The sequence below is a fragment of the Anastrepha obliqua genome, chromosome 1 (genome assembly GCF_027943255.1).
Source record: "Anastrepha obliqua isolate idAnaObli1 chromosome 1, idAnaObli1_1.0, whole genome shotgun sequence".
Classification (NCBI taxonomy): domain Eukaryota; kingdom Metazoa; phylum Arthropoda; class Insecta; order Diptera; family Tephritidae; genus Anastrepha; species Anastrepha obliqua.
The window spans coordinates 84,517,240-84,641,612 of NC_072892.1; the positions used below are offsets into that span (position 1 = coordinate 84,517,240).

Here is a 124,373-nt window from a genome sequence, read left to right on the forward strand (position 1 = left end):
CATTTAGTTTCTACTCGATAGAAAAAGTCACCGGAAGCTACGTTTAAAATGTTTTGGCTCTTTCAGCTGGCTGAGGTACTCTTCAAGGGGCAATTAACTGCACCAACACAAAACAATGTTGTGGAGAATACAGACATTGCGCCTGTGAGTATGCAATGCATGGGTGTGATTGCTTAGATTTTACGCCTATTTGTGTGCATTTTTTCGTATATGGAAGTATGTATGTATATGTGAGGCTGTGAATTGTATTTGGCAAGTGTTTATGGTGTGTCTGAATAGATAAACGTTGTGCGTGAAATGGAAAATGGGTATTGGATGGAGAGCAAAAACATAAGAAATTTAGATTTCGGGCAAACATTTTAAAGGCAAGTTTTTGGTTTTAAATTCAAATAAATTTACAGAACAGATTTCTCGGTTCATGAACATTTTTTTCTAATATTCTTCTAATTATTTTACTTTTTTATCTCGTTTGAACCAGGTAGACTCTAGATGAAGGGTAACCCATATATTGATGAAATTTGTTGAGAGTCGAGAGATCCCAATGTGTTGAGAGTCGTGACTAAAAATTCCCATCGCGTTCATTTACACGGTGCTTGACCAATGTATACCCTCGCTGGGCCCAAAAAGTACTTTAATCCATTCATATTGTCTCAAAGAAGGAGTGGGTGGGGTGCTACATTTGAATACAGGACAAACATGTTTACGGTAGAAGGGTTAGTGCGGGCATATTCTGCGAAGAGCTCTGCAGCAATGTCAAATTTAGGCTGCCGGACCAATGTTGTGTTTTCCAAGCGGAGATAAGAACAATTAAAGAAGCAGTGGATTGGTGGCTTACTTCTGCTGTTGCTATAAGGCATGTAAATATCTTTGACAGCCAGGCGGCAATTAGGACTCGTTGATTGTGCGTTCGAAATAAATCGGGTATGCCTGATGTCTTCCTCGACTGCATTCCGAAAATAATTATAAACTCAAAGAAATTTTTATTTTATTTTTATTACAACATAAAATTATATACATACACAAAGGGTGACCAATTTAGAAATATCGGATTTTAAATGGAAATAATACAACGATAATTCAAATTGATTGGGCAATCTTTATTATTTTTGTGGAGAACCATTCATGACATTTATTTTTTAAAGATAATGTTGGACAGAACTGCGCCGTAATTCGGCCATCTGTAAACACCAATTTTGAATAACTCACTGGAGGACTTCGGTCTGTATCTCGTGAATAACTTGAGCAATGTTGTCTTCCAATGCATCAATCGAAGCTGGTTTATTTATAAAGCACTTTGACTTTCTATATGCCGAGAAATAAAAGTCCAAAGGTGTGATATCATACGATATTAGTGGTCAATCCATTGCTCTGAGACGAGAGATAAATTGCTCACCGAAACTATGACGCAATAAATCCATTGTTTCAAAGGCTGTATGGCAAGTAGCGCCGTCTTGATGGAACCAAATGTTATAACGGTCACGGATCAAAAGGTCATTTATCATGCCGCGATAGTATTCACTATTCACTGTTACATTGGCGCCAGCCACGTCTTCGAAGAAGTATGGGCCGATGATTCCACCAGCCCATAGGCCGCACCAAACGGGTGTTACAAGGGATATAGTGGCGGTTCTTGAATAGCCTCGGGTTTATCTTCAACCCAAAAATGACAATTTTGCTTATTGACGAAGCCATTAAGCCAAAAAGTGGTCACATTGCAGAACACCATAAGTTGGCCTGAGCGGGAGATGAACACTTTTCACAGTGGCTCGATTTTTGTAATACAATTGTACGATTTGTAAACTTTGTTGAGGCGTGAGTCTTTCCATGTGTTCAAAGAGTGTGTTTTGATAAGCCAGAACATCCATTCTGCAAAACAAAAAACCAATTTTCGGTCTGGACTAATTTTTTTAATGGCACCCAGATCATTACAGATCCTCTTAACTATGTTAGTTTTGACATTATATGCTTTTCTCATCGTAGATCATACCAGTAGGAACGATATTCACCCAGGCCTTCCGAATTGAACTTTTCTTTATTGCCGAAAATGACGCGCACCCAAACGATTCCTCTTTGTACAAATTCTTACGTGAATTGAAGTCTTGCCCCAATGTGTTTTTATTCTACAGAATACAAAGAAATGCATTTTTCACATTTACGGTTTCCCGATAGCGTTGTACAATATGTACTATGTACTACGATGGCAATTTAAGTTCAGTCGGCTTATTACTTCGAATGAAGAGGCTTCGGGGACAGACATTTTTTTACACACAGCACGTTTTTTAAATGCAAAAGCTTTAAAAGAACGCCTTCTGCGCTTATTCTTGGAATAGTTTTAACGCCCAAGCCTCTACCAGTTTCTAAAAACACTCTATGATCTATTAATTTCACAAGCGATTTCTCTTTGCATTTTTTCTTCTGTCTAAAATGTATTTCGCAAGGCGAATCTATTAAAGGGGTGGTGTTGGTAAATCAGCTGATGTGATTTTTTTTCTTTCGCTGTGTCCATGTGACTATCAGCATAGAATAAAACAAGGCGAATTCATTTTTCGTTTTCTACTTTTCATATACTTTGCCGTGACAATCAAGCGTACAAAATATTGTTGTTGATCTAGTGCCGCCACCTTTAATAAATGTGCCTTGGTATTTCGATTTAATTCAATTTTTCATTCAATTTCACAGTCGAATGCTAACAAAACAGTCCGAACGAAACTGTTAATAAGTTTTAAATGAGTAGCAGCATAAACCACAATTAACAAATGCGTAAGTTCAGCTACTGCTTGAGTTTACAACTACTAGAACGATACATCAGTACAAATTCTTTATTTCGCTTGAAGTGTGTAATAACATCTCATCAGCAAATCTGTGACTAACAGTCGTATTACTTATTTGTAATAGATGCTAAAAAATCTTTGAGTGAACAAAAGTCGATGGACTCATAATTATTCGCAATACTGTATTAAATTTGAAAGCTCCAGAAGGGTTGGAGCCTTGTTCATCACAATATGGAACATGTTTTGGTTATTGTCTGATTTGGTTGGAGATCATTTGATCATTCTTAGGCCAAGATTTGAATATGATCTCAAGTATGCTGTCGGTGAAGTATTACTGCACCGCAGGAAGCTGAACGATAGAAGTACGAAATGACATTGGACATGACAGCGTCTACTTTAGCTGCATTCTTCGGAAAAGTAAATTTCTTGGAAATTTAAATTCTCAAGATGAAACTTTTTTATGAAAGCAAAAACACGGCAATCTATAACTACCAGTTTCGCAATTAGCCGATATTGCGTGGCCTATCTTTCTTGCATGATCGCAAAGCAAGGAATTATGTTTGTTAATTCGATAACTTGATTCGCATACGTCTCTGGACATGGAATGAGAAAGAGAAAACTGTACGTTGACGAGAAAGACCACATTACAACAATTCGGAAGTCTGTGGTACATGCGCTTAACCAAGAGGGAGGTATTTTGCTATATAAGGGTATTATTCTTCCTCCAAATCCTATACTTTGTAAACGATTAAAAAAATATTTACCGATTAAAAAAATATATCCCAGGATTTTCAGGACCTTAGGGATGAGATCCCGAAATTGGTATCCCTAACAAATACGTAAAAATCAGCTTCTATGCAGCTTAAATTGCTTTTTGCTAGAGATTAGAAAGTTTTTGCTCCATGTGGTATCACATGAGGACAACCGCGTTAACCCGACCAAATCCAAAATTATATTTAGTAGAATTTTCAACGAGCCTGAGAAAAATTTTGACATTTTGAAAAAATGTATTAATTTTGAAATCAATACAAGCTTAAAAATTTCGTATAGAGTTTTTTAAAGTAAAATATTTTCGGTTCGTTTTAATATTTAACATCACTAGTTCGCTGTTCGTATTTAAATATCACTCGAAAAGTTGTGAGAAAGAAAAATAAAAAAATCTGGATGTGGTTGAGAGCTTTTTTTCAAAAATTACAAACAAATTTTTTACCCAAATATTTTTAACAAAAATAAATATTTTTTGTTTTGAAAAGTATATTTTATCCTAAAAAATAAAGAATAAAAATAAAAATAAAAATATATGTATTTATATTAGGATAGGCCAATTTGTATGGAACGATTTTTCTCGGCACCCTTCCCGACAGATTCGGATTCTATATACAATTCTAAGCAAAAAAGTCTGAAATCAATTTCGAGCACCCAAATTTTAAAACAAGCTTTATTTATTTATTTTGCTGCCCATTCACAAAGAATGTGTTTTAAATTTTCAGTATCCATTTCACAGAAGCGACAGATTATGGTCTCAGAGAGACCAGTTTTGTATAGCCAGTTAAAAGTTTTAAGTCTACTCAGCTGAATGAAAGTAACTTATCAAAAATGCATCTGTCTGGCATTAAGATTTAAGATTATAGAATTCCGCGAATATTCAACGGATTTCCTCTCCTACCACTTTCTGATAAATTCGTTCATGTGGCCTCAGAGAGGCTCAGGGTCAATTAGGATCATGTTTACTCCTATTTTAGCAAGATAATGAGCCATTTCAGTTTCCTTATATCCCTCATGTCCAGGAATCTAACCGAATTATACTGTGTAGAAGTTCCCTAACGTGTTAAGAAAAGGGTTGGGCATCTGGCACTACAATTAAATTGCACTACCACTAATTTTTTAGTGATAGTTAAAATAAGGGTTTCATTATCAATAAATCTTCAGTTTTTTAGTGTTTTAAGTATCCGCTTATTGCAAAGACGAGGTGCAGACAGTCATTTGCCATTTTTGATGAGCTTACAGTTGATAGGAGGGCGTTCAAAGTCGCCTGACTATCTGAAAGTATGTAAATGTGGGTAATTAATTTTTTTACGGATACATTCTCCCACACATATGTATCTCGATGGCCTGTATTTCTGCCTAGAAGATTGTTAAGTAAAAACCCACTGGAATCGATTTTTTGAATTTATGCCCATTGACTCTCGCTCCTGTTCTATCATCTTCTAATTTTGACCCGTCAGTAACTAAGGATAGCGTTCTTTTTAATTTGGAAGGCTCTAAATTGACTTTAGAGCTATGCTCTAGTGGAATATTTTTCTTAGAATTTAATGTAAAATCAGAATTTGCTAGGAACGATCTGAAAACAAAACATACCCTACCCTAATGTAAATATATATCTATTTGTATATCACTTCAATTTTAATTCAACTACAACTTTTAAAGTACACGTTAACTAACTTTGAAATACAGATATTAGCCCTAAAGTTTAATAAGCTTTTGAGAGAACGAAAATGTGCGTATGTGTGCGTCATGATATGTAGAGTGAGCTGTAATGTTAAAGGTTAGCTGAGAAATCGGCCCTTAAAGATTTAAAAGCTCGTAATGCGACAACGAAAACAGCAAAGGCGTCAGACACCAGCCAAGTAAGTGTCCTGCGGGAGAACTTTTCAATTGGCTTATATTCACTTCGTTCGCTTTACACTCAGTGCTTGTTTTTTTGTCTTTTTGGTTTTTGCTTTCGTTGTCTCAATATCCCACATTCACGGTAATTTTTTTAAACCCATGAATGTGTATATATGTACGTATAAACAATTTGTGTGCGACGGAAATGGAACCAAAACAAACATGCACTTGAAAACAAACCACAAACATTGGCAAAAACAAGCCAAGTACAACAACAACTAGTAACAGCACCCATAACATCTTGTGCGCTGCGACAGAAACAAAAAATAAGTGAAACAAGGAAGTTAAGAGGAAAAAAATTTCAAGTACTCGCAACGATTTCCTGCTCGAAAATGTCAACAGCACTCGGGCAATTATCTTAGGTGCAAAAACAAATTAAAACACAACCCACCGACCGACCACGAGAAACGCTAAACGAAATGAGCTTGGATAGTGACGAGGAAAAAGTGAAAGCAATATCGGACGCCGTTCGGAGCAAGAAACATCAGGAAACTCCCAAATGCTTGATAGTCTGGAGTAAATTAATTTCTACATTCCATGCAGCAGCATCAGTAGCTAAATTTTCACATTTATATATGTATGTATATGTAAGTATAAGTAAGGGCGCATTGCTTGGCTCCTTTGCAGCGAAAGGTGGAAAATGGCAGAATGTCGACAAAAAGTGGCTTCATTTAAGTTGCTGACGTTCTTTTTTCATGGTCTGAGTTATTGTAATTAAAACCGCAATCAAAAGTGCTTCAATATGTTACAAATGCTAGAAGGAAAATATCTGTGTGCAGTTATGTATAAACAGTTATAGCTACGCTTATGTGTAGGTAAGTGTATGCTTGTATGTTACATTGTATTTAGATATCATTTCCATACACACACGACTCTCTATGTATAATTCACAATGCATAAATGTGTGACAACTCTCTTGAGTAACAGAACAATTATTTTCTTGTTTGAAATGTAAAATTCACCTAACTGTTGAGAGTATGAAATTCAATATGCTATATTAACACAAAAACGCTAAAAAAAGGATTCAGTTTAAATTGTGGAATTCTGTATAATTTTGCTCCATATTTATTCATAAATACCAGAAAACAGTTGTTGAAAATAGTGAAGATAATAAAGTTCCACCAATGCTTACATATACATATGTATCTTCAATTCAACTATTTTTATTCACGACAAGCTTTATATTGTTTTTTTCATTATGCCATGCCATTACAGCTACACAGCAACGTGCGAGGTGCGGTAACAAACCAGTGTGAAGCAGAAGACAAAGAGGGACATTAGTCGAGTCATTATAGTAAGTTCACCTCGGAATTCCAGATACCCAGCTGTAAGTCTGTAAATACTTGCATATTGACACTCTAAAAGTTGTCTCAAAACCTACATATGATAGGTTGTACGCAACTATTAAATTTCAAGGTCATAGGTCACAAAAATCAGTTTTTTGCGCTGATTTTATAAATATGTCATTTCCCATGGGTTTTTTGCTATTTTTTCATTTTCTTCCTCTTCATCGTCGTCTTCCGGCTGCTGGTAAATTTCAAACTGGTCTTCAACGACATTTGTCTCAAGTTATTCCGGGGTCAAAGGTTCCATATTCGTTAATGTCGCTCTGATATGGTAGAGCATTGAGACAAGCTTGCCCATTACATTGGCCACAAGCTAAAGAGCATTGCAAGCCCGCTTTCCTGCATCCGCATCGCGAACCACTCTTGCCGTTGTAGAAAATTGTATTTAGCAAATCTTCTGGAGCAGGTGGTAAAATTGTCATGATAGGCTCCAGAAAATCGTTTCGCATTGCGCAACCCCATACTTGGGGTTCCAAATCATGCCCTAACCAAGTTTGAACTAGATAATATACACTTTTGAAATGCTGATGAGCTGCTGCAGTTGTTGGTGGAATATTTGAAAGCTGGACATGTTTATTAAGTTTTGTAGACTTGACGTAATGCATATAACGAAGATAATCGAGACTTTTCAACAGAGTTCGAAGCATTATAGTCTGCCAATACAGTTTGAGTTGCATTCTCTAATAATCGTTTCGTTCGACACTTGCAGTTCGTAGAGATTTCATACCGCGCACTAATTCAATAAGCGATTCACTTATTACATAGAAAACACAAATCAGCCATAGTTCTTAAAATTGTTCGTCCGTAGTTAGCAAGATACGATTCAAACTGAAGTAGAGAAAAGACGGTCGTAACTATACACAAGTTTCCGAGAATATGAAAGCCGAATCATCTCTGACGCCCACTGGAACTTTAACTTCAGAAATTATTCTGTTTTTCTCTTTGAAAATGTGGTTCTGTAAAGCGTTTCTCATCTTGCAATTTTCGAAAATAATTGAATCATTGCATCGACCAGGGCACCCGACATTGAATAAAGAAAGCGATATCTACAAATGAAGAAATACCGTGTACATTTTTAACAAACAGTTTTTCAATTACAAACCCATAGTCAACAAGTGCCTGTAATACTGTGGAATGCCACCGGTTATAATTGTAGTAGTCCGTACAGTCCTTTGCAGAGTGTCTGACTTCGATATGGTATGGCAAAGCACTGGGGAAAACTTAGGGCCTCAAAGCCTTTCTCGCACTCGTCCACTTTTTCGCCATTAACGATATTTCCACTCAAATAAACTGGAGCAAGAACTTTCCACACCTCATAGCAGAATGACAGCAATATGTTACATACACTCGCTTCAGAAGCACCAAAGAGATGTCCTACTGGCTCATATTCTGCGGAAGATCGCAGCGTATATAAGCAACTCTCTTCTCCAGTGGTATGCAGTTCCTAAAGAAAGTATCTCGCTTGGCGATACCCGATAACTATACAATACATGTGAACGTCTGCCCTTACTGGCTAGAAATAGAAAGATCCGTAGTGTATAATAGGGGCCCGTACAATTCCAGGTATAATTTTTGACGTAGTGGAAGGATTTTAAAATTTACAGATTTTAACTCTTTCCGTCACGCTCTTTACTGCGACATAAAAAATTTATTTTTTGTTGTTAATTGGTGAATATGGAATACAAGTAACACACGAATGCAAAAAAAAAAAATATTTATCGTTAGGTTTTTGAGTAACCACCATGACTGAAGGGTACAAAAATTTATTAAAACTAATGCACTCAATTACTTCACTTTTTTATTTATTTTTAGAAAAAAGACAATACAAAATTTGGTAATAAATTTACAAATAATTATTTCTTGTGAAAATCTGAAAAATATATCTTTCCTTTTCGGAGGCAAAGATGAACGTGGCATGTTCTGCATTGCCATACTGTGCGGACAGGGACGCTTTTGGTACTGCAAAAGGCGCATCTTCTAGGTGTGCCTCTAAGCGGTTGGTGTCGATTACTCTCATGGCGGATTTCAGCAGGCACGCTAGGCTTATACCGTTTTATAGCAACTGGTACAGGAGATCTTGGGCTTGATCCATTGCTGATCGCGGAACTTCCTGGAGCTCGCTTGTTTACGTAGCAAGGTGATAACAGCCCCTGATAAATTGAGCGGCGAAAGTCCTTCAATGTCAACTCATCTAAATGAGGTCTGTTAATCAGAAGCTCTTTGTAAGCTTTATAGCTATTGATAACGCAGCAATCCAAGAAATGAAAAAAAAATCGGTGCCACCACTTTTGGGATTTTCGGTCGATGGAGTAACAGGCTTTTAATTGATCGAATTTATCAACGAAGTTCATATTGCTATTGTATTTCTTTACAGCGGTTGGTTTATAATTATTTCTGAAGTTGCGGCGAAGAATTTCAAGCATAGGACGGACTTTATATAACTTATCATACTCTGGATGCTTTCTAGCAGGCATGAGATTATTGTCATTCAGATGCAAGCATCCAAGAAGCCAGCTGAAGCGATTTAGGGGCATACAAGAGGAAATGTAGGAGTCACGTAAATCAGGAGCAGAAGACCAGTAATCTTTGTCGGTAGCTTTTTATACCTATCACCATATTTATGGCCAAGAAAGTTTGTATTTCAGAAGGACTGGTAGGAGAAAAAGGTTTACCTTCTTGTGTTGCGTATAGGTTAGTTTGAAAGCTTATGACCTCAACCAAGTCCTCTGTTCAAAACATGCGAAACAATCGGAATGGTGTTACATCTTCCAAGCTGATTATATGATCAGCTAAGCCCACACTCTCAACAAACTCGCCAGGTATATCCATAGAGAAGGTCCTTTCCATTTAGGTGGCTGCAAGATCGTAGAGCTAACATTATTATTCTGACTTACAAGGTTTGATAATGGTATGATATGAATAGCTCTTCATGGATATTCTGTACATCTACCCCACACACATCCAATATCGACACTGGCCACTCAGGCGTGTCTAGATTGTCATCCTCATCGGAACTGGCTTCACAATCAGGTCCTGAAGGTAAATCTTCACACAAACATTCTTCAATTTCCCTTTGCGTCAATGATAGTTGCATTATTGAATTAATTGCCTAAAATATTGTAAATACCAAAGAAAGTCCCACTCATAGTGACCTTATAAAAAAGCAAATTCTAGGTACACTTACGTCACGGTGGTTACTGTTGCTAACCACCACTGATTATAAGAAATATTCGTAAAATAATCGAAATTTAAGCGAGAAAGCAACCACTGTGTATCAAACACACCACAAGAACTAAATTTGCACAAAAATCAAACCACAAATTGCGTTATTGAATTTATTATGAATTTTTACTTCTAGCTTTCACAAAAACGCGCGGCCAAGGATTTTTACTTTAAATTTTCTCAACACGTGGTGGGTGTATTTTTAGCTATTAGCGTCCTCTTCACTTAAAAGGAAGCAATAATCAATGTTCGTGCAAAATTAAAAACATAAATGTCCCCAACCGTCGTAAAAAAAATAAAAAATAGGTGGTTAGCAACGCTAACCACCGAGACGGAAAGAGTTAAAGAAGATGCATTTTCGACCGGAGGCACCGGTTGACCTAAAGTGATCCGGTGACCGTGCGCTCTCCGCCCTCTATCTCGAAAACGGTTCACCGTGTAAAAAATTTTTTTCAACAAAATTTGTAGGGAATTTTGTATTCTACAAAATTGATAATAAATACAAATAGCAAAAAACCCATGGGAAATAAGATATTTACAAAATAAGCGCGAAAACCGATTTTTGTGGCATTTGACCTTGAAATTTAATAGTTGCGTACACCCGACCATATGTAGGTTTTGAGACAACTTTTAGAGTGTCAATACACAAGTATTTACAGACTGGGTATCTCGAATTCCTAGATTCTTACCTAATTTAAGCTTAAATGACTAGACTACATCCTTTTTAAATCCTTCAGTTGGGCACCCGGGCCTGGCCAGACCCCTATGTATTTACATGCATTTGTATGGGAATATGTGGCAAATGCGACCCATTTATAATTTCTTTTTAAGTATCGCAGATATAATATATATTTTTAATTTCTTACCATTTTGATTGGTTTTGGCATGCATTGAGCTACCTACAGGTGTAAAAATAATCACTGGAAATATTTTGGTTGATGAAAAAAATGATTTTTTTGTTTTTTTTCTTTTTTGACTGACTCATTGCGGAGTATGGTGAGGAAAAAAGTTGATTTCAATGAAATTTATGGTAATATATGAAATAATATTTTTTTATGGATTCGCAAGAGAAGAGAAGCAAAACAAGTATAAGAGATTTTTGAGTGCTGTTGACATACTGGAAGTATAGTATGAAGTAACGTTAAATTCAAAGTCGAAAAAGGTCTGGTCAGACCTTGGTGCGCAACGGAGGGTTACAGTGATCATAGTGACATTTTCGACTTAAGGTCTATGATATTTATTTACCAGTAAGATTTGCATTTGTTCTAGGCAAACGATTTGCCTTTGGCAATAACTTTAGCTCAGAATATTTTTGCGCAAGGATTGGAGTCCGTCACAACTACCAACTTTAAATAAGAATGTAAAGCCTCGAATTGTACCTTATTTTATGGTGGCCTCATTAATAGAAAAAACTACTTTATCGTCATCCCGGAAATGTTTTGGACATTAATTACAGCTATTGCAGGCAAGTGGCTTCAACTCCAAGAACCATATTTCACTTATCGCGACGCGAATAAATACAAGGTGGCGCAAAAGTAACCTTGCGATGTTTTTTGGCTGTAATTTAAAAAAAAAATGAAGAACTTTGATTCTTCTTGTGGATTATTTTTATTTGGTCTTTTAATTTTTTTTACATCAAGTCGAGAATATGATGTCATGTAAATGGCCGCCGCCACAGTTGATTGTCATTTGAGCCCTTTTTATGGCATTTTCCATCACTTTGGCCAAAACTTCTGGCGATAGGTCCTCACATTCTTGACGCATTTTGTCTTTAAGAACTGCAAGAGTCTGAGGCTTGTTGACATAAACCCGCGACTTCAAAAAGCCTCACAAAAAGAAGTCTGGAGCGGTCAAATCAGGCGATCTTGCTGGGCAGTGCAAATCGCCAAAACGAGAGATTAGGCGCCCGGGAAATGCATCCTTCAGCATATCGGTTGTGGCACGTGCAGTGTGTGCCGTTGCACCGTCCTGTTGGAAATACATGTTTTCCAATTTACGTAAATTTTGCTTATTTACGTACCCGCTAAGATGGAAATGGGCCTCATCACTCATGATTATTTTTGATGAAAAATCATCTTCCTCTTGGTGGTGATTAAGGATGGCTTGAGCGTATGTTAGACGCGATTGGCGGTCAGCAGCTAACAGTCGTCTGGTCGATGTCGACGGCGCTTCCATGACATCCTCGGCTACAACAGCAATATTCTCTCTCTCTTCGAGACGAGCGGCTAAACGTCGCAGTGTTTCACCAGTAGGCGTTGAACGGCGAGGAAATCTGCGACGAAATTCACGTTGTGCCAAAGTCACCGACCGATTATTGGTCAAATAAATAGTCAGCAATATTCCGCGTTCTGGAGCAGTGTAGCGTAACATTGTTTATTAACGTGTATTTCGCATGTGTTTACTACACAAATGTCAAAACAGAACTGACATTAGGGGCCAATCGCAAAATTTATAGCATTTTCTCATAGGAGGATTACTTCAGCACCACCTGTTATGTGGACCTGTACGACGAGTTAGACACACTTATCAGGGGTGCAAGCGTAATCAGGTACAGGATTCGATATAACGGCCACGATGGGGAGGTGACATTGAAGGCGACTTTGGAGCTATGGGCATATCTGGGATCAAACGAAAAGCAGACGACCGAATGACGTGGAGGCTTCTTACGGAAGTAATGGTTCACCCCGAACTGTGATGATATTATGATGATGATGATGAATAAACAGAGTCATGAATCCCTGCTAATTTGACTTAAAATAGTCAGTAAAAAATTTACAGTACGAGTATCAGACAGGTTTGAATATTAGTACAACCGCATACATTTTTATTTTTAAAGACCTTAATACTTTTACTGGGGAAGGCAAAGAAAATCAACTTCTAAAACAGCTACTCGGATTCTTCTATCACTTAAAAGATCACATTTCATATTGTAAAATTTGATATTTTTTAAATTTTTTTTATAAGATTCATAATGCAATTTATTGTCCCGTGCGAAGGTAGCAGAAGCACAATAGCTCTTATGAACTTATGCCCCAATTACCCTTTCCTTTAATATGACCTCGTATAGGTATACATACATGATGCATGTACAATGTAGGTACTACTTTCATACTCATAAAGCACAACTCTATTATAACTGTCATCAGTAGCAAGCATAGAAAAGAGATCATGATGAGTTCACCAGCACTGTTGCTGCGTATGAATGGAAGGAGAAGCAAAGTAGAATTGTTGAAATTCGCATGTGGTGACGCCGCAAAAATAGCAATAAAAACAGTTTGCGGTCACAGCACCTTTATGAGTTTTCTTGTCGTGTAGACAGACGTGTAGGCAGCAGCAACCTAGGACCTTCAACGTATCGCAGCTGATATGATATACGGAAAAATACAAAGAATATTACATTTGAATATATGTATATACATTCATACATATATATAAATGTTAAGGAAGTTATCGCGTACGTGTGTGCGTGGCACAAAATGATTTAAGTACTTTTGCTGCAGCAGTGCACGTTTGTCACAGCAGTCGGCAACGGTAAGACATGAGTTCATATTAAAAATACGAGTGTATGCGTGTGTACTGCCTTTTGGACATTCGTGTCTGCGTTTGTACTGGTAATACTCATATTCACGGTAAAATAACAAAAAGTGAGCACTTGTATCCCCAATGCAATTTAGTTCAACAAAAATGTAGCGAGTCAATGTGTAGGTGTGTGCAAAATGTAGGTTGCAAGTGCGAGTTCGAATGAGTGACTGGCTCCTTCAGTTTGTGCTTTTCTCTTCGTTTGACAAGCGAGACGACTTTTGGGATTTCACTGAAATGACTTTTGCTTCGAAAAGCACATATGTGACGTAGCGAGCACAAAAGTCAGCATCAGTGGTAGTCATCAGCAAAAAAAAAAAAAAACAATGGAAGACAACATTTGCAGCAATGCGATATGAGCAACAGTAGCAACGATTTCCGAGCAGAGTTATTGCTGGCATTGAATAAGTTGCTTTAGTAGGTATACAAAATCCATTATAATATGTACCTACGTGCCTAAGTGAGCACCTAAGTAAACCCTGCAAGGAAATTCACTAGGACAAAAACGGTTCGCTCTTTCTGAGTTTAGAATAATGACTATTTCGCAATCCTTCTCAGTTTTTCATAAGCAACTTGTAAATTTTGTGCAGTGATTGCCTGCCTTTTCGCCACTTTACGCTCTCTATTTCTCTATCGATAGTTCGGAATCAATGTTAAATTCGACGAATCGCTTCTATTTTGGGGGAAAATACTTCGCACTACTGAGAAAAAGTGATTCAGTGTTTATTCTGATATTTTCTAAATTTTTATATGTACTTCAATTTACCTACATGTAGTATACACCTCTGTTCACAATAATAGCAGCGTTACATATTACAAGGTTTTGACTATGTTTTTATTTTTAATACTTTTTATTTATAGTTTTTTTTATAAATAACATAAATTAAAGTTTTAAACTTGTTACAAAATTAAAAAAGATTCAGCAAGTTGTCATCAAAACTTTAAATTTTGTATCAGAAATTTTATAAAAAATTCGCGTATGCGGTTTTTTATTTTTTTAATAATAAATTGTACGTTTAAAATGAGTCGCGTTGATTTTTAATATTTTTTAAGACGTCTCTATCTTCCTGTTTTTATATAACCGGAGCGTTTCGCAATTGGTGAAGTCGAATTATTGTTGCAACAGAAATAACTAGTTTTTCCTGCAGGGAATGTTCACAATTTCTCATATATGTATGTTTATATACATATATGAGCTTTTTCACCGCTTATTGTTGCATATGAAAATATGTTTCATGTTCATGTTCCTAGGCATTTTTAGCATGCAACCACCGATTGCTCACATTTGACCGATTTGCAAGAGTATATGAAGGGAATTTCCATTGACAAATTGTTGTGATTACCTTTACCAAATTGTCTGCGCTTGACATACTATTCTGCTCGAATCTGACGATTGTTTACGTAAGTAAATCGAAATAAATGGGCTCACATCCCAGAGGCAAATACTTTTTTTTTTGCATTTAGTGCAATTCGTGCGAGAGAAACATTCTTTTAGATGGTCAAATTTTGATATTTTTTATTACAATAGAAATAAGCATTTATTTAATTAAGTTAAAATAATACATGGGGTGCAAAGTCCCGGGCCTAACAAAGAAAAAAATTTTTTTTGTACAAAATTAGCTTTATTTATCAACATTTTAATACCACATTTATAGAACGAGTTATCTTCTGTCTCAAAATAAGTCTCAGTTGCAGCGATAATCTCTTCCTTCAAGCGAAATTTCTAACTAGCGAACAGCCGGTAGTCGCTGGAATCTAAATCTGACAAATACGGCGGATATGAGCGCAATTCGAAGTTCAATTCATATACTTTTGTCATTGATGCGACTGATTCGTGACACGGTCTTGATGAAACAAAATGATGAGCAAGCAGAACAGAGCTTTCTCATAGTCAAATGCTCATGCTATATAAGATCAACACGTTCTTTTGATTTCTTTACAATATCAGATAACTCACGAAAATCATTCAAAACGATTTTGTGGATTTTTTTGATATTTTCTGGTGTTAACGCTTCATTTAGAGGTCCACTGCGTTGTGCATCACCGGTGTCTTTACGAGCACGTTTGAAGTCAGCAAACCACGGTTTTATTGTTGTTTCTGATGGAGTGGAATCCATGTATCACCTTTCAAGCTATTGCTTCGCTTGAACGGTATTTTTCCCCATCAAGAAGCACTATTGACTTAAAATATGAAATGTTTTCTTATCTATTGTTTTGAAAATAACAAAAGTAACGTCACTTTTAGCACAATAACTCACGAACCAATGAATAGAATATCATGCAATTTTACCAGCTGTCTTAAGGTTAGTACTAACTAAAAAAGAGGTGAATGCAATACAATTAGAGGCATCTATGTGTTAGGCCCGGGACTTTTCAGTCCATGTGTTTTAAAGGGTGGTTAAATTTCAAGGGCCGATTTTGAATGTGAACCACACCTAAACGTCAACGACACCGTTGGACTTTTTTCTTTGGGATTATTTGAAAGAAAAGGTATGCGTCGATAAGCCAGCAACAATTCAAGAGCTAAAGGATGAGATAATTCGGCACATTAACGGCATAGAACCTCAATTATGCCTCAGCGTCATCGAAAATTTGGACCATCGGATGGCGGTGTGCGGCCGAGGCCGCGGCGGCCATTCGATCCATAGCTTCTAACTTCTAAACAAACAGGGCTTTTTTGTCTCTTTTGTGAGAAAGAGCCAAAAATACTAATAACAGAGTGATATAACGGGTTAAAATGTACCAAAAAATTTGTATCATGAAATTCCACTATAAGTCTCCTATGCCCGCATAAGACAACTGGCACTTTGGAGGCCTTAAAAAGACAAGAAAAGATTTCAACGCGAAGAAATTCCAACTTCTACCGCTTAAACCTTAAACAAATTGAGTTGAAAGAGTACCTCATAGAACCTCGATTAAATGAAAATAGCGGCAACTGGAACTAAAACTGTATAAAAGTGCGTCAATTTCCAAACAGAAGCTTTCCGTAAGCCAAAATCTTTATATGAATTCATTCGTGACTCCCGGAGTCCTGTTCTTGGTTGTAAAGGGCGACTGCATATTATTGGAAACTGAGTAAACACTTTTTTATCCAGATATTCATAAGATGGGTCGTTAGCTCCTATAACCCATACAAGCCCCTAGAGGCTGTTGGAGTTTGCCCAGTAATATTACAACAAGACAGCGATGTAGTTAAATTACAACTTATTGGAATAATGCGAGGTAGTCACGCACTAAATTACATACCAACAGTGCGGAGAAGAGTTTAAGTGGTGTCCTCCATGCCCGAAATCCCAATAAGCCTCCGTCTTCTTCTACACCGTCAATCCATTTAAGCGACGGGCGGTCCTTTCTTCTGTCTGTGGCATTTACCGAAGAGTATTTGCTGAGGTGGGTAATCCGTATTAGCCCGCAATATGTGAGCTGCCCATCTCAATCTGTTGATCACACTGTGCATATACCATAGTTTTTCGAGTTCATGATTGTAGCGTTTCCGCCACTTGCCTTTATCACGTATCGCGCCAAAAAAATTTCGCAGAACTTTCCTCTCGAGAAGCAGCAGCTTCTGTTTATCCGCATCTCTGAGTGTCTACGTTTCACTACCGTTAAACAAAAAGGAAATAATACTTTAGCGTTACAGTGAAATCTTTGTTTTCCTGTCTAGGAGGTGACTCTTTAGGTGCGCCCATTATATATATTTACTTGTATACATAATATTTTCTTTGCTAAAAGATCTGTTAGAAGAAAGCACCTAATAAATTAGCTAAAAGTTGCCTTCTTTAGCTTTACATTCCGTTGAATGCTTTATGAATCAAACACAAAATTTCTCATTACTGTTTGACGGACCAAATAAGGCTTTAAATTACTTTCCCACTCTAAACCAAATTAAAGCTTGGTTTAGAATTATTGATTTATATATAAGTTTTCATATTCCATAAACACGCATACATATGCATGTATTTGTATAAGAGCAGAAATTATATTTTTAGACTTGTTCAAGTTCTCTCTGCTATTCATATTGACCAATAAATCTGTGTACAAAAAAAAACAAGTGGTTGATTGCTCCATTAATTGAAAATGAAAATGAAAAGCGGTAGCAACAACAACTAACTATAGTGCAAACAAACACTCGAACAAAGCAACAGACAAATATACCTCAATGCTCGCGAATAGATTTTATGGAAATACGAGTTGTTGATTGAGTTGGCGAAATTTCTGCTGCAACAAGAACATTTTCGCTTAGAGAAAAGGCCAAAATCCCCAGAATCAATGATATTCATCAAAATGCGCAAAAGCGGCAAACTTTTCACAAACAACTTAGAGTGAAAGGAAGATGAAGCAGAGCAGAAGCGAAAAACTTTAGCAAGCAAAAGGAGACGAACAGACCGACAGATACACATACTGGCATACATATTGTACAAGCAAGCAAGCACAGCAGTTGCAGCAAAAAGCTAAGGTTATGTCTGGTGGTGAAAAGTCAAATCCAGAAAAGGAATGGAGCCATTCATCTACACACACATACACACACTGAGGCTTATTATTGTTGAATGCGAGCGCAACGAAACACACAAAAATCTATCCGGGCACAAATTCGGCAATTTCGAGATATAAATCTGAAAAATTATTAGAAACGATTGCGGTGGCGACACTGATGCAGCCGCTTAAACTTGAGAACGATATTGGCAGCCTGATGTCTGTGGCATTTACGAGTGAGCTGAGAAAACTTTTGTACCGGAAAAATGCAGCGCTCACCAGTTGCACAGAGGAGAGTTGGAATGCATGCCGCTTTCGAGAAGTTTGCATTTGAGCAATGATGGAGTGATGTACGTGAGGCGGGGCATAGCACGCAGCACAAGTATGTACTTTTACCTACCAACGCACACACGCACAATGAAACGTAACATAGCGATAAGCGACGTGACTTGAAGTTGGAGTTAAGAAAACTGGCAGCCATGCTGTGTTTCGGGTGCGCGCGTAGGTGAATTTGCGCTGCATCTACGACGGAAGTTAATTGAATTTAATTGCCCACTTAATGGTTCAATGATCCTGGTCAAGTATAGAAATTGTGATAGGATATAGCCACACTCACAAGCCCATTTTCGTCTGCGGCGAATCATGAGCTTAGAGTAACTACTTTCGAAGGATAATTGAAAAAACTAGCGTGTATTCGCACACAAATGTGTATGTAAGTATGTATATTATATATACAAGTGTGTTCAAAAAGTAAGGTGACTTTTCAAATTTCGCGTTTCAACTATATGACACAATTAGTTGTTATCATGGCATTTGCATCACGATAACACCCCTGCTCACTCCCCGTTGCTTATGAGCGATTTTTGGGCAAAAACAACATCATAATCATACCTCAACCAACATATTCAGCAAATTTGGCCCCTCCGGCTTTTTTCTGATCCCAAAACTGAGGAAACCTGTGAAAAAAAGAAAGAAGCGATATAGAAATCGGGTTAAAGACTGCATCGCTGCTAGAGATAATCTATATTTATTAATATTACTCCTTAGTGAAACATAGGGCCACCATTTTCTAAGTTCAAGGCAATACCAAAATGTGAAAGGAAGGATTGGAAACAGCGTTGGCATAAGAGACAAAATTGTTGACAAAATAACGATTGATAGACAAATAAATATTTTTCGAGAAAAATAAAAAGTCACTTACTTTTTGAACACACCTCGTATGTGCAGAGATCCCTGTAGGACAGGAGCTAAATGTGAATATATCTAACTACAATGGATAATACAATATACATACAATAGTATATTCTGTGGTGACACAAAAAGGGCTTATACGTTTTTTAATACGTCATTTTAATTCCTCATCTCTCATGTGAATACATACAAAAAATTGATTTCGATCAGTGTACACGGTCCGGCACTCGAAGTGTAACTAATTAAAAAGGCCATATTTTTGTTTAGAAAATTACTTTTATTCAACTCAAAGTAAACAAATGTTTTCAATTTACTTTTGATCGATATGACCACCTTGGCTATGATCTTGAGACGGTCTAGAAACGAATCACAAGCAGGAATGTGGTTGCAGGTATTTTGGCGCACTCGCGGGCATTGGCTTTTTCAGCGTCTCGAGACTGGGGAATCGTTTAGTTCGGACCTTACTCTCCAAATGGCCCAAAGAAAATAATCCATCGGATTCGCGTCCGGTGAATTTGAGAGACATTGTTTGGATATTATGAAGCTCGGAACGTTGTTTTCTAGACATTCGGTTCGAGGTGGTCTGCCACCGAAATGTTTGTCTGCCCATGGCTTCAAAGCAACATCTAGAATACTTTCCCGATAATATTTCGCATTTACCTTGACGCCAGGCTCGATGAAAACGATTGGAGAGCGCCCATCTGTGGTTACAGCGGCCCAATCCATTACCTGTGGCGGGTGCTGCCTGCTGGTGGTCAAGCGATGACTCAAATTCTCGTATGAACGCTCGGTCAAATAAACTCTACCGCTTTGAGAGTTTCGAATTGCTCTATTTGAAAAATGTCCTCATCAGAAATCACAATGTTCGGAAATTGATCTCTTTCGGCCAAGCGAAGTAACTCCTTCGCTCGCTCAAGTCTGACTTGTTGCTGCTTTGGTGTGAGATCATGCTCGTTTTGGTTCTTGTAAGGCTTGGCTTTGAAATCATTTTTCAATATACGGCGGATGCTACGGTCAAATATTTTCAGTTCTTTCGGCATTTGATTGGCACTTCATCGGAGATTTCGCTTGAGTCGCTTCTTCAACCATTTCACGTGACGTTGCAGTCTTTTGATGACCACCTCCATGACGTTTCGCGATGCTACCAGTATCATTGTAACGAGTTATTGTGCGATAAACAAAAACTTTGTTTAATTTAAGGTGCTCGAGCTCACGAACAATCGCTGGTTGTGATTTTCCAGCCAAATATAATGCAATCACACTATTACGTTTGAAATCCATTACTGATTTTCTTTATTCGCGTTTATCCTCGGCAAAATGTCTCCTCGCGCTTGTAAGCAATAGAGCGAGTGCCGGACCATGTATATTCAATGGAAGTAACCATATATGAGTATCATGCAAGGATAAACTGTTTTTGTTTCTTTTAGATTTTGTCCACAACTGGACTGACCCCTAAGTCAGTCAGTCTAACCCCTAAAGTTATTATGAGATTCTTGTTTGCTTTCGACTTCAGGTTTTTTTTTTTTAATTTACCTAAAGATGTTTAGCCGCACCGTTATATGGTCCCAAAGCGAAGCGGTCTGTGCCAATGGGTAGTTTTCAAGCATCAAGTAAGCTCCAACCGGGCGGAAGTGTAGGCCATCTGTCTATATGCAGAGATCAACTTAGATAGAAACTGCCGGAAAGAGCAAATTGCCATTCTTAATGACAGTCAAGCGACACCCAAAGCATTGCTACCTTTGAGTTAAGTCCTCATTAGTCTTTGAATGCATCGAGAAATTGAATTTACTTGGAATATGCAATCGTTGTGAGCTTAACTGGCAACCGGTTCCAAATCTAAGTATATGGGTTGTTATTGGAGCTTTCACACCATCCGTTGGCCAATTCCGAGCGGCCGAAGTTGCAGTCGAACTCACTTTTACTGGGTCTGGCCCACGAGAACCGGCTAACCTACTTACATAGTTTCTATTTTATTCCAGAAAAAGCATTTAGGCATTCAGGCTGTCCGAGTGCTATATGTATGTCAGTTCATATCGCATTTTCTACTGTATTTTGTATTGCTTGTATTACATGCAAAATTTGGGCTCGAGTCGTCACATCCGCGACAACTCACAACTGAAAAATCCATATTTCGGATTAAGGCATACGTGAGTGTCTTATATGCATCTCACATGTTTCGGGAGTATGAAATTCGTGATCGTATCATTGAAAGTACGCTTCTTACGAGCTTGCATCCGTTCCGATAGATTTAAAAGAATGATACTAATTGAAATTCAGATGAAATGCAATAAATACAGACCAAATTTAAGGTAACTAAAATTATTGTAAATAAATTAAAATCGTAAATAACTTTTGCTATTGTAGGTCTATTTATAATAAGTCGAACTCAAAGCAAAGGGAGTTGCAGAACAGGACTATTTCACAGGCTGTGCTCGGGCGCATTGCAAGGAGGTAGTCCTTTCCTACTGAGTGGCTGCTAATTGTGGTATGGGAGGCTCTTCTTTCGCATTGGTACATTTCAAACTTAATCCTTCTGAAATATATTATTTTTAGGCAATATTTTCAAGCGGAAACGTTTTAAAAATCTACAATTAATGGTTTATAAAAAAAAACTTTCTTAAATTAATTATAAAATGCTTAAGCTGCGAGTGGCAATGCCAATGGACTATTCGTACTATATACAACCCCTCAGCTGAATTATTATTTTTTCATATCCTCAAATAGAAAAACAAAGTAAGTGCATGTTATTAAAATTATTTTGTCGATTCCTAATTTATCGTGAATAAAAACTGCAGTCCGACACGCAGTAGAACTTAAACACCATTCTGAACTGAAAAGACAATACGATCGGTTTGCATTCGTATGCCATCATCTCGTTCAGGTAATAGATTGGCATACATACATATATCACGTAATATTTTTTTTCGTACGATTACCAATACGTTCACGGATGTGCCGATTCGAGCCTTAGCTCAACTGAAGTGTGAAACAGCACTTACGATTGAAAAGCCGAGCGAACGAAACTCCAATTTGTGTTAGTAGTTGTAGCAATAAAAGAATTATAAGTCGCTTGTCATGCAATTAATCTCATGCGATTAAATGCAAATGGCAACCTCTCAACGCAAGCCGCATGCATTAAATCGCAGTGATTGTGGCATGAGGTTTATCGCATGCAATTAACTGCCAATTTGGTGATTTGGCAGCATTATAAAATCAAAAGAGAGTTTCTTCTATTCGCATTCGGCTGTATAATAATTTTAAGGTATAAGTACAAGTTGATCTATTGTTTTTTCTTATAACAATGTAAACAGTCCATTATACAAGGTGGCGAAGAAGTAATCACCCTACCAGAATATTAATAATTTTTGCAAATGGCGTACAACTACAATAATGTTTGACACTTGGCCACTATACAGCTGCAGTACAGATGAGGAATGAAGCGCGTAGAGATCAAAATAAAGATTTGTATCACTCAATCATTTTTTTTTTAATTTTGGTAAAAAAGTTATTCAAAAACCAAATTGGATGATTCATTTTTTATATCTTAATCCTCTGGTAACGCTCTTTCAAAAGCCAATAGGGCAGACGAAATCGAAAATTTTTATTTTTAAATTTGAGTTGTCAAAATAAACTTTAAACTATATAACGAAAATTCCTACATGGGTCAAATGGCGGCATACATATATACATGCCATATACCAATCCTCAAAGGTATCAAGCATCTTGGCAATCTTAATCGTCTTTCAACATTCGGCAGCGCGCTTATTAGCCAAACCTTCAGCCAAAGTGCACTGGCATCTTTTCTTTAACATACATATATAACATCCATTTTTCCCCTCGCTCCCTTTCACCAACATCATTTATCGCAAGTATTTGTACGCGCGCGTCGCAATCGCTAAACTTTTCAAGTGCTGTTTTTTCCGTTGAAAAGTTTCGTCGATTTCTTCATTCGAATTGCAACACATGCGCGCTTATCTACACACAACCATGCATATGTGATTGCTTTAGTGTTTAACTGTGCTTTAGTGTGTGTTTGTTAACATTTCCACTTCCGCCATAAAAATTCATTTCATCGCCTCGCGACATTTTTCTGTCGCTGCAGATGGCGGCAACCCCGGCGAACGCAGGGCAAAACTGATTCACAAAATTCGCCTTGTAATGGGCTAAGTTTTGCCATTGACGCGGCCATTAAGTTGCAATGAAACTAATGTTACCAATTCACTGCAACTCGTCCACGTAAAAACACCTACGCTCCTTGTTTGTTTGCGAGTGTGTTTGTGAACTGCACTTTGTGCCACTCAATGAGTTACGACGTGTGGATATTTATAATCGCAATCTCAGCACTCGCACGTAGAGAGCAGCTAAATTTTTCTTCTAAGTTTTTCTGCTTTATCCACTCCTTGTTTTGACTTTGTGGCAAGTGTGAAAATTTTTATTGCTAACTTTGGAAAAAATGGCAATTTGCGGTTGGGAAGTGGCTAATAATGGTAATTATGTAGGTGGATGTGGGTAATAACTGAGTAGTAATAGCTTTTGGATAAGCCAAGGTTGTGAACTTTTTAATGACATTTATCCTTTTTTTTCAAGAAATCCGTAACTAAGGCACTATGCCACTGCATTGCTAAACTGCACTGATCCACCATATTGTACATAAAACCAGCTGAGGAAAGGTCCGTGCGTACCAAAGACCGAAAATAATCATTATTTTTAAATTTCCCATTAAAAAAAATTAAAAGCTTCCAAATACCGTAGCTGTTTCGAATTCGTATGTGGCAGCATATTTCTTAATGCGCTTTATGAATCATTTATAATTTTAAAAATTTTAATCGATTTCTGTAAAATATATTATTAAGAATCGCTTTTCGATTTGTAATTAGTCGATTAGGAAATTCAGTCATAGGTATGAGCCATTTTCATTGAAAGTGGTTTAAGTCCATTTTCACCAAAAAATAGTTAATGATAAAAATGAATACAATTTACTATGAACTATTTATTTATAAACGTTTTCCAAAAAAATGTGTTAAAATTCTCATTATTTTTATCATTACAAATTTTCCTACTTGAATTTCTTTGAAAAGGATGTAAGTCCACTTTCTTCAAAGACATACTACTATCATATTTAGTTCAAAACTATACTGCATTATTTCTTTCGTGCGGCATCATTATAAAGGTAGGTAGGTTAGGTGGCAAGAGTACCACTTCACTTCAAGTACCACTTACGTGCCGTTTTGATACCATAATGTGGACTACCACCTGCGAAAAAAAAAATTCAGAGAAGAGAAAACCATCTACAGCCATCCAGTGCTGTTGATGTAGTGGAGGAGAGAAAAGGGATCTAGGTTGGAGAATTTCCTCAAGTCATCTCCGAAGGGGAAGAAATCTCAAGCGCCTAGCCGTCAGAGCCGGACATTTTCAGAGAAAGTTAGTCTCTTTCTCTGAAAGATCCCCACAGCTTCTGCAATAGAGGTTGTACGGAATTCCAAGCTTCTCCGCATGAGTACCGATAACCCAGTGACCAGCCTTGCGCTTTTTTTAGAAAGAAATTGTGCAGTTTCCCTTTAACAACGGTCAAGGGGCTCCCGATGTATGAGAAAGGGAAAACTGAAACCAGTTTTGTCGACCCCTTCCTTTCAAGCTCATCGCCAATTTCATTTCCCTCTATATTCCTGAGCCCAGGAACCTAGATAAGGGAAATGTTTCCTGCACGTTCGAGACATTTGAGTTCCTCTTTAAAGGAATTAACCAGAAGAGAGCTGCAATGCGGCGACGACAAGGCCTTGATCGCAGCTTGACTATCGGAAAAAAAATTATTGTCTCCCTCCCAACAGCGATTCCTAAGTATTTTGCATACTTGCAGAATCGCGAAGACCTCTACTTGAAAAGCGTTGCACGTTTCCGACAGTTTAAAGGAGACTGAAATATTGGATAATTTAGAGAAAACCCCCGCCCTTACTCCAGATTCCATCTTGGATCCGTCAGTGAAAACAGAGGTACCTTTATTCGTGCCGACTCTCTCCTCTTTCCAATCTTACCTGCTCGGAAAGATAGCCCTAGCACAACCGTCAAAACCCAGTGTGCGGATGGAGAGATCAGTACGAAGTGCCGAGAAGGAAGGGGAGATCAGCTTCAAGATGCTACTATGTATGTCCTACAAGAAGTTGCCTCCAGAATTCAACCTTCTTTAATCTAATAGCGCTCTGAGCAGCAATGAATTTAACTTGAAGATCCACGGGAAGTAAGTGCAAAATGACGTTGAGGGTAGCAGTGGGGCATGTTCTACATGCACCAGTGATGCCCACAAATGCAGCTCTCTGGACTCTCTCTAATTTAGTGGTGTTGTAGCCCTTCTGAAGAAGTACCCACCAAACAAGGCAACCATATGTCAAAATTGGGAAAACCACTGAGTTGTACATCCAGAGTACGACATTTGGCTTGAGACCCCATTTTTTGTCGAACATAGATTTGTATTTCCTGTTGAATAGAGTTGACTCTGAGACCGCAACTGGCAGCCCATCCAATGTATCCAATGCACCTTCCAAAATTTCAGCCATTACTGATGGCTAGGGCTCTCAAACCATTAGGACCAAGTCATCGGCATATGCTACCACCTTTACCCCACCCCTGTTTAAGCGAGTTAAAGCTTCGTCTATAGCTACTAGCCAAAGGAGAGGCGAGAGGACGCCGCCCTGCGGCCCTCCTGCTACAGCATTTATTTCCCCACCATCAAGCAAAGACGAGATCCAGAGGTAGATACGTCTTTCTACCCCTAGCCTATTTAGAGCAGTGACAATTGACTCAGCCGTAACATTATTAAAGGAGCCCTCTATGTCTATAAAGGCCGCCAAAGTGAATGGTTTTCCCTCTAGAGGTTTCTACTACCTCATGTAAGGTTGTCTCGGTAGATTTCCCTTTCAGTTAATTGTGTTGAACTGGAGATAGTCTTATAGTCGATATCACATTCGAGAGCATGATTCAATAATAAAAGGTTTGCTCAGTAAGCAGCTTTCTCATTCCCTCTTGACAAATCGGCTCCCTTAGCAAGACACTGGGTTGCTAGCTCTAGAAACTTTGACTAAAAGTGGAGGAAAAGTAAAATTTGTAGAAAAAATATTTCATTTTCAAAATGGACTGCTTACGAGCAACAACTCGCTCAAGAGTTTTCATCGGTATGTTCAGGACTATGATAGTATGGCATGGAATACATACCGCTTAAGTCAGGACATGATAGAGTATTTGACGCAATCCGAGATCGAGATGGAGAATTTACAAAGCTTTATTTCTTGTGATGTGGTGATTTAAACGGAACTCATGTTTTGCAAAGAGGTAGCGTTTGCTAAAGAGTAACAGAAGGGAGAATTATTGAATAGTCCCGACCCAATCGATTACATTGCAGACCTCATTATAAAAAAGTTGTCAGAACTTGTTTCCAATGGGCCCACTTTTCTATGGATGGATGAAGTGTCCAGAGGAGGCTTAGAAAAGCACAGTACCAGTATGAAAGAGCTTCTCATAAAAAACCATCTAGGGCCTTCCAATTGTGGAACGCGCGCTACAAATAGGAGGAGAATCTCGGCGAAACACCTAACAGAATTGTACGTGCCAATTATTTATTTATTTTTAACAAAATAGTTTCTTATTGTCGAAACTTCGCTATTGATTTTAAATTTAAAAATTAATTCACAAAATAAAATGTTGGATATGTGAAATAATTTCTTGATTTAATATTAGACTTGGCAATTTCCGCTAATCACATCTATCTATACCATTATTTACATTCAAATATTAATTAAAATTTATTTTTTAAACCGTTCGCAGTGTGTTTCCATTTGAGTAACAAAATACTATTTTGCTACCATTTTTACCAAAAAGGATTTAATTTTTTCCTTTTTATGCACCTTCTTAAATACAACCTTTTGTAAGGGAGTGTCAAAAATTGAATGTCACTAGTGATCAAACCTTTAATAATTGAATCATGATTCGAGAGCACTTTGGAACATTGAAAAACACTTAAAAATGTTTATATTTTTAATTTTTTCCCCCAAAATTTTCTTTTTTTCCAATAAGAGGTTCATTAAAAATAAGTATTATTTTTTTAGTTTTAATTTTTATTTTTATCGAAAATAAAGCGTAATTCGTGAGCATTATTTTTTGTCTAAGAAATAAAAATTAGCTTTTCTTTTGAGTTTTATTTTTTTTTTATGAAGATCGAAACGCCACAACTCATCTAAATTCACCTCAACTCACCTTATATACATATTCACCGCGGTGAAAAGATTTTTGGAGGTGTGCTATTTAGTAGACAGTTATTGGGCTCTCAGCGAACTTGAGGGAATGAGCTGATGGGCTGACGTCACTTGGGGTGTGTTTACAAAAAAAAAAACTGAGATTTCATTGCTGATGTACGAAAAAAATCAACCAATGGTTTCGTTGCCCTCTGAACAACGACTGATAGGACGAGTGTGTAAGTATGTGTGAAATTTCGTGCAAACTCCGGCTCTCCGGCTGGCGATAAGATTGTGTTAGTGATATACGGAAAAAAAGGCAACACAATCTTCGCTCATGCTGCTTTGTTGCTGATTTGACGATTGTGTGAATACATATGAAATGATCGTACAGAATTCGACTACCGAATCTCCGAGTGACGTGGCAGCCAAAGTTCCCCCCACAGTTTTCTCTTTCACTATAATTTAAGAGCAAACCTGGTAAATCTATCACCCATATAATTCATTAATAAAAGGTTCTGTATTCAAGCAGCTTTCTCGCTTCCATAGAAAAACTCGCTTTCCTTAATTGGTCAAAAATGTTGCTCACTCGCTCACAGACTTAATAAAAGAATACATCAATACTCTAAACAAATGTTTTTTTGGCATTTTATGGGGAAACATTTTTTGCAAAATATGTTTGTCTTATATACTTAAATAGGCTTATTTAGCCAAAACCAAGTTATGTCTTGAGCCACAAGGTACACAATTTGTGTGCGTCCTAAGGGAAGAAATTAAAAAGAATATGGATTGAGTCGTGCGGCAACTTCTTCAAGCTTGGTGAAAAGGTATGTACACTTCATTTCTTTGAAATGGACTTTCGGACTGGGTCTGATCGGAAGAGAGCTAAACTATCCAGTGATGCTCTTCCAATGCCGGTCGTAGTTTTAAATATTTGGAATGAGCCTGATTAAAAACAGATTTTAACTAATAAAAATTTAGTATTTAAAAATTTATTTTGATATACAGGGTCCGCCATATAACTTTACGGAATTAAAAATGCTATAAAAAAGAATCTACTCAATATTTTTCCAAACTGTTTTTTTTTTATTTTGAAGTACAATCCTTCCGGTTAATGATGGAACACAACTTCCTTCATATGGCTGCCTCGGCTAGCCACCAAGGTCTTTACGCAAAATTCGTCTCAATGATGTCTCCGAAATGTCCAGTTGTTGAGAACGACGGTGAACTGATGTTCCTGGTGATTCACGAACACTCTCGGCCACAGCAGCTATATTTTCGGGTGTACGCACGGTTTTTGGTCGGTCACGCGTTGTTTTGTCAATAAGCAACTCAGTTTCTCTTACTTTTTTCGCAAAGTAACGCACATACGCTTCATTCGGTGCTTTTCTTCTTCCCATTGCCGTACGTAATTTTCGTACACATTCTGCAACATTACCATGATTTTCAAAGTAATGTCGCAATATTTCCCAGCGTTCTTTGAGCGTATACACAACCATTTTCGTTCAGCGGAAGAATAAAACTAATTTTCTGTCAAATCCGATGACAGCTAAGTGTTACCATTCTTCAAATAGTACCTAGTTCAAATCCGTAACGATAGATGGCGAGCCCTATATAAGTAGAACGAAATCTGATTGGCGGATTGCAGCTCTTGAAAAAAAAATTGACCAGGCTCAATGCACGAGTCGTGGGTTTGGCGAAATTTAAATCCAAAGAGCAGGTGAAACGTGTGGTATATCGATCGATATTTATGGTAATCAAACTCCATCAAATACAACTTGTAAAGAGTGGTTTCGACGCTTCCAAAGTGGCAATTTCGGCGTAAGTGATAAAGATCGCGAAGGGACACCGAAAAAAATTGAAGATACTCCACTACTACAATTATTGGATGAAGACGCATGTCGAGCCCTTGATAATAGGTCTAAATAGTTTGTTGTTAACAGATAAGCCGTCAGTAAACGTTTGCACGCAATGGGAAGACAGCAGGTAACTGGGTGCCACATCAGTTGGAGAAGAGGGATATCGAGAGACGTTTGGTTACGTGTGAGATGCTTCTTGAATGGTAGAAAAGAAGAGTTTTCTGCATCGCATCGTCACTGGCGATGAAAAATGGATCTATTATGATAACCCTAAACGTCGAAAATGTTGAAGCCTGCCAGGTGAACCAGGTCCATCGACAGCGAAACAAAATATTCATGCTTCAGAGATTAAGTTGTGCGTCTGGAAGGATCAGAAGGGTGTTATCTATTATGATCTCCTTAAACCAAATGAAACCATCACTGGCGATCGTTACCGACTACAGCTAATACGTTCGAATCGAGTTCTCAAAGAAAACCGGCCGGAATGGGATGGTAGACATGGCAAACTGATTTTGCTGCATGACGGCGGTAGGCCACACCTTGCTAAATCGATCCATAAATATTTAGAGGGATTGGGTTGGGAAATCTTGCCCCACTCTCCCTATTTCCCAGATATTGCACCTTCGTTTTACCATCTGTTCCGATCAATGCTGTCAGTCCTTATTGGAGAGCGGTTCTCTTCTTACGAGAGCATCGCAAACTGGCTCAATGAATGTATCAAGTCAAAAGAACTCGAATTTTTCGTCAGAGGAATCCGTATGCTGCCTGAAAGATGGACTAAAGTTGTAGCTTTCATTGGCACATGCTTCACATAGTATCATGTATCTATAATATTATTTAAAAAATTTTCACCCAAAAAATCTTTTTAGAACATTTTAAGGTAAGCAGTTTTATGCCCATTAAATGGCTAGAAAATTCCATAGCTTTTTGAGGCTTTTTTTTTGCTAATGGTGTTGGGTGTTGTCTTCTATATCAAAGAAAAAGAAAAATTTCGAGTGTTCGCTATATGGAGAAAATGCGCAAGACCGCACTTAGTGTTTTGCCTTACGCCTTTCCTCATAATTCACCATTTGTGTTTTATCCCTATTCCTTTCCTACCTTTAGCTTCTTCCTAATGGTATCACAATGGACGACTTCCAAATCAATTGTCCAAGTTTGCACCCGTTCCTTTCAACAAGAGGCAGCCGTGTAACCAGAAGCAAATCGAACTGATCTTGGGTGTAACTTCCATTCGGTAGTTTGTTTGGTCCCAAGTTCGATACCTTATGTGGATATGAAACATCATCACATACATTTTTTAATCGAATAGACATTTTGAATTGACTGCTGCTAAAAACAGTTGCATATTGAGACCACGGTTAAAATTTCCTAGATCACTAATGAATCTTATCAGGCATTTCGTCCATTCAGACTATTAATTTGGGCTAGATAAAAATGGTGTCTTCTGTTATCGGAGCTAGCTTTTTCACAATGCGAAACAGTTACAACGGAAATGAGAAAAATATTACTTCCTCCCCATCGTTCATGCAGCTTTTGCAAAACTTTTGGAAAGGTACTATAGCCATTCATTCAGCCAAAGACGGTGGATATATCCCTTACTTTTTCAGATAACTAACTTTTCGATCGTTTTAGATTTAGATTCTTACTTCTTTAGATCCTACAGAAAATATTTTAATCGTCTTTTTCAAAACATTGTTACAATAATCTTTCTGCACTCCTTCTCTTTAAGTACGAACCAAGTTCATTTCCCATGCAATTCATCACTATGACCTCTGAGGCAACTTAGGTCATGATCTAGAGATCTGTCCTGCTAATATTACGAAGCTGAAATCTCTGAAACTTCGATCGCTTCCCTTGAACCATGCCTTGTTGATATTGGTGACAGTCCACAGTCCAAAAAGCTAAGCTTTTTTATAAGTTTGATTTCAATCATAAAATGCACAAAGAATTATAGTAGAAATGTAGCAAAATCATGATAATTATCATAAAAAATTGGTTTGAGATTAAGAAATATCGCATTCCATTTCAGCGCATGCCACCTAAGTGGTTAAGTTTCAAGGGCCGGTGTTGATTTTGAATAAAATACAATTTTTTAGGAAATTATTGTCATTTCTCTTTATTATGATAATATTGGTATGACTCAATTACGTATAAAACAAAATATCGGCCAAATGGCCGCCGCGGCTTCGGCGGCACACCTCCATCCGATGGTCCAAATTTTCGATAACGCTGAGGCATAATTGAGGTTCTATGCCGTTAATGGTCCGAATTATCTCATCCTTTAGCTCTTGAACAGTTGCTGGCTTATCGACGTACACCTTTTCTTTCAAATAACCCCAAAGAAAGAAGTCCAACGGTGTCAAATCACATGATCTTGGCGGCCAATTGACAACGCCGCGATGTGAGATTATTCGGCCATCAAATTTTTCGCGCAAAAGAGCCATTGTTTTGTTAGCTGTGTGACAAGTGGCACCGTCCTGTTGAAACCACATATCTTCTAATTCGGGCCATAAAAAGTTCGTTATCATCTCACGATAGCAAACACTATTCACAGTAACTGCCTGACCGGCCTTATTTTGGAAAAAATACGGCCCAATGATGCCGCCGGCCCATAAACCGCAGCAAACAGTCACTCTTTGTGGGTGCATTGGTTTTTCGGCAATCACTCTTGGATTATCATTCGCCCAAATGCAATTCGGCAATTCTGCTTATTGATGAATCCACTGAGGTGAAAATGTGCCTCATCACTGAAGATGAAGTGCGCGATATGCATTTTGATTTGAACGCCCGTTTTCATAATAAGCCTGAATAACTTTAACGCGTTGCTCGATTGTGTATCTTTCCATGGTTCAAATTGAGTTAGTCTGAAATTGAAAAATGTCAAATGAAATGCAAAAAAAAAACTTGACGTTTACGTGTGGTTCACATTCAATATCGGCCCTTGAAATTTAACCAGCCTTTATAAGCCGATGAAAGCGATAACTTTTGTGCATTGAGACGTCGAATTTATAATTCTGTGATTGAAGAAGTCTAGCAACGACGTACACATTTTACCAGCTCGAGAAAATTTAGCAGCTTCTTTGATAATCGCTTGCCACCCAACCTTGACAATATGGCAGATGCGAAAAACCTCATATCCAAGTTTTCGGACCTTCTGGCGAGTTATCAAAAATGTGTGCGGTCTGGCGTAGGCTTAATAGGCTTTTTCGCCAATTCTGGTCAATCGCTTACTTCAATATGATCAGTCGCCTTTATCTTACCAACTCATAGGAGATAGTTGGCTTCCAAAAGCACCAAGCACACAGAAAAACCTTTTTGGCAAACCGGCTCAACAATCGTTTGGGTCGGCTTACCCAAATTTTTCGTTATCAGATACCATCCGCTTGGAAATGGATCGACTTTATCACGTTTCAGTAAAGAATTACAGTCATCAATTCGGTTCAAAATATTAATTTGCATCTTGAGAACACTCTTAAGCATCTCCAGTTACTGGGCAAGGAAATAAGCGCTCACATTCTGACCCGATTGCTTGATTTCCGCAATTTTATAGACATTCTTTGAGCTATCAGAGGGTACTCCATCTTCGATACAAATATTACCAGTGCTGAATTTCTTTAACCACCACTTTGCTACCGCATTCAATAACGTATTCATTCACTTTTTAGACACCTTTTCGAATTTTCACCTCGGTGGTAGTGATATTGAAGATGTATTAAATTTTGTATCAGTGCGGAGGGAAAACAATTTCGAGCTTTTCAGTTTCTTATATTTTATTTTTCTAAATTTCGAAAAAAAAAGATTCAAATATTGAATGAATGAATGATTGAAAATGAGGTATGCATTCACCCACAATGTCTTTTGTGCCCTCTATTCAGCACAGTAGTTCATCCAAACCCAGTTACCTCTTAGTTTTATTGAGGGGGCTGGTTTGGACTGAGCGTATGTGCCATTCTCCCTACCGCATCCAGCGAGATATCTAACCCTTCTTCGCGCTGTAGCATTACAATCGAGAAGAAGGTGTGTTGAAGTTTTCGGCGAAACGAGTCAGTAGATCGTATTCCAAGTCTGTACCTTTTTATTAACAATTGAATGTCTCTTCCAACAAACAAAAACACTTAGATACACCCTTATTGGCAGTGTTTTATATTGCTGCAACGACAACAAAAATAATTCTTACTTCTCTTTATTATTCTTACTTCTTTTTAGTTATTGAATAACTTTCAAAGTTAAGAACATTCCTAAAAAGTTTAACATACGCGCTATGGTCCCTGCACCTAATAACTAAAAAATATGTATCACCCCATTCAGCACAGGGTGTCTTTTATGATGTAGAAAACTAGCTCACCAGATATTCGAGCCTTGAACCCATCAACTTAAATATGGATCACATTATTCCACTGAACTTAAATGTTCTTTCACAATGTTTCGTGGGCGTAACAAAAAACAAATCGCTGAGTGAAGTCAGTACAGGAAATAAAAAAACCTTTGTGTGCATATGCATCTGTTGTACTCTATCATTCCATGCTTTTCTCCTACCTTCAATTGTTCTTACACATCTTTTCGTGTGCTTATTTTCTGTCACGGCATTTGGAATGACGCTATCTTGTGTTCTATCATTATTGCTCAAAATGTATCGAGAAATCATAATTAACTATAATCGTAACAGTAAGCTATTCACTACAAATGTTTTCTTTTACTTCTCGTACACCTTGTGTTCATCACTTTCTATAGTAGATTTGTCACCCTGTAGTAGGTAATAGATTGTGCTATTTACCATTCATTTGCAGCTGGCAACATTCACTTTCAATTAGAACTTGTGCAAATTGAAGAAAGAATAACATAAATATTTCTGAGTTAAAAGTGCATATTTGGCAGTGTGTAGTGCGTAACACAACAAAAGTTTTATAAAAGAAATAATTGGGTAATGTTTATTAAGTGTTTTAATTTGTGTAAATAAGCTTAAGTAATCACTACAATAGCAGTCAACAAAATCAAGTGACTCTCAGTTGTGACTGTACGGAGAGCGCCAAATTCTCTATTTTGTGCTGCTCCAGTTTGTTGCTATTGTAACCTAAAAGGCAGCTACACTACTGTGCAGTTGCCGCTGCCTGTGCTTCTGTTGGGATTATGATTTTAGTGCATTTGGTTGGGGATTCGTCAGCAAAAGAAATATTATTCAGTCTCTTCTTCGCTGCGTTCAGTGCATTTTCGAAAAAATTTTGCTGCGTATTAAGATAATTTATTATTATTATTTTTTTGTATTTGATTCCAGTTGTATAAAAAATACATATATTTATATATATTTCTATATATATAAATATTCCTTAAAGTGCAGATAGTGTAAAGGTTATTAAAGGAGGAAGTGAAAGCAGACCGGACAACATCCAGACATCTAATTTTGCTTGAAAGAAAAGGAAAATGCTACTCAACCGAAACAAGTAATACAAAAAATCCGTAAATTTACTGTGACCCCTTTTAAAAGTTATAAATAGTACTAATTGTCGCTAAAAAGTCCCAAAAACTAGAATGAATAAGTCGTTTAATGTGTAAATTACTAAGATGTATTAATAATTTGGTAATATCTACGTATATATGTATATATGTGATTGGGTGTGGACATCGGCGCCTGTCCCCCTCCCGCCTATCTAACCATCAAAATCGTATGATATATCTGAATATATGTATGTATGTGCGTACGTATAAATACATATGTAAGCCCATATGTATATAGAATCATGCACATACACACATATACGTATATCTCGCTCGTTCCATATGTTGTGCAAGGCTGAGTGGTATGAATTTATTCTGTCAATATCTCGCAACGAGGGAAAAATATACGTTCGTACATGCTAATGGTGTCTAAAGAGCGTTTTTGGCTTGATTTTTTCATTTCATTACTTTCAACTGGGTATCGTCTTATTTCTTTACACTGCTTTTGTTTAAACTTCGGTTAGTTGCTTTTTGTTTGTTTTGTTTTTGCTACGTTTGCACATCTTTCATTGGCGCCTTTTCTACATAAAGTTATCAGCTTTTGCTCAATGCACCGGTTTTGTTTAACCAGTTAGCACTTACCACTTTCTCGCAACCCCTTCCTCATGCGTCATGCACATACATACATTTACTTATGGTTATATGTATGTATGTAAATGTGTTGTTTTATTTATTTTTTTGCTAAGTTATTGTTTTTGTTTTCTTCTTGTTTTTCTTTGTTTATGTGACGTTGCTTTGCAGCTTTTCGTTTTAAAATGTTATTTGTGTACTTAATTGTCCCATGTAGTAGATGGGCTGACTTCTTAAACTGCGATTGGAAAACCACTACGCTGCAATTCATTAAAGTGGGGCACAGACGGCAAACAAATCCAAACAATCGGTTGAAATTTGCGTGGCGCAGTTGGCAAACCGATCGAAATTTGACAAAAACTTTTGTCAACTTGTAATCGGTTGCGTGTGTTTGTCGAAGTTGACGATTTTCCCTTCGGGTTTTCGTCATTTCTTTTGAAATTTAACGAAACATTAATGAGAGGCCCCTCTCATAGTCTTATCTACTAGTACCTTACGTAATTTAATGTAATTGTAATTATATGGAAGTATAATTATTTTAATATAACAATTATGTAAATATACAATACTTATTCATAATTATATTTCTAATAAATAAATTATTTATTGAGGAACTCAAAGATTTGTTAAAAAATAAACGATCATTGTGGAAAAATAAGAGCGTTGAATATAATGACACAAATAAAAAATTATAATCTTGGCAAATTTTATTAGAAAAATATAAAAAAGTAGGGAAAAACGCTAACATAAAGAGTGAAAAAAATCTTCCTCTCCCTCTCCCTCTTCTTTTCAAGCACAAATAAATAACATGCATACCAGTCTTTTTTTTCCGCGTTCGATGTTCACTCAGCAATGTACAATAAGGGCTCGTTCGAGCTTCAATCACAACCGCAGTGTTGCATGATTTGTGAAAGTATCACGTTCGAATCGTCAAAAATTCGGTAAATCTTGCGCACGAATACAAATAAATTGGCATCAACCATTTTTTGTTTGCCGAACAGCAGAAAAGTATCAGTTAAGCAATTGCAACAGTGTTGCAAATTGTCATCAGTGCAGCAGTATTACCGCTTTTATTACGTGCCTCGAACAAGCCCCAAACCCATATGTGTGTCAAAATGAGTGTCAACCGTTTGTTTTTATTTGTTTTCCGTTTGTGGCCCGCATAATACCCGAGCGATGCTTTGCATCATAAAATTATGTGATGAGAAATTTTAATTTGATGCGCATCTACTTATATATAACTCCAGGCATGCATTTGGGAACCTCAAACGATTACGTGTCACAGTTCTTTTTTATTTAAAAACATTTACCTTTCCTGAGAGGATCGAGTGGAAAACAAATCCGAAATGGATGAATGATGATTCACAAAAATGGTACACTGATGGATCAAAAACACCTTATGGTGTAGGAGCAGGAGTAGTGGGGCGCAGAATCCACAAATCATACACTGTCACCAGGGACACCACTATCTTCCAAGCGGAACTATACGCAATAATGGAAGCAGCAAACATCATGTAACGTAGAAACCACAATAGAGTAAAGATCAAAATACTCTCGGACAGCCAATCAGTTCTAAAAGCTTTAGATAGCTATACCTACAACTCAAAAACCCTCTTAGAATGCCACAAGATACTCAATAACCTGGCATCCAAAAACAATGTTTCATTAATTTGGGTACCGGGACATGAGGGATATGACGGCAACGAAAATGCAGACTTTCAAGCCAAAAAAGGGGCAGATGAAAACTTCATCGGACCTAGTCCTATGTTCGGATTCAACAAAACCTGAAACAAAAAGTAAAATACTGGGCCAAAACTCTATTAAATCAGCATTGGAACAACGTAGAGGATCTTAGACACTCCAAAAAGTTCCTAAGTTTCAACGCTAAAAGAGCTAACATGGCCCTCACGTTAAACAAAAAGAGCATTCGCACTCTCACAGGCGCCCTCACGGGTCACTTCACCTGCAACAAACACATAAATTAGGCATAACTAACACCAGCACCTGCAGATTTTGCTGCGAAGATGAGGAGTCTATAGAACATCTCATTATCGAATGTCCGGGGTTGACGCATAGAAAGAAACGGTTTTTAAACAAGTTCATGCTTACAGATGAAGACCTTCAATCACTCCCTCAGAAGAGGCTGGCACAATTCATAAGCATACTTAACAGTCAATAGACAGCATAGGGTGCACAATAGATCAATATGGTCGCAGTGCTAAAGGGCCATACCTTAACCCTTTACAACCATTAACCATTAAAAACATTTGACTTTGTACTTAAGCAGCGCAGCCGACGTTTAAGAAGTCAGCCTACTTTTACATGATAATTTGTGGTTTCTCCTTGACGCACTGCAATTGTAAAAATATTCCATTCTTAAAATGGAAATAAAAAATGTTTAATAGAAATATAATATGTACCTATTCAGGTAAATATACGAGTGTAAATAGTACTGTTAACTGCGGCATGACACTTTAACATAAATAATATTCGTTATTTATTTGCTTTATTCATATTCTTAGAGCTGTAGCCACCCACCTTCCGCCTATCACTTAGTTAGCCAACAAACACCACTTCAATATATAATATTTTGTAGAGCCAAACTGTTTTCCTTCAGACTTCGCACAAGTCTGTGCGGGAACAAATAATAACATTTATGGTAAATAATGAGTTTATGCCAGCTATAACAGCGCTGTTAACGCCTTTCTCACTCGTATTACCACTAAATCTACAAATACCTTATATACTCGAATATCGCTGGTAGCACCAGTTCTTAATCATTTATATTACATCCAATTTAATCGTTGGGCTTTTTCTACTCGCTACTTGTAGCTCCACGTCTCCACCATTATTGTGCTCTCCACTACACTACACACAACTTATCGACATGGCCAAGCACGATACTCAAACATTTACCTAGTCTTTTTACTCGACCGTCATATTAGTTCTCTGTTTACTTGGCCCCTTCGATTATTGGCACTTCTGCCTTCTGATTCGGTTTGCCGGCAAAACTCTGGCGGTCGGGTTCGTTAGGTTTCCGTGTATTTGTTAATTGAAGGCATACACTTGTTGGTTCGGCTATCATGCACATTCATTCATGCATACATATTTGGCGATTATAAACTTCAGTTCTGTCACTTGTCAGTTGATCGCTGGAATTCAAACGAGAAACGAAATTGTTTTGTATGCTGCGGCAAGTAGTGAGCTTATCAGTCAGTCGAATTTGCGATTATAGCGCGTTTTTACAGTTCTCCTTATGTACTATTTCGTACAAATGGTGAAGTGATTAGATTGTATAAATACAAAGGATATTAAAAAATACAAAAATATATGCAGATATTATACAAGTACAATTAACATATAAATATATTACAAAGAAAAGTAAAAAAGTAAGCATACAATATTGGTCGCAAAAAATGGCAATCGTGAGTTTAACAATTCACGTTTTAGTGGTGATTAAAAGTTTTCGCATTTTAGACTATTTTGTACAGCTCTTAATGTGTTTGCGTATATCATGTGATATGAAGCTTTAAAAATTTCAAGTTGTTTTGCTTGAGAAAGTGAAAAAACGTACGCCGTCGATGCCGCATTCATTATATTTGTTAATCGCTTAATTACACTTGTGTGCCTACGTCCTTTTGCAATAAGCAACTGATTTCACGGCTCACTGGCGCTCAATTGTGCCTAACATTTATTGCGGGAATATACCTCTGATTACATATCTCTTATGTAAATACAAATGTTGTACTAAGTAATACAACTTTAGAACATGCCCAGTACGAATTTGGTCGTTAATAATTACCACTGATTTTGGGTGTTTGGCCGAGCTCCTTCTCCAATTTGTGGTGTGCGTCTTGTAGTTGGTCCACAAATGGAGGGATATACAGTTTTAAGCCAACTCCAAACGACAGATGTGTTTTTTCATGAAGAGCTTTTTCAGGGCAGTTATACACTCGGAAGTTTGCCATTGTCTGACGAGGCAATTTCTAGACGAGGCTAAAATTACTAATAGATAAACTGATGTTTGTTTGTTGTCAAAGCACAATAAGTCAAATGCTACAAACTAGCCACAACTATGCATGTACCATGTGTGTGAAACAACAGCAAAGCAAAAATGGTGTCAAACAAAAAAGTGTCGGAAGTGAGGTTCTGATTTCATTTCGTTTAAAGTGATGAACCAAATACGCATTGAGACATTCAATGCACGCGATAGTAAAAACCTTCAACACCGGTCTCATCTCATCCTACAAATCTGTTATATCTGAGAGATTATGTTTTCCCACTGCTTCTTTGGCATCAGCCCATAGATTGAATGAGCTCAACCTCATTATGTATTTTTTTTCCTTGATCAAATAAAGCGGATATTTGCAATAGTAGTTTATTTTTCCGGAATCGTACTTCCATATGTTCAAATGAAGCATATCCAGTCTCCGAGAAAGCCTTTCCCTTCCTCTGCCAGCACCAGTCACAAATTTTCTTAACCCCAGCCTTGAAAGAGCTTTTCGATCTCTTCTTTCAGGGTTTATTATCCAGCTTTGTTGAGCAGTCGAGCAAATCATAAATAAAATTGTTTGCTTTTCTTCTGATAACATTTTTTTTTTAAATAGTTTTCTGCTAATCGTCGTTTGGCACGACCTGATTTCCAAAACTTATTACTTTTGCATTTCTAAATTAACACATAAATATGTACACTTCTCGATCTATGTAACATCTTTTTTTAATGTGTAGAAAATGCGCCACACCGTCGAAGAAAAATTATCAAAAATCAAAGAGAATTTTGAACCATTTCAAACTTACACTTTATTATACTGGAATTGAATGAGCTATAAAACTACGTAGCCACATTTTGTTTAATTCTGATTAAAAAAGTTAGAAAATTTGCCGAATTTTTATATTGGATATTGTTTTGAACTATGATATTTGTTGTAGAATGAGTTATATTTCTATAAAAAATTGATGAAAATTAAAAAACAAATTGTCAAAACTAGTGAAATTGATGCGATTCTATTATTTTAATCATAAGTGTATGTGTGCGCCAATAAAACTTGTTTAAAAAGAAAAATATTTAAATCTTTACGGTTTCACTCCGATTCAGTGATTCCTGGATACTTTTACTTGTTAGTGTACAAGTAAAGGCTCAATATGTTTCTTCCGAATCGGAGAAATGTCGAGTTGTTGAGCTGGGGGGCGATTCGAAATTCCTGGATTGTTTTGTTAACTGTCAGTTACAACAGACATATCCTTCTTGGGAATCACTAGTCATAATTACAGTTTATCAAACTTTAGTACAGGGTCCGGCACTTGAACTGTAACCAATTAAGAAGGCCATACGTGTGGAAATTTATTTTTATTCAATTCAAAGTAAAAAATATGTGAAAATAATACAAAATTCAGATTCAATTTACTTTTGCTCGATATGACCACCTTTTGCCTTGACTATGGCTTTAAGACGGTCCAGAAACGAATCGCAAGCTGCTTTGGCCCACTCGCGGACATTGGCTTTTTTCAGCGCCTTGAGACTGGTGAGTCTTTTAGTTCGGATCTTGCTCTACAAAATAGCCCAAAGAGAATAATCCATCGGATTCGCGTCTGGTGAATTAAAGAGAAATTGTGTGGACGTTATGAAGTTAAGAACGTTGTTTTTATCCATTCTTAGTTCACTCGAGCTTTATGAGACGCTGCCGAGTCCTGTTGAAACGTCCATGGTCTGTTTGTCTGCCCACGGCTTCAAAGCAACCTTGACGCCAGGCTCGATGAAAACGATTGTGGTTACAGCGGCCCAAACCATTACCTGTGGTGGCGGGTGGCATCTCTTGGTGGCCAATCGATAACTCAAATTCTCGTATGAACGGTCGGTCAAATAAACCCTATCGTTTTGGGAGTTTACGAATTGCTCAATTTGAAAAATTTTCTCGTCAGAAAACACAATGCTCGGAAATTGACCGCTTTCGGCCAAGCGAAGCAACTCCTTCCCTCTCACAAGTTTGACTTGTTGCTGCTTTGGTGTGAGATCATGCAATTTTTGGATCTTGTAAGGCTTGACTTTGAGATCATTTTTCAGTATGCGGCGGATGCTACGGTCAGATATTTTCAGCTCTTTCGCCATTTGATTGGCACTTCGTCGGGGATATCGCTCAAGTCGCTTCTTCACTTTTTGAACCATTTCACGTGACGTTGCAGTCTTTTCATGACCACCTCCATGACGTTTCGCGATGCTACCACTATCATTGTAACTCGAGCTTACGAACAATCGCTGGTTGTGATTTCCCAGCCAAATATAATGCAATTCCACTAGTACGTTTGAAATCTATTACTGATCTTATTTTTTCGCGTTTACGCTGGTCAAAATGCTTCCGCGCGCTTGTAAAAAATACTTGTCATTTAGTCAAGTAACCGACAGCGAGCGGTCTGAAGTTGACTACACTTCGAGTGCCGGACTCTATAGAAGCAACAGGTATTGACACTTACGATATCGAGCAGAAAACCGCAGAGTCGAAGTAAGCTATGACTTCGAAATAAATTTCTATGTACTATATGTATGTACTTCGACCATCGTGTATACAGCACATATTTACGTGCTTTTTTGATAACTAAAAATTGTCTAGTTGCAATGAAAAGTAAGGGATTAATATATTCAAATATTTATAGTGTATTTGATATCTTTCCGTTCCTTTCCTTATAACCAACAAATTATTTATTCACACAGCATCATATCTGTTTTAAATATTATGTATTACATATGTATTAGGGCGGTCCTTAAAAAAATAAAATGAACAATTTTTTCAGTCTCACCCTGCAATTAGTGATACGACGGCTAAGGCATGTCGCACAGGAATCAAAGCTCAGATTACGCTATGAAGACTCAAATAATTGAAGTAATTTTTTGTTTATTCTAATACTAAATATCGTTAATTAATTAAATTAATTAATAGTAATAGTAATAATAATAATAGTAATAATAATAACAGTAATATTAATAATCATTTAGTAATAAAGGGTTTTCCAATAAGAGGTGTTATTTGGATATTCAAAGAAAAATGCTATTTTTTAATATAAATGATCGGATGTTTATTTTATTATAAAGAGGAAGGTATGCCGTTAATAGTGGAAAAGAAAATCAGGCAAATGACCACCACAACCACGCTCACAGGACAACATCCTTTTTATGAAATTTTCCATAACCGAATTACAAAGTGGCTGCCCTATGTCCTCGATAACCACACGAATTCCATCTTTGAGGCCTGGGCTGTTGGTGTAGACCTTCTCTTTCACGTGGCCCAAGAGAAAAAAGTCACACGGTGTTTAATCACAAGATCTTGCCGGTCAATTGTGATCACCTCTTCGAGAGATAACACGGTCCGGAAACTTTTCCCGTAAAAGATCAATGGTTTCGTTGCTTGTGTGGCACGTAGCGCCGTCTTGTTGAAAATAAACGTTGTCCAGATCAATACCCTTCCTTTCCGGCCATAAAAAATCGTTAATCATCTCTCGATAGCGCAATCCATTCACCAAAATAACACCTGTTACTGAAAAACCCTTTAGTATCGACGGGAGGGTTGAGGTTTAGGAAATCTGATTTAACAATTTTCTTCCAAACCTTTAGGAATAGCCTAATGTGTATGCACGCATTTTCAAATGCGAGTGTGTATATAGTATGTACATATATGTTTTATCAAATTTTACCATTATCGCTAAATAGATTTGAGAGTCAATTTCAATGAACTTTTAAATTTTTGATATTTATTTCAAAGTAGAATTCATTTGGAACGCAAATAAAATTAAATAATAAATAAAAACTTTTAAACTCAATGTTCTTAATCTAAGGTTATTTCAATAAAAAAATTGTGGTGACTTTACTATGTCGAGGAAGACCTCGTTAGGTTTTATTTTGAGAAAGTTATGAACACTCGATCTTGAAGAAGACATAAAGAAAGCCTCATTTTGTTGCAAAGGAGAAATTGATAAAAAGTGGGAAACCTCGTCTAAAGTTTTTTACTTGGACAGTCGCTACATGCCATAATGTTGGTGAATTTTTCTGGAGACGGTTACATTAGTAAAACAGCGTGACCTATCCCGCTGTAATTATTGGAATATCTTTGACTTCGCCCGTGATGGAATGTACGATTTTGCGGAGATAAGAATTTGGAATCAATCACAGATTAATTAAGAAATGATTCGAAACACGATCTCTTTCGTTGTTTAAAGATATTAAATATGAAAGATTTTTGAATATTAAAGATTTTAATCGGAAATAGACTTTTAATGAGGAAGCGTCATAAAACTTTTCTACTCTCCGAACACACTCTCAAGGATTCATTGCCGAATCTTATGATCGATTATTAGTACCCAGTTATATCTTATAATGTACTTCTAATGTTTTAGAAGAGTCATGTGCTCCAAGCATCTTCCAAATATCTTCTGGTTGTTTTCCAAGTATTGAATAAAGCTCTAATATCTCGATCTAGATCGGTATCACTTTTGACACAGAAGAAATCTATAATAACGATCAAAGAAATACATACTTCGGCGTGAACAACCTTTCCACATTTCGTAAGCGACATTCACCAAGAGTCAATTAATACTTTCACAGGATATCCTCTCGTCGTAGACGAAGAGTTCACTTAGTCTACACAATATTCGAAATACTGTTGCAGGGTAAATTCGCAATTTCCTTATCTTATGCGATCCCTTTGATCCAACTACGTCGAAAAACACATTTTTTCGTCCGACTATCGATCGGTTGACTTCAATGGCAATACTTAATGAGCTAATCAATTTAAATAGTGTTTAATAATTGTACTACAGCAGCAACAACAACAATAAAGCAAATAATAGCCTTAGTTTGCCTGCGATGGATATTTCTAATTGGTTTTAATCAGAATATCAACTCTTCTCATTTCTTATCAATGTTACTAAGTTTTACTTATTTATACTTATTTCACCAGCTTTATTTTATACTTATTTCACCAGCTTTTTGGAATTCACATGTATTTGCATATTGCGTATAAATATTAGTTGCGTTTTTCGTTTAGTAAAGAGCTGCTTTGGATTTTTGCTCTAGCTTTTGAATCTAATTTGCTTCTCATCACTTGCTGGCAAACAGTTTCAGTGTTGATAAGCTATCACTTGTAATGTGCTGATAAAAAGGAAGCACAGAAACTGTTCCACGTCCATTATATGTATATATGTAGGATAGCACATATATAGGTATTTTTTTTTAAATTTCAAAAAATGAACAATAATTAATTTGTTGGGTATATTATTAGTTTATTCGAAAGAGCAAACAATTTTAATATTTATGTTACGTGATTTAATTTATGTGGCTGTCTCAGCTCGCAGTACCGCATCCTGTTAACTAGTTTTTCAAGATCTTTGTGACGGTTTCTGGCTCTATCTCACGAAGGGCTTGCTCGATATTCGCCTTGAGAGCCTGAATCGTTAATGGATTGTGGCATAACATCGGTCCTTCAGTGCAGCCAGAAAAGGAAAAAACAATCGAACAGCGTCAAGTCGCAGCTCCGAGGTGGCCAATTGACATCGCCGATACGTCTTATAACACGATTAATAAACTTTTTCCACAAAATATCGATTGTGGCATGGCGAGTCTTTCTGCTGAAACCAAAGATCGTCTACAATTTCGGCTATACTATAAAAAATCGTTTAGCATGCCTTTCTAGCTCTTACCGCCTACAATAAATGGATCATCTTGTAAATTGTGTTTGATACAACAAAATGAGTGTTTGGTATTTCGATAAAATATGATTGGGCTATCGGGGAAAAACAAGATAAATGTGATAACCAACACAATCCGGCAATACAGAAGAAAAGCTAATAAAAAAAAAAAAAAAAAAAAACAATAATAATAATCCGTCAGATTTTGAAACTGTGTCTGGCTGTGAGCCAACAATTTTCGGCTAAATGCGTATTTAGTGTACGGCCATGCGGTTGGCGGACCTTTGTTTTTATTGCCAATATTTACCCACTTCAGTAAATTATATACACATGTACAGGGTGGACCAATCGCAGGTATCTTGTTAAAGCTTATGCTATTTTGACACTGATAACTTTTACTGACTAAATCTAGTTCGCGGGCACCAGCCGTTTGGGAAACAAGGCGAATTCGTTCAAGGTGGTGTCACCAGAGCAGCCGATTTTTCGTTTTGGTGTTTTGCATGTCAAAGTAGTCTGCTTTTTTGTTGTTAATACAAGATACTCGTAAATGTTGTTGCTCCAGTTCCACCTTCGTTAGAATATATCAACAAGGTTTTGAAAAATTAGGTGGACAGGATGCGTTAATGCAGTGCAACGTGAACGAAGTCGCGTTTCAAAAATATTGCGAATATTTGCCCTTTGCTACAGGCGTGGCATACCAAATGAAATTGATCAATCTTGTAGCTCACATGGCGGCGAAATAAAGCAGCTAAATGAGGTGCACTTGTTTTGGCGGCAAATAGAGTAGTTGATGGTGACGTATTATCTTTTTGGTTGGAATTTCTGTTTTAGCTAATCTTTTCCCCCATTTTAGACGGTTCTGTTATTGATTTGCTGCATGTTTCGTGTACCTCAATACAAATATCAAGCTAATTATTTTCAAGTAGCTGCACACACTTGTTGCTATTTGGTTATGTTTAGATACCGAATAACGTAGATGAATATTTTCAAATATTTACATATTTTGCACGTAACAAATATAAAATTGAGATACATACACTTAGTGTCATAAGTCCACTCTACTTGTGAGTATTTGAAAAAGTAACACGAAAAAAGTTTTTGTGTTTTTTTTTAAAATAATTTTTAAAAATTAAATAGGATGCGATATTAAACTTATTAAATAGGATGCATAATCCATTTTAGACAGACAAATAAAATATTGTATATGAAACAAAAAAAGAAAAACTCCGAAAGTCTACGCTCGATTTTAAACATTTTAAAATATTCCAAAAACTCAAAAATTATGCACATTTTTAGTAGCCTCGACGCTTCAAAAGAGTATACCAATTTATTAGTTTTTTCGACAGTAATCTTCTTCCACACCTCCAACATAACATTTTCCAAGGCCTCTTGGCTTGCATTTGGTGTTTCCTTATATTTCTTTCCAGAAGCGCCTATAAGAGTTCAAAAAGGTTTAAATCTGGCGATTGCGAAGGTGTTGGCAATAGCTCGAGAATATTTAAGATAAATCATAACTTTGCTATATGAGCCGTAGTCATTTGATAACTTCAGCATCTCAGCGCTTTGTCTTAAATTTTGTTTTAAGATATCCATAAGCAAATATGCCAACTTGCCCAATAATATCCTGCATGAAAAAACCGATTAAATATTTGTTTAACACTAGAAATAGGTAATAGTGATAAAGAATGATAGAGCAGAAACAGTTAAAATCAGATGGTCAAGTAAAAAGTGATAAATATTTGAGCTTGTGAGACTAAGGTTTTAAGTACCATACATCATTAAGATCCGAGCTTCCCTGTAGAAGAAGATGGGGTTCTTCTAGATTTGGTGGGGGTGTCTTCAAACATTTCCTCAATCACATATAAGCTTCACGAATATTTTCCATAGTAGGTTATTATAACAACAGATCATCAACGAAAATAATTTGAACCCTTCAATTAGTTGTTTTACGCACTGTCGGGGCGAAAAATATTAACCGGTGAATTGACTGTCTGTTAATTTGTCGACACATAAAGAGAGTTTAGAGAACGAGAATAAGTTTAAAGGAAATATAATATTCAACGCGAAGTCGAGAAAACGGCCCTTGGTGTTTATAAATAACATGTAAACTACATGGTCGTATAAATTTTGTAAAATTTTAAAGTAAAGGGGTTTCCAATAAGAGGATCTATTTTGATATTCAAAGAAAAATGCTATTTTTTAATATAAATGATCGGATGTTTATTTTATTATAAAGAGGAAAAGATAGTGGAAAAGAACATCAGGCAAATGACCACCACGACCACGCTTACAGGACAACATCCTTTTCATGAAATTTTCCATAACCGAATTGCAAAGTGGCTGCCCTATGTCCTCGATAACCTCACGAATTCCATCTTTGAGGCCTTGAATCGACCCTGGGCTGTTGGCGTAGACCTTCTCTTTCACGTGGCCTCAGAGAAAAAAGTCACAAGGTGTTAAATCACAAGATCTCGGTGGCCAATTGTGATCACCTCTTCGAGAGATAACACGGTCCAGAAACTTTCCCCGTAAAAGATCAATGGTTTCGTTGCTTATGTGGCACGTAGCACCGTCTTATTGAAAATAAACGTTGTCGGGATCAATACCATCCAATTCCGGCCATGAAAAGTCGGTAATCATCTCTCCTGTTTAACAGCTGACACCTGTTATTGGAAAACCCTTTATAATTCGCCTTATCTCACTAATGACATGCCAAATGTCAGCTTCCATGTTGTTGTTGTGTCAGCATAAATATTTCCTATAAATGTTTTAACAGTCTGCTGAAGAGCTAAGGCAACAAGACGTAAACTGGCACCAAACTGTGGGGCTAAGCTCTTACTAGGAGAGTATAATCAAAAGATATTTAGGTATCTCGTAAACCTCTCTAAGGATAAACTGAGAACTGGCATTCTCATTGGTCAATGCAAACTGCGTGGCAATCCGTTGTGGTTTTTGTCTGTCGATCTGTCTCCAGAGACACCACTACACTTGCATTTCGAATGCAAAGCCAGAGCGAGAAGAAGGAAAAATATTTCGAGCTGGCGCGGCTAGATGAAAGGCATATGCTTTCGTTCAGCCTAACCCAGCTCCATCCTTAGTTTATTGAGTGAATTGTATTTGGATGAAGGTATTGTTATCAATAGAGGGCACAAAAGTTCTTAAGGTCGAAGTGTAAGCCTTCTTCTGCTGCTACTACATACGTATAACCAGAATATGAATATTATTAGAATAATGCCGATTTTTTTTATTAGAAATGCTTAAATTACAAATACTCGATTCCGAACTTGGTCGTCATGACGCAAATGTTTAGGCGTCGCGCGTTTTTCGTGTTTCTAGCTATCTTAAAGCTAGACAAATTACTAAGCTATTCAAAGATTAAAATTTTCAAAATTCTATTAAATAGTTCAACAAAATGAAGATTTTATTAATTGGAGGATTTCAAATTCTAAGCTCCGTATAATATTAGACCATACAACTACTATAGTTTTCTATACAGTTGACACCTTTCGCGTGCAATAATTTTTCACACTCATTTATTTTGAGCAGCTGCAATCTTCGTTCGCCGCAGTTCGTAGAAAATAGTATTTGAGCCAAAATAAACAAGCCAACGTAAATCAAAAACTCAAGCAAAGCTATTATTTTGTTTTCTTTTGAAATGCATAAAATAAGAAATACGCCAAGGAACTGACCAGCGGCACAAGTCATATGTACAGTTGCGAACACGAAAATAGCAGTACAAAAAAATATTCTGTTACAAACAAAAAAAATTATTTATTTAATTATTTGATGTGATTAGAAAGTTTTTATTATTATATTGAAATATTCTATTCTTCAACTGAACAAATATTTAAATCCATTCTATAACGAAAAACTAAAATTTGTATAACAAAACTTAGAAATTCAGGGTAAGCATTAAAAGGCAGTGGTCATATTTATTCAGTCATTCTGACCAAGTTTATAAAAAGATTAGAGAAACACTGCATTGGGAAAGTTTAAACTAATATTTAGTTGAATTCCCCCCATTTTTTATTACGGCAACGCATCGAGCCCCGCCAATTGTCTCATATCGCTGCTCCGGAATCTTCAGCCACGCATCTTTAACAATTTCCCAAAGTTCCTGATTGTTACTCGATTTGTCATTGGGTACAGTTCGTTTTAAGTCCACCCACAGATTCTATAGGATTGAGGTTGGTGGATTAAGCCGGTCATTCCATAACCTCAATCTTGTTTTCACGAAGCCAATCCTTGTCTTGCCGGCTCGTGTGTTTGGGATCATTATCCTGCTGGTAGACCATTTTATTGGCATTTTCTCTCTGCAATACGCCAACATAACATTCTGCATTATTTCCACAGATATTGGTGGCCATTATGCCATCAATTTTGTTGCAGCCTGTGCCATAATATGAGAAGCGTCCTCATGCCAGTATTTTGTAATCTCCTTGTTTAATGGTTTTAGAGTGTATTGCGGCTGATTTTGGTGCCAGGTGGTGATATACGTCCATGTCATGCCTCCATGCAAAACTATTTTAGACTCGTCAGTCCATAAAATATTACGCCATATGACAGCTTTCCAGCTAGCATGTTTTCTTCCAAATCCCAAACATTTTGTTTTATGTTTTGGTTGCAAGAGTGGGTTTTTTCGTGGGCTGCGAGCTGCTTATCCAGCTTCCCGTAGTCTGCTACGTCATGTCAGAAATATTTAAGCTTACCTCTTTTTTTAATTTGTATAGCTTACTTCATGGGATTCTCTTTGGAACATTTAAAAAAAATTTTGCTGAACATGAAAGAATATTTTGTATTTCTGTGTAAGATTTTCCATTTGTTCTCAATTGCAGAAACTGCTTTCGTAGTGTTCGGTGGGGCAATGTTTCTCTCGACTAACTATTGGTTAAAATAAGAAATATACTATATGCATGACACTCACCAAAATTAAAAAAAAATTGTTAATAAAAAATAACAAACACACTTTTGTCTAAATCTGTGAAGTTTTGTTAATATTCCTTGTATAACCTTCAAAAACTGAAAGTACCGCTATTTCAATGTTGCACTTCAAAACGTAACAATGCCAATAAAGAACCGTTATTCCGATAAACTCTACACATCTGAAATCCCGTAACCGTATTTGACGTAGATATTTGACTTAAAAATAACTTTTTTAAGGTACTGCTATTTTCATATTCACAGCTGTATGTACCTACATGCATAAGTATTTAGGCTTGTGTGATGATGCGAAGGCAAAAGCTTTAAAAGCTAAAATACCTAAAGACTGTTAGTTAATTAGTTGCCCATATAGTCTATATGAATGTGCATATATAAGTGTGTACGCATGTTTGTTATTATAAGTCTGTACTCAGATGCAGCTGGCAGTGACCCTGAAATGCAATAAGTGAATACTCACACTGCCGTACATTTGAAAGAAATAATTACATTGAATACATACGTAAGTATAATAAGTACTTAAGTACATACTTTTTGCATAATGAAAATTCTTTGTTGACTCATTTGATTGATAATATTTTTGCCTTCGTCAAGAACATTTATTAGCGAAAAAGAGTACAATGCGTAATGAAAAGCGTTCAAGTTTTTAGCTAACAAAGCGTAAGGGATTAATATGAAAAATTTGCTGTATGTATAGAAATTTAATAAGTGTTGGAGTGAAAAATTTGTTATCCTATCTATTTGCTAACTGGGCGTACTCTGCCTACTCTCCGTGTCTGCATCTTCAGTCAGCGAGGATCCGTATCGAAACTGCGCGTTTTGCGATTTAAACTACCGCGTGTCAGCTGATTGAGATCGATGATCGATAGATATGGTTTTGGTGGCACATTCAATGGTTGTTCGAAAGTTACTGCTTTACTTGATTTTTCCGCTGTTGTCGCACGGCCATGCTGATAGGCATGGACTCTACCACCGCCCACGAAATCCCCCAAATGATCGTATTTCGTTGACTTGAGCGCCAGCAGTGCATACTGATCGTGCGTCACGGCGGAGTTACCATGGGTGCGGCGATAATTGCGATAGCCACTGAAGAGGCTGCTACCTGGCGCTATGGGGCGAGTGGGCGAGAAGCCGCCCTCGTCAGAAGAACCAGAGTCATAATGTATGGAGAGATTTGTATACGCAATTGGCGCATAACAGCGCGTTGTCTTCGGGCGTGGCTTCACTTCGTAGCGTGTACGTGAGCGCGAGCGAGAGTGGTGCGTACGCGGACGGTTGCGTCGACGCAAGCGCGCTTCGGATACCAGTGGTGTCGGCAGCACATTGATGAAGCGATAATAGTGGAGGAAGGTACGCGCCAAATTACGACCACAGCGATAATCTGGGTAATAGGGATTATAGTTTGGAGATATGCTTAAAATATTTTATGGACTAATAGTCTTATTTTACTTACAGCCATCCTCGGTGTAAAGTGCCACAGTTTTGCCATCCTTTAAGTAATGCCCGCCCATCGAGATCTCCACTGTGTAGGAGTTTACAGTATCGCTCAGGCGCTCACAGAAATAACGTCGTGCACTACCCACTTTTTTCTCATCTGCATTGAACATGGTATTCTCAGCGACGTAGTCCTGGGCATTGGCGGCGAAAAGACGTGGAAAAACCAGGTGGCGTTCATGTCGATAAACATCCTCGTATGTGTTACCGTAAATGAAACAGCCATGAAGACTGTTATTTGCATGCAAGTCGATCACAAAGTCAACTTGATAAATCTGCAAAAAAAGAAAAATACGCAAATGTATTAAAATTAATATTGAAAGATTTGCGCGCGTACATCAGAATTATCCAGCTCCTTTAGCATATTTTTTATCGCATATAATGTGGGATGAGAGAACTCTGTGGCTACGTGCCATGCGCGATTCAAATCCTGTCCAACTAAATTACAGCGATTATTACCCAAAAAAACACCATCTGGATTAACCATTGGCACGATTTTGAAGACAAAATTATCACGTAACGCCGTTGCAATCGGATGATTGCCGATAAGGAATTCTATAAAGCCTTGGCACATAAAGGAGGCTGGCGTGTCACTCGGATGTACACGACATAAGATTACAATAACGCGTATGAAGCCGCGATCCAAGCGCGATGCTTTGGTTTTGGCTGTCACGTGATCGATGGTGAGCAGATCGACATTGCGGTTTTGCTGCGGTTAAGAAAATAAGGAATTATTTATAATTCTTCGTTTAAAGGAATTAAATTAAAGTTGCTTTGTTAAAAGTATATAAATTCATTTGGTACTTAATTAAATGCGACTAACTAAGAAAGCTTAGGAATGTGTGGATCGTAGCGGCGTGTTCTTGTATAGCTGATATTGTTGGAACAGCACAAAACACTGCCCAAAAACTTATGAGAAGTGTTTGCCCTTAAAACCAATTTTTTCTAAGTGCTGTCACTTCTTGGTATGACAAACCAAGGATGGCCAGATTTGACCAATCTGCTCTGGTGAAAGATAATATTGAGCGAGCATTTTCGGCTGCCACCGGATACTTTGCCACCGAATGCTGCCCACTCATTTCACACATATTCACACCTTCGTTCAATCAGTCGCCCAGACGGCAACGAATCAACATGCACGGGCACTGTGTTGATTTTTTCTTATATCACCAACAAGCTCTCCATTTTTTGTAAAGAACGTAAACAAACCGCTGTCATGACCCTGGTGACGACAATCAGTCAGCTGATTTTATGAAATTCGCTGAAAACCGGTCAACGGTCTGATTTGGATACTCCTTCCGAACTCTTTTCTCTATGTGACAAACCGCCGATTTTATTTCTGCCATGAAAAAAGTTGCTGTACGGGATCGGTATAAAGCAAGATCCCCCTACTTGGACAGCTTCAAGACGCACACCACAAATATAGCAATGTTTTGATTATTTATTTATTTTCTATTTTATTTTGTTTGTTATTTCTATTTATTATTAAATCGAATTGATTTTGACATCTTTTTGGCTAACGGTCTTTTGCATTTTCTTCACATAAAAATAGGCAAATGTTGGTTATATGGAAGCAAATGCATAGCACCGTTCTTAAAACGCATTATCAAAAATGAAAATAAAATTGAACAACTAAAAACAGGCACAATATTCACACAAAATTTCATGTTTCAAACTTCAAGTTTGAAACTTTAAGTTAAATGGTTGTAGTATGACACCTTTTTTATAAAAAATAAATAAAAAAAAATTAAATAAGTAGGCAAAACTTTGCCATATGTTATATATATATATATATATATATAATTGGTGCGTACACCCTTTTTGGGTGTTTGGCCGAGCTCCTCCCTCTATTTGTGGTATGCGTCTTGATGTTGTTCGACAAATGGGGGAACCTACAGTTTCAAGCCGACTCCGGCAGAAATACACTCGGAGGTTTGCCATTGCCTGCCAAGGGGCGACCGCTATTAGAAAAATCTTTTTCTTAATTTTGGTGTTTCACCGAGATTCGAACCGACGTTCTCTCTGTGAATTCCAAATGGTAGTCACGCACCAACCCATTCGGCTACGGCGGCCGCTTGCCATATGTTATACCTACTGCTGTTATTGTGGACATAAACTCTTTCTTCGCATATGTTGAAGCTACCTTTTATGCTAATACAACTCTATTTGCGATAAATTGAAAGCTTCCGGAAAACATGGAGGAACTCAGTGCAAAAGAAAAGGTTTCATATCTCATAGGAAGCTAACCAAATAGGCACGACGCATACTTAAGAGAGTAGTCGCGCATTGTATAACGACAGTATCACAAGTTTCTTTTGGAATAGTAAATACCACAACTATGCTCTACAATTCACTCTTACCACACTTTTCGTTAGCACACTACGCATAAACCGTTGCTCCGCCTGTCGCGCATCGATCACATTCAAATACGATTGAAGTCGTGAATAGCTGTAAGGCGGCGCCGCTGCAAATTGATACACATCATCTTCCTTATCGAAGGAGAAGGCAAAACTTAACACGTAATGATTTTGATGCAACAACGAACGATAATAGAATACGTTCTTCTTCGGTAGGCGCTGCCATTTGGGACGGCTCGATGACTTCACTAGCGGTACCAGTGATGAATTAAATAAATTACGCGGTTTACTTATATTAACAATATTGAAGAGGACTCGCTGATCTTGTTTCACATTGTCCACAGTGAAATTGAACCAGAAACGAAAGCGAGGATTGCAAGTGTCCGGACGCAAAAATAAATCATACTCAAAGTCGCCGACTAGATCGGCTTTACCCAGATTGCCCGTCTCGAAAGCGGCATCAAAGCAAAGATGTCCACGCTTAGCCTTACCGCTCTGGCCAGGTGGGCGTATGATAACGCGTGAGACATTGCCAAGGCCGCCCTCGCCATCGCTGTCCTCGCTATCTGAAAGTAAAAAGGGAATAACAGGAAATTAGTGATGTATGTTTTTAAATATTTTCATTATGATAAACTTTTCTGCAGGTAAACTCGTTTTACCCTCATTCATACGCTCATACATGCTAGTATGTTTCAAAGGATCGCAAGCTATACCAAACATCTTGAATAAAATAACGGTTTTGTTACTAGAAAACGACCGTTAACAAGCGCGGCTAAATTGTATTTAACTTCTGACGAATTAGCAGCCACTCCAGTAAGCGGCCATGGAAAACAATAAGCAACCTCAAGATTTTTTTTTTTTTTTTTCAATTATGATTTTCTAACCGCTAACACTTTCGAAGGCACATATTTGTTCGTGTGTCGCGTTTAAGACCATTTTCTTATGGCGCTCCTCCTGCTGCGCGTGCAACAAGCAGGCATGACAGAGGAAATGCGGCACTTAAACTTTGCCTGTGCCACAACCACCTCCGCTGTCCATGCCACATGTAACAACGCTTTTTCGAAGCCTCTGTCTTCTAGGTGTTAGATACTTTAATATGCATATAAATGGTGTCAGTAGCTAAATGGTTATAAGTGTTCACTATAATGTTGCACTCACACCTCCTTGGGGTTTTGCTACTTTTCCTTACATTATTTCACCGTTAGGTGCTTATGTGCGTGCCGATTATCGCGGTTTTAGTACTCGCACGTTATATGATTGCTTTTTGGAATTTACCTATAATCGCTTTTATGATCTTTTAGACACTTGAAGGTGTTTAAAGGTTAGAAGTGCCTCCCAGCTTTGAAAATACTTTGGAAAAAAAAAATCAAAAATAGTACTTCACTTTGTTGCGACAGTCTCTTATTGACGAATAGGGTGCGAAAACATAATAAATATGCAAATATTTTTTTAGGTAATAAAGAAAAAATTATGCTTATAATAAAATAAGAAACATTTCAGAACGATCACGGAAAGCTGCACAGCACATGCAACGCGCTTTACAGTTTCAGGACTAGCAGTGAACTCGCCCCATTTAAGATACTACTAGTTCGCGCTAGTAATGCATGCCTTTAAGTATCTGCGTTGTAGGCTTTGGCTATAGCCAATCTCTTCATTAAATTGTGACATATCTGCACTAAAAATTAAGCTATTCTGCAGCCAGTACCCATAATTTTTTTTAATTGGTTATAATATTATAGTATTATGTATTATAATTAATTGTTGGCAATAAAATAAAACACAAACATTTTACTACAGCCAGTCTTACGCCTCGGAAAATAAAATTGTATGCCATTGCTTAACAGTCGATCTCTAATTGCTTAACTGGAGTCTGCTGATTACGATACATTGGCTGCATAGAAAGTGCGTTTGAGAAAACTTATTTTTTCCGTTGAATCCGAAAATATATCCCAAAAAAAAAATTATAATTAGTACCACATTTTGACCAGTTTTAACTACGTCTTCGTTTTTGTTTACTTTTCATTAAGTTTTTATAAAAATAAAAATATACAAATATCGTATAAATTGAAGTTTAAAATTTTGTTCAAGATTTTTAAACTACTAAAGAGAAGATGAATTTTCATTTTGCCAAATATGTAGAACAGAGAATGGAAAGAGATCCAACGGTAAATAATAATAGTGCAGTGTCATTTAATCCCAAGGGTTATTATCTTCTTTATAAATTTGTGGCGTTCACAATGATGGTGTTCTGCAAATGGAGCGCGTCTACATGGAGTACAGTTTTAAGGAGAACTTTTCAAACTCGAAGGCTTACCGTTGCTTAACGAGAGGCCACAAGTTTAGGTTAGCACACAAGCTGATATATAATAAAATTAACTTTAAAAGTTTAAGGTCTTTTACCTTCGGGGCCTAATATCTAAAGTTGATGATATAAGCAGCGTTCTATCTTATTATCATGGAATTGAATGGAATTATGGATTGCCGGAAATATTATTTTTTTCCAAGCAAAAAGGCGAAATTGGCCATTGCACTTAAGGCCAAGAATTATAATTTAAAGGATAAAGAGGGATTATTTACTCCTTAACAAACTACCCAAATTTTCTTATGGAGGGACCCACAGTTTTACGCCGCCTCCGAACGGCAAATGATTTTTATGAGGAGCTTTTTCATGGCAGAAATACTCTCGGAGGTGGATCAGTATCTGCCGAGGAGCGACTGTGTTAGAAAAAACTTTCTATCAATCAGTGTTTCGTGTCCGGAGTTTGGAGCCGAATGGTAGTAACGCGCTAACCCATTTGGCTAACATTGGCACGCTCGTTAAAAAAATTGCGCTGTATTCTAAAATAACTCGTATTGAACCTGGGTCCAAGAAAAAGAAAAAAAACTGGGTATTTAGCTGATCTAGAATCTAAAAACTCAATCGATATCTTACAGAACTGTAATAGCTTAACATATCTAGAAGTTTGAGCGTAACACGAACACTCAATCGCTCAAGAAGGTTGTCAGACGTGTTACGTTGGCTGCCAACCTAAGCGAGCTATTATCTTTCATTTAGTATAAAATTGTTTGGTTATGCATGCATTTCCAAAGATATTTATTTCTATTGGCTTTTCCAATTTTTATTTTCTTCACTGTATGTATATCATTCCAAACAATTTTCGAAATTTAATTTTGAATTTTCCATATCAGTGGTATTTTTGCAGCCAACATTTGCCACTCACCTGAATCACCCATTTTTCCTTTATAAGTATCACCTCTAAGCCACCATCAGATGCATGTTCACCGTTGAGGCATTTTTCTATGTGTATGTAAATTTTTTTAAGTTATGCACACATGTCCTACACCCAGGTCACTCACTCTCACATATTCACGTGCGGGTACTCGTATGATGCAGTGTCACTATTTCTAACCGCAAGTTCGAGGCTTCTTAGCTTAAGCAGAAGATTATTTTTGCACTACTTGACTTATGAATTCGCGTGCAAATCGTAAATTTTAATTTTGCATTTTTTGCACTTTTCCACATACGAGCAGTCTTGTCAGCATTTCTGGCTAAAAATAGTTTCTGCAACACGTCACAATCGCACACCAAGCACTGGCAACATTTTAACGCGCAACAACTATGCTGCTCAATTCGCATATGCAGCTAATATGTAAGACTGTAGTGGGCTAAGCTAAGCATGTCTAAGTTGTTAACAAGTTGCAATCGCAAGTCCTTTATTCTTCGTGAAGTGTTCGTATCTTGGTTAGTGGCTGCAGCGACAGCATTAGATGGCAGCTGCAGGATAAACTCAACCAAACCAAACCAGCCGTTGACTTGAAGGTGTGCCAATTTCAGTTGCGGTTCTGACAGCTTCAAAGAAAGAACACATACTACTAAAGGCCAGAGGCCCAGTATTAACACCTTTTTGTTGTGAGTGGCGTTGTTTGGTCGATATTTGGATTCCATGCGTCGCATAATGTTACTTAGTTACCTACATATGGATGTACATATATGAATTAAATGGCTGACTGGGTGCCATGTGTCGGAATTTGTTGCACTCCTTTATTCTGTGCGTTGGCTTTGTTTCACGTATTCAGTTGATTTCGTGGCATATTCATGTTCACGGGAGGCTCGGTGCATTAAATACAATAAATAAAAGTTTTTTTCTTTTGCTGCTGAGGAATTCTCGTATTGTTTGTATGTTACTGGGTTTGCTTGGTGAGTTTGCATGTGTGTTAAGCTGATGTGCGAGAGCAAATGAAGTAGGCGCAAGTTTTGCAGTTCCTTTACTGGGGCAAACTTTTAACGAAGCCATTTAATTGCTTATAACCAACTTTACTAACATAGTAACCTCACTTTTTTACTTTGAGAAGTTTGTTTATGCAGATAATGCGTGGTGGGAAAAGGCTTTAAGGAATAATTATGGTTTTGCTTTTGTCAGCCGAATATTCGCATAGCATATTTTTCAAAACGTTTCATATATACACCTGAGTTCACAATAATAACAGCTTTACATAATGCAAATTTTGGCTATTTATTTTTTATTAAATTTCTTTTTTTTAATAAAAATATAGTTTATACTACGACCAAAAGTTTCAAATTGTGTATAAAATTTAAAAAAGAGATAAATCTTCTGCATATACTATTTTAAACTATATTAGCATATCGGGCTCACATAGCAGCGGGAAACTAACAATTTCTAAAAACCACCAGTGGAAATGGATTTACCAGAATCCGAGTGTAAAACATTTCACAAAAACTCTCAGTTTTACGTACGCTAATTTCGGGATTTTACACTAAAATTTTCAGGATTTTCAGAAGATTTGTTAATAGAAATTATTTATTTAATAGAAATTAACTGAATAAAATTGTTGGTCAGCCACAAATCCTTTTATTATTTCCGTTTAGGTAAGAATATCAGATATGCTTTGTTTTTGTTTTTTCTAATTTTAATTTTGGGCTTTTCCAGTTTTTGGGAAAACGTTTAAAAGCAATTGATTTTAAAATCTTAACATTTTTAAATTACACGCGTGAAAGTCAATATATACTTTCTAATACCACATATTGCATTTAATTTTTTTCTTTATAAAAATATAGCTTATGTCTGAACAAAAACTATGTTCCTCGAAGTTTCAAACTTTGTTCAAGTTTTAAAAAAAATTTTACAAACTTTCATCAAAATTTTAAATGTTTTGGGTAGTATTTTTTTAATAATTCTGGGCATGCAGTTTTGTAGCCTATTCGATTTTAGCACAATATTGTGATCAAAAATAGCTGAAAATTCGCGTTGATTTTTGTTAATTTTGGTTTTGTGATATTATTTCTTTTTTATAATTTGTTTTTTGGACATTGTTACTTTCTATGTTGGTACTCCTGTGCTCAAAGGTGGCTCAAAACTCGCGTTAATTTTTGTTAATTTTTTTAAAGAAAAGCTGCATTGGCAAAGTTTGTGGACACAAAGTTGAAACTAATATCTAAATGAATTTCCCACATTTTTATTACGGCAGTACAACGACGGAGCATTGAGTCCACCAATTTCTCATGTCGCTGCTTCGGAACCTGCAGTCACGCATCTTTGACAATTTCTCAAAGTTGTTTTTCAGTTCCCTCACAGATATTCTATAGAATTGAGGTCGGGCGACTGAGCTGGCCATTCTATAACCTTAATTTTATTTGCGCGAAACCCATCCTAGGTCTTCACACTTGTGTATTTGGGATCAATATCCTGGTGGTAGACCCATTTTATTGGCATTCCCTCTCTGCAATACGCCTTATTTCCATTGTGCATTATTTCCACATAAATATTTGTACCTGCGAGCTACTTATCCAGCTTCCCGTAGTCTGCTACGTAAAGTCATGTTAGAAACATTTACGTTCATATATTATATTTTTTTAATTTGTATGGCAGACTTCATGGGATTCTCTTTGGAGCACCTTACAATTCTGCGATCGTCTTGCAGGAAATTTTCATGTTTCCCTCCTCGTTTTTGCGGTTTTTCCAGTAATTTCAAATCATTCATCATGTTTAGTAACATGAAAAAATGTTTTGTATTTCTGTGTAAGATCTTCCATCTGTTCTCAATTTCAGAATCTGCTTTCGTTGTTGTGTGCTGCAGTGATTTGTTTTGCAGTTTTTTATTTGCAGCACACTGTTTAGAAGTGTATCAAAGTCGATTTGATTTAATTTAACATTGATCCCATTAATGACAGCTTTGTTCAACAAATACCAAAAAAAGATTTTTCAACTACAAGTTCCTTAAATATGGTATATCCACCGCCCATTGCAATTTGTTGAGGATATTGATCCCTACTCTCTTTAAATCCTCCAGTTGCATTTGTCAATTTAAAATGTTGTAATTAATTTATAATTGGCAACGGCGAATATCGCAGGCGATGGAACGATGAGCTGCATGAGCTTTACGACGACATAAACATAGCGCAGCGAATAAAGATCCAGCGGCTACGCTGGCTGGGTCATGTCGTCCAAATGGATACAAACACTCCGCCTCTGAAAGTATTCGATCAGCTGATGATACCAGAGGAAGAGGAAGGCCTCCTCTGCGTTGGAAACATCAGATGGAGAAGAACTTGGCTTCACTTAGTGTGTCCAACTGGCGCTGGTTAGCAAGAGAAAGCAACGACTGCCGCGCTGTGTTAAACTCGGCCAAAATCGCGTAAGCGGTTATCGCGCCAATTAAGAAGAAGAATTCATTTATAAGGGACTTGAGAAATAATGAAAAACAACCTTGAAAGGGACAAGTAAGAAAAGCTAAATTCAGTCCGGAAAGAACTTTATTCACTTTAGTCAATAATATTTCCGTTGGATCTAAAGCAGGTGGGGAATAAGTGTGGACCAAGAAGTGGGCATTATACTATCCATTTTTTTAATTTTTTTGCCTCGTATTTTTTTAGTCTTCAAAATTTTAGTAGTTTCGCAATTTAATTTTAATTATTTTATTTTTTAAAAATTGTCGCCATGTGGTAGGTGGGCGCGGTTATTAACCGATTTCACCCATTTTCAGTACCAAATTACCTTGAACGAAGAGTAATACATACATATGTGTACCAAACTTCATTGAAAAATATTATTTTTGCTCGAGTTTTCGTGCACATGAACGGCCGGACGGACCGACTTTTCTCCTCATTCTGTGTATTTTGATATATTATATGTATACATATGTATGTATATACCTATCTCCATTATTTTAAGCTGTACGTATGGTTGTTACTATGAAGTGGTGGTGGGATAAAATTACCATTTTTACCTTAGCGAATATAGAATCCAGCCTCCAATGTAACCACTGTGCTGCTTGTGCTTTATCGTTAATGGTTTGACTTTTTTTTTCTAAAAATCTGTTAGTAAAAAAAAACCGTGTTTAGACTAAGAAGAGTAGGATCGCCTGTATAAGAGACGAGAAGTGTGGATATGAGTTAAAATGTTTTTGTTTAAGTGTTTTTTACTTGAATTTTAATTCTATAAATGGCATTTACATGAGTTTGATATTGCGGGTTGTTATTTATATTTCTGGCTTAAGACACTTCTGGTGTTCTCGGACGGCATGCAAAAATTTGATAGATTTTACCATAAACGCGACCAGAATGTGTATTTTTATGTGTGAGTCATATTAGTGTTGTTTACAGTGGCTTTAAAAATTCATTCGGCAAAAAAATGGAATTATCCGTGAATATTTCCGTGCATTAATTTTCGCGAAAAATGAAGATTAACAGGACGAGAATGCATCGATGAATCAAAATCGATATGCATCCTTTAGTACTGTAAGCAATTGATATAATGAATTTTTGATCCCTGTTCGCTCATTGACGAATTCCAATCATTCAAGTCGTCCAAGTTCAGTTGTTATGTCAGATAATTTCGATGCGTGAAATAGTTGAGCAAGATTATCATGACACATGCAAGTATTCGCGTTGGATGCCACACAATTTAAAAACACCTAAAACCAGGCTCGTTTCGATTGATGTAAGAAAATGCTGAAAAAATATGGTCATAGTGCATTAACAGCTGTGTACAGGTGATAAATCGTAGATTTATGCATTGAGCCCGAAACTGAACAACAATTGACTTTTGGGGTGTTCCAAGATGAGCCAAATCTAACAAAAGTGGTTCGTTCGCGAAGTACGTCGTATCAAATGGTCACCTGTTTGTTCGATATTAATGCGCATATGGCTACAATGGAATTAGAGCAACATAAAGCGGTCAATTCTGAGTGGTATGCACATTTTGTCTGCCACAAGTGCTTGGTGAAATTCGTAAGAACAACAAAAAGGGACGAATCATTAATTTGTGCTCTCACAAAAAGATTTTTGGCCGGCCAAAACATGGCATTGATGAGCCGTCCACCATACCGTTCTGATTTGGCACCCAATGACTTCCTTTTATTCCCTTACATCAAGAACAAACTAAGTGATGAACGATTTTTGACGCCAGACAATTAAACCGTTTTCAAGCGCCAGTATTCATTTTTCCACTGCTAGGCCAGAAATATAAAAAACCGACCTCGTTAATACCTTATTGGCGCGCTAAAGTCCGAAGTAATATCCCAGACTACCGCATTGGAGATGAGTAAACATATCCTAAATCAACTAATTCTACAAAAAACACACGGTTTGGCTAACTAAAGGGTATTCCAAAAGTGACGCCTAGATTTGAGTAGTGAATAACTTCTATACCGTTCCTGTTTTTTAATGCCATCTTTTACATTTGTCAAGTAGACAGATGAACAATTTTATACGTTAGAACAACTTATTATGAAAATGGTCGATCTTTAAGAACAACATATTGCAAAATTCGTGATTTTTTCGATGGAAAAACTCGTCCAAAATGAGTCGACAATTCAGATGGGCTGTCGAGGGTAGCAAAATAACTGGCAGACCAAAAACTGAATTTTCTGTTGAGAATATTGCTGCTGTAGGGCAAAGTGTTGCTGAACAACCCGATATCACGATGTTCCCAACAATTAGGCATTCAAGGATCGACGGTTAGATAGATTTTTCCTGTAGACGTGCTCAAGGTGGACCTAAAAAAAATATAAATTTTTACATGTCTTTAGAAGTGTGGGAAGAGCATGTTGTTGGTGGCTATGTAGGGAGTATGGTTATAAGAGGCAGTTGCAATAACAAGCAAAAGACGCGACCAGCGTCATGACGCCAGCTTGTCTACTTTGACATCCCTGTAACCATGACTACGAGTTGACTGGCTCAGGTATTTTTACTTTCCGTACTCGTCTTAACATACTCGATTGTCAACAAGAAAAAGCTGCACGGCGTGAAATATAATAATTTTAACTAGAAACGAATCAAATAAGTTTTGCCAATCAATTTAGTAATAAAAATATCAGTTTTCTACCGCTCGTGCTTCGTTAATGAAAAGCTAATGCTTGGCTGGTGCATACTGACATAAAGTAATAAACGTTCCCATTATCCTGCACTTGTCGTGCACGTGACCTTCATGCTATAATAAAGTGCGCTACAATAAACAAACACAAACGCTCCTTGCGGTTTCTCTGCGCCCGCATCAAAACACAAATAATATGATTACTTGGAATAGGTATGTACGAGTGTATCATTTTGTTGCAACCGTTTCCATGTCATATTGACCTACCTTTGGCATTTCGTATTGACTTTGGCTTTGACTTGTGATGGCTTTGTGCTATGGCGTGTGCTATGAGCTGGCAATGTATTTGTTGTAGTCTAACCAATAACAAGCATTATAGAATGCTGTTTCATTCACAATTTGTCGCGTAATTGTGTTTACTGCTAATACCCTGCTGCTTGTTTGTGAAAACATATGTACATATGTATATGTAAATATTTTGATGCTTATTTTTTAAATTACTATTAATATTTATCTGGACTTCATGCAGATTGGGCAGCGTGCGGCCACCAAAGCGTTGCAGAAGTGAAATGGATACATCATCCGCTTCGGATATTGTGCTGATCCATGGCAACTCACATCCAGATCTGGCTAACAAAGTGGCCGAGCGTATGGGCATAAAGAGTGGTGGTTGCTCGGTGTTTCACAAAACGAATCGTGAGACGATGGTGGAGATTGGCGATTCGGTACGTGGCAAGGATATCTATATCATACAGACGGGCACCAAGTATGTACAGTTAATTTTGAGAAAGTTAATTTAAAGGATTTCTAATTATTTTTCTTGCACGTCTAGAGATGCCAATAACAACATCATGGAGTTGCTTATAATGGCCTACGCCTGTAGAACATCCTCGGCGCGTTCCATTGTTGGCGTTATACCATATCTACCCTATTCGAAACAATGCAAAATGCGTAAACGTGGTTGTATCGTGTCGAAATTGTTGGCGAAGGTTTTTACATACATACAAAGTTCATGCTATGAAAAGTGTTGGAAACATGGTTATTGTTGAGTTAGGGGCAAAACGATAAAATTGGCATTGAAAGGATATTTTGTTTGTTCTAGTTTTCAAGTAAATCAGTGCTTGAAAATATCGTAACAAATTTCAATTGTACACTTTATTTCATGCGAAAAACGGTTTCAAAGTGAGAAACTAATACATACTTTTTTATTGGCGCGATAACCGCTTACGCGATTTAGGGATTACGATTTACCAAAGATTACAATTCGAGGGCATGCACCTTGAATGTCGTAACTAATACATATATACATATATATATAATTAGCGCGTACACCTTTTTTGGGTGTTTGGCCGAGCTCCTCCTCCTATTTGTGGTGTGCGTCTTGATGTTGTTCCACAAATGGAGGGACCTACAGTTTTAAGCCGACTCCGAACGGCAGATATTTTTATGAGGAGCTTTTTCATGGCAGAAATACACTTGGAGGTTTGCCATTGCCTGCCGAGGGGCGACCGCTATTAGAAAAATGTTTTTCTTAATTTTGGTGTTTCACCGAGATTCGAACCGACGTTCTCTCTCGTAACTAATACATACACTACGTAAAAATATAGTTTTTGCAATTAATTGGTTTGCTATTGCCATATAAACCTATGTTTCAAACCTTGTGCAAATTAAAAAAAAAATATCAACAAAATTTCACACTTTCTGATGAGAATTGTCGGAAAAATTGTTTGCCCATTGAATTTTAGTTTAATAAAGTAGTTTCAAGTGTCTCAAAAATTGCGTTGATTTTTTTGTTTTTTGCTGGCGGTCTTTACTCCATATAACAAATGCTCGAAACGCCGATTTTGAACCTCTTGAAACCTTGACTTATTATACCAAAATTCAATGGGCTATAAAAAAGTTTGAAACTTGAATTTACAGTGAAACCTCTCTTGGGCGGAAGCTCATCGTCAACCAGCTTTTGTCCATCCAAGAGAGTTGTTCACTCAAAACAGGGCAACTTCTTCCGATACATAAGATTTAGTAGAGAAAAACATGTCCGCTCAACGGCAGTGTCCGGCTAATGGAGGTGCCCATTAAATGGGCTACGTATATTTTCATAAAAAAATCACTAAAATTAAGTGAAAGCCCGATAAATTGTTAAAACATTTCAATGACTCCTAGTGCTATAGTTTTTTAACGCAGTGTATGTCAAATACGAAAATCTCACTTTCATGTAAAGAAACTTGCATGCGCGAAACACGACAAACCAATTTCTGATAGTAAATTTACTTAAAAATGGATTTTTCCCGTTCCTATCAAGTGTTTCGCTCTCCGTAAAGCGGTGTACAGTCGCACTGGTTCCGTCTTTGTAAATTGAGTATTGGTTTTCTAATATTTCTAACAATTTCTACAAGCTTTCTAAAATCACTTGATTTTCAATTCATTTCATTGGTGATAATTTAAAATTTTATTCAAGTCACCAGTGTTTTTTCTAAAAGAAAATTTCGTGTTTTGTAGAATGTCGATTTGCTATTGTTCTAATTACGTTTACAATTTTTTTTTTAATTTTTTCTTAATATATTTTATTTTTAACAAATTGTTCCAACGCTTTTCCCCATAATCCATTAAAACCTCCATTATTCCTTTTATTAAATCCTTTTGCATTTTTAGATGCTGTGTACTTCGGGCTTAACGCATATTATCACAATGGATTTGCATCAAAAAGAGATACAAGGATTTTTCGATATACCAGTTGATAATTTGCGCGCTTCACCATTTCTATTGCAATATATACAGGAGAGTGTATGTGCAAATTTTCGATAATTTATATAACAATGAATAGTAGTATATTCCGCTAAAAGCAGAGAAACATATTAAATTAGAGCCCGTAGTTTAAAGAGATTAATTATAATTGTTGTGCCCGTAAATAATGTAAGGCCTAGGGATATTTTCTTATTTTATAAATAGTGCAAATACTTGTATAATGCACATTGACGATCAAATATAAATTAGTACTCCAATCTATGTATATGCGTACATAATCTAAAAATTTATTTTAAAAAAGCTCATCAACTGGATTTAATATTTGGCTTGGCCTCTTTAAGATTTTTAAAAATTTTTATAAAGTTTAATTATCAAACTTACCCCTAAGTAGCTTGCATAATTTCAAGTGGCATCATTGTTTATGTCCAAATATTGGTAAAAACACTGAATTTATTGTAATATAAAATATGTATATTCACTATTGTGAATTTTGAATTTTGCTCAGCATAAGGCACAAAACAAGTTTACAAACAATATTTCATTTCAATTTTAAAGTAAATCATTGGACCTTTTTTGCCTAAGCGTGCCCACAACTCCAATCTATATAATGCATAGATATTTATCATAAAAATAGTTTCACAAAAAAAAAAGTTCTAATTCATTATTCCAATTGCACCGAAGTCTAGTGGTCCAACCCGGTGCAAGTAATCTTCACGTACAAATGAGCGTACAACTTCTCTATAAAGGAAAAATAAATATATATATATACACAAATAAAATATATTAACTAAATTCAGCTGCTGATATTTATTGCAAGCTCTCCGCCTCACTTAGTAAAAAATAAAACTGATATAAAACTTGAGGAATATTTCAGAAAAAACGTATATCGTATTTTATCTCAATCACATTTTATTTTTTACTAATAAGGTTGCTGATAATATAGTCACTAAGCCATTTATTAAATCAAATATATTTTATTATTAGCTAATAGTAAAATATTATATTTTCTGATTTAATGTGTTGTACAATTCGTGTTGTATGAATACGAGTATATTGGCCTAAGTTATAATAGATGAATAGTTTAGCACCTGTATTTCTTAAATCTTTCTTTTTTCTATTCTTTTCTTATATAATTTAAAATATAATTCTTTTAGTTGCTGCTTTTCATAAAATTTCGAATTGCGTTTCAAAAACTTGAACTTTTTTACAGAGTTGGAAAATTATGCAGACAGTTCTGCATTCCGCATTCCGTCATCACCGAAACTTTAGCGCTAATGCAGCGATGTAATAGGGCGCGTTGAGCTGACTTTTTATTACTTGGCTGTTGTTGCACTTAAGAAGTGAATTTCAACGGCGAACATTTAGAAACATCGAATTTATAAAATTTTCCATTTTTTTCTCTATGTTCGTTAACCGCTGATTCAGTAGGCTGGGAATGTAGGCAATTTTGCACAAATACTTCTGATGTATATAGGCAGTATATATTATTGAAAGGATCTTTTGAAAAACCTCGTTTTAAAATATTTTTGAATAATGAATTTCGTATCATACAATTTTATCTATGATTTCGGAATACATGACTCAGTAATTTTTAAAACATCCAAATATGGCGCGATCAGCAATGTAAGATGTCTGGATATTTTTGCTTTAGGTAGGACACAATTTCGATACTCCGAATATCTTAGATTGCTGTTCAAGCCAAATGTTTGAGAAATCCAAAAATGAGAGCTCAGAAAAAATAATCAACAAATTCATAAGTAACTCTCAACTCATGAAGTGAATCCACCATGCAGCTTTTAACCCATACCAGTATGAATATTTTAATTACACTACTTCATGTCAAATCTCACCATTTCACACATTTATATGGAAAATACGGCTATTTTTAAAAGTGTGTGACATTTTTAAAGCTACTTAGAAAAGTATGGAATTTACGACATCTTCGTGTATAAGAATGTATGAGGTTAAATACTTGCTTCTAATTTTATTCCTTTCATTTAATATTTTCTTCTTTCTCCTGAATTTTTACCCTAAATTAGTTTTATATATTTGGAGCATATGTATATATAATATATTGCAACATAATAACTTATTAATTTTGAAAATTAAGCTCTATGTAAAATCACACAGCACGTTTACTCGCTACTTCACTGAATTATTGGGCAATCAGCTACTTATTTTTTCTTTTACAAGTCACAAATATTTGCTAATTTACTCCCGAAATTCACAGATTCCTGATTACCGCAACTCGGTGATTGTGGCGCGTAATCCCAACAGCGCCAAGAAGGCCACATCATACGCCGAACGTTTGCGTCTCGGCATTGCAGTTATACACGGCGAACAAAAGGAGGCTGAGAGTGATGAGGTCGATGGACGTTATTCACCACCGCCAGTAAGGTAAGTCAACTTGCATTTCTATAGAAAAAGGGATACTACCCGTATGCATTATGACAGCTCGATCGAACGTATTATACATACGTAGTACCTATGTATGTATGTATGTTCATATGTACGTGTGTTTGTAACCTAAATACATTTTCATTTTTGAAACTAACTGCTTTGATTCGAAAGTATTGACATAGATAGTGGGCTAAATTTCTATAGACTTTTGTCAAAACAACTTAAAATTGAATAGAGAAATTTAATATTTATTTACAACTTTTTTAAGATGGACTCTTACGCTACAGTTATGAATGATTATTATTTTGAAAATATTCAGAATAGTAAACGAACAGGCAACCAGTGAGAGCTTGCACGTTAACAGTTGATAGTTTGTTTACATTGAAAACTAAAAATGAAATGTACAAAATGGAAAATATAAAGAAAAAGATAGACAATTGGGAGAGTAAAATGACATTTTAATTTTGAGGGGAAGCTGATACCTATATAGTGTCTGCTGGAAAATTTTTTACCAGCAAAAAAAAACGGCTGATCGCGCACAGCTAGTTCCAATCTAAGCAAATATGAAATTTTAATTAAATTTTGGAAAAAATTAAAATAAAGAATTTAAGTACCGAAGAAATAAGTAAATCTATTTTAGAATATACGGAATGTGTATCGAGAATGCGCTACACTCCGCTAAATTCAATCAAATTCACCTTGTTCTTCCTTAAGAGTTTTCAATAAAAACCCTAAATCACGTAAATTTTTGTACATTTTGTAGTAATATTTACTAGAAGTCTGACAAATAAAAAGTTCTTCGTTCAAACGCATCACAAATTTGCAATCCTATTTCTTATTATTATTATTGTTATTTTTATTAATTTTCTTTTTTTTTTTCAAGAAAATCAAATTTAAATACAAAATTCGATTATCACTGCTTTGAAAAAAATCATTTGATAACCGCATGACAAATGTGTGTGTGTGATTTATTTATCGGTTTGGTATCGAAACAACGAAATTTTAAAACGCCGAAAGTGGAATTGAGGCCATTTTACAGCAACATTGCGTAGCCTTTTTTAAGATCAGAAACTTACGTCTTGTATACTGCGCTGATCGTGTGGCTACATTTTCGTAATATGGTATTGCAGTATATTGGGTGGTATTTTTTACGAGAAAAGAAAACTATGAGTATTTTAGTTGTTTTGCCTAAAGTCCATAGAATTTTTATTATTATTTTGCATTTCCTTCGTATTTCTTTTTGCTAATTTTTAAACCATGTATTAAGATGTGTTTTAAGCTGATTGGAGTATATTTTTTTTTTCAAATTTATGTATGTATGTGTATATATTTAAAAACACATCGTTCAGTTTCACCTAACAACTTTCGTTCAGTTCTAGTCGTATGTACATATGTTAAAAAAATTTCAATTTTAACCTCACTTCATCACTTCTTTGTCTATCTATGTGTGTGTGTATTTGTGAGTTCACATTTTTCAGTTCATCCTTCTCATTATGCATAAGTGGAGGTGCTTTGCTTAAAAATAAACATTTTTCTGTACATATGTATATAAAAACTCATATTTTTCTTACAACCATTTCTCTTTTTCTGTTTCTCTTTAACCAACTATTTTGAAAAAAAAAACAAACCTCTATGACTTCTGCAAAGTACATTTCAACTTCTAAATTCTATAATGTATGTATGTCCTTAACGACGGGTTTATCTACTATTATGCGAATAATTTTGTTGGTTTGAGTCCGTTGCAATTAAACTTTTTTCCTTAATTGGCTGGAAAATGCATGCCAAAAATATATTCCAAAAATTTTCGAACTTTAATTTCGAGTTCCAAATTCAATTTCAGTTCGTGGGATGCATTTTGAATTTAGCATGCAACTGCATATTCTTTGAAACCTTGTCAAGAAAATTCATACACTTTTTTCCAATTACACCACATTTAAAGAAAACAGCAGCAGACAGAAAAAAAATCATTCATTCAAAATATCTTCATGCGTCATCTATTACATGCTTTTCCACTTCACAAATTATAAGGCGCTCACGCATATGGCAAACTCAATACTTGCTACCATTGAATGAATAATGAAATCAGCAACGTATTTTTGGATTTGCTTTGACTGTTGGCTTCTTAGATTGAGCACTTCTGTAAATATATAAATCGTTTCGCACTTTTATGCAGTTGTTTTGGATTTTCTTTCAGCTTCCAATACTAATTTTTCAAAATTTAGAGTAAATGGGAAATATTTAGACACTTCTAAGGGGCTGATAATAACTTAAATTCACATTTTCTACATGAAATGAGAAAAAAAAAATTAAATTAAACAAAACTATTTCGACTATGTGTCCTTTTTTTGTTCACATAACGGTTGTGTGTGACAGCATAAAGGGATCGAGATAGATATGCACATTTATGGATATCTACCACATTGCTCAGAATGATGAGAGGACTTTATTTACCCATGTATGTATGTATATCAAAGTTGACCAGCCAAGTATATTTTATACACAGGACCTTTCCAAGGACGAGTTTCTTTTTTTACAGTGTTTCATTATGATTGCTGACACAGTTTACTGTCGTCTCTTTTTGACGGATCTTACTAAAATGAGTTCAATGTCGCTGAATTACCATAATGATTTAAACTCTTTACAAAACGATAGATCTGTGAAAACTAGATATATTTCGCAAAATTGTAGATATTTTCGGTCGTTATAATTATTCAACAGAGTTTCGAATAGAAAAGATAAACTAAGAATTTTAGTCGACTGGCTTGATAAAAGTTAGAAAATGTCGTTGCCGGAAAAGGGGAAGCATCAAAGAAGATCAGAATGCAGTTATAAATGAGTTTGCCACCGAAGATCGATCCGATCACGCAGCCAAAGAAATAGTAAATTTATGACGAACGAAATTGCCGGGAAGAATAATTTCACACATAAACAATTGAAGCTCGACCTTGCGCGAGCTAAGAAACAAACTAACTTTGCGTCCAATAATGAAAGCACAGTGAAATAGTGGATGCTTCCAAAACGGGTTGTTTAAAGCTTCAAAACCTGTTTCAGGCGTTGAAAAATTTTGACCTCGCATTTTATCTTTGATGCTCGAGAACAAAAAGAAATCATTGGTGCAAATTAGGGCTGAAAGGCAGATCACCCATTCATTCTATATTTTGAGTTCTTACAAACTCTTATGTGTGCCAATAATTGAGAGCTCACATTGCCTTGGTGGGGGTTGATTCGTCTTCGGCGGTTTTTTTTCCTTAATTCTCCGCAAACTTCTGGCCAAACAAATGTTTGTGTACCATTCAGAATTGACTGCTTTATGCTTCTCTAGAGGTCCAGTTACGATAAGGCCAGATTTTCTAAATTTTCCGAAAAAACACGCGACCATTTGCTTTGAAGTGCTTCTATTGTGATATCATAGACGCTCTTTGCGCCTTCGCGGCTGAATTTCTTCAAAATTTCTTTACACCAATCTAAACGAGTACGTGTTTGGGCAATTGTCAAATTATGCGGTATCTACCGAGAAAAAATCTTCTTGATGTCCAAATGTTCATGCAATATTGAATGCATGCTGGTCCCAATAATGCAAAAAGATACATTTATCCCGCGATATGTCAAATGAAGATCGTCATCGCTAAACTGATTTTGGACGGCATTCTGGAAATTCATCCTGCAAGGATCGACACCCACGTGGTTTACAGCGGCTAAGTGTGGTGCTTCAACGTCGAATTAAGTTGAAGTAAGTTGATAAATGAATCTTCTTCTTGATAAATGATAATCCACAACAAAAATCGTCGTAATTCATCAAGCAAAAATTTCACGCGTTAATTCTATTTTTCGGGTGCAATAAATGTTTCAACTCACTGAAGAAAGAACAAATATAGCTAGCTAGTAGCACTAGTTTACAAATTTTCAGTTTCAAAAATGGTCCTCGACCAAAAAGCGTTTCTTAGACTAATTTCAGGTCCCTGAAACCCAAAATGACTTTTATTTTTTTTTTCAAAGAACGGTTTCCGAGATATTCCTAAAAAACCTGTTTTTTGTGCAATAGTGCAGTTATTACCTGCAATCTTGAAAACAGTGCGCGCCATTTCTTTGAAGTGCATAAATTTCGAAAGGCACACATATAACCTACATGGCAATATATAATTCGTGTCAATGGAAGTCGTAATTTTCGCAAACAGCTGTTGAAAGTTAAAAAAAGGCATTTTTGACGTTGTTTAATTTTTCTATACCGATATAAGATAGGTTTTCTAAAAGACAATTTTGCCACCTACATTTTAAGCCTAAGTTTGTCTGAATCGACGAAAAATGTGTAGAAGTTATGACCCATCAAGCCAACACGTGTGATTTTCCAGCTTTTGACATGGCTATGTTTGAGGTCGAAAATATGGATTTACTCAAACTTCTTCTTTTATGTTGCACGGAATCTTCACGAAGTTGCATCCAGCAGTAGTCGCTCATCATAACTGCACTATTGCACAAAAAACAGGTTTTTTGGTAATATCTCGGAAACCATTCTTTGAAAAAAAAAAAATAATAAAAGTCATTTTTGGTTTCAGCGACCTCAAATTCTAAAAAACGCTTTTTGGTCGAGGACCATTTTTGGTGTAAAGTAGTGCTAAAAAATACCAAAATTTTTGATAAAAATATCGAATTACATCTCATCACACGGAGTGTTGCAAGGGCGCAAAACATAGCCCTCGGTATTATATGTGGTATGGCTGGTGCAATTTCATGAGGCACGGCACACGTAGCGCTGCTTATTTAAATCGGATGTTATTGATACTCATATCATTCAATTTAGACCTTAGAATTGTCTAACGATTTTTTCATTTTCTTTATCCATTGGTATAACTGTTGTTTTGTAGAATGCTATTTATGGAATTCTCTTCACATCCATCTGTCAAAGCAGAGCATACCCTTATTTTGGCTTTTTTTTTTCTTTAATTGAATTGCTTCCTTCTGTAAGTGATGTTGCTTAATGTTTTGATTTTTGAGTAATTGTTCGTAAAATTCGAGTTGCTTTTTACTTTATAACACTTTGTCGTATTTAAGTAGCTTAGAATTTAAGCGAAATTTCTTATCTACAAAAAAAGAAAACCGAAACGAAAACGAACAAAATTCTTTTCTTTATCTGTTTATCAGTACGTATAGCGATATAATAGGAAATACAGTTGAAATGTGCTCCTGTTCTCCTAGGTTTGTATTGATTTTCATTTCAAATATTTATAACCGTGAAATGTATTTTGTACTCATTCATGCCTCTCCTTGGTTTAACACTTCACATTTAACCAAACATCACATTTATCTTAATATATATATAAAAAAATAAAAAACAATTTAAAAAAATATGAAATTTAAACAAAACACTAAATTCATAAAACAAATAACTTGTATCATCACTAATCCATACAAAAAATACAATATCTGAATTCATTGCACAACACAACAAATTCACCACAACGCTATTGCAACACAATTCCTCACACAAATGGCAACTTTTTACGATTCACCACAACAGCAATAACCGAACGCGCACCATTAGCGTTTCGGTCGGCGTTCCAGAGCATCCGCCGAAGGTTAAACCGCCGCTAACAATTGTTGGTGATGTCACTGGACGCATAGCCATTATGGTGGTAAGCATCAGGAGCTGTTTGAACAATAGTTGGATACTCTTACACTCAATTCATTTACATACTTTTAGGATGATCTAATCGACGATGTGCAGGCTTTCGTTGCTGCAGCAGCGTTGCTGAAGGAGAACGGCGCTGGCAAGATTTATTTGTTGGCTACACATGGCCTGCTCAGCTCAGATGCACCCAGACTGATCGAGGAATCCCCTATCGATGAGGTGAGTCGAAACAATATGCATTTGTATCATGATGGAAAGAATAATGAGATGGCGCCTATCGTGGTACCGTTACTTTGCTCTCAGTGAATTTTACAATGAGTTACGTCTGTTAGCACCAGTATGGCCAGATTAACATTTTCGTAACTTGATTTATGCATTTTTTTTTTTTTGTGTTATTTAGTCTCGGAGTTTTAGTTCTTTCTTCATGACATTTTTCTAGCCTGTTCTAATTAAAAGTAATGTTTATAATTTTGCAAAATATACTTTTTTTTTAAATTAGTTCAATAATTCACTCAGTTTCATTTAGCTTTACTTTGTTTTAACATCTGGTCGCATTGCCTGCGATTGCAGTTGTTGTTGGTGTTCTTCTGCTTTCAGCAGCCAAATCTCTCTCTCGCTACTGCAGTGTTGCCTAGTTTTGGATATAAAAACGCACTAAAATGCCCATTTAAAGAAAATAAAACACCAAATTTTTATTGAATTACTTAAAGAACTTTGTATGCGTGACAAATTGTCTTGTGCTTTTTTTAAATAAATGTGCTTTTTTTAAATAAATGTGTGGTTATGTACAATTTAATTCATGAGTTTTTTTGTTAAGAGAAACTATTTTGTTAGCGGAACGACTTTTTTTCTATATTTGAGGTTATGTAATAAGGTTCGGCCGCCGTAGCCGAATGGGTTGGTGCGTGGTTACCATTCGGAATTCATAGAGAGGTCGATGGTTCGAATCTCGGTGAAAGGAAAATTAATAAAAACATTTTTCTAATAGCGGTCGCCCCTCGGCAGGCAATGGCAAACCTCCGAGTGTATTTCTGCCATGAAAAAGCTCCTCATAAAAATATCTGACGTCCGGAGTCGGCTTGAAACTGTAGGTCCCTCCATTTGTGGAACAACATCAAGACGCACACCACAAATAGGAGGAGGAGCTCGGCCAAACACCTAACAGAAGTGTACGCGCCAATTATTTATTTTTTTATTTTTTTTTAAGGGGGTGGTAGGGTTTAGCGCTAAAAAAAACACTTCTTTTTCTTAATTTTTTACAGAAATATGGCTTAAGATACTTTAATAAAATCAGTTGCATGTTATTGTACATCTTTTCAATAAGTTTTTAAAAAATATTAATAATAAAATATTGACAAATAAGCCCATGACAGAGTTTTTTTGGAGATATGTTTTTCGAGAGGTGCTCTGCGGTGCCAATCGGCATTCGCCGTAGAATCATCTGAAACTAAAAAAGTCGAATTTTTCAGTTAAAGTATGACGTAATGCTCCCCCCTACATTAATAAAAATTTTTTTTTTTTCATTTTTGTAGTTTTGGTGGCAAAAAAACGTAAAACGAGCATTTTTGGCGAAAAATTTCGCCATATTTGTAAGTGAAAAACAACCTTAAAAAAAAAAATAAAAAAAAAACAGTGTGGGGGGGGGGGGGGGGGGGGAGGTATTTTTGATTTAGAAAACGTGTGCCAAATTTGAAAAGAATCGGTTGAATAGTTTCGGAGTTGTGATTGGCACCGACTTTTAAGAAGTCGTTTCGGGAAAAACGCGTTTGAAAAAATGACTCTGAAAAATTATCGATGCTCCGCATTCGAGGTAGAGTGCCTACAAAGGCTATAACTTTGAGAGTTCTGCTCCGATCCACTTAAAATTTTGACACAACATTCTTGAAATGATTTACTATAAGATGAGTGAAGAAAAAAAATTTCGATTTTGTGACCCTACCCCCCCCCTTAACATGATAAGGTACTATTTTTGTAAAAATGCCGTTGTAGTTTCTTCTGTAGTATTTTGTTGCTTATTTTTACTATGAATACCCCTCTTGATGCCCTATGTCCCACTAAGGGTTGAGGACAGGAAGAATCGATTACACCACTATGGTTTTAATTCGCATTCAGTAAATTCAAACGCTTTTTAAAATGCGTAAAAAGGTTTTCAATGTTAAGAAGAGTTGAGAAAAAAATGTCTAATCTTTTTGCGTAACCCCAGAAGGAGCAAAAAATTTAATTTCACTTTCAAATTATCAATTTTATAAGGACCAACAAATTTTGATTAGCACTAAAATCTTCTCAGAGTGACCTTTTTTAACCTTCTTTTGTTTAATAAAAAAGTTTTTTTTTAACTTATAGTTTTGGTAGCTTTAAATTAAAAATAAGAAACAAACACCAACTTAAAAATTTTCGCATTTTGATATATTATATAAAAAGCACTAAATTTATTGCGAAGAGCAAATGGTTTGTAACACTGCACAACTCGGCTAATGTGACGTTACGCACTCTCTGATGGGCGCAATCTTTTTTCTATCATTCTTGCATTCTTGTCTATATGTATGCCTATATAAAAATCATGTATTTTTTCTCACTCCACCACACAGGTTGTTGTTACCAATACCATTCCACATGAGATCCAAAAGCTGCAGTGTCACAAAATAAAAACTATTGACATTTCCATTCTCATTGCCGAGGCTATACGTCGCATACACAATAAGGAGTCTATGTCGTATCTCTTCCGCAACGTTACCCTGGAGGATTAAATGTGTGCAGACGTTTCTTACAGAAATGTTTTATTGATGATGTTGATCATAATGATGTTCGCACGAATAATGATGATAATGGTGATGATGAGCGTTGTTTATGAGAAAACCGTTTACATTTTCTAAATGATTCAAACGAGTTACGTAACATTATCATTACTATTTTTACAATCATATTTTAGGCTTTTTGGTTTGGCTTATGTTTTTTTTTTAGTTTGTCATAAATTATTTGCATTGAATCATAATTTATACGAAAATATTTGCGATCTTAGAGTTATACATTTGAAAGCAGGTAGAGTAAATACCCACATCCCATAGACTTGGATTGACTTCAAAGAATCTTAATAATTTTCGATTGCTCAACTTTGTTTCATTATATCAAATGTAAATTAAGCTATATGTCCTGCAGAATACAGAAGAAATCGCTTTATCAATAGGATATTATTATATATTGTGAATAAATAAATAAATACATTACTGCATATGCGCTAAATAGAAATACTGTGATTGGTTATCTTTTCGCCAACATTTGTAAAAAACAGCTATATTTACTAATAAATGCACACCTCTAAGAATGTTAAAATGTAAATAAATGTCGCTTCTATTGGAAAATTTGCAAATTCCAGAGGTTCAATGAAGGAAATTATGATTCAAGAGTTGTTTCTAAACACTAATACATTTTACACCTACTTCTCATCCTTGCACGCATACATCTTACGCTTAAAGCGTAAGTTGCACGTGATGACGTATTGCATTATTGATTATATAAGAGGGGTATTAGGTGAGATGGTTGAGTAGTTGAGAAAAGGTAGTTAGTGTCGTGCGGTGGGCCTTCACATGCTGGGCATGTATTGGGTAAGTCGGGATCGATTCTAGATAAGTGGGAGTTTAACTTGTTACAATATCCAGAACAATCTCATACGAGGCAGTAGGTGGTAGTTGGACTCCGATAACAGCTTCGGTGGTCGGTAGTTTCGGAAGGTGGTAAGGGTTTCTCGATGAATGTCGTTTAATGTCTGTCTGTATACTGTACGGTCCAGTAAGTGTAGTTTTGCTTTGTCCTATATCTCGTCAGTGTACTCCCCAGTACTGGCACCCCATTTCCTTTCAAATACATTGTCCGTTTTCTTTTTACTTAATATACATAAATTAAGAAGTGCCGTAGCCGAATGGGTTGGTGAGTGACTACCAGTCGGGTGTACGTAAGTTCGAATCTCCGTGCATGAAACAGCGAAATGATAGAAAAAGTGTTTTTCTAATAGCGGCCGCCCCTAGGCAGGCAATGACAATCCTCTGAGTGCTATGAAAAAGCTCCTCATAAAAATATCTATCCCTATCTATCCCTCGGAGACGGCTTAAAACTGCAGGTCCCTCCATTTGTGCAACAACATCAAGCAAAAAAGCAGCAATTTAGATTTGAAGTAAATTTCTAACTTCACGGCTATATTACTTAGTTCGTGCATTATTTATTAATTGGATAATCCCATACGTGAAGACATATCTTAATTTAGTATTTATTTTCTATAAGAGAAAAAAAAAGGAATTGATTTGAAATTTTTAATATATTAGTACGGCCTAACATTGTTTTAAGCTAATGGCAGCTTCTGTTTACGTCATTAGTGTATGATTATGCGCCCACTTGACACACAGCAGCTAAAACAATCACCATTCGCTACGACTGTCGCCATTCTGTTGGACACTTAGAAGACATATTTACACACGTATGGACATGCATGGATATATAAATACGAAGATGCGGGTACTTGCCATGACAAAAATTGAAGGTTCAGCAAATATTTTTGCCTTCTTCAAGAAAAATAGGCTTATGAACAGCACAGACGCGTGAGGAAAAATGTGGTGGGCTCGTTTATGAATGGACGATGCTTGCTTTGAGAAATATGCGTAAGTTGAATCTATATATATAAAAATTCAGCCGTTTTTCGCGTTGTGATGAACTTTACGGAGAATGGCTCAACCGATTTTAACCAAACTTTGCCACATTGAAGAGACACATGTGGAGAAGGTTTGTGTTTTGAAATTTTAAGAATCGGATACCAGGGTCTCGAGAAATAGGCCAAAACGTGGACCCGGGTAGCCCTAGGATGTGTTTGTACAATATGGGTATCAAATGAAAGCTGTTGATAAGTGCTTTAATACGGGGTAATTTTCATACCTATTGATGACTAGGGTCTCGAAATATATGCCAAAACGTGGACCCGCCGTGTCTTTGCACCGAATTAAACCAAACTTACACACATTGTTAAGTAAGTATTGAAAATGGGCTTCGTAAAGTTTGGTTGTAATTCGGAACACCGGCAACGCGTACAGCGTTCTTTTGAACCAGCCATAATTTCGTTTACTTTTTTTACGCTTTGGGCGGGACTGAACTGTCAAATTGACAGTGTGAGTTACAATGTGTCAATATTTCTTTCTGATTTGGACGCCATAAGGAGAAGACGTAAGTGCAAAGTGTAAACATTTTTTGAGAATTTTTTTGGAGTGGATTTTAGAACAGTGAATAATTTGTTACGAAATTTGAGAATTTAATGTGAAATCCGAATGTTCAAATGAAATTATGTTTTGTGGATTTATTTTTTCGGTTCATATGCGATAAGCTACCATACACCATGAGTGAAAAAAATGATAAAAAAAATGAAAAAACAAAAGAAATTGTTAAAGGATGCAAAAGAAGAGCACGAAAAATGCGTAACTTTGATGAAAAAATTAAGTCTTATCATGCAAATTGTCAACAATTTTCAGAAGAAAAGAGATGATTTAAGAAAATCACAACAAAATAAAATAATCCTGACCATGTGGACTTGGGCTTTTAAACACATATGCATCGAAAATATAATCCACAAAATGGAAAAAAAACATGTTTTAAAATCTCAGAATACCATAATTACAATCATGTTTATTACAGTACAAATGGCAAGACAATCACGTAATCATATTGGTCGTTCGACAAATAATAATAGGCGCATGAGAAATGCCCGGAATAACGCGACATCAGAAGAACGTCAAGAATAAAATGAAGTAGTCAAACGATTGGTGAATAATGTTATCCAAGCAACTATTTTAATTGGCAAATTCAAGAATGAAGACGTTTCAATACCAAGAATTCCAATGATTCCACCTGAATTGCCATTTGAATTCAAGCGCTTGCAACTGCCCATTCGTTTAGCATTTGCAATAACGATCAATAAATCACAAGGGCAAACTTTAGAAGTATGCGGGATGAATATAGAAGAACCAGTATTCACCCATGGTCAACTATACGTTGGCTATTCACGTGTTGGGAAGCCAACAACATTATATATTATATTTACTCAAAAACAAATAGAAAAACAAAAAAATATTGTTTATGCCAAAGCGCTTGAATAAAGAATAAAGAAATAAATAATATGAAAACCATATCTTTTCTGTTCTAAACCATATCTATTCTATTTTAGTGTGCCCAGCGAAGCGGGCCGGGTTTGCTAGTATTGTATATAAGTAGAATATTTGGAATATTAACTGGGGGATGGTAAATTTCATTCAACAAATAATGAATAAAAGGCATATATTTTTATTAACCTTTAGAGATAAATATAATACAAATATGTAAGTATGTATATACATATATGCATATAAGACCCTATAACTTGTAGATGGAGCATAGGGCGTCTAATGGTAATGTTATGGTAGGTATACGAGTACAATTATCTACTTTTATGTGGTATAAATATTTAAATAAAATAACTATGAAAAATTTTAAATAAAAATTCTACAAAAATAAAAAATAGGTAAATGAAAATTTTGCCATAGCATCAAATATCCTACATTTGTGAATACATACAAAACAATACATGATTATACATATGTACGTTTACCGTACGCTTGCTCAGGCAAAGACAAATCGACAACGCACTTGCTTCGTGTCGCGTTCTTTTCGAGTATACGAGCAAAGACAACGTTTTCTCCAATTACAACTCGTCAAGATGTTTTCCCGTTCTCTTCTTTTCACCGGCCGACCGCATCAATATGGCCGTTCACCAAAAATTGAGTGATTGTGACTATTTTATTACTTACTCAATGGTTTAACTGAAATACATATTTTCAATTAGATATTTAAAAACAACCTAGCTGTCAGAATAAAAGGTTATTGGCCATTCAGTAGCGGTTGAGTTATGAAAGAAATAGCGGTTATCGCTTCTGTCCAAAATATGCTGCAGTGATCAGGTGCAATGTAGCCTGGTTAGTCTTTTCGTGGTTAGATTTAGCATTTGTTTCTACTCTAGCTATGGAGCTTTAGTTCTTGATTCGTAGCTTTTTTCTAGCCATTTCCAAACCCGCACACTTGTGTCCAAGATTATTATAATTATGTTCACGTAACGATTGTATATAACAGTATAAAGGAATCGAAATACATATGGACATAGGTGTACCAAATTCTCTGAGTAATGAGACGAGTCGATGTAGTGATGTCTGTTCGCCCGTGCACGCGATAACTCGAGCAAAAATTAATGCATTTCAAAGCACGTATTACTCTTTGTCCAAAGTAGGAAAAAAATTAAGATCTGTTCTAGACGAAGGAAATTGGGTATACCTAAATGATGAACCCAAAAAACTATATACGACGTTGCCACTTTTGAGTAAATGCGTGGACTCGATAAGGACTTAATAGAATTGGCTCAAATTTTTTATTTCTTTTATTAACACAATTCATTTATATACAGGGTGGCTGATGAAAGCCGCTACCAAAAAAAAATTGAATAACTTTTTTTCTTTTTAAGTTATCTGTTCCATTTTTGTTTTAATTTGCAGAGTGATCTTTAAAATTTATTAAAATGGGTAACTGGGACACGCAAACAAGAATTTGGATAGTCCGCCGCTATCACGCACTGGAGTCCGTAGTTTTGGTACAGAGAGAGTACAGGCGGATGTTTGGCGGCGATCCCCCGAGCAGATGGACCATAATGAGACTGGTGAATAATTTTGCTGAGCAAGGAACAGTCGCAAGAAGGCCTTATCATCGAAACCCACCAGTTCGGACGGAGAAAACGATCGCTGCTGTAGCTGCAGCTATACAAAGCAATCCAAGGGTTTCAACAAGAAGCTTATCTGCTCAACTTGGTGTCAGCCGACAGTCTTTGCAAACAATAATGCACAAAGATTTAGACTTATTTCCCTACAAAATTCAAATGGTTAACAAACTGAATGCAGCAGACTTGCCGATTCGCTTGAAATTTTGCCAGAAGATCCTGCAAATGGTGGAAGAAGACCAAAACATGTTAAACTGCCTTTTCATGTCTGATGAGGCCCATTTCGATTTAAACGGCAATGTGAACAAACAAAATTGTCGAATATGGAGTACTTCTAACCCACAGATACTCCACGAGACGGAATTGCATCCTCTTCGCGTGACAGTGTGGTGTGCGGTTTCTTCACGCTGTATTGTCGGGCCTTATTTTTTTGAAGAAAATGGTCACACCGTTACGGTTACTGGAGACCGTAATTTGAAAATGCTGAAAGAATTTTTCTATCCAGAACTACGCCGAAAGAGAATTCCTTTCAACTCTGTGTGGTTTCCACAAGATGGGGCAACGTCTCACATAGCCCAGACTGTTATGACAGAGTTGCGACGAAAATTTCCCAATAAACTGATTTCAAGAAACTCCGAATTTCGTTGGCCACCCCCCGGTCGCCTGACCTTACTGCACCTGACTTTTTCTTGTGGGGTTTATGTAAACAAGAAGTTTGTAAAACAAAGCCAACAAATTTGGATGAACTAAAACAATCCATTCGGGCAACAATTGCGGCTATTCCTGTCGCAACTCTCAAAGCAGCAATGAACAACTTTTTACTAAGATGCCGCACTTGTGTCAACGAGCATGGGGGGCATTTAAATTCAATTATTTTTAAAACTAGTTAAGCTACATTTAATGAAATTTAATGACCTTCAACTTGAAAAAAAAAAATAAATGAATTCCATACACTAAAAAAAAAGTTATTTGAGTTTCTTAATGTAGCAAAATTCATCAGCCACCCTGTATTAGATTCAAATATAAGGTTGTCAAAAAAGTCTTGCGGTATTTTTATTGAATTTTCAATTGTTCATAAAATTGGTTATAATAATGCGATTTAAATCAAATATGCGCCGTTTTGTTCGATGACGAGTTCCCAACGAGATGCCAACTTCATAATGCCCCTCTTATAGAAGCTCGCTTCCCTATTGTCAAAAAACTCGGAGAGCCAATTTTCACAGGACTCACTTGTGGACAACTTCCGACTACCAAGCTCGTTCGCCATGGACAGAAATAGGTGGTAATCACTTGGTGCGAGCTCCGGACTATACGGTGGATGCAAAAGAACCTCCCATCCGAGCTCCCGGAGCTCCTGACGCGTCACCAAAGATGTGTTTGGCCTGGCGTTGTCCTGATGGAAGACAATTCGGCCTCTGTTGATCAAAGATGGCCTCTTCTGCATGAGTGCTGCATTCAAGCGGTCCAGTTGTTGGCAGTACAGGTCCGAATTGAGCGTTTGGCCGTAGGGGAGCAGCTCATAGTAGATGATTCCCTACCAATCCCACCAAACACACAGAAGAACCTTCCTGGCAGTCAATCCAGGCTTGGCCACCGTCTGGGCAGCTTCACCGCTTTTCGACCACGACCGTTTGCGCTTCACGTTGTCGTAAGTGACCTACTTTTCATCACCAGTCACCATCCGCTTCAAAAACGGGTCGATTTTGTTGCGATTCAGAAGCGATTCGCATGCATCCATACGGGCAAAAATGTTTTTTTGCGTCAAGTCGTGTGGCACCCATACATCGAGCTTCTTTTTGAATCCAAGCTTCTTCAAATGGTTTATAACGGTTTGATGACTCATGCCCAGCTCTTGGCCGATGCTACGGCTGCTACTATGCCGGTCTCTTTCGATCAATTCAGCGATTTTATCGCAATTTTCGACGACAGGCCTTCCGGACCGTGGCGCATCTTCGATCACCTCTGCACCAGAACGAAAACGTTGAAACCATCGTTGTGCGGTGGAAATGGAAACTGTATCGGGTCCATAAACTGCACAAATTTTATTGGTAGCATGAGATGCATTTTTGCCTTTATCGTAGTAGTACTGTAAAATATGCCGAACGACTAAAAGCAAACAACAATTAATCAAACACGTGTTAGCACATGAAAAGAGCTTTCCAAAAAGCTCTAGCGTGAACCGATGTGACGTATACAACTAGAACTACGCGCTTGCAAAGACAAGCTTGCGGAAATACCGCAAGACTTTTTTGACAACCTTATATTTAAAGAGATTGTCGAAAACTGCATCGAGAAGTTATTAATTATACAAAAGCTAATTTTTCCTTTGAAAAAGCTTTGAAATCTATAAAGCCACATTGAAAGAGAGAAGTTTAATTATTCTCTAAATAAAATAATATTAATCGAATGAAATGGCCAAAGCTTATACAACAAAAAATAACGACTTGCGTAGTGTCATCCACAGTTTCCATTAGCTTCTGCAAGGATTTGCTAGATCCAAAATTGAATATGGAGCGATTTGTTAACTCGAAAGTTTTCAAACTCACGATAGATGGCTCTAAACAGATATAGAGCAAAGAGTTTATTCTGCCATCTCAAAGGAGATCAAATAGGCTTCGAAATTTAGAGAGAGAGGACTCATGAGCTCTCACAGGGTACTATACGCGATAATGTAATCTTATTTAATATAACTCATGAATAGTTGCGCATAGCGGAATTTGCCCTTTTCTTTCAAAAATGGTAGCTTCTTGGTCCACACTATTGCAATGTTAAATGTATCTATGATCAGGTCAGTCCATAAGTTCGTGCGTATTTTATCCATAATTTCACTTTTGTACGATTTTTGCATACAAAAAATTATTCGCGGAATATAACGCAGCTGTTTATATTTTCTTTGATATATTGTGCATTCAACAAGTGATTTTAATCGCGGATAGAAGCACGTGTTGTTAAAAAATAAAATGGAATCTTCGAAAGCGTGTAATAAATAGGCATATTTTGTATTTTTTTTTTTTATTAAAGTGGTAAAAATGCAACAACTGCTGCTGCAGAAATAAAAACAGTAAGGACTGCGCAAAAGTGGTTTTCAAAATTCCGAAGTGGTAACTGCGACGTGGAGGATGCCCCGCGTGCTGGTCGTCCTGAAGTCATTAACTCCGACGTCTTGCTCGAACTTGTGGAAGCTGAGCCAAATTTGACAGTCGATATGATAGCTCAGAGGTTAAATTCATCGCATGGAGCAGTTCACAGGCCAGGCTAGTTGGGAAAGGTTTCAAAGCTGGGAAAATGGGTTCCGCATAGATTTTCCATCGCCAACCTTCAGCAGAGAGTGATTGTGTGTTCTCAGCTGCTGCATCGGCTTGAAAATGAAAGATTTTTGAACCGTATCGCACAAATGAAAAATGGGTCCTTTTACAATAATCCTGTTCGCAAATGCCAATGGTTAGATAAAGTTGAAACACCAGAACCGACCTCTAGAGATGGCCTTCACCCCAAGAAGATTCTCCTGCCTATTTGGTGGGATATGGTCGGTATTGTTTATTATGAACTTCTGTAACCAAACAAGATGATAACTGCTGATTATTATACCCATCAGCTATCAAACCTGAATGAGGCACTTAAAAAAAATCGACCGTCTTTAGTGAATAGACGCAAAGTTTTGTTTCACCACGACAACGCAAGACCTCATACCGCAAGGCAAACATTAGGCAAGCTGAACGATCTCGGATGGGAGCTAATGCCGCATCCACCATACTCTCCGGATATTGCCCCTTGTGATTATCACCTTTCCGTGGACTTCAATCCCATATGAGTAACAAGAACTACTCCTCAAAAGAACCTATGTATAAAAAGGGCCATCGAAGCGTATTTTGGCTCCAAGGATAAACAATTTTTTGAGCAGGGAATTAAAAATTTGCCTAAAAGTTGGGAAGACATTGTAAATAATGAAGGAAAATATATTATTGATTAATAAATACTTTAAAAACCTTTTTTATTAATTTTAAAAGCACCTTTAAAAAACGCACGACCTTATGGACTGACCTGATATTATCATTTTTTAAGACCTTGTATAGGGAAGTGAATACTATCCAATGCCCTGGTGATATTTTTGCATTGACATTAGCACTCAAATTAAAAAAGTTTCGATAGATGTTCTCATAAATTAATTTTGGAAAAAATAAAAAGACATTACCATGTTGTCAAAATGTACAACTAAGTAAAATATTAATACCATAAAACCTTGTTAAAAGTGGCAAATGGTTTATGTAAGTTAACATGTCATAACTGTTTTTGTGCTAATCTATGTAGAGATTGCAAGCATAAATAGGAATAATGAAACTTAATTGATTTATTAATTAGAATTGGATTTTTGCATGTATGTATGTATATAAAGGGGTTTTCAATAAGGGCGGGTAGATGTTGAAATGCAAATGGATGGCGTTTGTTGTGTGGCATGTAGCGCCGTCCTGCTGGAACCACAGGTCATCTAGGTCCATATGGTTCAATATGGGCCATAAGAAATTGGTTATCATCGTTGTGTAGTGCTCGCTGTTGACGGTGACCGCCTCACCAACGTCGTTTTCAAAAAAGTACGGACCAATGACGCCGCCGGCCCAAAATCCACACCAAACGGTAACTTTTTGAGGATGTATTATCACCTGGTGAACCTCGTGTGGATTGGTGTCGTCCCATATACGGAAATTTTGTTTGTTAACACAGCCATTCATCCAAAAATGCGCCTCGTCACTAAAGATGATTTTTCGCCCAAAACTGGGGTTCTCTTCCAAACGATTCGAAGCCCAGTCAGTGAACAAACGGCGTTGTCTATGGTCATCAACTTTGAGCTCCTGGGTCAGTTGGATCTTGTACGGGTGTAGGCCCAAGTCCCGACGCAAAATTCGCCAAGTTGAAGTCTGCGAAAGGCCAAGTTCTTGTGCACGGCGAGGAATAGACTGCCTCGGGTTCTGCTGTACACTTTCACGGACCGCGGCAATGTTCTCGGCTGATCTTGCGTTCCTTGAACGTACGGGTGTTGGCTGATTGTTTACTGACCCGGTCGTCTCAAATTTGGCCACCAAACGTTGAAGAGTCGAGTTTGAAGGGCCACCACGTCTACTGAAAAATGGGCGCAATGCGCGCAACGTTTACGTTAATGAACACTCATTTTGATAATAAAGTTTTATCATTTGAACGTGCTGTTCAATCGTATAACTTGCCATGATGATTTGGCATAAACAACTGAATAATAAACAAAAGATTTGACAGATGTCACCAAAACAAAATGGCTGCCACAGGGCGCCAAAATCGACCCGCTCCAATTGAAAAACCCTTTACATACATGTGTGTATATGTAAGTACGTACCCATTTGTGATAAATTTCTGGAGCTGCATAACATATTATATTTACTTCGAATTACATTAGTATGAGTTACGAGTATACGTGAACAAACGTTGGGCTTATGTGTACTTACCTCTAGTTAGCATATTTACACATTGTCTGTCAAGTTGATTAGGAACAGTTGGTATCTATGATTAAGATAGAAAGAATTCTTAACAAGCTTGGTAAATGTGTTTTTATTTTTCCATAAATTACTAAACTACTATGAAAGAAAATAAACTTATTTTCAGAAGAAATTTGCATCTTGTCTCCAACTCAGTAAATTTTCCAAGACGCTATAAGGTTAAGGAACCATTTCTCTCTTTAAATATACGTATGTATGCATTATGCACATTAGGGCAGGTCAATTAGTATGAGCAGAAATGTTTTAAGGTAATTCCAGTTTGTCCAGACAATGTTTTAAAGTACTTAAATATTCAAGTTGAAAGGCAAATTAACTAAAACCATCGCTTCTTGCTGAATTTGCAGAGCCTTTCAAAGTTATCCATTAACTTACTTATACGTAGTTGCCAGTACTTTGTAACGGTAAAGTTTTTGAATCCGCCAAAGCATGCAAAAACAAAACGAATGTTTCTCTCAGCTGTCAAGAATTTTTTTTACATACTACATATTTATTTTCGGTATCAATTGCTAAGATAATTTGATATACCGTTATCTCACTGAGTTGCTACACACGCGTTAGTCAATTATCAGTCATAAAGTGATCGTAAGAGTGATTTGTTGATCAAAATATCTAATCCTACATAAATTATAAAGAACGCAAAAGTGCCCGCAAAACGGACATCGTTGAGGTGACCCAGTCGGTCTATTATAATTATACAATAGGAAAAAAGTTGGCAACAGTTATCAGAAATATTTTATTTAACCCGACAAACTTTTATAGTACAACAAATCGTGCAAAAAATTAAAATAGGCTGGAACCAAAATCTGCAAGTAAAAGACCACGGAAAATATCTGGCAAATAAAAATAGCCACAAACCCCCAGATTTCGACAAGAAATTGATAGTTAGCTTAGAGAGTGTAGCGTCAAATTTTCTCATGAAACAGTCCGCCAAGATTTGCAAAAGTACAATTATACTTCAGGAGTTGCTCGAAAGAAGCCGTTACTGTGCACGGCATATTGAAAAGCGTCTATGTTTAGCTATAACGTATGTATCTAGTTCGACCAGATAGCTACCGAGATGATGTGATATTCTACGATGAGACTAAAATCATGCTGTATTACAAGGTTGGCCCAATAGGCTGTGGAGGCAGCCATTAAACGCAATGGAAACGCACTGGCATAATATACCCACAGTGAAATTTTGCAAAAATTTAGTCAAGGGAATTGGTGATTATAGAAGATAAGATGGATGTTGTCTCACAACAAATTTTTCATAAGCAAAATGAAAACACTTTCAGCAAAAACTCACTGATACATTTCAAAACTTGACTACCTAAGCTAATTGATTTGCTTGAGCAAAGTGTTTCTAAATTTGAACAATTTTGCGTTAAATGATTACAGAAACAATACGTTTATTTTTTTTTGTTATTTTTTAATTACTATTATATGGCAAGTAGGCGTGGCCATTAACTGATTTCTCCCATTTCCCCCAATACTAAACCACCTCCTTCAAAGAGTAAAATGAGTACTAAGTTTCATTGGAATTTATTAATTTTTGTTCGAGTTATCGTGCGCATTAACGGAAAAACGGGCAGACGGACGGATATGGCTAAATTAACTTCTCTCATCATTCTGTTGTTACATACACTTGTGCTCCCATAACTAAGTTAATTAATCTTTTTGCATATTTCCAAGGAAAATTTTTGCCTTCACTTTTTTGTAAAGATATGGTTGATTGCATAGCAAAAGCCTTATAAATAAAGTTCCGAACTTGGTACAAAATTCACAAAAATTTAAAAAAATGTTCATCAAAATGTTCAACTTTTTAATCAGAGTATTTAGAAAGCTTCTGGGAATGGAGTTTTATAGCTTATTTAGTTCGAATGTAGCAAAGTGTATGTTTAAATTCGCTGAAAAATCCGATTGATATCGATCCAGAAGATATCGAGCGATTTCTTCCATATAAAAGGCTTCCGTACATGTTCTTAGAATTTTATACGAGGTGTGTTAAAAAAATAAGATGAATATTCATTTTTCTCAAAAAATATTTATTTATTCATCAATTTCTATTTTATCTTCAAAGTAGTCCCTCTCAGATATATTACAATTGTGCCAGTGTTTTTTCCAGTGGTATGCACTTTTTGGCTTAAGCTCTCTCAGCGATTCGGTTTTTATCTTCTCAATCGTCGCAAAACGCCGCTCTTTCATAGGTCTCTTCAATCTTAGGAACAGGAAAAAGTCGCAGGGTGCCAAATCTGGTGAATACGGTGGCTGAGGCATGATAACGGTACTGTTTTTGGCCAAATAATCTCTCACAAGCAAAAATGAGTGAGCAGGTGCATTATCATGATGCAAAAGTCATGCATTGATTTTTCACAATTCCAGGCATTTTAATTAATAGATTTCATTTGAAACGCCAAAATAACAAACTACAAAGGTCTATGCTCGTTTATAAAATAATCTTACGTATTCAAAAAAACTCTCCAAAATTATACACTTCCTTAAGTCTATTAGGCATAAAGTTTACCAATTTGATAGTTTCTTCGACACTAATCCCACTCCACCCACCTAACATGTTTCAAGACCTGTTTGCTTGCAATTTGGTGTTTCCTCATATTTATTTCCAGAAGCGCTCATAAGTATTCCACAGGGTTTAAATCTGGCGATTGTGAGCTTTGGCAATAGCTTGGGAACATTATAGTTAATCAATATTTTCCGATATGAGCCGAATACTTGGGCCATGTAAGCCATTGTCTTGTTGAAAACAGTAGTCATTTGATAACCCTAGCATCTCAGGGGCTTGCTTTAAATTTTGTTTTAAAATATCAGAATAAATAATCATACCCATTTTATGTCATACCATACACCAGAACTCCACCACCACCATGTTTCACTGTTGTAATAAATTTTCTTTTTTCAGCTCTGATTTCCTCAACACAATCTTTCTTCCTTCGAAGCCAAAAATGCAAACTTCGCTTTCATCCGAAGAGAGTGTCATTTTTTCAAAATTCAGGAGGGTTGTGCATATTCTCATTTGCGAAAGCAATGAGTTTCTGTCTATGTATTAAAAAAATAATTGGTTTCTTCAGACTCTTCTGGCAGTTGAAACACTAATATATTTTTGAAACTTATTCCTTACTTCATCTTTCACTTCTGTAGCAGAAATCTTTGCATCTTCCTTTACAAGCCTTATAACACTGCGTTTGCCCCTTCTGTTAATTTACAATGGCAAGGGCGTCTTGACCTTGAAGTTGTATAGTAGTTCTGGTATTTTCGTTGTTTTGAATTACTGTCCGAACTGATGTCCATGCTCTGCCTGTTGTTCTTCTTATTTGTCGATAGTTTTGGCCTTCTTTCCACTCGGCAATGTCAATTTCTTTTCTTTTTGCTGCCATTGTAAGACTCCGCACAGAATCTTGTTGAAAACCGATAAACTAATAGCTTACCATATTAAATAAAAATAATAATTTTCCTCACCAGAACCTAACCTAACAAAATGTGAATCCGCAAATGATGAGCGTACACTTTTGACACTCGCCTTACTACATATTACCGAAAATAAGTACGGGAACATTTGGAAGGGAAACATTTTGTCCTGGAAGAAAGGAAGACGGGGAAGAGGGAGGGTTTTTGTTTCCCGTACTGGCTTTTACACGTTTTGTGCTTCCTATTTTATAGTCAAACTTAAAGTTGGATACAAAACAATTTTTGACGTTTGCTCATCTGTTTTCTTCTTTTGTGTGAGAAAGTTCTTTGCGGAAAGTTCAGCAAAATGCTGCTTGCGAAATACAGGATGATTTTTGCTAGTAAAATAGGTATAATTTAAAAAAAAAAACGTATGCGACATGTGTATGTTGAATCCTAATTTTTTTCATTTCTAGATAAACAAGTTAATTTAAAGTTAAGTATTTATATATGAAATATTTTTTTTCAAGTACAAAAGTTTATATTTAAATAAAAAAAGTGCGTGTAGCGTAGTACACATAACAGAAGTGAAACTTTCAAGACAGACAAAGAAAGAGGGAGAGACCCGAGAGGGAATGAGAGAGAGAGAAAGAATATATATATAAATAAATTAACAACATTTGCAGAGAATACAAATAGGCAAAATTTACAAAAAACGGAGAAGGGTCGACCGGTGTAGGTGAACGGTGGACACAAACCATGGCAACAACGCGCACTACCACGAGTGTTATCACCCGCACAAACGTAGCGATTCCAGGACCGAAGCAACGACACAAATTAGCGAAAGGCAATACCAATAAATTCGACGCCGGAATGGATAACACTTTACAGTACGCACAAGCACTAGCCAGGAAACAGAAATAAGTGCCAAAAAGTAAGCACAAAAAAAAAACGCCAAAAAAATTGGAATCAATAAACGCCCCAAACAGTAGGCCCCAAGAAAATACAATGCCAAAAAGTAGGCACCAAAAATATATTTCCTACAAGTTTGCACCAACAAACAAGCGCCAAAAAGTAGGCATTGTTATTTCTCACAAGAAATTAGCAACCACAAGGAAAACTTCAGGAAAAATAGCCGAAAGTGTATCTTAGATATATATAAGGTATAGATAGCTCTCTCTCTCCTTTTTCTCTACGTTACATCTTTTTTCTCTCTCGCGGAACAAAAATGCCCAAAACGTTGCATGGCATTGAAATTTTACTCTCCATTCTCGCTCGTCCATCGGCGCCTAAGAAGTTTCACTTCAAAAACAAAAAAATCATTAATTATTTAACCAATCCAGTTTTTCTTCTTTATTAAAATATTTAAGAAATTGTTGACGAACGTTCACCGCTTTACATTTTCGCGGATTGTAGAATATAATGGAACAGGAAGTATCCAGAAGGTGCCAAAGAAGTAAACATCAAAAACAACGTATGATACCGGAAACAATTTTGCTAGTGTGACCGCGAATGAAATATCAAAAGAACAATTCGGGATACCCTGGAATTCACATGTCTCTCTGTGTAAATCGGGATTAGAAGTGGCACTTTGCGATGATAAACAAACAATATGATGTGATGAATTGGAATTTGTACTGAGTTTACAGTTAAAATTTCATTGACAAATAGTATTTAAAATAGGAGGAGGATCATGACACCCGGTGTATGTATATCTGCTGCATGGGTCGGGAAATTGATGTTTATTAATTAAAAATATAATGGGCATCTACGTTTATTTAAATTTGAAGCAAAAACTTATATATATATCCGAGAATGGGAAGGCAAAGTTGGCCAATTCAATGCAGAATCCACTAAAAAATAATTTAAATTTGGAAGATCAGATCAGATTTGAGAAAAATAGTTCTGCTATGAAGATGAAATTTTATACTAGCGTAATAATAATAATAGCGCACAGTGTTTGAAACTTAAAAACATTTATTGAATATATTATTTCTTAATAAAAATAGATGTTTTTAAAAACTTTTGAAGTTGAAGTGAAAATGTAGCTGCTGTCCCTTAAGTTTTGTAGAACACTGTATATTTGTGAACTACTTTTTAAGCATTATTGTTCTTCTTAATCTGAAGTATTGTAGTATGCGCATACATACATATATCATTTTGTAAGTATTATAAATATTTATCCGCAAACAGGTTGATGATGCACGTACTTATTTTGCCACCGGATATACTAAGTATCTTGCATGTAGGCATTATTTTTTATAGCATTTCCATAGCAAAAGGTTTACCTAACACATCACTGATCCCTCCATTGAAGTTGTATACAGGTGAATAAAATATTCCAATCAATGTTTAAATATGAGTACTATGACTAATTTAATTTGCTAGATAACAGCGAATCGCAACAGATTTATAGACATCATAAACCATATGGCAGAAATAAATCGTCTGAAGTGTTGGTTGTTCATGGCGCTGAGCTACCTATGAATGCGCAAAAATCGGGTAGTGATAAAGCAGCAAGCAGCTACTGAACTTAAACAATTGGTTTTAGTTTGGACTGGTCAAATTCAATAGCGTCGACCGATAAAAATATGCACGAACATAAATAATGCGGAAAATGATAAATAAATTAATAAAATTAGCTGAAGGCCGTATAATACAGGAGGTTCTTTAAGAGTTTTACTAAATGAGTTTTATTTTTGGGTTTTACAAAGCAATCCGATGTTTAGATTATTTAGACAACGTTTCACTAAAAAAGATCTTCCTTTAAAAAAATGTATACTGGGCATCGTTTTGGCATAGACGAGCTTCCAACTTCGTCCACTCCAAGCAGAACTACTTCTACTTCTTGAAAGTCGAACTAATTTCTCAGAGTTGAAGAGAATGCTCAGAACTAACCATCTAACTAGTGTCTACTCTCTTTTCTCTGGATCTTAATAGTTAACGCGCTACTTTTCAGCTTGCAGCGACTTATTTGACGCTGATGATATAATCGCAGTATCGGAAAAACATTTCTGAGCCCTGAGCAATCTGATGAACGGCACTTTATCCACGGAAAGGGTATTCAGTATCAACCATAAAAATAACGAAATGTCACTTTTCGCACTTAACTACCAACTACCTTCATTTCAGCACTCCACTTTATTTATAAGCTCGACAAAATTCGCTATCTGAATTCTATCGTATATATCATATATGGGGTAGTCTAAGTAGGCAGGCTAAGCGTTTTTAGTTCACAAGATTGTTGGCGATTCATAGTATAATATATTTTAAGATAATAAAATTGCACACGTTACGACCGGAAGTGGCGTGATTTATGACAGATTCGTTTTTTGTACTTTATACGCAAAAATTCAGTTCATCGGTACAATAAAGTGTGTACAATCTGTTATCGCAAGTTATCGATTGATATTAATAAAATTAAATACAAGTTCAAAACAAAAGAAAACCGAAAATTAAGAATCATTTAAATTTGAAATTAAATCATAAATTCAATTGAACTAAGGCTTAAATAGGTGGTTCCTACAGAGTTGTTGTTTTTTTTTTGTAATTACATGCCATTTTGATAGTGACAGCTCTTCCCCGCTCTCAACTGCTTTTCGCTTGAATAGCGTTGGGAAATGTTATAAGTTTACTTCCACAGTCAATGGAGCCCACACAGTGCATTTTTTGAAGAGAAAAATCAAAGTTATCTTTTCTGACGAAGCGGATTTTCATCTCGGCTATTTTGTTAAAGGAAACTTTTGTTTTAGAAAAACCCGCATTGATCGTCGAAAAGCCAAAGCATCTTTAGAGCGTAGCAGTTTGGTGCTGGTTTTAAAGCGGTGGCATTTTTTTTGTTGAAGATGTTGCTGGAAACGCCATGTCAGTCATCGCCACAGAGGCATGATAAACGAACAGTACATTGACCATTAGACCCTTAAAGTGAATATAAAGTAAGCCGCACATAAGGTAGAGCAAGAATCGCTACCAAAGTCTTAAAAACTAGGCTGACAGGATGCGCTACTGCGAAGTCATCTGAGACAGTTACATGAATGAAGTCGTGCCGTCTAAAAATGTAAATGTAAACTGAAAATATATAATTTATTTTATTTTTTAATACATATATATGTGCCTCCCTATTTACTTTAAGTACAAATAATCTCTGTTATTATTAAACAAAGTTATAATAAAGAATATTAAATAAATTAAATTATTGCTGTCATTTTATTGTCGATATTTCGATTTCAATTAGAGCTCATCTTCACATTAATTTGTTGTTTTATTATTAACCTTCCTTGAGCATACAAAATAAAAATACGAAAACTAAATATTTGAAAGCTATTAAAAGAGTAGAATTCCAAGTTGATTTCGCTTTACTAAATTTGGAATCTTCTTCTTAGGTTCTCACAGTTTCATTTTAGTGATTGTTTTAGACCAGAAGAAGAATTGTTGACAAATACTTAGACTATCTAAATTATGTTGTTAGAAGCGAGCTACTCATCTCTGCCGTACAATAAAGTGATCTTATGTGAATTATCGGCGTCTTGCTCTAAACCAAGCTCCGCGGTCATTTGAAACAAAGATTCTACGGAAGACTTTTGGTCCCCTGCATGTTGGTGATGGCGCCTGTACCGGGGGCGATAGAAAAAAGACTTGTATGAGCTTTATGATGACATGGAGAGGGAGAGGTAGAGAAGGACTTGGTTTCATTTAGTGTATCCACCTGGGGCCGGTTAGGACGAGAGAAAAAAAAAACGACTGGCGTGTTTTGTTATATTCGTCCAAAATCGGTTAATCGGCTATCACGTCAATCAAGAAGAAGGCGAAAGTTTTCGTCGGCCATTAATATTCGAATATGAGGTGCCATTAAGTACCTAAAATCCGGACCGTCACGGTTGAGTGCTTTGGAAAAAGTTCGATATAGCCATCTTTTCGCCATAATGATGGTGGGATTAAAGGTCATTTCAAGTTATCTAAAAAAAGTAGGAAAACTTAGTGGAATTAGATATCGATTTCATTCAAACGGCCTTAAATTGTATATTGAATTTCGCCTTGAGCAAAATTTATTCGAAATGAGCAAATTTCGTAAAATATTTGTGTGAAATCGAAATTATTTAGTTTTTCCTTGATATCAAATTGAAGATGAGGCTAAATCGCCCTGTTTGCATTGGAGATCATGGTTTTTCAATTAAATTACTGAAATATCTCAATAGGTTGAATCGAACCGCAAACATACATATTTACTATACATAAATATATTTGCACATACGCACACCAGGTGTCAGGAAATTATTAGCTACAAGGGCAGGTAGGCAAGTGTATATGCATGTATGGAAAACTAGGGTGTCCCAGTAAGGCCTGCCCTTTTGAATTTTATAAAAAGTGGTGTGATATTTCTGTTTTATTGTAATAAAGAGTGTAGGCTTGGAAGTTATGTTTGTTCCCTACGAAATTAACGAAATTGTTAATTTGCCAAAGTGCCGGCTCAATTTCAGTATTCCAAGAAGAGGCGCTTCTAATTACTCTGCCAGTAACAGTGACTCGTAGTGGATGCATAGGGACACTCTTAAACCCTCAGTTACCCACCGATAGTTCTGTTTGTTGGTGTAGCCATCAAATTCGAAACGTGGCGCATGGTGAGCGAAAAGTCTGCAACATTTACTATTTCGATATAATATGTACATATATGTTTAATATAATAGACATCATTATCATCATAGCAATTACAGCTCAGGATGAGCGAGTGCTTCCTTCAAAATCGCCCTCCATACGACTACATTGCATTGCGTCGCTTCCAGAATTTATAAGGCGTAAATCTGCACCGACATCGTCTGCCGATCTTCTCGGCGGTCTTTCACGCTTTTTACTCCATAAAAAGAATAATAATTTGAAGGTATTTTTCATAATTCTGCTTTCGTCCATCTTGAGTAGGTGTCCACTGAGCTGAGCTTTAGCGAAACGCGTAATGTTTTGACTTGATGTCAGCTTCTCTTACTGGTCCAAGTATCCTTTTTAAGATTTTACGCTCAAAGCATATTTTTTATTGCTTTTTATCTGATTGTTTTTTTTTTTTAGTTTTATACAGGCTTATGACATTCAGCAGCAAAAACTATAAAACTCAAAACTCCAAACTTTGTATAATATTCACGAAAATGTAAGAAGTTTCTAAAAATTACCAGAAATGGCTTCAATTTTTCAAATATAATCTTTGCAAAGATTCTAGGTGTGCAGTTTTATAGCCCATTCAATTTTAGTATAACAAAGTCTAAGCTTCAAGTGACTCAAATTCTTCTTGAGTTTTGTAAATTTCTTTTGTGCTGAGGTGAGCATTTTCTTCCATACAAAATACATCCAAACTCAATTTTCTCAACAATTGTCAACTTCTAATGCAAGAAAAATTTCTAAAATGAACGCGACTTATCACTTTTAAGCTATCCTAAACTGGTATTTAAAACTAAATACTTTGAAGTTCTGATTAAAAAGTTTAAAGTTTTGATTTGAAATTTTTTTAATTTGTTGAATTTTGTTAAATTTTGTGCAAATCTTGGAGCTTTAGGTTATTTGCTTCTTGTTGTAAAGTGCCCTATACTTTCAATAAAACATACAAAAGAATACAAAAAAAGTTAAGACTTAGTAATTCGCCGCGCTACTATAATTTTATTTTGGTCATCCTGATGGGACACCCAATTAAAATAAACGCAGAAATGCAAATCAAATTATCAAGCTCAAGCTCAAAACATGAAATAAGAGCCAAAAAAAAAAACAGAGCCGACAGAAGTACCCTGCAGGAAAACATATTAGTTGGGAACTTTCTCTTTTTTTCATGTTCGCAAGTGGAATTTTCAACAGGGTGTTGCCCTACGACATCAAAACAAATTCTTTAAAAACGTAATAAAGAACTCGAATTTAAGGTATTAACTTTAAAAACATTAATAAATGTAATCCTAGCTACTTTTCAAATTCATATTTTACGTATTCGGTTGTTCGAGGGTTCTTTTGTGAACAGGTTGAGAATAAAATTGCTTCTGGTGTTTACAAAGAATTTGTAGTTGTAGGTGTAAGTGATGTGAAATATGTAATTATAGTTTTTATTTTTAATTTTGACGTTTTAAAGTTTGAACTGGGCTAGTGTAAAAATAAAATAACAAATAAATCCACTCCTCAAATCTTACTAACTTTATTAGATAGACTTTTGTATATTGTTTTTAAAATAAATGTATTTATTTATTTATTCATTTAACAATCTTAAAACGCAGGATATCTTACAGATTATGAAAAACAGAATATTCTGGCCAAACACCATCAGTAACGACGCAGTGTGGAGATTAACGAACGAGGAACCCATTCTTAGGTAAATCATCTCTTCCGACATAGACTATCATGTAAGTCTTCCATCACCACCCTTGCTTTTCTCCTGCTCACTCCCAACTAGGGAAGAATAGAAGACAAATCTTACCGAAATCGATGGCTCTCTGATTATATATACAGATGGTTCAAAACAAGACGGCAAAGCGGGATTTGAAATCTTTTCTAATTCTCCTCACATCAATCTATCATTTAGATTACCCGACTACTGTAGTGTATTCCAAGCGGAAGTATGCGCTATCTGGTATGCTGCGAAAACTCTCTTAGAAAATAGAATATCACTAGAGGATATCCGCTTTTTCACCAACAGTCAAGCGGCCGTTCGAGCACTCAGCTCCTCTTATACCCACTCAAATGTGGTTTGATCCTGTCTCTTATCTCTTAACGAGATAAGTGTTCAGAATTCTGTCCAAGTTATCTGGATACCGGGTCACAGTGGATTCGAAGGTAACTGCAATGCTGATGAGCACGCAAGAGCTGGAGCTGCGCAATCAAATGTTAGTAACTTACCCACAATCCACATTCCGCTCTCAACATGTAAAATGCTCATTGATCGAGAATTTCACAGCGTTGCTGATCGGAGGTGGCGAGTGGAAACTACTTGCGTTACGACCAGACAAATCTGGCCATCCTACAATCTGAAACAGACAAAAACCCTTATAAGTCCTTCGAAACACGAACTAAGGCATATAATATCTCATATCACTGCCTTTTGGGCACTCACGCACGTCGACTCGGGGTTCCTCAAAACGACCTGTGCAGATACTGCGAGGACGAAGATGAGGAAGTATCGAGCAGGCATTTGCTGTGCAGTTGTCCCGGTCTAGCCAGAAGTCGACTCGTTCTTCTAGGCTCTCCAACAATGGACAATCTTTCAGTACTCTCGAGCTTGAAAATCGAATCTCTCCTCAAATTCTCGAAACGAATTAATATCTTTGACCAAAATCTACAATAAAAATCTCGGTTAGGTGGGGAAATCATATAACATAATGAGCTCTAGGGCAACACAACGGACCTAACTTGCGGTCTATATGGCACTCCGATGCGGGGTCACCCTTAAACCAACCAACCAACCAGGGGTGTAATTTAAATATCTTTGAAAAGAAAATTTAGGAGTATTCATCAGCATACACTGTATATACTACTTATACATATTCCCCTAATCATCGCGATGCATTGGTGCGTCCAAAAAATCAACTAATTTGCAGACAAATTGCTTATTTCCCTACTGGGATTAGTGTAGTTAAAGGCAAACTAGTAAGATTTCTTCTAATAAATACCAGTGTCTGAAGTAGAATGCTTCCTTACCAATTTGGCTGTTCCCTAACGGGTACCTACTTGCATCCATATGTAGTTGCACATTTGTATGTATGAAAGAATTGTCTCGAGCTACACTCGGGAAGAAGTTAGTGGCAAACGTCACGTGAAGACACTTATTTACAAAGCAAATATTTATAAACAAGCGAATATGCGCATGCATAAGTGTACTTTTTCGTCATACAGCTCCATTACTAGATATGTAAATAAATACATAAGAACAGGGGCGGATTTCTAGGGGAAAACCTTTAAAATACTATTATATACATATACATGCATCTAACATATTGCTGAGAGGAGCTTTTTCGTTGATGATGAGAATTTTATTGTCTCGAATTCGATTGAAAATTAGGAGTACAATCGTCGTGTATAAATTTGCTTTGTTGTTTTTGTTGCTTTAGAAGTTCACTAGTGCTAGCCAGTGCAGCGTAGTCACCGATCGACATCGTATAACTCATCTAACGTAAAGGGTTTTCCAATAACAGGTGTTATTTTGAATAGCCCGCTATTTCGGTAGATGCCACCTTTGAAACTGCCATTTTTTTATATTTGACAAGTAAAAACTACGCCATTAATAAAAATGGAACGATACACGCTAAACAACGCATTGACATTATTAAAATTCACTATAAAAATAGTGAAAATTTGGCAGAGACGGTTCGTAAAACTCGACCATGTTTGGGTCACGGTGAAGGACCTTGTCGGACCGCAATACAGAAATTGGTGAAAAAATTCTAGCTATTGGGACAAGTTACTGATGTGAAGAATAAAACCCGTGAACGTCGCTCTATAATAGCCGAAAATATTGCTGCTGTAGCCGAAAGTGTTGAAGAAAACCCAGGTATGTCCGTTCCTTGTCTTTCTTTGGAATTAGGCATTCTACAAACGTCATTACACCGTATTTTGCATAAAGATTTGGGTCTTAAGGCTTATAAAGTCCAGGTAACACAAGAACTCGGGCCAGCCGATCATCAACAACGTCGTGTCTTTGCGGATTGGCTCGTTGAAATGCATGAAAATGATCCGGAATTCCATCGAAAAATCTTCTTGAATGATGAGGCCCATTTCCACCTCGGTGTGACTGTTTGGTGAGGTTTATGGTACGACGGAGTCATTACTTACTTTTTCGAAAATGAAGCTGGAGCAACAGTTACGGTGAATGGATTGCGCTATCGAGAGATGATTAAAGATTTTTTATGGCCGGAATTGGATGGTATTGATCAGAACAACGTTTATTTTCAACAAGACGGCGCTACGTGCCACACAAGCAACGAAACCATTGATATTTTACGGGAAAATGCCTCCAATAACACCTCTTATTGAAAATCCCTTTATTTGTGTATGGTTGGGGTTGTTGCAAGCTTGAATGTGTTTACTTTTAATTGCAGAGTAGCCTTTGAAATTTGCTTACAGCTACAATCGCCGCGTAAGAAGTCCCCATATTTATGCGTTATATACTATTTCCTGTTCCAGAGTCTGCTTTTATTAAGTGTAGTAGTAAAAACTTGGTGTACCTAAGTGGGACGGTTGAAAAATACAAATGTGCGAAGGTGCGTAATTTTATTGTGCGTTATTTAAAGTTAGTTTATGTGTAATTAAAATTGGTATTTTTATCTAATTGAAGCGCACAGTTTTAATTAGTGATAGCGTAAAAACCTTAGGTAATCTTTAAGTTAAGGCAATCTCAATTCAGGCAATCTAAGGGACAGTAGAAATCCACTCACATTTAGTTACCTTTAGCTCTTGCACATGTAGATCTTGCGTGTAACTCAAATACGAGAGCGGTTCAATAAGTACCCGTGTTTGATTACAGAGGGTGTTTCCGAGGGTAGTTAGTGCTAGCATAGAGCGCTACCACCTATCAGACGACGGCAAACCAAATTTGAATTTGATTGGTCATCAACGAATTTAAAAGTGGGCGAACATCCGTTTTTAATGAGAAGCGACCAGGATGCCCGGCAGACGTGATTACCGAGGAAATCATTGAAAAAGTTCACGACATGGTTATAGCTGAACGACGAACGAAAGGGCGCGAAGTAACAGAGGACATAGGTATGTCGTCCGGAATGGCAATTAATATTTTACATAATAAGTAGCCGATGAAAAAATTGTCGGCCCGATGGGTGTCGCGATTGCTCACAAGCAACAACAAACGACGGCTGTTAATTTCTAAGCAGTGTTTGGAGCAAGCGAGATCCGAAGGAATTCTTGTGCCGAGTTGTCGCCGTTAATGAAACCTGGTTTCTTCTTTACACACCAGAAACTAAGCAATAATCAAAACAAATGATTTTTCCCGGTGAATCTGCTCTAAAGAAGGGCAAGATAGTTTCATCGGCCGGAAAGGTAATGGCGGTGATTTTTTGGGATGCGAACGGCGTCATCCTCATGGATTCTTTTAGAAAAAGTAAGAACGAGCACTGGACAATACTACAGAGAGTTATTGAAGCGCTTTCACAAAAAATGGAAAGAGACACGGCCGCATTTGGCAAAAACGAAGGTGCTGTTTCACCACGATATCGCACCAGCACATTCATCCGGAGTCGTTGCCGTCAAACTGCATGAATTGTTGCCGTATTCACCCGATCTGGCTTCCTGCGAATTTTTCTTGTTCCCTAACATGAAGAAATGGCTCGCGGGAAAAAATGTGGTTCAAGCGAGGAAGTCATCGCCGAGACGTAGAGTTGGGAGAAGTGTATATTTCTAAAATAGGACTATGTTGAAAAATAAAAAAACATTGTTTGAAAAAAATGTTGTCATCATTTCTAACACGGGTACTTATTGAACCCCCCTTGTATAGTTGCTTTTTAAAATTCTTAAATTTAATTTAAAACTATTTCACAATTTGGTCAACACGCAGCAACATTTGCGTACCATTTTGCAGCTATATTTGAGTTATACGCAAGAGCTACACGTGCAAGAGCTAAATACTACTGGCCTATCAATTTTAATTAAACAAAAACTCACTTTACATAACGCACAATAAAATTACGCAATTTCGCACATTTGCATTCCTCGTATTCGTAAAGAAACCGTTGCCATGGTATGAGTACTGGCCGTGTTGATTTTTTTCGTATATCAGTAACACAAGCTAAATTTTGTTAAACATATCCCAAGTGACGTGGCAGCCAAAGCTCCCCTCAAAACATTTTTTTTTTCACTCTACAAACCTTGAACACCTGTAGACTTCTTCTTCTTCTTCTTCTTCTTAGCCTCACAGTCCGTGGTGGACCATAGCTTCATCAACAATTTTTCTCCACTTTATTCTATCCATGGCTACATCTCTCCAGTTGTGTACGTTCATTTGCTTAAGATCTGATTCGACGTCATCTAACCATCGCTTTCGTGGGCGTCCTCTTTTTCTTCCTCCAATTGGTGTTAAAATAAAAGCTTTCCTAGCATTTCCCTCTTTCGGCATGCGCAGTACGTGCCCAATCCATCTAATTCGTTGGGCTTTGATAAAACGTATTATATTTTGTCCTTGAACGATTTCTTCGATTTCATTATTGTAGCGAATGCGGTAGCTGCCATCTATTGTTGCAACCGGACCATATATTTTCCTTATGATACGTCTTTCGAAGCACATCAGCTGATGAATGTCATTTGTTTTCAGCGTCCATATTTCTGCACCATATGTAAGGACGGGTCGTATCAGTACTTTGTACATTCTTATTTTCTGTGCTCTGGACAAATCTTTTGATTTAAATAGTTTTATGTTAACGTAGTAGACCTGTAGACTTACGGCAGTCATAACTGGCTTCTGGTCTATCGGAGAACAAGCCGCCAAAATGGGCATCCCTCACAACACATACTGTCACAGTTGTAAACAACCGGAGAAAAAAGAAACAATCTTCCATTTCCTCTGTGAATGCCCTGCCCTATGGAAGGACAGAATGTTAACCCTGGGCAAACCGCTGTTCGAGAGTCTCGAGCAATTGTCTGGCTTAGACGTCAACAACCTAATAAGGTTCCTAAACCGCACAGACTGGATATAGTCCTGCTGCAAATAACTGTTAAACAATTTGGTAACGAGGATGTGGCAACAAAATGGTGCGGAAGCGCTAGTTGGATTCTGGCTGAATCACCACTCTAACCGACCAATCAACCAACAAACCTTGAAATCTATGATCCTTGCTGAGCATTGTGGAATATAAAAAATACTTTTTGTAGGCAAGACAATTTTAAGCTGCGGTGATTTTCATCAATTTCAAACTCTAACATAAGAGAAGGTGATTTCCACGCACCGCCCGCAACAAGCAATTCATCAATGCCGTATAACATCTGGAACACTGTAATTTTTGCTCACGAAAGCAAGTTTAACTTTTTCAGATCATACAGCGAAAGTTTTGTTAGGAGAAACCACAAAATCTGCCCAGAACAGTCAAACGCGGTAGAACGTAATAATGATATGGATCCATCTGAAGAAACCGGAAATTTAACTATTACTGAAGGTAATAACTGATAGAAATTAGGTGAGGTTGAGCTGGCTGACTGAAAGCCATCACATAGACCTATTGGTCCTTAGTGTTACAAGATGGAGCTAGACCATTACTTTTCTTTGTAGTATGATACATTTGCGACTATTACGAATCTAAGTAAACTCTGAAGAGGCTTTCTAACTTCTCATATTGTAGAGCTCAATCTGGTTCTAGCTAACTCAGGGCAAGAACATAAGTGTTCTGGCGTTTCCGTCTCTTCCAGTTCATTGCAAAATCTGCGACTATCGTTGTTTGTAATTCCTATCTTGTATGCGTGTGCCGTTAGCAAGTTGTGGCCTGTCAGTATACCTATGATAGTTCTACTTTCTTTTATAGATAGGGGTAGTAAAAATTTGGCGTATTTATCTACATTCTGTGTGCACATGATTTTCGCGGTTTTACAAGTGGCTAGATTGTTTCACCTTCTATCTATACGTATTTTCCTGTCCACAGCGATGTCATTGTATATCGTTTTTAAAGGTTTCAGTATAGATGTAGTTTTCTTGTTGAAATGACATGTAAACAGTGCTCCTGGTAATCTCATCTACAATTTTGTTTTCTACAATACCCTTATGTCCGGGTATCCAATAGATGTGCAGCCGTTTGCCTGCGGCTAGTATGGCTTTCCTGCTTTTTAGAACATTTTTAGTTAAAATTTCATATCAGTTTCTTGCTTTTATCGCCGCTAGACTGTAATGGATAGGCATAAATAATTTAATAGAAAATTTATTGCAAAATATCACAAAATTTAACATTCGGGACAATTTTCGCCTCTATCAGGATAGCGACCCGAAGCATAATTCGGTGATTATATGGAATTGGCTAATTTGGAATTGCTCGCCTATTTTTCCAGACCAGCGCATGAGCCAGAATTTCATGTTATTGAAAACATGGGGTCGGTTCTAGATAAAGAAGTTAGAATACATGAAATTAAAAATCAATCTGACCTTAAATGGGCATTAAAAAAGGAATAGCAAAAAATTTCTTTTGAAAATATCAAGAAGTTCGAAGAATTGTTTTTCTTTATATTTTAAATAAAAATTTGCTTTATTAGCAACTGCCGTACCAATTTTGTCCAAAAATGCGTATTATTTTCCGTTAATGTTATTAATGCGTTTAACAATTTGACTGCACCAACGTGTTGGCTTTATATAGCATTACGAGTAGTATTCGATTAAAAGAAAGCTCTGTTCAAAAAGGGTATCATCAAGACAACACACGTGTCACAAATCAATGAAAACAATGACAAAACTACAATTGAACTTCGAATTGCTCCCATATCCCCCGTATTCGCTGGATTTAGCTCCCAGCGGCTATCTAAAAAATGCTCACTGGTAAGAAATTTCGCTTGAATTAAGAGGTTATCGCTGAAACTGAGGCTTATTTTGAGGCAAAAGATAAATCGCTCTACAAAAGTGATATTAAAATGTTAGAAAAGGCACTGGAATGATTGCATTGTTCTTGATGGAAATTACGTTGAGGAATAAAGGTAATTTTGACCAAAAAAAAAACGTTTTCTTTGTTAGGCCCGGAACTTTTCAGTCCATGTGTTATCTAGTACTTTTGAGCAAATATGTAGCAACCAAGACCTACATATGTAAGACTTGTGCTTGGAATCATTATCTTGGTACAATTTGAGTTCAAATAGGTTTTTTTTGCCTTGTTGTCTTCAATAATTTTAATTTCACCAATACCTTTGCTGCAAATAGATGCAACCTCGTACACTTAGCTTCGCAAATTTAACTGTGTGAATAATGCTCTTGGTTTTTATGGCTGTTAGCCTATTGGGTCCATCGACGATATATAGCATTATTTTTCTCTTAATAAAAATATGCCAAATTTTTTACTGAGTGCAAAACGTGAGTTAGAGAAAAAAAAAGTAATTTGCCAACGTTAGCATGCGAAACGAGTTTTAAGAGAGCTCCTCCAAATCTGCGGTTTTTCATCAATTTGTTTCTCGATTGACCTTTCCATTCTCGGCGAACTTTTTTGGGCTGCTACTGAGTGTTTTAACCATAACCGTTTCTTGTTTCCTACATGATGTATAACTTTGTACATTATCCTTCTATTAATATAAATCATTCCAGCCATTTGATTTGCTGATTTACCTGTATAAAATAATAAGCCAATTGTATACTATTTTTACTCGCACTATAACCCGCTATTATTGTAAGAACTTTTTTTATTAATAGGATTTAATGATCAATATGAATCACTTCTAACAATCTGTCCCCCGACAATGCAAAATATGACGAATTTTGGTTTTCGTTGTTGTTTTTGCACATCGTGCATTCAAATACTATTTTTGTTTACAGGATCCAATAGAAAGCAAAGTGCTCTGCTATAAAAACAAAAAAAGAAGAAATTCAAAGTAATAGGCCACAATCGAATCTACTAAGGAAATAATAATACTATACAATATTACATTGTGAAAATAATTATGAGACAAACTGTGTATAAGGGAAGCTTTGAAAGCTAACATACAGCACAAAATTTTGGAGATAGAGTTCCAATTATGCCTAAATATAATTTCACGAAAATACATCTATTAGCATACACGCGGGGAAAATATCATTTCTGATCCAGAAATTGCGAAATCTCTACTATGTCAATAACCAGAGCATGAATCTTCTTTAATTATGCCTTTAATTTTATTAAAAAAAAAAAATAGAAATTGAAGAACCCCTAGGCATAGTCAACTGAAGAACAACAGATCTAATTTTTTACTTTATTTGCTTTCTAAATTGTTACATATTGTTTCCATTTTATCATAACAAACTCATCACAATAAACTGTGTTTACTTACATACAAATAGACGATGAGCACGACTAATAGTAAATAAATATTTTGCAATTGTTTTGTTATTTTTTATCAATAGACCTATTAAAGTTTTTGCTTGATAGCTTCATATCGGGTGTTTTATCTTTTGGGTTGCATGAAAACTATGGGCATCGATTACTATGACGAACTATGTTGGCATTTCTGTTGAGTAAGGTTTGGCAAGTCTTGATGAATCGTTAATACCAGAAGAGCACTTCCAAATTGTGGAAATCTACTTTGAATAAAATAAATCTGTTCGTGAAGTTCATAGAGCACTGGTGGCATCTTTTATTATGTTAAATGGCGAGCTCTATCGAGCCATGCTAACTGAGGTTTTGTTTCCAAAAATTAATCAGCTAAACATCGACGACTCAACTTGCCATATAATACAGCGCGCTTAACAATCGATTTATTGCAATATTCAAGCCACCATTCACGCATATGGTCAAGAATTAGACTGGTCGAATGGACCATTGAATTTTTTTTTTTTTTTTCATTATAATCTGGTAGATAATTTCATGGCATTTATATTTTGAATATGATATCTATTAAAGTCTATAATATGGCCGCCGCGGCTAAGAGTTACATGGTCCATTCGATCAGTCCAATTTTTGACTCTTTTTTCAATAAATCTAAATAATAAATCTAAATGAGCCAATTAGTAAATACATATGTGATGCATGCGATGGTCATTAGGTTTCATATGCGAAGCACAAAGATTCAATTTTCCACGTAGTCGAAGGACAAACGCCAATTAGTTGAGAACGACGACGAATCGGCATTTCGATATCTTCTTCACCGCTACGTTATATGAAATTTCCAATTTTGGAAGCGTCCTTCTGGCGTTAAACGATTCGTGATCACTTACGAAACCTTACTAATCTGAAATGTCAACACAGTCTGAGATTCTCAGCTGTCAAACAATAATTATCGATATCGATAGTTCTCATGCAGCTAAAAAAAATATACGATACATGGCTTAATCGACTCATCTCTTCATTCTGAGCATTTTGGTATATGTATAGTATAATCCCATGCAAAATTGTATTGAAAAGTTTGACTATTTATTTTTCATAGTTTTTTTAATTGATTTTTTTTTTTCATAAAAATACTCGTATAGTTCGTTCTATACCAAATCTTATATGAATCTAACTTTCAAAACTTGTACAAGTTTTATAAAAATTAGACATATTTTCATAAAATGTCGTAGTAATCGAAATTTTGAGAAAAATTTCGTTTATGATGTTTTATATCCCAATGATTTTTAGTGTTTTTAAAATCACTTTAATTTTTGAATTTTTTTCTCAATATACCAATTGCACAACTCTTCATTTTATATGTAGGAGATGAGCAAAACCATCAGGGGTAAATATTTTCAAAAATGGAAGTTTAAATTGCAATTTTTTTTAATTCTCTTTAAAAAATTTGAAATTTTGACGAAAATTACCAAAAAGTCATATTTAATAAAAAAATGTCTCTTATTTATGTTTCTTTCTGAAAAAGTAATATAGGCACAGAAAATCAGAAACTTAGGCTTTATTACATTTAAAATGTATTTGTAGGAATAGCAAATCCTTTAAAGTTATGTCTTCTAACCGAGAACTAAATTTGGTGCTCATAAAACCCACCAACGAAAACATCACTCTACCCACAAGAGTAATGTTGCAACCTCATACTGGGGCAAGCAAGTTTTGTATTGTAATGAACCTGATTAATGGAAGATTTTGTTTCAATAAGACTTGTTCCAAAGTTTTGCTACACCTTAACCTGGAACAAATTAATAAATTGTTTTATTATTCATATGAATAGATACTGGGACTATCCGCACTCAAAAAACAGTAAAAAATAGCTACGCTTCATCAAAACTCATTTAACAGAATAACAAAAGAGGTGCTCACAGTGAACACTAATAAAGGGCCCTTTAAAGGCGCGCCTGGGTGTTGTTTTAATGATATTAAAAATTTATATTCTCTCAGGATTTTACTTAAAATACGGCTCTTAGCAATTATATGGAAAACAACAGATGATTTGAATGTTCACCAAGAGCACCTCTACAGGTAAACTCCGCCAAAGAGTCGATTTATGGTGGCCGATGCTGAAGATAGTTCAGTTTGCACTGCAGCAGCAATATTCTCAACATAACGCCCAGTTTTTGGTCCGCCAGTCCTTTATCTATCCTCGACAGAACCAATTTCTTGAAATTTTTCACCAACTCATTCGGACGATTATATCCATCAAAAAAATTACGAATTTTGCGATATTTTGTTCTTAATGATCGACAATTTTCATAATAAGTTTCAATAATTTTAACGCGTGATTCTAACGTGTAAAATGTCTACATGATAAAATGTGAAAGATGACATTAAAAGGTAGCGGCTAGGAGTTATCCACTACTTTATCTAGGCGTCACTTTTGACAGACCCTTTATTTAAGATAAAATTAAAAAAAAAATAAATGTTTTTGTTTTTTGCAATCAACAAGAAATTTGAGGGAATTTTCTTGAATGTGCAATAAAGTGTTCCTGCAATCAAGCCCATTCTACTCGTGCATGTATTATAGGTGGTATGTGAGTTATCTGCTGTCGTAATATTCCATGCTGCATGCTTACGGGTTAGTTTTATTGCTTTTAAATTATTTGCTTCGGTTGATTGCAGTTGAAATAAAAGACATTAAAGTAACAGTAAATTTATTGCTTAATAGTTGTATTTATTTGATAAGCAATCCAAAAGCAGATTCGCAACTGGAAGAAATGATAAACAAAGAAATGGTTTGCCAAATTTATTCCCTCCTCGTAGAGCTTCAATATAAATCAAGAGTAAATAAATAAACTTTGACTTACTTATGAATTTTGACGCTAGGTGCAGCTGTTCAATTTTTTATATTCACCGTTAAAAGTGAAATAAATACAAAATTGTAATCAGTCGAATGTTTCTATCTCTAATGAATATTGAATGTTTACCAACATTTTTCCAACATTTATTTTGCTAAAAAAGTGTTATAGATATTGCAATCAAATTTATTGTTTATGAAGGTAATGAGGAGCATAAATTTTCAAAATTGCGACGCACACTTGTTTGTGATTTTCAAGGTGAATCAATTAGGTGGCGCCTATCGTGGTCCCGTTACTTTGCACTCAAAAAGTGCAAAATATGATATTTGCATTTTGAAAACATCAAGTTTTATAAGAATCAACCAATTATCAATAGTACAAAAATCTTCTTAGAGTCGTTTTTTAGCCTTTTTATTTTAAATTACACACATATTTTTTAACTTACAGTTTTAGTAGCTTCAAATTAAAATGGAAGAAATAGGCGCAATTTTGGTTCTATCATTTATATGTACGTATATCGGATATTTAGCTAAAGGAATTATCGGAGCATTAGCTAAAGGAATTATCGATTTGTCAAGCTTTAGCAAGTGGCGAATAGATACCAAATAGTGTTTATAGCCCAGGAAAAGAGCTGGTAAAAATTATATAATATTTGCCTGGAAGTACTTAATGAGTATATTGAGACTGCGTTCGTACAGGTAAACATTTTTGGTTCTTACTTTTTGCTTACTTTTGAGGCTCTCAAGACCTTTAGCGCTCTCGTTCTTCTCAATGATGTTTTTGAGCGTAGACTAAAAACTAATAATTGCAAGGAGGGTGAACATACAAATTTCTCGTCGACCGACCAGATCCCTGAGATAGGGGGCAGGGAAGTGGCGAATCGGGAGCTCCTTGTCTGTGGTTAATTTATTAAAGGTATTCAAGCACTATAGCCAGGTGCAAATGCTGATCATGAAAGTCCGTTTTAAGAGTATGCAGTATTGTGGCTTTTGAGCATTGAACTCCAAACAAATGAATTAATTAAACCACCTTTGCTGCAAAAACTGCTAGTACATATGTACGCATGTGTGCTCGGATTGCGTATTCTTCAAACATTTACCTAATTTCCGAAATTTACTATGGCCCTTATTATGAGCAACATTCGATCTTCGACTATAGTCGAAAGTGCTGATCGAACGAATTTTCATTTGGTATTATGGTGCTCATTCGTTAAAGAATAGGACTATTGTGAATTTCGATCGCTCGACGCATTTATAATAGATAATTTTTCTCAGCTGATACAGCAAATCAAAATAAAAGAAAAACCGATTGTGTTGAAACTCTTTGCTAACAACAATTTTAAAAGTTAAAAAAAGTATTTTTTGTGAAAATGAGTACAACGGAGTTGTGGTTCGACGATTCATCGGTCGATGAAAGATTAGTGGAACTAGCTAGCAGTAGAAAACAGCTGAGGGGCGCATCCAACCCCCTTGAAATGGCTTCCACTGAGTAAGTTTAGTATTTTCAAAATGTGTTGACGTACTTAATATTACAGAACTTTCCTTACAGTTTTTTAAAGAGCTTTAGATTATCTAAAGAGGCGTTTATGAACCTACTGTCCAGTACAGAAAACCAGTTGCAGCAGTGCGCCCGAGCCAAGAGCTCTTCACTATTCTCCAAAAAAAGCAACACAAATTATTAATGTGTGTGCAGCTTTGCACAACATTTGCTTGTTTTATAATGTTCAACTTCCGGATGAAGAGTTATTCGATGAGACCCTCAACGATGATGCTGAAGATATTGAAGTGGAGCCAAATAACGGAGAAGTAGAAAACATAAGAAATGAAATTCTTAGAATATTATAGAAAAATCTAAAAAGTATTAAATAGAAACCTTTACGCCACAGTTTCTGTTTTATTTTTGTTATAAATTTTCTTTATTCAATTATTCGTCATTCGAAAAAAATATGTATTTCAGTTCCTCTACGTATTTTAGTCCATACCTGCCAAGGGAAAATAAAAATGTATTTCTATTATATAAACATCACAAAAAAAACCATTATTAAGCTTAATCCATTTTGCTGCCGTTCTCACTGGTGGTCCCAAGCAATTCAGCTCCGTCATAAATTCCTCCCATTTTTTTGCTGCTTGTACTTTGGTGGAAATCCCTTTTGCGAATTGTGGATTCTCTTCCATTAATGCAACTAGCCTTTCTAATTGCTGTTTGGTACTCACGACTTTCGACCTGCATAAAATTAACAAAATTATTATATGTTTATTATTTGGTTACTATAAAACAATAAATAATCGCAAATAACTTACATTTTAACAAGTTTTCCCACAATACGCTACACAATCGAAAGCAAAATTGCATTCGACTCTAAATTCGGTATACAGTACAATCGTGATAGTCCGACATTTCTTAATCCGACACGTTCGGTAATCCGACAACCTCATAACGTCTATGGATGCAATTGGCATTATTTTATTTTGATCAGTCGTAGCAGAGCAGCAGAGGGGGATTGTGTTTTGTTTCCCGGTCACAACGTATTTGTCATTAAATTTGAACGACGCCAGTTCTCTCGCGATTTCTGACGGTGTTGATGTGATTTTTTCTGTCTTTTCGTGTCATTAAATGGAACCTTCGGTAGTCCGGAATATTTGATAATCCTGCAACGAGTCGGTCCCGTATGTGTCGGACTATCACGATTGGACTGTACAACGAAAATTTCGACAGCGTTGCACCGTTCATAATACCAAATTGACATTCGATTTTCGATCTTCGACAACCAGCAAATATCGAAGATCGAATGCAACTCATAATAGGCGCCTATGTCTTTTAGTGGAGCAAAAGAGCAAATGAGTGCCAGATTTTCTTCTAATGCATTTTTTCGTTGTGAAGTGCTTTAGTCATATACTGTAAGTCTTCTTTACTGCCATTTTCTCTTATCGATCCTGAATACATCTGGCATCTGCAGAACACAAAATTTTCTGTAAAACTTGGCCTGGGACTCATATGACCGAAGAACGGCTAACAGGACTTTCCTTTATTCATATATATATATACATTTTGTCGCAAAAGTACCGGGAATTGTTCAATAAAACGCAAAATAATTGTTTAATCATTGAAATTTATTTTGTCGCGTTCAAAATAGGCTCCATTTGTAGCAGTACACATATGCCAACGATTAGTCCAGTCATCAAATCACCTTTTAAATGCGTTTGAAAAGATCTTCTTCAGCTACTTCAGCGAATTATCCTTCATGGCCTCTATCGACTCAAAGCGGCGTCCGCGGAGTGGAAATTAAAATTTGGGGAAAAGGAAAAAGTCATAGGAGGCTAAATCCGGTGGTTGTTCGATGATATTTGTCGAGCTTTTGGCCAAAAAGTGTTCAGAATATGAGCCTTGTGGGACGGTGCGTTATCACGGTGCAAGATCCATGAGGTTTCTTTTCACAAATTGGGCCGGTTTCCTACGCACTTTCTCTCTCAAACGTTGCATAATTTCCAAATAATATTGCTTATTTACCGTAGAACCATTTTGGAATGAGTTTCGAGATCCCGAGTGCACAACACCATGATAATCAAAGAAAACGAGTACCATGACTCTTGGAACGAGTCGAGCAGCCACGTGTCTCACGCCAAATTGATAGTGTAAGATCGGGGTAAATCTTCCACGACTTCTCGGCTCTCTGCAAAAGCCTTATACCATCTGTAGACCCTTGTTTTTGATAAAGCACCCTCGCCATAGGCTTTTTGCAATATTTTAAACGATTCGGCACACGAAATCCCGTTCAAAACACAACATTTAAGACAAATTCTTTGTTCGATATTTGTATCCCTAGTGAAAACACCTGCGGTTGACTGATATAATTAAATGCCAAAAACAAGCTAATTGACAGATTACGCTCAAACTCTGCAACTTTATAGAGAACAGTTTTACCAATATTCCAGCAAAATAAATTAGACATATGTGTAACGCACCCATTTTAAATTAACAATTCTCTATATTTTTTTACAGAATATGTATACCTTATATAACAATTGCGCTTTTTGGGTGTTTGGTCGAGCTCCTGTTCCTATTTGTGGCATGCGCCTTTTGATAAATGTTATTCATCAAATCTGCATTCAAATTGAGGGTAAACATGAATAAACGGCCAAATCCGTTTTCGGAAATGCATTCCCAAACATGAATCGTAGCTGGATGCTTAGCAGTTCGTTGAAGTTCTCGATTATCAGCAGTACACCAGAGCCGACGTGTGCAACTATTCGCCAAAAAGAAAGATTCAGCAGTCAATATTACGTTTGCCCAATTCCGTTCTAAATTTTCCTTGGTCCACGCAAGCCCTTTTTAATGTGTGACAATGAGGGTAGCGGTTTTTTCAATGTGCCCCAGAAATTAAAGCCTTCTGTACGTAAATATACGAACAAATTAAACTGCTTTAGCTTTACGCAACAGCGTGTCAGCTTTGTCATAAATAAATGAATGATCTCCTTTCTTGCTTTGGGGAGGTACTTTTTTTGGTTTGGTCTTGCCCGAGGAGGTCGTCAACATTTTTAATTTCGGTGTACCATTGCACCCATTTATTTATGAACATCTTCGACTTCTTGAAATATTTTGCTACGGATACACGTGACATTCTCGGACCTATAAGCAGGGTACTTCAAATCGATTTTCGTGCGCGGAATTCATGTTCTTAAAACAACGTAGGCTTTCTAAATTTCTCACAAAACTAACTAATTGCACCAGGCGTATTGTTTTGTATAACGTTTTTTATAAAGTTCCCGGTCACCCTTTTGTTAGACAGACTGTATTTAGTTAAAGCGAAAAAAATTTTGCATACCAGTTATTTTCTGTGCTGTTCATAGTTTTTTAAATAAATTGTTGTAATAACTCCAGCACGTCATAGGGCATTATTTGACCCGAAAAAAATAAGTGTAATTTACTGTTTCTTTGTTTTTGTTTTTATAACAGTTTTTTCATGAGTATTCACAAAACGAAGATTGCGATTAATGAAACAGTCTTGCGGAGTAGTGTACACATACACTTACATATATCTACGTACCTCTAGAATGGGTCCATTATCTTCGATATATAAGAAAAGCTCAGACTGATATGTTGAATTTTTTGTTATAAGTACATTTATACTCGAATTTGAGATGCACAAGTCAATGAACATAATGAACATAATAATTTACTTACGATACACAGAACTTGTAAACGAAGTACTTTATCTACCCACTCGATTTAAGTAGCATGAATTGCTCGTACACAAATATTAATTCTAAGTGGATGATACACTTCTGATAGGTACACTTGAGCTCACGTGATTAATATTTTTGTTCGTTCATTTTTTATTTAAATTAATAGTTTATTGCTTTCCAAGTTTTTTACAAAATTCAGGCAAGTAAGGAGGTCAAGTATGTAGACGCCACAACTGTGTAGGGTGGCTATTAAAGCATAACTTCTAGCCCGCCGCCAGTTTCTCCATCTTTTTTACGTAATGTTATCTTTTATTATAGGTTTTCTTAAAATGTTTAAGAAGTTTACAGATTTTGCTATTTTGGCTAATATGCGTTCTGTATTATAAAACAAAACAGTCGATTGTGACAGCTTAATAATTTTAGGTGGTGGTGCACTTCTTTTGTGCCACTGCATATAACTAGAACTGCTTCGACTCCCGTTCATAGTGCAGAAGTCAAGCTCTGTCCCCATAAATTCGTCCTTTGGTTCACCATCTATGTATATTCTCGCTACATAGATGCACAAATTATTTAGCCCTCAAGTTGTGTGAACATTCTGGGCATTCATTTGGTGTTGGTCCTTGATATACTAAAATTATCATCTCTTTGCTTGAGTATGCTACGGTACTTATAAGTCATAGTTTTACTTTGACAGAAGTACTCGTTAACATATATACAAAATAAAATATATATTTTCCATAATAATAAATAAATAAATATGTGGAGTCTTCCTCAGTTGGTGGTCAACTTAATCTTGGCACGAAACTTAATATCCTTAATATTTACTGTTCGTATGCTGTGGGTGCACAAACTCTTCCTAGCCAGCATCGCTCAGCTTCTACTGAGTCACCGATATGTACAGGGGGTGCGGTGGCAGAACTAGCTTTTACATTTAATGTTTATTCCTAATAACTGAGCGTATAAACGGGGAGAGCACCGCACTAGTTTTGTTACTCTTGGGAGCTATAGGTCCATCACTATGGGTCCATCCGTTGCGGCAACAATTGGACTAACAGCAAAATAGATTATGTATATTTGAGTCGAAAGTGCCACATACTAATGTGGGAAAAAAGTAAAGGGAATTTATTTGTCAAACTTCGCGGAATTAAAATTTCGCTCTAGTTATTTTTTTCATGAGTTGGCAGCACTGTTAATAACATCTGGACTAACTTTCATGTGAATGTCATCAGTAATATATTTACGCTTGCGTTTACCAAACGACCAAGAGTGCATTTTTTGATTTTTACAATGTCTGATTTGATTGAGCAGAGAAGTGCCATCAAATTTTGTTTGCGGAATGAAATTTCGGCTGCGGAAACGTTTAGCATGTTGCAGAAGACATTTGGTGATTCGACCATATCGCAGAAAAATGTTTATAAGTGGTACAAAAACTTCAAAGAGGGTCGAGAACGTGTTGATGATTTGGAGCGCTCCGGACGACCATCGGCGTCAACAGATGACCAACACGTCAATAAGTGAAGGAGTTAGTGCTCAAAAATCGTCGGTTGACTGTTAAAGACCTTACTGATATGATCGGAGTATCAGAAGGATCTGTGAAAACCATTTTGAAAGACCATTTGGGCCTACGAAAAGTCAAATCTCGTTTGGTACCGAAAGCTCTCAATTTCTTGGAAAAAAGTCGTCGCGTTGATGTGTGTGACTATCAGGACAAGCTCAAATGCATCATTACGGGAGATGAAACTTGGATTTCGTCAAAGTCGTTCAAAAATAAAGGTCATGATGACAGTTTTTTCGATTTTCGTAGTGTGGTGCACTATAAATTCCTTCCACCTGGCCAAACTGTTAATAAGGAATGTTATTTGAGCGTTATGCGTCGTTTACATGAAGCAATTCGTCTAAAAAGACCAGAATTATGGGCCAACAACTCTTGGTTTTTGCATCACGATAATGCACCGTCACACTGCACTCGTTCTTCGTGACTATTTCGCCAAAAATTCCACGCATATCGTTCCGCAACCACCGTATTCGCCTGATTTGGCTCCGTATGACTTCTGGCTATTCCCAAAACTCAAGAGACCACTCCGAGGAACGCGTTTCGAGTCGATTGAGGAGATAAAAGCTGAATTGAAGAAGGTGCTGATGGCTATACCGGAAATGGACTATTTGGCATGCTTCGGGGATTGGAAAAATCGTTGGCATAAATGTATTTCATCAAAAGGGGATTATTTTGAAGGGGATGAAATTAATTTACAAGAATAAATAAAGATTTTTCATTTTACAACCAAATTCACGTTACTTTTTGCCCACAGTAGTATATGCTACGCCATGCCGGAAACTGACAACTTTCCACTTTTGCCGTTCTGCATGTCACGTCCGTGAAGTGTGAAAATTTTATTCGTTCATGGGTGCGAAGGTTCCAGACCGCAAGTCCGGTAGCAAATAGTCTCTAACCGGGGCCCAAGCGGATGTTTACAAAAAATGAAAGTTTGTACAGTAATCCGAAGAAATTCGTGCGCATGAGAACTTCTAGAATTGTCATTCGATTTCCAAAAACTATTGAGCACGAAAAATAGAGAAAGAATTTTAGACTTCAACCCTTCAAAATTCAAATCGTGCAAATTTATCCCAGATAATGTAGAAGTTGTGAATTTCATATGGTAATCACTATTTTTTGGAGGGACGAAACCCATGTTCTTTAAATGGAAGTGTAAATAAGCAAAATTTGTGTTATTGGTCAACTAAAGAACAGAATCTATTAATTAAATATCAATCAGCCCCTTCACAGTCCCAAAGTGACGGTTTAGTGTGCATTGCTAAGTAGAGGAATAATTCGACCATATTTTTTTTCCAAAATCGTCGAGGCCAACCAATTTCTGTGGACGCTGTCTCCTATCGACGCATGCTGAACGATTATTTTCTGTCAATGCAATCTCTATCAGTACACACATAAAGTTTCAGAAGATGGCGCTACGCTGCACACCGCCAGAGATACCAATGCGATACTGCTTGATTTTTGCCTTACAAACTTATTAGCCTCTTCGGTGACATATCCTGGCCACACAGGTCGCCCGATCTTACCCCTAAGGACTTTTTTCTGTGGGGTTAGTCAAAAAAGAACAAAAAAAAAACCCAGCAACCATTTCTGCCCTATAAGAAAATATCGTTCGTGAGGTTAAAAGCATCACAACATCACTTCTCCAGCGAGTAGCACGGAGTACGGAGGCCACATTCTAAGCGTGTAGAATTAAAAAAACAATAAAGTTCGCACTTGTATTTTTTGTAATAGTTATTGAAATAAACTTTTATCATCGCTAATTCTTTGTGAATTTAACTTTTAGCTTCGAGTTCTGCCATTGGACACCCTGTATATGCTTTGACATTGTTTCGATGGAATACCACGCATCTTCCTGATGATCACTTACGGACATCAGTTATCAGAACCAATCGGTTGGCAAGCGATTTTTTGATTGCAACAACATCCATTAATTCATATAAAAAGGTTTGTTTATTTTTATATTGTTGAAAGTCGTTCGTGCGCAATATTTTTCGATCGTATTATACATCATGACGTCCTCGTCATATGCATATGACCCACAAGCCAGCAATTATCGGAGTGCAGTTAATGAATTTCGTAAATATGAGAAATGTCACAGTGTTAATCACATAAACACAATTACTTTCATATGTCTAATATGTTTTAAGTCAATATTATTTGTGTGCATTCATTCGGAGGAATATTACTCTAGTAAATAAGCATAAATTACTTTTTTGCGAATCGATTCAACTCCATATGATTTGGCAGACGAATATTAGCTAGTCTTTGTGTGCTGTTTACTTTGCAAATGAATGCAAGTACTTGTATGATGTATGTATGTATGTTCATATTCATACAATAAAATTTTAATACTTTAAACTAATAGAATAACGCCTACAACCTTGAAAGGTGTTTAGGCCCAAGTTGCCCTCAAATGTTTATTTTGCCACACAGAGCTACAGCTTTATGTCGTTTCCAATTGTAAGATTTTTTTATGAGAAGAACTTTTGACGTCCTGAAGAACTTTGTAAAACGTATCGTAACATATACGATAGGTTTACCTTTTATATTTATGTTGGCGGCCGCCGTAGGTGCGTAGGGTTGGTGCGTGACTACCATTCGGAATTTAGAGAGGTCATACATTCGAATCTCGATAAAAGACCAAAATGAAGAAAAAGCTGTTTCGAATAGCCATGAAAAGGTCCTGATAAAAAATACTGTTCGGGGTCGGCTTGAAACTGTAGGCCCCTCCATTTCCTTAAAAAATATCTACACGCACACCACAAATATAAGGAGGAGCTCGGCCAAACACCCAAAAAGGGTGTACGCGCCGATTATATCCTAGTATATACTTATTGTAAGGAACCTATGCCATGAATTTGGAAGCATATGCAAACAGTTTTCTGTTTTTGGGATGCTACCGCAAAGATCGTTCATCGTCTTAAATAGACGAGTAGACTTGTGCGTTAATAGCATTCGGTAGGGTCCGGATTCGAAAGTAACAGAAGTTAGACAATTTTTTTTGTAATTCCGGTCGCTTCTCAGCAGGCAATGGCAAACCTTTTAATGTATTTCAGCCATTAAAAAGCTTATCATAAAAAACCATCTCGATTTGTAGGCGACGTAAAACTGTAGTTCGCTTCATTTGTAGGACAACGTGAAAATTGATACCCAAAATTGGAGGAGAAACTCGATCAAACACATAACGAAGAAGGTTCGCGCTATTTATGTACGTAGATATATATACGTATTCGGCCACCGTAGCCTAATAGTTTGGTCTGTGATCGCCATGCGGAAGTGCCTGGGTTCGAATCTCCGGACATAAGCTAGCAAATGATAGAAACAGTTTTTTCTAGCAGCGGTCGTTCCTCGGAAAACTTTCGAGTGTATTTCTACTATGAAAAAGGTTCTCATAAAAAACTATCTGCCGTTCGGAGTCTCATCATTTGTTGGAAAAGCATCAGTACGCACGCCACAAATGGCTTATGATATTTGGCAATGCTCGGAACAAAGTTTCTATCACATTTTTAATGCCAATAGGAAGAAATTGCTTTTTTAATTCGGGAAGAAGTATTGCAACTTATGGATGTTTACGGCAAATTAAATGTTAGATATACTGCGAACTCTAATGCTTCTTTGTAGTCAGCAATAAGGTAAATATTCATCACATGTGATAAATTACAATTGATGTAATCTGTGACGTACATATCACACAACAAATTTGATGTAAAAAGCACATCACTTATAATAGCAATTTTTTTCTTCACTGTATTTTCTTAAAATTTCATAAATATTATTCTCATATCTAGTAGCCAATGTACTAATTAAGTTAGGGTTATATTGTATGTATTTCCTATTAATAATAGGAAGCATTCTCATATCTTCACTATTATTCAAAGTCGTGCAGCGCGTTGGCTATTTCATATTGGGTGCTATCACCAATTTCGTCCGTCATCTGACAAACTGAGTGTTCCCTTCTCACCATCTTGCGATTATGCATTAATTTGTTCCATTGATCTGAAAAATTTATTTTTTATAAATTATTATTGGAAATGAGCAATTATGAGGAATCAAAAATGTTCCATGATGAGAGCACGCGCGCTCTTTCAGGCTACACAAAACTACTATCTATTCCGAGATCTGGCATTATTGCTTTCACTCTTTCATATACATTTTTTAATATAAATATATCAGAATAGGCACTAGTTTATATTCAAAGCAAAAATATTGCAAGCATTTTCATATGTATTAGTAAAAACTGTGTATGAACTGTATTAGTTTCCATTCAACATTTGTAGGGTGAGTGCATGATGATTTGTTTTTATATTTGTAATTTTTTTCAAGTTAGAATTTTATTGTCTAATTTTCTTCTTTTTTCCGGCATTTGCAAAAAAAAATTCAAAAGAATCAACTCCAGTTTTTTTAAATAACAAGTACGCGAATATGTAAAAAAAATGTATATATCAAGATTTAGTGGGTTGTAAAACTGCACGGTCAAAATTTTTGTAAAAATTCCTATAAAAAATTTCAAAATTTAAATGAAAATTTGTTGAATTGAATGGGTTATAAAACTGTATTCTCTTTTTCTAAAAATTCTGAATAAAAAATTATAAATTTAATTGAAATTTCATTTGGTTTTTCCTAAATTTTGGGCAAAGTTTGATTTAAATAGTTTTAGTTAAAGATAAAACAATAATTCAATAATATTTAACAAAAACAAATAAGTAATGATAAGAACAAACGAATTTCAATCGGGAAACATTAAAAACAAAAAAAATCATGCACTTAGCTATGCTCGCCATTGAAAGTATGTAAATACCTTCATAAATTCTTATTTCGTAAATTTCGTTATAGTAACCAGCCTTCATTTATCGAATTCATTACAATGGGCATCAGTTGCTTGACGTTGATTGGGTAATCTCCTATCATTTAAAATATACCAAACATACTCAGTTTATGTTCTGCTTTTGAAAACGAGCCCGCTTAATTCCAGTCAGCTCTTCAAATACCTTCTCACATTAACTGTGCTAGCGCTCTCTCTGGAACATTACTTTTACTAACATAAGAGCTGACAGTTATACCGACCTGCACAGAGAATTAAAATCGGCAAGGCTCTACTTACTGACAGAGATCAACTAAGTTGAATGTTGAGTGCAAAGCAGGAATTGCTCAAAAGCAAAGAAGTAGTTTATGAAAAATTTAATTAAGTTACGAAAGATTTTAGTATGAAAAACCAATTTCGAAAGCAGATGCAGAATATTTGAATATTAACATTTCAGTTTTGGGTAGAAATTTTTAGGGGATAAACCAAGCTATTGAGTTAGCTAAATAGATATATAATAAGTATAGGAGTCTAAATTAGAACGAAGAAAAATCGGGCCTGTACTGCCACAAAGTGGGTTAAGTCCGCATTTGTTTGAAAGCATAGATTGAAAAAGCAACGAAAACCATTTATGTAAACATAGATCATGAAAGTGACGATCATTCAAACAATTGCTGCTTACGTACATTATGGACGCGGCATCATGTGATGACAATGGTTTCTGACTCATTAAACCAAGCGGGAAGATGGTTTGGTTCTCTTCAAAGTTCTTTAAATGTACTTAAGTTCTTTGGTCACATTTGAGTTTTAATGAAATTTCCAAAACATAAAATGTATACATTTTAGTACAATTATTTAAGAAATCAGAAAGTAAGATAAAATTACAACTACAACTTTTCCCGCTTGGGCCAAGAAACAAACTTGGGGTTTTAGTGAACAAATTACACTTACACTGACACTTACGTTGAAATTCTTGTATGTATGTATATTATATTCATATATCAGAGGGCTACTAGAAAAGACTTCCCTGATACTTAAGGACATTATTATTTAGGTAATTTCTCTTTAGTTTTGTTATTGGACGTGATGTTCACAACTTTTATAATAAAGGGTTTTTCAATTGGCGCGGGTCGATTTTGGTTTGGTGACATCTATCAAATCTTTTGTTTATTATTCAGTTGTTTATGCCAAATCATCATGGCAAGTTACACGATTGTTCATTAACGCAAACGTTGCGCGCATTGCGCCCATTTTTCAGTAGACGTGGTGGCCCTTCCAATTTCTTATGGCCCATATTGAACCATATGGACCTAAACGACATGTGGTTCCAGCAGAACGGCGCTACGTGCCACAAAGCAAACGCCATTTTATTCCATTTCAACATCTACCCGCCCTTATTGAAAAACCCTTTATAACGATTATAAAGATTATTTAAAAAAGAAATATTTTCTTTTTGCCTGCACATCCATTTCTTTCCTTTAATGTTTGTTCAAAGGTCCGATTTTTACCGTTTTTAGTTAAAGGGCATTCCAATTTTTTTATTTTCATTTTCTTTATTTATTGATTCTTTCTTGTATAAGAAACTAACAAAAAGTTAACAAATCGTATGTGCTAGAGTATTATAAAGGGTGATTTTTTAGCTATTATCTTTTTAAAGAGTTAGTTCAAACAGCTAACACACGTTTCGTGTTTTGTTTCACTGTCAAACATCTTCAGTTTGGTCTATAATTTAACCATGAATCATCTTACAAACGAACAACGCTTGCAAATCATTGAATTTTATTATAAAAATGCGTGTTCTGTTAAGAAAGTTTATCGCGCGCTTCTTCCATTTTATTCAGTCAGTTTAATCGACCCACTGAAGCGGCTATTCGAGCTATTGTGACTAAATTTAGAACCAAATTTACATTATTGGACATCAAACCTGTTGGTGGTGGCTTACGTAGAGTGCGAACTGAAGAAAATATCGCAGCTGTATCGTCCAGTGTTAATGATGACCATCAGTTATCGATTCGTCGCCGTTCGCAGCAATTGGGCCTCTGTTACCCAACAACGTGCAAAATTTTGCGAAAGGATTTAGTGTGAAGCCTTTCAAAATACAGCTGGTGCAAGAATTGAAGCCGAACGACCTACCGCAACGCAAAATTTTTGGTGAATGGGCTCTTGGAAAGTTGGCCGAAGATCCACTTTTTTATCGAAAAATTGTGTTCAGCGACGAAGCTCATTTTTGGATCAATGGGTAATGGTATGCGTAAATAAGCAGAATTGTCGATTTTGGAGTGAAGATCAGCCAGAAGAATTGCAAGAGCTACCAATGTATCCAGAAAAGGTCACAGTGTGGTGCGGTTTATGGGCTGGGGTATCATATCTTCAAAGATGCTGCGAATCGTAACGTAACTGTGAATGGTGAGCGCTACCGTCTAATGATATCCAACTTTTTTTACCCAGAATGCAAAAAATGTGGTTTCAACAAGACGGTGCCACATGCCACACAGCACGCGTAACAATGGACTTGTTGAGAGGCGAGTTCGGTGAACATTTCGGAACCTGTCAATTGGCCACCCAGATCGTGCGATATAACGCCTTTAGACTATTTTTTGTGGGGCTAAGTTAAAGCTCATGTCTATTCAGACAAGCCTGCTTCAATTAACGCATTGGAAGACAACATTAAAGCATTTATATGTGAGATACCAACCGAAACATTGGAAAGATTATGCCAAAATTGGACTAAGCGGATGGACCATTTGAAGCGCAGTCACGGTCAACATTTGCATGAAATAATCTTCAAACATTAAATTATATGGACGGTACTACCGTTTTAAATAAAAATTTCATGCATTTTTCTGAATTTTACGTGTGATTTTTTTTTAAACTTTTCTATAGCTCTTAAAAAATCACCCTTTATATCCTTGCCAGTGCTAAGAAACTATCTATTTGTTCAATGAGATATATATGTATGTGTGATGATTTTTTGATTCATATGATTAAATCGGATGTGAATGTGATGGAAGGGAATGAATCGATGGAGCTAGAAAGGACAGGTTTCCAGTCTCCGATTCTTCGTAGCTGGGAGCCGGAAAGGCCTAGTTTCCTCTTTCCCTTAAAGCTTCCGTTATCACTCATGACGAATGTGTGCGATTTTTTTTTTAATTTTTACGATTTCATTTAACAAAAAAATTTGTATAGAAACGATCCGAGTGTATTTCTGCAATGGAAAACCACCATCAGTCCTTCAATCAGTTTAAAACTGTAGGTCGCTCCATTTGTGGAACAGGACAAAGACGCGAACCCCAAAAGGAGAAGCTCGGCCATATCATCCAAGGTGTGAGCGCCAATTATATACATATATGTACGAGTATGTGTATATATATAAATCAATGACGTTAAATATCACTCAAAAGTTAAAGGGA

At 36.3% G+C, this 124,373-nt stretch overlaps 2 protein-coding genes across 6 annotated transcripts; one reads left to right on the forward strand and one right to left on the reverse strand.

Moving 5' to 3' along the window:
• Window positions 1-34,144: 34,144 nt before the first annotated feature.
• Window positions 34,145-77,203, forward strand: LOC129247616 (phosphoribosyl pyrophosphate synthase-associated protein 2). Of its 5 annotated transcripts, XM_054886806.1 has the most exons (10): window positions 34,158-34,251; window positions 34,603-34,768; window positions 63,716-63,952; window positions 64,019-64,175; window positions 65,839-65,970; window positions 68,162-68,328; window positions 73,471-73,524; window positions 73,847-73,961; window positions 74,030-74,176; window positions 76,546-77,203. In XM_054886806.1, exons 2-10 carry the CDS (start codon window positions 34,749-34,751, stop codon window positions 76,702-76,704), a joined length of 1,188 nt encoding a protein of 395 aa, XP_054742781.1. In that variant the 5' UTR covers window positions 34,158-34,251; window positions 34,603-34,748; the 3' UTR covers window positions 76,705-77,203. The 5 variants fall into 5 exon arrangements, with proteins under 5 accessions (XP_054742808.1, XP_054742781.1, XP_054742799.1 ...); XM_054886833.1 differs by lacking the exon at window positions 34,603-34,768 and having other exon boundaries at window positions 34,145-34,251; XM_054886842.1 differs by lacking the exons at window positions 34,158-34,251; window positions 34,603-34,768 and adding an exon at window positions 38,553-38,782.
• LOC129247607 (cytosolic carboxypeptidase 6) lies at window positions 50,634-87,236 on the reverse strand. Its single transcript, XM_054886795.1, has 5 exons — window positions 87,200-87,236; window positions 53,858-54,420; window positions 51,835-52,206; window positions 51,457-51,772; window positions 50,634-51,384 (listed from the first exon to the last, which is right to left on the reverse strand). Exons 1-5 carry the CDS (start codon window positions 87,210-87,212, stop codon window positions 50,792-50,794), a joined length of 1,857 nt encoding a protein of 618 aa, XP_054742770.1. The 5' UTR covers window positions 87,213-87,236; the 3' UTR covers window positions 50,634-50,791.
• Between the last annotated feature and the right edge of the window lie 37,137 nt (window positions 87,237-124,373).

What these genes read in the sequence shown, in the direction of transcription:
- LOC129247616 (XM_054886806.1), top strand. Translation starts at nt 34,749, where the DNA reads ATGCTACTCAACCGAAACAA. An exon ending in TGTCGAAATTGTTGGCGAAG is followed by an intron (nt 64,176 to 65,838) that starts GTTTTTACATAC and finishes TTGCATTTTTAG; the next exon opens with ATGCTGTGTACTTCGGGCTT. An exon ending in TATTCACCACCGCCAGTAAG is followed by an intron (nt 68,329 to 73,470) that starts GTAAGTCAACTT and finishes TCTGTTTATCAG; the next exon opens with TACGTATAGCGATATAATAG.
- LOC129247607 (XM_054886795.1), bottom strand. An exon ending in AGGAGCTGGATAATTCTGAT is followed by an intron (nt 51,773 to 51,834) that starts GTACGCGCGCAA and finishes CTTTTTTTGCAG; the next exon opens with ATTTATCAAGTTGACTTTGT. An exon ending in ACTTTACACCGAGGATGGCT is followed by an intron (nt 51,385 to 51,456) that starts GTAAGTAAAATA and finishes CCTATTACCCAG; the next exon opens with ATTATCGCTGTGGTCGTAAT.